General features: G+C 40.8%; 2 protein-coding genes and 1 long non-coding RNA gene across 3 annotated transcripts; 1 reads left to right on the top strand and 2 right to left on the bottom strand.

Annotated features, from left to right (window-relative positions):
* Positions 1-791: 791 nt before the first annotated feature.
* Positions 792-10,853, bottom strand: LOC122675752. The gene is made up of 2 exons (XR_006335333.1): positions 10,715-10,853; positions 792-1,396 (listed from the first exon to the last, which is right to left on the bottom strand). It is a non-coding gene; the product is annotated as an uncharacterized LOC122675752 (long non-coding RNA).
* Positions 10,854-11,649: 796 nt separating this feature from the next.
* On the top strand, positions 11,650-48,412 carry GYG1 (glycogenin 1). Its single transcript, XM_043874634.1, has 7 exons — positions 11,650-11,851; positions 14,521-14,656; positions 16,516-16,690; positions 16,989-17,151; positions 29,018-29,144; positions 44,847-45,066; positions 47,557-48,412. Exons 1-7 carry the CDS (start codon positions 11,665-11,667, stop codon positions 47,728-47,730), a joined length of 1,182 nt encoding a protein of 393 aa, XP_043730569.1. The 5' UTR covers positions 11,650-11,664; the 3' UTR covers positions 47,731-48,412.
* Positions 48,413-56,790: 8,378 nt separating this feature from the next.
* HLTF (helicase like transcription factor) lies at positions 56,791-116,284 on the bottom strand. Its single transcript, XM_043874489.1, has 25 exons — positions 116,056-116,284; positions 114,723-114,930; positions 105,916-106,082; positions 102,978-103,111; positions 102,273-102,370; positions 100,919-100,993; positions 100,567-100,758; positions 97,516-97,611; positions 91,767-91,842; positions 90,337-90,433; positions 88,684-88,763; positions 88,554-88,598; positions 87,598-87,687; positions 79,776-79,873; positions 75,370-75,513; positions 73,877-74,015; positions 73,044-73,179; positions 71,381-71,560; positions 67,214-67,338; positions 66,405-66,583; positions 65,137-65,262; positions 64,711-64,823; positions 64,186-64,366; positions 61,132-61,212; positions 56,791-59,058 (listed from the first exon to the last, which is right to left on the bottom strand). The coding sequence occupies exons 1-25, from the start codon at positions 116,073-116,075 to the stop codon at positions 58,906-58,908; spliced, it is 3,033 nt and encodes a 1,010-aa protein (XP_043730424.1). The 5' UTR covers positions 116,076-116,284; the 3' UTR covers positions 56,791-58,905.
* Between the last annotated feature and the right edge of the window lie 23,999 nt (positions 116,285-140,283).

A 140,283-nucleotide genomic window follows, 5' to 3' on the forward strand; every position in this document is an offset into this window, starting at 1 on the left:
TCCAACAGAACAAAATCTGAAATGTTTGGGGAAATGTTTATCTGCTCACAAAGAACTTGAAAGTTCTTCAGAAGCAAAAGTGAAAGCAGCCGGCTGCATAACTTTAAGAGCCATGCAATATAAACCACTACAATATTGTAAAGTAATTAGCCTCCAATTAAAATTAATTAATTAATTTTTAAAAAAGAGACGTGAGTTAGTATTTCCTAGCTCAAGGACCTTATTGGTCTGTAAAAAATAATAGTAAGCCACTTTTTCTTGTCTTACTGGGAAAAAATTGTTTAAAATACATATTTGGGGGAAAAAAACTTAAATAGTCCTTAAAAAGTTTTAGTACCAGGACTGAGGAAACGTCTGCTTCTACATAAACACCTTTTCAATTTACAAATGACAACAATAGCACTAGGTATTCATGTTTCCAAGAATCATACGTTACTATAATTGCTCTATGTGCAAAACAGTGATACCTCAATCAATGCATCCTCTGAAAACGTGTTGCTTTAGCAAGCACTTTGTTTTAAAAAATCTTCAGCAGTTATTTCAAGCCAAACCAAATGTACTCATATATGACAAAAATACCTCCTGACACAGAGTCTTCTTTACTGGCTCAAAAAAGGCATAGTCACACATTGAAAGTTAACAGTCTCTTAACCTCTCCATTTCATCATTTTTGTTTACTAAATGGAGCTACTAGTCTCTTGCATAGGCTGCTAAAAAAATTAAATGAGATCATACATGTAGGACTTCTTCTTTACTGCGCCTGATATTAATTAGCACTCAAAACAAGTGTCTCTCCTCCCTCAATCAGAATTTATTTTTCTCTCTAACTGTAGGTGACATATTTGTCATCAAAAAGAATTTCAGATTCGTGGAGGTATTTCAGGATTTTAGGACACTCCAAGAAATCATTAAGCCTTCTTTCAAATGACCCCTCCCTAGAACCAGAAATATGCAACAGGATCTATTCTAGGAGCTGCTCGGGAATCACAGGGAGGGAAACCATGCATGTCCTTTAACACCAGCTTTTCCAGCACCTGGGACCTTTCTTTATTCTTCCACTCTCACCCCTTCTCCTTCTCTGCCTGCCCAAGGGCTGGGAGCCCCTCTCAGGCTCCTCCTTGCGTCCATCCATCTTCATTTACTTTCTACCTTTATTTTTATTCTTAAGAGAGCTTCTTCAAAAATCCAGTGCCCATTCATTCCTCCACTTACTTTACATCAAAAGAAGCAGCCGATGGTGGGGTGCTGTTGACGTACTGATTGTCTCCATTGGAAATGAGTATCCCAGATTCGCTACTCTCTACTAAAATGACCCTGAACAATTTCTTCTCTTCTCCATGTTTCTGTTACGTCACTGGTCATATACATTCTGCATGAGCTAAAGAAAGTCACTTTCCTGATGGAAAAGAAAAAGACAAGACAGAAACCAAAAAATGAAACTTTTTGTTTTCAAACATAGTGCTCGATAATACATCCCTCACCCTCATCCTCACCTTGGCGGTTCAAGGTTGAGATTGAATCAGAGACACAATGAGTCTGAGGGATGGGGTGCAGTTCAGTGATGTGACGATGGCCCTGAGTTAGGTGGGGGTACTTGTTACAGCCTTTAATATGTTTAAAACTGGAAGCTTAGTTTTTTAAAAAAGAAGAATAAAACTGTTCTAGATTCCCAGAGTGGCCTTGTGAAAATGTCATGTATCCAGTTGGATTAACGATTGGCTGTTTTGAGGATCAAATGACACAATCCATGGGAGAAAGCTTTCTATAATATATATTGTGACCTTGAGGTTTGGGAATGTGTTTTCTCTCTCCATGTTTTCTGCTCTTTGAGCAAAATCCCTGCAGTTGATAGAGCACCAAGACTTTGGATTATAATGAACCTTGGAGTCATCTTTTCCTGTCCTTCTCAAATGAGGCCCTGTGTATACACACGCTGGACAAGCAGAAGTGAATGGCACTGCCATGCTTATAAAAAAGAAATTCCCCAGTGATACACACAGGGATTTATGTCCCCTTTCCTCTCAGGGAACCACGAATGGACATACGATCATCTTAAGACATAAGCGAGTTGTATAAAAACATTAACTTCTGTTTTTCTCCGTCATATTTGAATTTGGCAATGACCTTTGAAAGTTAACTGCCATTTCTATAAAGTTAAAGGTTTCTTTATAAAATTAAATATACCATACTATATAACCCAGTAACCCACTCCTTCGAATATTCCTAGCAGCTTTATTCATAAAACCCAAGTAGAAGCAGCTCTAATGTCCACCGGCTGAATAATTATATTGTGGTATATGCATGCAAACAGAGAAGGCAATGGCACCCCACTCCAGTGTTCTTGCCTGGAGAATCCCAGGGACGGGGAGCCTGGTGGGCTGTCATCTACGGGGTCACACAGAGTCGGACACGACTGAAGTGACTTAGCAGCAGCATATGCACGCAAAAGAATCCTATTCAGCAATAGAAAGGAATGAACCACTGATATTCAACCACATGAATAAATCTCAAAAGCATCATGCTAAGTAAAAGAAGCCAGACACAAGAGCCTACATACTGTATGATTGCATTTCTATGAAATTCTAGAAAAAGTAAATCTAGACAAATGGAAATCAGAGCTGTGTTTGGCAGGGGAGGAGAATGGAATTGACCACAAGATACAATAAGAAAGTTTTGGAGATAATTGTGGTGATGGTTATATGATTGTATACTTGTTAAAACTCATTGAATTGTATCCTTTTAAAAAGTGAAATCACTGTATATAAATTATGCCATCATAAAGCATTTTAAAGAAAAGGTAACCGCCAAAGAGATTCTCCTAATTTCATCCTGATAATTAGCTAATTTAAATGACAATCCATCAACTATAAGATTGCAAATATGATAACTAGAACTTGAAAGGTGAAAAATATTTGAAATATATTTGAGAAACTGGATAACCTTATCCTTCCCTTTTGACCATTATCATGTTGTTATTATATTACTGGTTAGAATAGATAATAAAACTAAGGCTGACAAATCAAGCCATTACTGTGTCTTTTTAATATTTTAAAATAATTACAGGTTATTCCCATGTCTGGATCAGTTAAGCCTGTCTATGAAATTTTCATTTTACTGACAGATCACTGTAAAAAACTCCAGTCACCCAAACTGAGCCGAAATGTCATCTTCCCTTCTCTACTCCCACTAGAAAACTCTGATCACTTAATTATTTACTAATTAATTCCACATTCTTTCCCCACTTCCAAAGGATCTCAGCAACTTCAGAAACAAATCAGGCAGGGTAATAATGGAGAAAAAAGGTCAAAGCATAAATAAATGCAGGGTGAAGAGCCAAGTAACTACTGGCAAGTTACAAATTTTGCTCTAAGCTTCTTAGTGGCCTAAAAAAGAAAAAAAGAATTAATATGACTCAAAATGTCTATCAGATAATGAAAAAAACTAAGTATTAAGGTGTACAACACTCTTTCTGATACCAAGACCAAGGTGAAAATTTTCCCGTGGAGCCTCTGAAAGAGGAAATTTTGTGACACCAAGAAACATCTACAAGAGCCCATAGGAGGGGCCTATTAACCCTGGTGGTTCAGCGGTTAACATTAATAATCTGCCTTCCAAAGCAGGTTTGATCCCTGGTCTGGGAACTAAGATCCTGCATGCCTCAGGGCATCGCAGCCCGCAACTGTTGAGCATGTGTGCCCTAGGGCCCATGGTTAGAAACAAGATGAAGTCACAGCAGTGAGAAGCCTGCGCACTGCAACTAGAGAAAGCCCACGTGTAGCATCAAAAATAAGTAACATTTAAGAAAAATAGAATCCATAGAAGTGATGTTTTCGAACTGTGGTGTTGGAGAAGATTTTTGAGAGTCCTTTAGACGGCAAGGAGATCAAACCAGTCAATCCTATAGGAAATCAACCCTGAATATTCAGAGGAAGGACTGATGCTGAAGCTGAAGCTCCAGTACTTTGGCCACCTGATGTGAAGAGTCAACTCACTGGAAAAGACCGTGAGCTGGGAAAGATTGAGGGCAGGAGAGAAAGGGGACAACAGAGGATGAAATGTTTGGATGGCATCATTGACTCAATGGACATGAGTTTGAGCAAGCTCGGGAGATGGTGAAGGACAGGGAAATGTGCTGCAGTCCATGGGGTTGCAAAGAGTTGGACGTGAGCAAGCGATTGAACAATAGCAAAGGAAAAGTCACAACAGTGAGTTTTTTGTGACATCCTTAAAACCATGGGAAAAGTCAAGAGGACAACGCCATTCTAAGAGGGAGCATGGTGGCTGGGGCCGGAGGAAGGTAGCAGGCAAGCCTGACTTTTCACGGTACACACATGTTTTTTAGTAGCGCACAGCCTACACACGTTGCCAAACAGAGGTTAGGACACAGCCTGGAGAGGCAAGCCACTTGGTTCAAATCCTAGCCGTGCAAACTACTAGCTGCAAAATGCTGGGCAAGCTCCGTGCCTCACCTCTAAGGCAGGGAGTAGAGACTACCTCATCGGATTGCTGGGAAGGTTAAACAATTTAATATGCATAAGAAACTTAGCGTCAAGTATGTGTCAGTCATTACTACTAATAAAGCCAAAGTGAACTTTTGTCAAGGTTGTCCTGTGATGGGCCAAGATATTGTTGCATGTATAAAGTTAAATAATAATCAGATTTTAGCCAAGAATATAAATTTAGAGTATCTAGTAGATATGAAAAAATCAGCTGCCATGCCTGTGGGATATATATAGCTAATGAGCCTGAATTGTTTGAGTTTTGTTATATGTTTTAAAAGGTAATAGAATAGTAAGCATTGCTGAAAGAAATTAAAGAAGATTTAAGTAAATGAAAAGACATCCTACGTTCATAGATCAGAAGGCTTAATTGTTGTCAAAACTCCCCAAATTGAGCCACAAATTCAATGCAAGCTTATCAATGTTACAGATTCCTTTACTGTAGAAATTAATAAATTGATCCTAAAATTTATATGAAAATGCAAAGGATTCAGAATAACCAAAACCATCTGAAAACAGAATAAAAACAGAGAACTCACCCTTCCCAATTCTAAACGTACTACAAAGCTGCAGAAATCAAGACACCATGGAACTAGCCTTAGGATAGACATATATGTCAATGGAATAGAACTGAGTCCATAAATAGAACTCTCACATTTATAGTCAAATGATTTTCAACAAAGGTGCCGAGACAATTCAAGAGAAACAATGGTATTTTCCACAGATGGTGCTGGGACAACTCAATGTTCACACACAGAAGAAAGAAGTTGGGCCTCTACTTCAGATCACACACAAAAAATAACTCAGAATGGATTACAGACCTAAATTTAAGAATTAAAACTATGAAACTCTTAGAAGAAAACTTAGGGGTAAATCTTCATGACTTTGAATTAGGCAACAGTTTCTTAGGTATGACACCAAAAGCAAACACAAAAAAGAAAAACAAATAAATCTGATTATGTAGAAATGTAAAACTATTTGCTACAAAATATACTAGCAAGAAAAGGCAACCCATGGAATGGGAGGATATATTTGCAAATTATATACATGTAATATATATCTGAAAAGGACTTGTATCTAGAATATATAAAGACCTCTTTTTTCCCAGATTTTTTAATTGAAGTATAGTTAGTTTACAATACTGTGTTAGTTTCCAGTGTTATTTACATATATGTAGTATGTATGTATATGCACATGTGTGATTCAGCTTCTTTTTCAGATTCTTTTCACTGTAGATAATTGTAAAGCACTGAGCATAGTTCCCTGCGCAATACCGTAGCTCCTGGTGTTCGCCTAGTTTGTATACAGTAGTATGTACAAGTTGGGCTTCCCTCGTGGCTCAGCTGGTAAAGAATCCTCCTGCAAGTGGGAGACCTGGGTTCGATCCCTGGGTTGGGAAGATCCTCTGGAGAAGGGAAAGGCTACCCACACCAGTATTCTGGCCTGGAGAATTCCATGGACTGTATAGTGCATGGGGTCACAGAGTCAGACACGACTGAGTGACTTTCGCAGTAGGTATAAGTTAATCCCAAACTCCTATCTTACAAAGAACTCTTACAACTCAAAAGGGTTTTCCTGGTGGCTAAGTAGTAAAGAATCTGCCTGCACATTCAGGAGACTCGGGTTCTATCCCTGGGTCAGGAAGAGCCCCTGAAGAAGTAAATAGCAACCAACTCTAGTATTCTTGCCTGGGAAATCCCGTGGACAGAGGAGCTTGGGGGCTACAGTCCACAGGGTCACAAAAGAGTCAGACATGATTTAGTAACTAAACAAAAATAGTAACTTACAACTCAAAAATAAAAAAACCAACTCCATTAAAGTATGGGTAAAGGGTCTGAATGGACATTTCTCCAAAGAAGATACTCAAATGGCCAATACCACTCTGAATCCATTAGAATAGCCATTTAAAAAAAAAAAAAAAAAAAAAAAACAGGTATTGGCTAAAAAGCAAAGAAATTAGAACTCTCCTACTAGTGGGAATGCAAAATAATACCTATACTTTTGAAAAGTCTAGCAGGTCTTGAAATGTTAAACACAAAGTTACTAAGTGATCTAGCAATTCTACTCTTGGTATATATCCAGGAGAAAGAAAAACATATATTCACACAAAAACTGGGAAACAAATATTCATAGAAGCATTACTCATAATAGCTAAAAAACAGAAATTACTGAAATGCCCATCAACATGTTTATCCATGATATGAATAACTAAAACTGGTATAGCCATATTACAAAATATTATTTGGCAATGAAAAGGAATGAAATACTAATAATGCATGCCACAAGATTGAAGAACCACAAAAACATTTTGCTAAGTGAAACAAGCCAGTTATAAAAGACCACACATAGGCAAATCTCTATAGACAAATCTAGAGAGACAGAAAGTAGATCAGTAGTTGACCGAAGGCTGAGGAAAGGGGAAAGAAAGAGGAATGATTGCAAGTGGTTACAGGTTTCTTTGGGGTGATGAAAATATTCTCTACTTAAATTGTGGTGGTGTTTACACAACTCTGTGAATATACTAAAAACTAAAATTGTGTGCTTTTTTTTTTTTCAGTCACACCTCATGGCATGTGGGATCTTAGTTCCCGACCGGGGATGGAAACCCATGCCGCCTACAGAGTCATAACCACCAAACGCCAGGGAAGCCCCTAATTGTATACGGTAAACAGCTTGATTTCACAGTATGTGCTTTATGTCTCCATAAAGATATAATGATACTACTTTAATGGCGAAAGCAAAGAGGAACTAAAGAGCCTCTTGATGAGGGTAAAAGAGGAGAGTGAAAAAGTCAGCTTAAAACTCAATATTTTTAAGGGGAAATGGTGGAAGTAGTGACAGATTTCCTTTCCTAGGGCTCCAAAATCACTGCGGAGGTGACTGCAGCCATGAAACTAGAAGACGGTTGCTTCTTGGCAGGAAAGCTATGACAAACCTAGACAGCATGCTAAAAAGTGAAGGCATCAGTTTGCTGACAAAGGTCCGTATAATCAAAGCTATGGTCTTTCCAACAGTCATGTACGGACGTGAGAGCTGGACCATCGAGAAGGCTGAGTGCCAAAGAACTGATGCTTTTGAGCTGTGGTCCTGGAGAAGACTGAGTCCCTTGGACAGCAAGATCAAACCAGTCCATCTTAAAGGAAATCAACCCTCAATATTCATCGGAAGGACTGATTCTGAAGCTCCAATACTTCGGCCACCTGATGTGAACAGCTGACTCATTAGAAAAGACCTTGATGCTGGAAAAGACTGAAGGCAGAAGAGGGTGACAGAGGATGAGATGGTTGGATGGCATCACTGATTCAATGGACATGAATCTGGGCAAACTCCAGGAGATGGTAAAGGACAGGAAGCCTGGCGTGCTGCAGTCCATGGGGTCACAAAGAGTCGGACAGGACTTGGCAATTGAACAACAACAAAACTTTCTTTTAAGGTAATGTAGCTGGTCACCAAGCTCTAGGAACATGTGGAGTTGGGACTCCAACTCTTGAGTAAAGAATGGGCTCCTTTGGGCCTCCAAGGATAATGTATCTTGAAACTAAGCTTCCAGTTTAGATATGAACACGATTGTGGTCACTGGCAACAATTCCAGGTATGGATTTTATGTATTATCAATTAAGGGAAAACTATTAAGCTGTCAGTTACCTAGCTAGTTCCTGAGTTTGGCCAGATGCGGTGTATCTACCCCATGGACTGTCCATGGGAACTCTTTGTGTCTTAGGGCAGCACACTGCCCTCTGCTCTTGATTATATTTCCAGGTCAGTTGTTCCCACCATCAATTAGCCTGTGTGCTCAAGGGAATGCAAACTGATTTCGGCATTATCTTAAACAAAACATAATCAAGAAGGTAAGTATCCTGCCAAAAAAAATTACATAATGCATTCCAAGGCCAACTAAAAATTAATTTGGACCGACCACGCTGAATATATGGATTTAGCAAAAGTTTAAATGGTTAATAGTTCTGGGTACTCTTGTAGAATACAGATTTTTTTTTTTACCTTAAATCTCTTTTTAGGACTCAGAAATTCTACAAGTTTAAATTTCACAGAAAAACAATAAACAAATGAAAGTCTCAAACATCTGTCTCGGTACATCTATTAAGGTGGTATTTGCAGGTAGTATCCATCTACTACTTGCAAAGCCTTATAAGTCAGAATGTTTGAACACCTACTTGGTCCACAGCCTGGGACATCACCTGAGAGGTCCACCCCAAACCACTGAGTCAGAATCTGCATTTCAACAAAATCCCCAGGCAGTTTGTGGTCACATTAAAATCTGAGACGCTTTGATCTCATAATTCAAGAAGCTCAATGTGGAATAGCCTCAGGAAAACTGGTCAGTGGGTCACGATTAGTAATCTCAATTAAGACAACATGCAAGAATAGACTGCAACCTTAAAATGCCCCTATGTGACTCCATGTGGTAAAAGCTGCAGTCTCTGTTTCCGTGACTCTGTCTCCTGTAAACGTTTTTCTCATATGAAACACAAGAAGGAGGCTCTGGTGACTGCTTTTACTGAGGCACCGTGGGTTGGTGGGGGCGTGGGGGGAGTGTGGAGCAGAGAGGCGCTGTTCCTAAGGAAAGCTTGCCAGTTCTAGTTGGCCCCAGCTCTCCCTCTAGGCTTTGCCCTTTTGGCCCCAGAACCACACCCTGTGGGATCCCAGTCTGAATACTTAAGGTTTCAAGCAGCAGGTGGTTAAGTGTCTTAAGGGCAGAAGGGTTCCTGGGTGACAGAGGAAAACCTCACTCTCTCGAGTCCACTGATCAGTATGGAAAAGAGCAATTCCAACCTGAAAGCAGCACTCTTTTCCCTTTCCCGGTGCACATGTTGTGCTAAGTCATTTCAGTCGTGTCGAACTCTTGGCAGCCCCGTGGACTGTAGGGTATGAGGCTCCTCTGTCCGTGGGCTAATCCAAGCAAGAATGGCGTGGGTTGCCATTTCCTCCTCCACGGGATCTTCCTGGCCCAGGGGCTGAACCTGCGCCCCTCACCTGTCCTGCTTGGCTGGCGGGCTCTTTACCACTAGCGCCCCTTTCCTCTCCTCAGGTAGGTGCAACTCAGCGATAGCCTTTTATCTTCCTTGCATACTTGCTAAGTTGCTTCAGTTGTGTCTGACTCTTATGGACAATAGCCCACCAGGCTCCTCTGTCCATGGGATTCTCCACGCAAGAACACTGGAATGGGTTGCCATTTCCTCTTCTAGGGGATCTTCCTGACCCAGGGATTGAATCTTATAAATCTCCTGCATTGGCAGGCGGGTTCTTTACAACTAGCACCACCTGGGAAGCCTTATAGTCCTTAAAGAGCTCCAACTCTTCTAAACTTGTAGGCTTTGAGTAAGTGGTAACCCACTTACTGCACCTTCTCCCTACATTTCCACTTCCTTCAAAGGAAGTTTAGAATGCCAAGTAATCAGGCGGTCTTCCGAAGTGAATCAGTGGTGTCAATTGCTATGGTCAGGATGGGGAAGGGATTCAAGAGTCTCCCAGAGATGACATTTAAAATGCTGATTCCTGGGTTCTATTATTAAGACTCTGATTCAGGGGTCTGGGCTTAGAACCAAAAATCTGCCTTTTTAACAAGTGCCCCCAAGTGATTCTGATGTAGGAGGTCCGGGCCTACGTGTCAATAAGCAGTGATATAATTAGTTTGGGCTTCCCAGGTGTCACTAGTGGTAAAGGATCTGCCTGCCAATGCAGGAGGCACCAGAGACTGGGGTTCAAATACTGTGTCAGGAAGATTCCCTGGTGTAGGAAATGGCAACCTGCTCCAGTATTTCTGCTTGGAAAATTCCATGGTCAGAGAAGACTGGTGGGCTACAGCCTACAGGGCTGCAGAGAGTTGGAAGGAGTTGTCTGAGTGATTAAGCACACATACGTGATGGGTTTGAGAATAGCAATAACACCCTTACAAATAAATCACCCATTCTAAAGCATCTGTTTCGTTGTTTCAACTGATGTTGTCAACTTCCTGTTTGGTTTCCATTCAGCAGATACTGAGCAACTACTGTTTGCAGAAAATTGTATCAATACTAGCTGCTGCTTTCCTGTGTGATTGGACTGGATGGAAGAGACGGGGAGAGAAGGGTGTGATCACATCAGAGAACTATTTCTCAACTTCCTAGAAAAATGACAAATTCACTTTTTCATGATTTGTGAAACAGATTAACCTAAAAGACTGTATTACCCAACCACAGTTAGCATAGTTTACTAACCTTTTGGGCACCAGTGTACCAGAGATCGGAGAAGGCAATGGTACCCCACTCCAGTACTCTTGCCTGGAAAATCCCATGGACGGAGGAGCCTGGTAGGCTGCAGTCCACGGGGTCGCTGAGAGTCGGACACGACTGAGCGACTTCACTTTCACTTTTCACTTTCATGCATTGGAGAAGGAAATGGCAACCCACTCCAGTGTTCTTGCCTGGAGAATCCCAGGGACGGGGGAGCCTGGTGGGCTGCCGTCTACGGGGTCGCACAGAGTCGGACACGACTGAAGTGACTTAGTAGCAGCAGCAGCAGCAGGATCAGAGATGTCACGGTCTTGCTCGCAAGGTCAGTTCTGTAACAAAACTGCCACGGTTCAAGCCCTCCCTTCTCCACTTCCATGATACGACCACAGCCAAGTGACTTCTCTGTGCCTCAGATTCTTCACCTGTAAAATGAAGATTATAGAACCTACGTCACTGAGTTAACGTTTGTCGATTCAGTGAAACACTGGAATACATAATTGATGCAGAGGACTTCGAGAATCTAACGTACTGAATATTCATTCTGTTTTTCGGTTAAGGCCCGGAAACCGCTGGTGAGAGCGCTGAGAAATGCTTCCGGAAGGTGATCTGGAATTCCAGGTGAAGAAAGTGCAGTTACACTTGATGTTTCACACAAGCAGTTAAGAAGAATTACTCTAACTGGGGTGATCTGGGGGTTTTGCTTTGTTTTGTAAAGTTCCCTAATCCTTGGCTTCTTTGGGAGTTTGTCCCTGGGATGCCACACTCTGCCGCCAAAGTCCCCCTCCAGATCCCCAAACCAGGGTCTCGGGCAGGTGCCCCGCGGGAGCCGGACCAGGACCAGAGCGGCCGCGGGAGGGGACGCGGGGCCCAGGCCTCCAGGGGAAGGGCTGGGTGAGGACCCGGGTCCCGCGGCGCCGGGCCGCCTCCCCGCGAGGATGCCGGCGGGCGCGGGGAGCGTGCGCGGCCACGTGACGGCCGCTATAAGAGCGCTCCGGGCGGACGCTCGGCTCCCGCCGCGCCTCCTCGCCGGCCGCGCTCGCTCCCCGCGCGCGGCGTCTCCGAGTCACGAACTTGCGGCTGCGGCTGCGGCGGCCGCCCGCGCCCCCGGCTCTACCATGACAGGTACGCGCCGCCCGCCGCGGCCGCCGCGCTTCCCCCCCGCACCCGGCCCTCCGCCCCGGGGGCGCTCCCGGCAGGACGAGGACCGCCGCGAAGTTGCAGGCTGGCCGCGGCCGGGCGTGTCGCTTCCTGCGTCAGCCGCTGCCCCGGGGGCCCGCGCGGCCGTCCCGAGCCGGAGCGCGGCCGAGGGGCCCCCGCCGCGCAGCGCCTGGGCCCGCCGCCGGAGCCCCCGTTCCTGCTTCCGTCTCCTTGCCCTTCCTCCTGCGCGCACCGTGAAGGGCGGGCGGGCGGAGCAGTGCGGCGGGCTGCGTAGGGGCGGGGAGCCGGCTCCTCGGGGGCGCCCGGCCCGACGCCCAGAGCGCGGCGGGGTCTCGGGGCGCCGCCGCCACGGCCCGCGGGCTGGGACCTCCGGGAAGGGGCGGCCGCGAGGCGGGCCCGCTGGCGGCCCGGGCCCGGCTCCTCGGCCGTCAGTCCCGGAGCTGGCCGCCTTGCCGAGCCTATTTTTAGGCCTATGGGGCTGGGTTGCGGGAAGCCCGAGCCCGGCGAGCGCCCCCGGGGAGCGGGACCCGCGAGGTGGGAAGGCGCCGGCCCACTTGTTGCAGAGTGTCCGGGCCGCTCGGCGAGTCTGCCCCCGAGGACCCCAGCCCGTGCTGTTGAGTCTGATAGTGGGGTTATTGCAGCCGCTGAACTGCGGAAAGGTCTCAGCAGTCACCCGGGGCTCGGCCATCTCCGGGCGGGTTTAGCCTCCTCCCCAGCTGCCTTTCCTTTGCTAGGTTCGCCTTGCAAACCTCGGCTCCTAAGGTTTGTCCTGCCTCCCGCTTCCTTTGGGAAATCATCCACATCCTTGCTTCCTGAAAGCCTGGAATCCTACTTACCTGTAAACTTTTCTCCTTGATCCCCCGCTGTGTGTGCGCGCTAAGTGGCCTCAGTGATGTCCGACTCTTGGGGACCCACAGACTGTAGCTCCTCTTGGCCGGGGATTCTCCAGGCAAGGATACTGGAGTGGGTTGCCATGCCCTCCTCCATGGTCCTGGAATCAGGACCATCTTTGAGTTGAAGCATCATTCATCTTGCCCCACGTTAAGCGCCCTTGCGGTGGGCCGACCAAAATATTGCTGTCTTAGGATGGGTTGAAGAAACGAGAACAGGCAGGGGGTGATGGGTATGTCAAGGGATGGGGGCGCTGTTCTGAGCTTTCCTAGAGTGACTGGCTGAGAGGCAGATGACCCTGGGGGAGGGCGGGGTGCAGGTAGAAACGCCAGACCTACTGCTTAACAGAGAATCCAAGGCTGTGTGTGAAGGCTGCCCTCAGATCTGCGGTTGGGGAGTGTGCTGGCCCAGTGGACGGCCTCCAGTGTCCTCTTCTCGTGGGAATTTGCCTCCAGGCTCCACTAGAAAACGGGAAAGGCGGGAAGAGGAAACCTAAGACAGAATCAGTGACTCTGTTATGGTGCCCGACTCCCTGCTTGGCCAGCAGGGACCCACGTCAGCCCCGGCAGCGCTGGATCCTTTGTGCTTGGATGCCCACCAACCTGTTCAAACGTTAAAATCCCTTTCAGGAGGGCATGTGTCCCGGAATCCTCCTGGGAAGGACTAAAGAAACCCTAAAGGCTTGGCTGGTGGTCTTGGGAGAGTTGGGCTTGTTCAGGAGGAAGAATAATTCATGTATTGGCAACTAAGTGATTATTGGAGATTGATTTTTGAATATGTGTGTGTGGGGGGGGGGGGTATTCCCTGGTGGCCAGGTGGTAAAGAATCCACCTGCCAAGCAAGAGATGTGGGTTTGATCCCTGGGTCAGGACAGACCCCTGGAGGAGAACACTGCAGTGTTCTTGCCTTAAAAAGTCCATGAACAGAGGAGCCTGGCGGGCTGCAGTCTAGGGGGTCACAGGGAGTCAGACATGACTGAGCAACAGAACAACCATGAGTGTGGAAGAGAGGGTTGAAGGGCCCCAGGGTCCTGGGTGGGACGTACTGCTTGCTTCTCCAAGTAAAAGGAGGCAGGTTTGCTAGAGCTTGTGAGGTGGTCCCTAAATACACTCAGCAGTGATGGGCCCCTATTTAGATGGGAGCATCAAGGAGGGAAGGCTTCTCGGGGAAAGTGATGCTTAAGAGAGACTCTGAGCGACTCTGGGGAGGTGGTTGGGTGACTGTGGACTCTTGGCTCCAAGTTGAGGAGAGAGTTGCAAAAGCCTGAGGCTTGGCACATGTGAGCGCCTGGATGAAGAATGTGGCCTCTGCTTCAGACGCTATCAGTGAGGTTGTTGGCTGGGTCTGTTCCTGACTGAGAATACTGTCTATGGTACCGTGTAGGATAGACAGAAAATGCGCTTCTTCATCTCTCCTCTGCTACCTGGTCCTTGCCCTCTGGGTGTTAAGCTACTGTGTAGTCTGAGAATTTAGCATGTCTGGACTCTATATTGGATTTAATTTTTATAGCCTCTTGAAGGTTGCCAATGATCTCCTGCTAAAGAATGGTACTGAGACCCTCTTAAAGTGGTCCCTGGGTTCTCTCTCCCCCCCCCCCACCCCCCAGGAGGCTGTTCCTTTATTAGGCGAGCAGGTTAATCACAGAGGAGTTGATTTTGCCCAGTTGTTGGTTGACCAGGGTCCTGGGGTCCTGTTCTCTAGTTAGAATGATGTAATGAACACCTTCTTTTCCTTGTTTTAAGATCAGGCCTTTGTAACACTGACCACAAACGATTCCTACGCCAAAGGAGCCCTGGTCCTGGGCTTGTCTCTGAAACAGCACAGGACCTCCAGGAGGCTGGTCGTGCTCATCACCCCGCAGGTCTCGGACTCCATGAGGTGAGGACGCGCCGCCGGGCCGTCGGTTGGGCTCTGACATCCCCTCCCCTGTTTCTGGCATCAGTGGACCTTCAGGCCAGACCCTTTGCAGGGGCTGAGTGCTGGTGGAGCGTGATGAGCGCTGCTGAGTGAAGGATTCCTGGGTCCGAAGCCTCTTCCTGGCTCTTGGGAGCTGTTCCAACCATGCTCCATCTGGGAGGTGGAGTTCTGGCCCTAGTACTTGCTGGTCCCAGCCAGGGCTGGGCGCTCTCATAGGCAGGTCCCCTCCGGGTGATCCAAGCGAGTGACTCAGTCCAGCCGTCCCTCTGCGTCGTCCTGCCTCACCTGCATGCCTTTCCCCCAAAGGGAGCAGGGGGCTACTGTCCTGTTTCCAGCCAAGCAGACCTCCCTTGCCTTTGAAAGAAAGTAGCAGTTTTCTCCACCACATCTGACATTAGTAACCTAATGATCTTTATTTACAATTCAGTAGACTAGATATTTTCCAAAGGGCTCTCTGAAATAGGGGTCCTGCTAAGAAAGACCCTGAGGGGTACAAGCTGCTTGTTGACTGGGTTAGTTCATGTTACTTTTTTGGAGTTAAATTTTGAAGTATATGAATCAACTGCCTTGATCCTCATACTAACTTATTTAAGAGTACCTTGCCACACTAGCACCTCTGTATTGCGTTTATTTTTGCGTTCTTTTATCCCTTTTAGAAGTTGAAAATGCCCCTTTTGTAACTCTTTTCAAAAAACATAAGCACATGCCAAGGACCCCTGAAAAAGAGGCATTATATATGCATACGTATATCTCACACACTAACAAGCTTGTTCCTAAAGGGTAATTTAGGAAAACCAAATTACCCCCAAACTGCCTCCTCTGTGTATGTCCTCATCTATAATCACTTTAGTGAGGATACTGTAAGAAAGAGGGTGTGATCTTAGAAACCAAGAAACCAAGCCCCCTTTCCGGTCGTCAGTGGTACACAACCATTTCTTTCAAAGAAATCAAGTTTACAGTGTGAACTGGAACATATTTTTGTACAGCTTTGGAGGTGACTAGTGCGATATCAGTTTTGTTCCACATGCGTGATGTTGTTGTCAACTTTGAGTGATGGCCTGTCTTTCTCCTGCGTTTTTTCTTGTGTTGAGTTTAGTGTCTCACCTGGGAAGTACACCGCCGCTTCTCTCACCTCTGGCTTGCTTTCTAAAGTCAGTCTGTAGTTAATTTTGGGCAGGGAGAAGTCTTGTACCTCACAAACCAGAGTGAGTCGCTCATGCCAGGAGTGCTAAGCATATAACAAATGTTGGTTGTATTCGATGCAAAAGAATGGAAACCGAGTCATTGAGTCACTCAGCTTCTTTTACGACACACAGCTTCCGGCGGTTGTCAGCTGCCTTAGCAAAAATTATTAATTAGTTATGGGCTTCAGTGCAGATACTGTATGTCTTAACTCAGCATTACTTGGGAAAGGATTCAGTGGTCAGCAAGAATCAGTTCTAATAAAATATTACTGTTAAAGATGTCAGCTGTTGAAAAGACGTCTGACCAAACATCAGTTACATTTTTACAGGCTATTTCCCAACTTGCCTGGTATTCAGTGGTACAATAAAACATACGGAACTTCTTCTATGATACTGTTTAAGACAAGCAGTTCATCCTCACTATAAGCAGTTCTTACCATTTTAGTGAAATTAACTGCACGTGTAAATCAACAGTTTGTGCTGCAGCCAGTTAGGACATATTTAAGAGACCGTAGTATGCCAAAGTAACAGATTGCTGTCATTGTTGATAAGCTAATAAGGATGCAGTCTTATGTTATATGGGTCACTTGTTCTGAAGAGGTGCTGAGAGCTGTTTTCTGGGTTTCACTTTGACAGGAAAACTTTAGAGACCGTCTTTGATGAAGTCATCGTGGTGGATGTCCTGGACAGCGGTGATTCTGCTCATCTCACCTTAATGAAGAGGCCTGAGTTGGGTGTCACGTTGACTAAACTCCACTGCTGGACACTCACACAGTACTCCAAATGTGTATTCATGGATGCAGATACTCTGGTGAGTGTGCCTTTGATGGCTGGAGAGATGGATATAGTAACTGAAACCAGTTAGGCATGTGAAGAATGCTGTCAGGACTTCACAGTAAAGTGCAGATAAAACCGCTGTTGGGAAAAGTGTCAGGTGTCGGAGGAGAGGAAGACCAGCCTGCCTCACAGGTGTCGTCTGATGAGTTAGTCCAGCAACAGATCGCATCTGGTGTGCTGGATAACTTAAGGAGAACTTAGGAAGGGTTCTGCTATAGAAGAACAGCTCTGAAATGCTTTCCCTTCTCCCCACCCCCTTGCCCTTGAATCAGGTCCTAGCCAATATTGACGATCTTTTTGAGAGAGAAGAACTGTCGGCGGCACCAGACCCGGGGTGGCCTGACTGCTTCAATTCTGGAGTCTTTGTTTATCAGCCTTCAGTCGAAACATACAATCAGCTGCTGCGTCTTGCTTCCGAGCAAGGTAGCTTTGATGGTACGTACCCGCTTTCCCCGTATCGGATAAGCTGTGAACAACTCCTGGGGCTGCTCTTCTCAGGGAGCTGCTGCGTGCCCTTGTGTCTGCAGGGTAGTGATACATGTGACGTGACAAGCGTTTTAGGCTGTGTTGTTCTGGGGAATAGTATGTGTGTGCGTGCATGCATCTTTTTCCCGTAGGTACCTCGGCTATTTTACAGACTTGCCCTTCATTGATCTTCCTGTGTCTAAATTAGAGCGTGATTAAAGCAACCGTGACTATTCAGGGATTCAGAAGACCACTAAACAAAGGAGAGGTTAACAGCTGTCTTAAGCCTCAGTAAACTGAAGTGCAAGAACTAACAGGAGGACCCAGAATTGTCTCCGAGGAAATTTGAGGAATAATTTAGGCTCTCATTCTCAGAACATGGCGCTGTGAGTAATCTTCGTCTCCAGGTTTTCACGGCCTGTGAGGCCATGCATCACATAGAGTGCGGTCTGCAGAGCTGCAGCAGAGAACCTCGGCGGGGTCGCCGTCCATTTTCCGTAATGCGTGTGTGTGTCTGTCTATAGCTGTCAGTACGTTTACATAGAAAGGTGGTGACTGGGATTTAGGGCCTCACATCCTTTGGAGAATTTTGGTTAAGTTAATTAGTTAGGTATACTTCTATTTTGGGCCAGTCTCTAAAATAATAAATAATAAGTCACTTTGTTTTTAACACAAACCACAAAGCTGGCAGTTAGTATGCAAAAGCAACTTTTTAGAAAATAAATGTTGATGGATCCTTTGAATTAAGAAAAGACCCAGTTGTATCTAGGAAGAAGGATTTGTACAAGGAGACCCCCTCTCGGCAATGACTCTCTGTCAGATACCTGACGCTGTGGCAGAAGCCGGGGGGGGGAGGCCAGAGCCCTGGGCAGACCCCAGGCCCCAGGGGCCGCTTTCCTCTCCAAGAGCAGGTGTGAGATTTGCAGTGAGCAGATCTTTTGACGCCAGCGGGAATGACCATCCTCAGCTGACATAAAGTTCAGCCCTGGATGCAAATACGGGGGTTCATCTCCATTAACTAGTTGCAAAGTTAAAAATTACAATTTCAAATTTAAACTTTTTGAATTAAAAGTACATCTAGAAGTTCATGGGATTGCTGAAATTAAGAGATTGGAATTTAAAACATTTTTGTGTGTGTTAGTCACTCAGTCATGTCCAACTCCTTGTGACCCACGAACCTTAGCCTGCCAGGCTCCTCTATCCACGGAATTCTCCAAGCAAGAACACTGGAGTGGGGAGCCATTCCCTTTTCCAGAGGATCTTCCTGATCCAGGGCTTGAACCCAGGTCTCCTGCATTGCAGACAGATTGTTTACCTTCCCCACCAGGGAAGCCCGAAACATTTTTAGTTACATATAAAATTGAAATTGGGTTTTTGTTGTTGCTGTTCACAGAAATTGAATTCTGTTTCGTCATTTGAGGATTTGGAATAGCAGCTGTTTGAAATGTCATTGAAAAAGGAGGAGAAATTTAAATGTCAATCTTGTCTCACTGTTTGACTAGTCTGTACTCTATACCAGCAGTGCTAAACCTGGGTGATTTGGCCCCGCCCCCTGGGGACTTTTGGCAGTGTCTGGAGACATTTTTAGTTGTCACAAGTGAATGGGGAGGCGGGACTGGCAGCTAGTGAGTAGAGGCCAGGGATGCTGCTAAACATCCTCCATCGCACGCCCCCACACCAGAGACTCATCCGGCTCAAAGAGGTCAGTAGTGCCAAGGTTGAGAAATTCTGCTCGATGCCAAGTCATTATGTGCCCTTAAAACAGTGAGCAAAAGCATCTGAGCCGTAATAAACGGCAGCCTCCGACAGGAAGTGCGTTCTTACTTTAAGCAACCTTAAGTGAGAAATGATGCCTTGAGTGCTGACTGTGGTTATGGCCAAATGTAACTTCTTCACGTCACTGATTTATTTTGTAGCTCCTGCTATTTTCCTTTCATATAAGGAATGAAAATTATATTGGCATTTGAGTTCAAAACATGTATTTCTCTTGCTCACACAAAAATAGTTACCTTTGCACAGAAGGAAGATAAGAGTATTTTTAGCAGAAGTCCACTGTTTGTCTTAACCTTTGCGTCAGATTGTGGCTTTCTTCACCTCCTCTCATTAAATTTAAAGGAAGTAGCATAATCCTGCCAGAAATTCCGTGTAAATTCTCAGATCTAGTGAGTGAGTCACATTCTACAGTAGATCTAGCTACCTAAAACGGACACGATTGTAATCGCGTAAAGAGAATCCACTTTCTAATTCTGAAGAATACTAGATTCTGTTGTTGCAAGATGAAAGTTTGGATACCAAACAGTGTGCCATGATAAATTACTGGGTTACAATTTCAGAATATAAAATGGTTTAATTAGCTGGTAGAAACCAACCTGGATCGTGTATCTGTTCTGGAGCCAAGAGCTCCTAAAGGAGTTGATGGTCCGTTGTTAAGAAGCAAGAACGTGTGAAGAGGGCTCAACTAGAAAGCACTTTCTACTTTTTCAGCTGGAATCTGAAACCGCAGGAGATTCTCTCTGTGCCTGGGAGCACATTCATTATTCAGCAGCAGGGTTTCCAGGAGCTGGCCTTTCTGGAGGGTGCTCCATTTACTGGCTCGTTGGTGGCAAAGGATGTGAATTATTTCTGTGACTCGTAGAAATACCTAGTTGAAAGAGTTGAGAATTCAGCTGTGTAGATAGGAGCTTATGGGTATTCTCCTTTTTAATGTTATTTATTTTTTACATTTTTGGCCATGGTAGGTCTTCACTGCAGCGCGGGCTTTTCTCCAGCTGCGAGGAGAGGGGCTGCTCTCTGGTTGTGGGGAGAGGACCTCTCACCGCGGTGGATTGCGGTGTTTCTCCCTCTTACCGAGCGCAGGCTTTGGGAGTCGGGTTCCTGGGCTCTCGAGCGCAGCCTCAGTACTTGTGGCTCCGGGCTCAGTGGGACCGAGGAACTGACGTCAGGCTCTCAGCGCAGAACCCTGTGTGGTTTAGATGTCGCCCCGGGCTCTGAGATAAGCACTGTCAGGAATTTCCTTTCACCTTACCGTACACTTCTAATATCCGCAGATATCCCCCCGCCCCCAACCCCAGGTGCACTGAACGGGGGTCTTCAGTCCCAGCATTTTTAGGCTGACAGTCAAGAAAACCTGTTTGCAGATAACCGTATCTCAGTCTGAAGGTCTTGCGAGTTCCGCTTAATCTCTTCATACGTTCGGCAGAAACTGACGGGGCCTGATGTCCACGGACGAGCCACGCGGGCTGCCGACGGCTGAGCGCTCGCAGCCGCCTCCGCGGCCCTTCTGATGGGGAGGAATGTGGCTGTCACGGCTCTGATCGCCAGTCCTCTAATCACGCCGCACCCTGCCGCTGACCAAGAGGGTACCCCTCATACGGCGAGTCTGCTAGGGGCCGCGCCTTCTCTTTTCTTCCCCAGTATCTCTGGGGTGTTAGAGATTTCAGACTAGTGACTTCGTACCTAATTCATGGCTGGCCTTTAATTTCCCACAATGAAGTGTCTAACTTCTGTGCTGTTAATACTTGTGGACTGTCTTGCATTTACTTCATAACCAACATTACATGTTTTCTGAAGAGTTGTACAATAACTGTTGCAAAACACGTATACCGTGGCACTTTATAGACTCTGACAAGATAAGGTCAACTTCAGGACTTAACAGAGAGAAGGAAGAGAGGTGATGATTTCGTAGATACTAGTCAGCAGTTTTGTCTCCACACATGAGTGTGCAATAAGGCTGATTCACTTGACTCTTCATTTGATTAAATTAATCTGGATGCAAGTTGAGGTTTTTATTTCCTTTCCTCCCATGACTCTAGAGTATCCTAAATTAAGGATGCCTATACCTTTGAAATGGTTGGATGGCATCACTGACTCGATGGACATTAGTTTAAGCTCCGGGAGTTGGTGATGGACAGGGAAGCCTGGCGTGCTGCAGTCCATGGGGTTGCAAAGAGTTGGACACGACTGAGCAACTGAACTGAACTGATACAGTTGAAAAGTTTAGTGCTTGAGAGTTGCTGTATATTAAATTTCGTTTCCATGTGTTACCTTCTAAAACCTAAGTGAAAAATTAGAATTCATATTTTCCAATTTCAAGTATCCATCTTTTTAAAAAAATGGAATTCATTAGTGTAATCTAAATACCCTAAACTTTTTTTAAAGTCATGAAATTTTGGTCTGTAGTTGAATTTTCAAAAAAAAAAAAAAATAGAGCAGAGCAAATCGGTATAGAATGTTAGGTATGGTTTTCCTTCAGCAGAATCTAAAACCTGCTGTGAGGTCATTAAACTGTGTGTTCCCTATTCTGATTTTAAGGAGTCACTGAGACCCTTAAACTGAAATTTTTTTCTGTGCTTGGAGATGTAAGCTGGGAGAGTAAAACGAAGTTTTAAAATAATTTTAAAAGAGTTGGTTCTAAATTCTAAAGTGTAAAATTGACCCCAGTGCTACTGTCTCTAACCTTTGCGGTTAGTTTGGATTCAAGCTGTCCAGAAAAGGAGTGAAGGAGAGGTGTTCCCAGATAGTACTTGTCTTGTTCAAACCAGAGATGCTCAGAAATTCAGATGTACCTCACCTGGTCCTCTGACTTGCAAGGTTCGACCTTGACAGATGCTCATGGCAGGCTTTCCCAGTTGCCCACAGACTAGGCTACTTGTGGCTCTGTGGGCCTTAAGCTGTGTTGTCAGTCGCTTTGAAAATTACTCTGTTCTCTTGTGTTTATATCATTCAGTAATTAAATTTTAATTGATAGTTTGGGTAGTGTCTTGAATAAAGATGAAAAGCAAAAGTCATATCATGTAGCAAAATACATGAGTACACACAGTTTTTAAGAGCTGTTTTCATCTCACTGTACCCACCCATGAGGATTTTTTTTTTTAACTTAGCCATCTGTTTCTAGCCTTGTAACCAGCAGAGATCATGAACTCTTGAGAAATAGAGACGGAAGGAAGAACTAAAGTGTTCATGTGTCCAGGCTCTTCGAGGAGTCATTTTACTTCTTCATTTATTCCTTAACAGTTTTGTGAAGTAGTCATTTATTTATTCGTTAATATATTAATTCAGTAGATATTTATTGAAGGTCTGCTATATGGCTGTACTGGGCACCAGCATCGATACAGTTCAGACAGCCGCTTGCCAGACAGTCTGGCAAGGTCTGAAGCAGACAGTCTTTCTTGAAGCTGGGGCTGGGTTGTATGAGTGTAGTTTTCTGTCTTCACTTCCAGTGGCCCATCACATGCTGCAACATTCACGAAGATATATCCTAGGAATGGTACAGGGTGGAGGAAAATATTATACTGGCTTTATTACAGATTAATGACTTAAAATTCATTGCCCTGACTAGAGAAAGCAGTTGATATATTCCTCATTTTAGAGATGAGGACAGTTAAGTCTTCTATCTCTGCGGCTACTGTTTCTCCCCTCTAAACCATAATGTCTAGAAATATTTTGTCTTTTTATTGTTAAAATAGCAGATGTGTTTTATTTGATTAATGAGATATGGTTGATTTATAATATATGTAAGTTTCAGGTGTACAACATAGTGATTCACCGTTTTTAAAGGTTACATAGTTATTATAAAATATTGGCCATATTCCTCATGCCAGACAGTCTATCCATGTAGCTTATTTTGTACATAGCAGTCGGCACCTCTTAACCCACCGACCCCCATCTTGTCCCCACTTCCATCTCCCCACTGGCAACCATAGTTTGTTTTCTGTGTCTGTAAGTATTACTTTGTCTTTTTTAATCGGCAGCACAGTTGATAGTCTCGAATTGTTTTGTGGGTCTAGAAGTATTTTTGCAAATGATTAATTCTGTCTTCATTTCTGTAATCCATTCCTATAGTATTGAAAAAAAATCATTTGAGCTCCTCATCTGGGGAAGATACTAAGTTTAAGGGCTAGGAATAGATAAGTAAATAATACAGTTTTATTTTTATCCCTACCTGTATAAAGCTTGTATATTGTATATTTTATGAGACTTTACATTTAACACCTAATTACACAGTTAATTATGTAATCATGAATCTGATAAATTCAGAGTGCTAAAAGAATCTAGACTTAGGATCTGCCTTAAATTGAGAAAGTGAAATTTAAGCCACAAATAAATGTTCCCTTGCATCTATGACTTAGCAGCAGCAGCAGCAGCATCTATGTAATTATTTAATAGCTTGATTATTACAAATATTTTTTAAAGTGAGAAACAAAAGCCAAACATGAAATGGTAAAATAAATCAATCGTTCTTGGTTTAAATGGATTGAGGCCAGCGAGATGCAGTGATGCTAAGACCAGGGCTCAAAGTACCTGGATTCCCATGAGCCACCTGGGTTAATCCGATGATCCTTAGTAAACCTGATGGAAATGTCCCCAAGAGCTGGAACATTCACAAACAGTAACTTAGTATCCTTGGCACGCTCTCTGTAGGCAAGAGTGAGAACACCTGCCGTGCATGTTACGGGAATTCCGTCTTAAGGAGCGAGTCTCATTTTCATTTCAGCGTTTGTCTGTGTTGTTCAGTCACTAAGTCGTGTCCAGCTCTTTGTGACCCCGTGGACTGTTGCCTGCCAGGCTCCTCTGTCCATGAGATTTTCCAGGCAAGAATACTGGAGTGGGTTGCCATTTCCTTCTCCAGGGAATCTTCCTCACCCAGGGATCAAACCTGCATCTCATGTGGATTCTTTACCACTGAGCCACTGGGGAAGCCCATCCCTCTCCTATAACATTAAGCATATTTTGCTGTAAATTGTTTGCTTGATTTATGCTCTTCTACTCCCTGATTAGGTTGAGAACCATTTGAAAGCTGGAGCCTATTTTAGTCATCATAGTACCTATATGTAATTTATGTAACCTCAGACATTTTCTATAGAAATGACATTTCTGAGAGTTACATTCTCTAATAAAATTAAAAAAGGGTCATTCTCTGAAAGACCCTAGACCAGTGTTTCTCAGATTTTAATATGCAAGCAAAGCATCTGAGGATTCAAATGAGCATTCTGGTTCTGTGGGTCTGGTGGGATTGGGACTTGCTCTTCCACGGTTCTGTCAAACTCTCAGGTGATGCCCCTGCTTCTGAATCCTTGTGTTGAGCAACATGGTTCTAGGGGAACATTTCCTTGGGGCTAAGAAATTCAGGTTCACGTTTAAACCAAAATGCATCCCCCACCCATGCTCTGCTATTCACAGTAGGCAAGCCGGCTGCCAACAAGCTATGGGAAAGCGCACGAAATACTTAAGCGTTGAATAGTGCACACGTTAAAAAACAAAGCAGCACTCAATTCCGTTTCTGTCTCATAAAATAAGGGACACAGGTTCTGCTAAGTGCGGTAATATGTTCATGTTTATCAGGTTCATGACTCTGGTCTAAAGACCTGGAAACCCTCAGTGGCTGTAATGTTATCAGTAGCCCTTGGCCAGCCTGGGGGAAGGAAGATAGAGAATTCTGCTGTTTGCTTTTGTTGCAGAACAGGTGTCATGCGCCTCTCGTTCCGTTTCCTTTCTCTGCCTCTCACCTGTGCCTCCACACCCACGCCTGCTGGGTCACAGCTGCCGGCGTGTCCGCTCATCATGCTCGTTGGTTCTGAGCTGATTGAGATGAACAGTGTCTTAACCTGTCTAAATAAATAAAGTTGCCTCTGGACGCCTGACTAGACTGCGCTGGACAGAAGTCGTGGGGTTTTCATTAGAAAATTCAGCAGCCTTTGTTACACCCTCGTGTGTCTCGTAGCACAGGCCTGCTTAGATCTGCATTCTGCTTTAAAGGGAGCTCGAGTTTAGGGACTTCTAATGAAGCGAGATTGATGGATCCAAACACAGACTCTTCTGGTGAAACTAAAACATAGTTTTGCATGATCTTGAGATCTGCAGTTGTATATTTGGAAGAAGATGGCTAGGTGGCTGAATTAAAAAATTATGTAAGAAGCCATAGACTTCTCGGTGGTGTTTAATTCTATTTCTAATCCACGACTTTTGACTAAAGGGGCACCCTGCATAGTCACATAATGAAGTCAGTGGCCGTGGAAGTTGCATGGTCTGTATGTTCTGCGCCCTGAGAGGCAGGGTCCTTGCTGAGGTTTGAGGACTGACCAGCTGAATGAGCACCATTGATTCAGGCGTCCGCTGCCCTGCCTCTCCACTTCTCGCTTGTTTCCTGTTCTAGCGGTGCTTCTCAGCCCTGCCGTCGGCACACAGCCGAGGGCTGACGGTGTCGGGAGGGTACCTGGGAGTGAACGGAAGCAGCCTTTTGTGGCTGGAGGCAGCTGGCCAGGGGCTCTGAGGGATCAGCAAAACTCTTGACTCCTGTTTCCCAGGCTCACCCTGTCGGACTGGGGAGTTCTGCTTTATGCTTACCCTTCCGACCTTCATGGAATCGGATTTCTTCTCTGCGTTACAATGTCGTCAGTAGTCATTTTAAGTGGAATTGCTTAATTTTAAAAGAAAAGTCTTTAAATGTGGCAGGAAAAACCAAGTGGTAGAAAAAGATATGTAGTGTGATACCTAGTTTTATAAAGTTCACAAACAAGTGAAAATATATATTGTCTGGAGACACACATATGTGGTAGAGGAAATCAAGATAATTACAAACAAATTTCATGACAAATAGCTCCTTCTGGGTTCAGGGGCAGTGAAATTGGGTAAGGGAACCCCCCACAGAGAATTTAAACTGTGTTGATAATGTGTGAGTTTTTCAGTTGGATATTGGGTATATTTAGTGTTATTGCATGCTTTATAACCTACACATATATTTTTGTTTTGATAATATATTTCATATTGAAAATAAGTGAAAAATGGAAAGAAAAGGTCTTGGCACAATTCTCATTCTTTCCCCAGTGGTAGTGTTAATATGCTAGAATTACAAAAATAATGTAACAATATTAATGAAAAGTTGGAGTGAGGGAACATCGGTAACATCAGTCCCCTCACACTGCTGCTGCTGTTGGATTTATTTTCTTCTGGTAGGAATGTGTATGTTCTTGGGGCTTCCTCAGTGGTAAAGGATCTGCCTGCCAGTACAGGAGACCCAGGAGATGAGGGTTCGATCCCTGGGTTGGGAAAAATCCCCCGGAGAAGAAAGTGGCAACTCATTCCAGTATTCTTGCCTGGAGAATTCCGTGGACGGAGGAGCCTGGCGGGCTGCAGTCCATGGGGTCACAGAGAGTCAGACACGACTGAGCGCGCACACACACACACACACACACACACACGTATGTTCTTAGTTATAATGTGTGTTATTGTGTATTTTTATATTCCACAGTATATTGATGGTCTTTATAACCACTGGTTTTAATGGCTGAATAATGTTGGGAGTGGTTAGTATCACAGTATACTAACCACTCTTCTGTGTTGGAATATTCAAGTTGTTTCAACTTTTCTGCCATTAATGTCCGTCTTCATGGTTCTTTTGTTCATTCTACAAATAACTTACCCGTGTGTAAGGCATTCTGCTAGCTGCTAGAATTACAGTGATAAGCAGAAAGAGCCATAATCTCTGTCCTTGTGGAATCTAGAATCTAATAACGGACAGTTCTTGATGGCATTTTGCATTTTAGCCACATTAATCTTTGAACTTTAAAAAAAAATTTTTGAGTGAACTGTAGATTTACATGCAGTTTAAAAAAATATAGAGAGACCCCATATGCACTTCATTCACCCTGTTTCCCCCAGTGGTAACATCTTGTGTAGTTGTAATTCTGCAACAGGAACTGATGCATTGATGCAGTCCACCAGCCTCGCTTCTCTGTTGAGCTACTTGTCCCTTAAGTAATGGGGGCCTCTCAGAACTTTCTGAAACAGAGAGATGACTCCATGTGAGGTCACTCCAGACAGTTGCTCAATGATGCCTTTGATCCATAGAGTGGATTGACGGCATGTGGAAAGGATGGGACACACAGAGGCTAGGTGAGGTACATTTGGACTTTAAACCTAGTGCCCTGACCTTGCTACTTAGCTCTGAATGTTAAATGCATCTCCAGATCTTTAAAGCCTTTTTCAGAACCAAGAAAAATCAAATAATAATGACAGCCAATTCGGGTATGTTTAGAGAGGAAACTAGGTCTAAGTGCAGAGCTAGCCGGGGAGGGAAGTAACTGTGGTTAACCAGGCTTGCAATTTGAAAGAGCAGGATTCTCCTTGGCGTCACCCTTCCTCCCTCCCGAGTACACACACACACACCTGTGAACACCCGCACGCCTAAGCTGCTGTTCTGATTCACGGGAGACCCTGGTTCTGGGCAGGTGAGAAGCACATGGCCTCTGGTTGAATGTGTTTTGAAGTGTCTTAGTGACTTTTTAGTTACTTGTGTGTTTGTGATTTAGGTCTTGTTCTTAGCTGTTGAGATTTTCGTTGTTTTATTTCTTTTAAGTGAACGGCATGGTCCTCACTCTCTGAGGAAAGCGTGAGGTCCAGGAAGCCCCAGGACACTGCGCTAAGCGTTTGTGGCTGCTGTTGACTTAGCCCAGTGAGGACTCACCTGCTTGGAGGTGTGATTGGTGGCCGGAGGCTGCGCCAGTGGGACGTGGCCCGCTGTCCGTCAGCCTTCCATCCATGCTGGGGGCTTAGAAGCATTCTGCCGTCCCAGTTTGCTCTCTTTTGCTTTTGACTTCTTTTTCTGTACCATTTCTCTTTCCTTTAAAAGGTCAGAGAGCAAATTTTTTTTTTTTTTTAAGTATTTCATTTATGTGTTCATTTGTTTTGGCTGTGCCGGGTCCTTGGTGCTGTGGGGGCTGCTCTCCAGGTATGGTGTGCGGGCTTCTTCCTGTGGGGGCTTCTCTCGTTGCAGGGCATGGGCCCCAGGGTGTGCTGACTTCAGCAGTCGTGGCCCCCCAGTTCTAGAGCACAGGCTTCGTAGTTGGGGTGCACGAGCGTAGTTGCTTCCCAGCACGTGGGATCTTCCTGGATCAGGGTTCACGCCGTTGTCCCCAGCATTGGCAGGTGGATTTTTTTTTTTTTAACCACTGAGCCACCAGAGAAACCCTTTAACCTAAAGCCTAAAATCTTTGACCAAGAACCGTCTGAACTCCCAGCCCCGGGTGGTCTAGTTGCTGCCTGCCTCCTGGAGACCCTCCTGGCGGCAGGTGAGCCCCGCCCTGCTCTGCAGGCCGCCTTCCAGGCCGTCTTTCCGTAGCTGCGTGTGTTGCCGTCCTCGGGCCTGCGGTGCTGCCTTCTGCCCGGAGCACCGTCTGCCCGCCTTCTCCCCGGCTGCAGCGGTCGGCCCGCCTGTGCCGCCCTCGGACACCCTGCGTGTGGAGGCAGTCCTGGCTTACACACAGCCTCCGCGTGGAGGCCTGCCCCCGCCTGCCAGACCACGTCTCACGCCGCTGCCGCACGCCTCGGGGCGCTCAGGACTTTCCCTCACTGCCCTCATCCCCGTTTGCCGGGGTGTTGTGGATTCTGGATTTGCTGACAGTGGGGCCTCCCAGCCTCCCCAGGCTGTCCTCGATGATGGCCCTGTCTCTGCTCACAGCTGATTCTCGAGTGCCTGGGCTGGTGGTCTGGCACATAGCAGCTTTGCAGTCAGTATTTGCTCAATTAATGAATTAACTCAGGGAGATGGCTACCCTCTAAAATGTCCTTTGGGAGCCTGACATAGAATTTATTATTTTTAAAATGGAATTGGTGGGAATTTCCTGGCAGTCCAGGGGTTAGGACTCTGGGCTCTCACTTCCGAGGGCCTGGCTTCAACCCCTGGTCAGGGAACTAAAATCCCACCAGCCTTGAGGCACGGCCAGAAAAAAAAAAAAAAAAATAGAATTAGGACCTCTTTGTAAAGGCCCAGTTATATATTCCTGTAAAATTATTGACCTGTCCTTGACGTCCGTGACTGTAATTTGTTTGTTTCTTTCAGGTGGGGACCAGGGTTTACTGAATACGTTTTTTAGCAGCTGGGCAACAACAGATATCAGAAAACACCTGCCATTTATTTATAACCTCAGCAGCATTTCTATATACTCCTACCTCCCAGCATTTAAAGCGTAAGTGCCAAGGGTTTACCTGTGGGGTGGGATGCTGAGGGCAGGGGCTGGGGTTCCGATTTGGGGAGGGGGGTGCCTCAGTGTCATTCTTGGGGCAAAAACAGATGGAGACTCTGAGGAAAGTCCTTTCTCTCCTAAGAAACTTGGCTCTGATGGGGAGGGGCCTTGCTGGTGTCCATCGCTTTACGTTTGGAGGAACCCAGAGGGCCCTTAGCTGCCTGTGGGAAAAGGTTCCCATTGGTTCCTGGGATGGCAGGCCCTCTGGTGAATCACCTCTCTGTCGTGGTCAGGAACACTTCTGCCTTGTACAAGCTGTTGAGCCTCAGCTGTCTAAAATGAGGGTGTGAACAACCCTCTCCGTGGTGGTGGTGGGGATGGCATAAGATGTGTGGTGTCATGGTCAAGGGCAGGGCCTGTGGAGCTGGCCTCCCTCACTTCACATCCTGGAGAAGCCACTTCCTGGATGGTTACTAGTTACTGAACTCGCAGCTCAGGAGAAGTTGGGCTTGTTACTGAACACACATCCCCGGTGTCCTCCAGAGGCTATCGTGAACACTCAGTGGGGTGGCTCAGTCAGTAAAGAGTCTGCCTGCAACGCAGGAGACCGGGGTTTGATCCCTGGGTTGGGAGGATTCCCTGGAGAGGGAAATGGCAACACACTGCAGTATTCTTTGCCTGGGAAGTCCCATGGAGAGAGAGCATGGAAGGCTGCACAGTCCATGGGGTCGCCAAGAGTCAGACGTGACTGAGCCACTAACCCTGCCTAACGGAGGCAATCACGTGAAGAGCTGAGAGAGGCTGGCCTCCCTTTGTTGTGGTTCAGTCACCAAGTCGTGTCTGACTCTGCGACCCCGTGGACTGCAGCACGCCAGGCCTCCCTGTCCATCACCAACTCCCGGAGTTTACCCAAACGCATGTCCATTGAGCTGGTGATGCCATCCAGCCATCTCATCCTCTGTCGTCCCCTTCTCCTGCCCTCAATCTTTCCCAGCATCAGGGTCTTTTCCAGTGAGTCAGCTCTTCGCGTCAGGTGGCCAAAGTATTGGAGTTTCAGCTTCAGCATCAGTCCTTCCAATGAACACCCAGGACTGATCTCCTTTAGGATGGACTGGTTGGATCTCCTTGCAGTCCAGGGGGCTCTCAAGAGTCTTCTCCAGCACCACAGTTCAAAAGCATCAATTCTTCAGCCTCCCTTAGCATTTAGTAATAGCAGGCGATGCGTCCTCTGTGTCTGGGAGGGGGTCTAGCAATGCAGGTGATCTCTCAGCCTGAGGAGCAGCGTGTGGTTCCTCATTCTGCCATTTCCCTGCAGTGTGGGGAAGGCTCTTGGCTTCAGTCCCCCATGTGTAAAATGAGGAGGGAAGTCATAACCTCCCTCGTCAGGCTGTTGGGATAAAGCAGTTCGTACACGTAAAGTGCTCATTTCACACCGTTCCCTGTGTGTTTCTGATCCAGCAGCTAATACAGCCCAACTAATGGCTTGTCTCCCAGTGAGGGCCTGGGCCCTGTCCTCTAGCCTCTGACTCATTCGTGTGCAACCAAGAAGATGATTCAGGCTTCTTGAGCGGAGGCCAAGCTGTCAGGCTGATCCTGAGACACAGCCGTGAGCAGTGACAGACACTCTCTGCTGAGCTGGGCAAGGCCCATGATCTCTGAGCCCCGCCTGGGCATTCCTGAGTGAGCAGAAAACAAAGGGTCTTTCTCTCCTTGTGTTTCATTATCTGAAGTCCCCTCCAGATATCTTGCCCCACGGGGATGAGCATGCCTGGCTTTTTGAGGCAGAAATGTTTCCTTTTGTGTTCTTTTCTGGGCAGACTCTGTCCGCCTTACCCAGATAAAGATTACAAGTATCTTGTGTTCTTTCCTCCCTAACTGTTCTCTTGGACGGTGTCTCTGACATACTGCAGCCTCTTCCTTCCTAGAACAAAACAGACAGCCTCTCAGACATACCAACTGTGGTCTGAGTGAAGCAAATAGGACACAATTCACTGTCAAGGGATGGACCAGGAGATGCATGATCTTGGCCTCTAGTCCTTGGCCTTGTGAGGTACAAGCCTGTCTTGCTTGGAAGCGTGGACTTGATTTTCTCTAGTTTTGCTTTTAGTTTCAGATATACAGCAAAGTGATTATTTCTTTCAGATTATATTCCAGTAAAGGTTATTACAAGATATTGAGTATAATTGCCTGTGCCTTACACTATATCCTTGTTGGTCTTTTTGATGAATAGTAGTTTGTATCTGTTAATCCTAAATTCCTATCTTGTTCCTTCCCCTCCGCTTTCCCCTTTGGTAACCATAAGCTTGTTTTCTATGTCTGTGAGTGTGTTTCTGTTTTGGATATAAATTCATTTGTATTGTTATTTTTTAGACTCTATAAATGAGTGATAACATAGAATATTTGTTATTGTCTGACTTACTTCACTAAGGATAATATTTTCTCTGTGCCTGATTCTTCATAGCCCTTATTGCCGCATAGCTCACAGTGTTCCTACAAAGCGTGGTGCCTTTGCTGCTGTTCCCGCATTGAGTCATGTCCGACTCTTTGCAGCCTCACGGACTGCAGCACCCTGGGCCTCCCTGTCCTTCACTGTCTCTCAGAGTTTGCTAAAACGCATGTCCACCGAGCCGATAATGCCATCCAACCATCTCATCCTCTGTCGTCCCCTTCTCCTCCTGCCTCCTATCTTTCCCAGCATTAGAGTCTTTTCCAGTGAGCCAGCTCTTCGAATCAGGTGGCCAGAGTATTAGAGCTTCAGCTTCAGCATCAGTCCTTCCAATGAGTATTCGGGGTTGATTTTCTTTAGGAGTGACTGGTCTGATCTTGCTGTCCAAGAAGACTCTCCAAGAGTCTTCTCCAGCACCACAGTCTGAAAGCCCTCTAGAACTGAATTGCTCTATAAGAGGGCAGTTGCTTAATTTAATTGACTAGCTTCAGCTGAGCAAGCTAAGGTGAGCATGCAAAAGAGAAAGAATCATTAGTGGTGTGAGCAATTCTGTGCCCCTTTCCACTCAAATCTGCTCATCGAGCTTGTGTCCTGAGATGACTGTACTGGGGAAACATGAATTTGACATCCTCCCTATTGAACTCTGTTCCCAAACCGTGTTGATACAGAGATTAAAGACTCATATTTTTCATATAACATGGCCTTATTTCCACTATGGTTCATTGAGATTCCCTCTGATTTTCATTTTCCTACCAAGGTTGAACTTACTGTCCCTTTAGTGATAAGCCTGGTTTGCACATACACTGCTTGCATTCATTTTATTTTGACAAAGAACAAGAAGCAGGTGGAGCCGAGTTAAGTTATTTGGGGAGAAGATAGACTTACTTGCTGGAATCTTGGCCACCTCTCTCAGAATCCCAGTGGTTTTCATATCCTCTAAATGAATTTCCCAGCACAACGGTTTGGGGTCTAAATTACCAAAACAGTTAGGATGGTTTCTTCTTCCTGACTCTAGAGATGAGTGCTAATTTTGGACATCTGCTTGGTGTATGGCCATAACTGTAGTGTAGATGGCGCACTGGGAGGCTAGGAGCAGCCCCGGCACCAGCTTGAGTCAGCTGGTGTGTGACCTGAGGGGAGTTAACACTGCCTCCGAGCTGCTCTCCCTGGGCGGGGGTTGGCCCCACAGTCTTGGTAATGAGGCTTCTCAGAGAGCTGCCTTGCCTCTCCCCACTGCTAGTTATTTAGGGATACGGAAACCAGATCACAGAACTCATTTTCCCTTCCCTTTGCCAGAAAATTCTTTTGTTTTGTTTTGCAGATATCCGTCTCCAGAGACATTTTTCCTTATGTTTTTGTTAGAACTGGGAAGGGCTAAAAAGGCAGGCAGTTACATTTTCTTTTTTTGTTTTAAGTTAATATAAAATTGTGGCCCAAATCTTGGAAGTTTCCCAGGTGGCTCAGTGGTAAGGAATCCGCCTGCCAGTGCAGGAGATGCGGGTTTGATCCCTAAGTTGGGAAGATGCCCTGGAGAAGGAAATGGCAACCTACTCCAGTATTCTTACCTGGAGAATCCCATGAAGCCTGGTGGGCTATGAGTCCATGGGGTTGCAAAGAGTCTGATACAACTTAGCAAGTAAACAACAACACAGCCAGTCATGAACTCTTGGCTGCAGTCTGCCTGACCAAGAACCGTGTGCAGAGCTGGGAACTCCGAGTGAATTCCAAGCCCCACTGCTGGGCTCAGGATGACCTTGCTGGCCTCCAGGACCAGTGGCCCTGTGGTGTGCCGGCCTCCCCCAGGACAGCACAGGTGGTGGCCCGTGAAATGAAACTAAGGAGTGGTTTAGAGGCTTCATGGAAGAAGTCGAGAATCTGGCTCACCAGCTCCTAGCAACTGTGTGCCTTGAGAATGCCAAGACAGTATTTGGATGCCCCAGAATCTCACCACCTTGGATATCTTAGAGCAATGTAGCCTTTGCTCTCACATGAAGTTTCTGCAAAAGAATGGCCTGACATGAATCAAAATTAACATGAACTTGAGCCACAGAGGTAGCATATCTAAAGCCTTTCTCTGCAAACTGTTTGGATGGCACAGAGCACAGAGGAAACACATGTACTAGTTTTACCACTTCGAATGGATTCTCAAACATAGCTTCTGAAATGCCAAATTAATAATATTTTCTGTAGCAGAAGATCCTGTTTAGTACTGCATAACTTGAGAACCAAAATGCTTGGCTTAGAACTTTTCAATTAATTTGTAATATATGTGTTGAAAAACAAGCTCATAAATGTATTTCTTAATGAAATAATATTTCTGAAAATGCCTCCCATAATATTTGGGAAATAGCAGGCTCCTAGTTAATATTTGTTTCTTTATGTTTTCTCCATCTGGAGGGCCTGTTTTATCCATATAGCATAGAATTTGGCTTGTACATAATGCTGGGTGAAATCTCATTAGTCTTTTTAAAATCAGCCATTTAGTTCCATTTTTGCTTTCTATTAAATCCACTGACTAAAAACTGTTTATGTTATATTATGCTGTATAAAATTGGCCTAGAGCAAAGATAAAGAATTCTATGGTATTGCTTCAAACTGCCATACGCATTAATTGGTCAAATTGATTGACTAAAACACTTGATTTGCCAAATAATTTCCAAATAAATATTTTAACTTACCCATTTACTTGAGTTTAAATATGATCTAAGGCCTGGCCTAGTGATCTAATCTCAGAAACTAGATCTACAGACCCAAAATATTCCTTTCCACTTGTTTGCTGCTTTAAATGTTTCGGAGGATGTTCATATCCATTATTTCTTTCCCAGAAATGTAGCTTATTCACTAAAACCTTTCCAAGCCTCTTTAAAGGCAGTATTTTCTGAAAGTGAAATTGAACCTTTGGTGTCCTCATTTTGGTTGTGTACGCACATTTCTGATGTGGTTATTTTTGCTTGATGCCTAAGAGACCCCTGGCTCCAGTTCTGCCTGGGACTGTTGTCATTGGAGATACAGGTCATCTGTGCTCATTTCTTTCCATCCTCCTCCATCTTCTCCTAGAACCCTGAGGAGCCGTAGTTGGTATGGCTCTTATTTTTTCATCCATTTGCTGTCTTCTTACTGATGACCCAGCGTGGAGCATATGGAGGGTGCCCGCCTTCTGCTCACAGAGGACCAGAAAAATGAATGAGGGCGCTGTAATCTGAGCAGCCTGGCAAATGCTTAAGCGTGCAGAGCTTCCCGTGCATCCCATGGTGTGGTCGGCATGGTCTGAGTCGCGGAATCGCGTCTGTGGTCCCACGGACATCATCCTTCTCCTTTCTGGGTGTCGGGTGCCTGCCGGGCCCCAGGCAGAGCTTCCCGTGCATCCCATGGTGTGGTCAGCATGGTCTCAGTCGCGGAATTGCATCTGTGGTCCCAGGGACATCATCCTCCTTTCTGGGTGTCGGGTGCCTGCCGGGCCCTGGTGCCCCACGTCTCAGCACAGCCATTGGGTGCTTCTGACTTCACCCCTAAGCGCCTGTCAGATGGTCTGTCCTCAGATCTTACTGCTGTGGCCCATTCTGCGGCCCGGGTCCTCGTCACAAAGCGGGATGCTTCCACGCCAGTCGCGTTGCGGCCTTCAGAGGCTGCTCTGACAGTAGGCACAGAAGGGTCCAAGGAGTGATGTCTCACGGGCAGGACTCTGACTGAGAAACACCATGTCACAGGAGAGGGAGCTCGTGGGAGGGGAAGGACGTGGGGACTGAGGGGAAGATTCAGGCTCCTCGGGGGTCTCAAGCCGGTGGGCTGAAGGCTGTATTTGTCCCACAGATATGTTTGGTCTTCCTAACGTAATTTTCTTTTTTTTAATTTTCTCAGTTATTAATGCTTAAAATTAGGGAATCTCACATGAAATGCAAATTTCCAAGTCCTTAAAAAAAAGGTCAGATCTTTAGCAGGATGTGAAGAAGAATGTCAGAGATACTGTTAACCAGTGTGGGACCTAAGCAGCCGGAACGGAGAAGCTGCCCCTTCCCAAGATGGAGGAGACTGTGAGCAAAGCCGGTTCTTAGGAGCAGGGACCGACCAGAGATGTATGCGGTGTGTGAAGTTTTGAGGCAAATATTAAACATCCTAGTGAAAATGTGGAAGAGGGGAGTCGGTGCAGGCGTGGGGAGCTCAGGGGAGAGGTCGGGTGAGACGTTGCCCCAGGACTGTCAGCATGTAAGTGATATTTATAGCTGGGAGACAAGATGATATCAGCAAGAGAGTGGCTGTGATACGGAAGAGTCCTGCAGACCGAGCCCTGGGGCAGGAAGATGTGCGGCCAGAGGACCCAGCGACCACGCCCGCAAGGCAGGAGAGCCCCTGCTCGCTCAGGCTTTGCACAAGCCACGCAGGACCTCAGGAGGGGCAGCGAGCCATCCGGGCCAGGAGCTGTGGTGAGCCAGGTAGGCGGCCGATGTGAAGCGGCCCTGGACCCAGAATGCGGGGTCCCCGGCGACTTTGGCAGGGACACAGCTGCTGGAGGAGGAAAGCTTATCCCAGCAGGTCCAGGGAAGGGACACATGGAGCCCTTCTGACGCATTTAATTAAAGAGAGAAGGGAAAGGGGCTCCCAGCTGGATCAGGATGTTGGAGCGAGAGACGGCGGTGGTGGTGTTTTTGGATGGAAGCAGGTGCAGCATGTTTGCGTGTCGATGGAAATGATCCAGGAGGGGGAGAGGACTGAAGAACCTGGAGGGAGCCTTGCCGAGTGATGCCCTGGAGTAGGTGAGGAGTGTGTCTGAGCGCACGTGTGGAGGGCGTGGCTTCAGCCCAGGGCAGGACGGCCGCGTGGCACGGAGGCAGGCAGGCGGCGGTATTGTTTTGATCTAGTGAGTGAATGAGCAGTCGGCCAGAAGAGGCTGAGAGGGACACGATACCCCCAGGAGCGTCTCCCTAGTGACCTTACCTCGTGGCCCCTCCCTGCTACTTTGTGAGGAGAAGCCAGCCAGGCTGGTGGCGGAGTTGACAGGGTCCGAGGCGAGGTTATTTTCTTTGAATGTTTGTCTGTTGGTGGCTGCGCTGGGTCTTCATTGCTGCATGTGGCCTTTCTCTAGACTCAGAGGGCGGGAGCTGTTCTTCATCGCCGGGTGCGGGCCTCTCGTTGCAGCGGCTCCTCGAGGGTGCAGCCGACTCAGTAGCTGCACCGCTTGGGTCCGGTCGCGCCGCGGCATGTGGGGTCTTCCCGGACCAGGTATGGAGCCTGTGTCCCCTGCATTGACAGGTAGATTCTTAGCCACTGAACCACCAGGGAAGTCCCAAGTCGAGCTTATTAAAGTCTGGGTTTGAGTACTGATGTGGTTGGCATTTCCAGGGCACAGTTGGGAGGGTTATTTAATTTAGCTTGAAAGGCAAAGATTGGGTGGGTCCCTGGAGGCTGCAGTTGTCTGTTGCTGGGTAGCAGCTGTCTTCTGGTGATGGGAAAAGCTCTCACGCCCTGACCTCCCCTCACCAGCTCCTCTCTCTGCACGACCAGCCCACCCCATGGGCACTTGGCTTTATAACTCTTGATCGAGCTTGCGAGTGGGTAAGAGGAGGGAATTTTTGGTGAGAGAGGAGAGGTGGCGGATCCACGATGGGGATCGGTTTGGGTTTGTGTGTGAGAGGGAGCCTGAGGGGATACGAGTGAGGGGCCCCAGGCCAGAGGGCATGAGTCACTGAAATGGTCGGAGGATGAGTGGCACGGCGGCCGCGTCTCCTCGGGAAGGATTGGGCTGGCAGCGCTGCACATCTCTTCTTGGAACCTGTGTGAACACCGCACGCAGAGAGCGTCGTGAGAATTGAAAAATGCTTCTGTGTGCGCCATCGTGGGTTACTTCCCATTCCGCTCTGACCAGTCCTGCCGTCTCGTCCACACCTTCCCAGCTGCACTTCTCAACTGGTCGTGAAAATTCTATCTGATCTTTTGGTAACACCAGGTCACAGGGATTATTTTAACGGCTAACCTAAGCAGTATTATTGCTGGCTTGGGTTCAAACTATGTCTTGTGATCTGGACGTCACTCTTGAGATTCTATCAAGTTAAAATTAGAACACTTATTTTAAGAGATGTGTGCAAGCTGAGACAAATCCCCAGTAGTGGGTCAGAATGAATGGCTCTCAGTAATTTAGAGACAATTGTGATATGTACCCAATTTTTTTTTTTTTTCCTGGCTGGTAAAATTTGGTGGATAAATCGGGCTGTGAGTCAGTGATTCTTCTGGTTATCCTTGCACTCAATCGAGGTCAGCTGAACTTGATCTTCTGATATCAGCATGTCCCCTTCTTGTTCACTGCCTACTTTGCTTTTGACTAAAAAAGCGACCTAAATTCTGACTGTCGTACCTGTTTGGCCTTTGGTAAGGGAGAGAGATACCACCAGAAAAATACTCTGGGTTTCTCTTCTCTAAGAAACACCTCTCCCCCAAATTTGCATTTCAGCTAAATTGTTCTTTTAAGCAGAAGTAGTTTTCCCTTTTCTTGTGACCTGTGCTCACTCTTATTTCATTTCACCTGGTTATTTTGGACTTTTTGTAAATGGCTGAAGAGTAAGTTGGTTAAAATGATAGAAAGTGATTTTTAGAAACACTCCTCAGGGAACATGATTGTGACAAACATAATTACATGAAATCCATATCTAGACGAGTGGAAATGCCAGATACAAAAACTAAGACCTTTCGCTCATCTCTTTTGCAAACAGCACGTTTTATTATGAGAGCTCATAGAGCAGGCCGTTCAGGATGCTGTGTTTCGTAATTAAATACCACGCTGCTTGTGCAGCGAGACCACAGTTACGTAAACTGTGTAACGGACAGACCTTCGTGTGCAGGGTCAGGGTGAGGCCTGATGAGGCCGCCCCCTTCGCGGGGCCCAGGGCAGCCTCGGGTGATCTCCAGGAACATCCTTAGGGTGACTGCCTTTTGCACAACTGCTGAGTCTGTCTTCACGTCCTCCCTCCTCCTTTCTGAGCCCCATGATTCCCACTCAGCAGCTGCCTCCCTCCCCACCCTCAAAGGGCCCCGGGCAGAACCTCCAGTGACTCACCAGGCCTGTTCTTCTCATAAAGCATCCTTGCTCTGAAACTTGTTTTTCTCCCACCCCTATTCGTTCCCACAGATCTGTCAGGTCGGTGGCACTGAGGTTAAAGTAATACCTCAGCACCTCAGAAACAAGTTCTGATTCCTGACTGTGCAGAAACAGGGCTGACTCCAGTGTGAACCTGTGACATCAGAAGCCTCCGCACCCTGGGCCATGCGCCCAGCATCTTCCTCTCGCGCGCGTCTCTGCTGTCACCTCCCGAATCCTCCTGAACTCTTCCCGGTCTGCCCCTCACTACCCTGGACCCAGTCACTTTTTTCCAAGAAACACCTCACATGGGGCGTTTTATGACTTGTTTTGTTGCTGGAATTTGAGTAGCTGTCGGGGGAGTCCGTCACGCTGGGCAGCCTCCCACAGTTCTGCTCACCTCTTGGCCCACCCCACCATCCCCCGCGCTTACCCGCACCCACCGGCTTCCTCACCTCGGAGCAGAAAGCGCAGTTCACCCCACATTTAGGGCCCTTTCAGATCTCCGTTTCCACCTGTAACAGACTTATCAAGAACTCTCTCAAGACCAACACCGCTGTGCCTGTGAAAGGACCCTCCGGTGAATAGGATTTTTCACAACGTTAGGGTGGGACGTGGAGTCCTTGAGAAGAGAAGTTCTCCCCCTGGCCACAGAGGTAACGGTGACTTAGTTAAAGAAACACTCAGGCACCGTGGGTTCGTGGGGGAAGAGCCCAGGCCTGAACCACAGTGAGATGCAGGGTATGGACTGTCCCCAGTGGCATTCCTATTGGCTAGGAGAAGGCCATGGGCCGCGTGGGCAGGAACCCAGCAGGCATCAGCCAGGTATCCAGGGAAGTGGCAGAGGCCCCTGGGCCGCCTCGGGGGACGGGCAGAGCCAGTGTAGGCGTCTGCCTCCCACAGACAGTGGGCCGTCCTGCGGGCAGGCAGGTTTGCTGCCTTGCGGGGGCATTCTGCTGTGGTTTAGACCATTGTGCCTCCCTCTGCATGCCCTCTGATGGCCCAGTTCGTGGAGTGAGGTGCTGGGAAGGCCCCTAGACACTGTCCAGCACAGCCCACTTGAGAGTCCCTAGGAAGCACCACCCATTTCTTGCTCTCTTTTCCCCTTCCCCCTAAACTGTGCGGCTGCATCCTCCTGAGAACAGCGTTCAGGCCGGGCCGAGTCGCTTGCGCTCTGGCTTTCTTTCCTGTTAGTTACTTCCTGCTGCTGTGTCCTTGACTACATTGGGGATATTTCCAGGGTTCATTGCCAGCTTTGATATTGACTGTCTGTCGTATTAGTTGCTCAGTCATGTCTGACTCTCTGCGATCCCAGGGACGGTAGCCAGGCTCCTCTGTCCATGGGATTCTCCAGGCAAGAATCCTGGAGTGGGTAGCCATCCCCTTCTCCAGGGGACCTTCCTGACCCTGGGATCAGCCATGGGCCTCCCGCATTGCCAGCAGGCTCTTTACCATCTGCGCCACCAGGGAAGACTGTCTGTAGGCAAGGAGTTAATCTGTGGAGTGACAAGTGATACTCTGAGATTATGTCCTTAATAATTCTGAGAATGTCTTACAGCCTGGCTGTGGTGGACAACCTTGGCTCTGGAGCCAAACTGCTTTGCTGAAATCCTAGTCCTGTAATTCACCAGCCACATGATTCTAGACTAGTTAGTTAATTTCTTCCCACCTTGGTTTTCTCACAAAGTTGTTTTGGAAATGAACTGAGCTGAACCAGGAAAATGTTAACCAGTGCCTGGCACATGTGAGTGCTCAATGCATGCTCAGTCACGTAGCTCTGTCCGACTCTTTATGACCCCATGGACTGTAGCCTGCCGGGCTCCTCTGCCCATGGAATGTTCCAGGTAATACTCAAGGGAATTGCCGTTTCCTCCTCCAGGGGATCTTCCTGACCCAGGGATTGAACCTGCATCTCCTGAATTGGCAGTTGGAGTCATTACCACTGAGCCACCTAGGAAGCCCTGATAGAGGCTAGCTATTCCAATTACTATTGCTTAAGCATGTGTGAGCTGTGAGGAGAGTGGGCTGGAAAGGAATAAAGTTCATGGTGTATTCACGTTTTAATATTATTTTTCTTCGTGTTGCTGTCTCTCATGTGATGACTGTCCGTGACATTTAAATTAGGCTCAGCAGGTCATGGGTTGAGACACTGGCTGGTTAATAAAGGAGAAGCTGATGGGTGCTATTGCTTCGGCAGGGAAGTCAGGACGAGAGGGGGACGTCAGAGGAGGTGGGAGGGGCCTCTCACATGTCCTCTATTCTGGTTTGAGGCTTAGGTGTACCGCTCGGCTGAGGCCAGGCCCGTTGTCCCTGCCTGGCCCCCGCTGCCCCAGAACACAAGTATCAGGTCTCTGGGCTGGGTTGCCCCCTCATCATTAGAACATCTGTTGAAGGCACTTCTCTTAATCCTGCTCATCTTTCTCAGGCCTTGACTGAGCCTCTTCCGAAAATCCCCACCTGCAGTAACTGCTTTGGAATGTCCATAGCACTCAACGTCAGCACTGCCCTGCTGGCTCTGACGTGCTGCCTGCTTGTGCTATTGTTTCGTATTTTTATGTGGATGACTCATCTCCATGTCTGGATAAAGGCTCTTGGGGCTGCACGCTGACCATAGTAACAGTGCCACAGTAATGGAACTGTTGGATATTTAATTGATCACCCTGGTGGTGGTGTAGTCGCTAAGTCATGTCCGACTCTTGCGACCCCTTGGACTGTATCCTTGCCAGGCTCCTCTGTTCATAGGATTCTCCAGGCAAGAATACTGGAGTGAGTTGCCATTTCCTTCTCCAGGGGACCTTCCTGACCCAGGGATCGAACCCAGGTCTCCTGCATTGCAGGCAGATTCATGACCTGCTGAGCTACGAGGGAAGCCTGTCTATGCACAAATTTGAGCATTATGATTTATCCCTTCAAGAATAACATTGAGAGTTCTTGTGTGTGATGTGCCCAAGTATGTGTATGCATGTAAAATATACCACATGTAAAAAATAAAGAGTATGCTTGGGAATATCAGGTATCCACGCCATCATCAGAAGAAATGCCTTGAGGGGGGACAGTTACCCTTAGGAGGAATTAGACTGTAGGCTGTCTTTTTGTGCTTGGTTTTGGAGTAGCAGCATGGTAGGATGGTAAGAACTTAGGCTTAAGAGAGGGACAGGACCCCATCGCTGCCACTAAATAGCCATATGACTCTAGACAACTCAGCTCTAGGACCCTCCATTTAACACATTAGTAAAATCTACCTCGCAGGACTATTATTACTCCCAAATGTGTCCTGAAAGAATCTGGACCCCAAACATAGTAAAATGTCAGATGTTGTTCAGTTGCTCAGTCATGTCCAAGTCTTCGTGACCCCATGGACTGCAGCACCCCAGGCTTCCCTGTCCTTCACCATCTGGAACTTGCTTAAATTTATGTCCATTGAGTCATTGATGCCATCCAACCATCTCATCCTCTGTCGTCCCCTTCTTCTCCTGACCTCAATCTTTCCCAGCATCAGGGTCTTTTCTAATGAGTCAGCTCTTTGCATCAGGTGGTCAAAGTATTGGAGCTTCAGCATCAGTCCTTCTAATGAATATTCAGGACTCTTTTCCTTTAGGATGGACTGGTTGGATCTGCTTGCAGTCCAAGGGACTCTCAAGAGTCTTCTCCAACACCACAGGTCAGAAGCATCAATTCTTTGGTGCTCAGCCTTCTTTATGGTCCAGCTCTCACATCATTACATGACTACTGGGAGAACCATAGCTTTGACTAGATGGACCTTCGTCAGCAAAATGTCAGATAATGATAGCTATATAACAGGTCTCTGACATTAAAAACAAAACGAAAAAACCTTTAGGAGATAAGAAAGGCTACATGAATAGCGTGCATTGTTTTGATCTGCACATCATGCTCAAGTGCTTCAGTTGCCTATAGGAGAACTCCACTAAAATCTGACACTTGAACCCAGCACCCAAGGGTCTGTCCCATGTTACGTTTCCCTGTCAGAGTTTCCTGAAAGTGAAAGTCACCCAGTCGTGTCTGACTCTTTGCGACCCCATGGACTATGCAGTCCATGGAATTCTCCAAGCCAGAATCCTGGGGTAGGTAGCCGTTCCCTTCTCAGGGGATCTTCCCAGCCCAGGAATCAGACCCAGGTCTCCCGCATGGCAGGCGGATTCTCCCCCAGCTGAGCCACCGGGGAAGCCTCAGAGCTTCCTGCTCGTGTCTGACTGGAGGACGCTCAGTCTGCACTCACGTGCTCTGTGGCCCCCGCCCAGACGACCTCGTGTTCTACCCAAAACCTGTCTGCCTGCGGCACCAGTTTTTAGGTCACGTCCTCTGTCCCATCACCGCCTGCCCCCCGACCTCAGCTCTCAGTGACCTCTTTGCCTCTGAACTCCTAGGGCACTTGCGGTTCCCGTCTTCCTTTTGGCGCTTGTATTCACCTTTATCATTACTTCATTTTACATGTATATAGATTATATACAGAGGACAGACAGAATAGGACCATTCTTAACTCTTACTTTTCTTACACTATGATACATAGTGTGTGTGTGTTGTGAAGTATAGTATATACCCAAGAGGATGTAGAGAAATGTTCAGTTTTAAGAAACACCCACCACCCAGGTCCAGAAGTGGACTGTAACCAGCACCCTAGAAGCCCCTTTTCTCTCTTTCCTGTCACAGCCTCCCCTCTCTCCTCAAGATAACCAGTGTCATGAACTCTGTACTGATTACGGTTTTCTGCTCTTCAAACAGTACTTTTTTTGTTTGTCCTTAGGTAAGTAGATTCATATGTATGTGTTCATATTTACATACGTATGAATACACGTATTCATGTTTCTATTTGAATTTGCATCGTTTGTTCACGCCTTTAGAAATCAGACATCTATTGCCTGCAGGATGTGTGTAGCTGCAGCTCATTTATCTTGGTTGCTGAATTGTATTCTGTGATATCAGTATACCAGAAGTTGTCCTTAAAAAAACAGAATGGATAAGTAACCATCAAATTTCGGTGACATTCAACAGTCAGCAGTGTATTTCTTGCCCATATGTTAGTGACTAGATTGGGACAGCTCTGATCATCTCAGCTGAGTTAGGAGCCAGGCCACAGGTTTGATCCGCATCTGTTGCGAGCGTCTCATTCTTCTGGACCATTCTTCTGCTGGCAGACGGTGTAGCTTCTCAGGGAGGCTGAACAAAAACAAGCAATGCTTTTAGGAGGCACTGTCCCTTCTGCCCACATTTCATCAGTGAAAGCAAATCGTGCAAATGCATCAATATCAGGGAGGCAAGAAAGAGATTGGGCAAAAAAGTGAATGTTTGCGGAACAGTAAACTCACCTGGTGTGCGGCTGTTGTGGTTGTGTCCAGTTAATGACTATTTCAGACAGTGCTGCGGCTGTGAACCTTTTGATTATGTCTCCTGCTGCACGCGTGTAGGAGTTTCTCTCGGCTTCATGCCTAGGAAGTGAGCTTCCTTCTGGGTTTGAAGCCTGAGCACCTTCAGCTTTCCTAGGTCATATCCCATGGTTTTCCCAGTGGCTGTACCTTTTCTATCCTGTGTGTGCACTCAGTCACTTCAGTTGTGTTTGACTCTGTGCAGTCCCAGGGACTGTAGCCCACCAGGCTCCTCTGTTCATGGGATTCTCCTAGCAAGAATACTGAAGAGGGTTGCCACGCCCTCCTCCAGGGAATTTTCCCAGCCCAGGTATCAAACCCACGTCTCCTGCATTGCAGGCAGATTCTTTACCACTGAGCCACCGGCTCTATCCTTGGTGGACCGGTATTTGGTTGTTGCACGGATCCACTGTTACTTTGGGGTTTTTGTGTATCTTTAACATACAGTTGAGGACTTCCCTGGTGGCTCAGTGGTAGAGAATCCGCCTGCAGTGTGAGAGCTGAAGGAGACCTGGGTTCAGTCGCTGGGTCGGGAGGATCCCCTGGAGGAGGGCTTGGCAGCCCACTCCAGTATTCCTGCCTGGAGAATCCCATGGACAGAGGAGCCTGGCCGGCTCCAGTCTGTAGGGTTGCAAAGAGTTGGACAAGACAAGCAACTCAGCACTCAGGCACAACGGACCCTTGAATGATTTCAGAAGTAGGTCTAAAGTTTTTTCAGCGAGGTCAACTTTTCTAACCATGACTGAAGGCTGGAAGGCGCACGGTCAGTGCTCAGAATTCACTAACTGTTTCAACTTGTGTCCACTTGGCAGGTTTGGTGCAAAAGCCAAAGTTGTGCATTTCCTAGGACGAACCAAACCATGGAATTATACTTACGATCCTCAAACAAAAAGTATCCAGAGTGAGTCCCATGATCCCAACATGACTCACCCAGAGTTTCTCAGCCTGTGGTGGAACATCTTCACCACCAGCGTGTTACCTGTGCTTCAGCACTTCGGCCTTGTCAAAGACACCCGCTCGCATGTACATGTGGTAGGTTCTCTTTTTTTCTTGCAGGTAATTTGGTGTATTGTTTTTAAAAAGTTGGCATACTACTAAAGACAGACTTTTTTAGTGGTATTTTGAATGGAGAGATAAGTAAGACTTTGTGGAAAGAAAAGAGCGTTCATCTTAGAGGGGAGAAATACTACCAGCAAAGATTAAAGCAGAAGTAGGTTTGTGGCAGATTTCATTAGCCTTGGGAGCACAAGAAAAGTTTTTAGAGGTTTAGACTGACAGATGTATCTGTATATATATCCATGTGTTATAACGATAAAATTCTTAGTCCATTGTCCTAAGACTGTAAGATTATTCCTAAAGTAGTGGTTTACAAAAGCAAAGAATGCCCCAGTTCATGTTTCAGAAGCCGCAGAAATTTTAAATATACCTATTTTAGTTTGGCCATTTGTGTAGAACAGTATTTTTCAAGTGAAAATTACAATAACAGGAACATACAATAAATACTTTTCTGGGATTATTTTGAGTTGCTGTGTTTTATTCCTCTGTTCATATAGGATTTTAGAAAATCTCTTTGTAAGAAGAAGATTACATGGTAACATTTACAGTTACATCCTGCTTAGCATCTTTTCTGACTTTAAAGGTCTTCCTCTGAGGCTGGTTCTTTTGGAAGAGTTGGAGGAGGATGGGAAATTAAACTTTTATGTTACATAGTAAGATATAAAGAATAAAACTAAATGGGTGAATTATAATCAAGTCTAAAAGATCAGTTAATTAACTTGCTATCATATAAGAGACTATAAAGTTAGATTTTAGTCATTTCACTTATGAGCACTGGTGCTGAAATATAAAAAGGAGAAAGTGAGAAACAACACTTAGATTCTTACACTATTTGCTTTATATGGACCATGAAATAATATTTAGACAGTACTTGGAATATTGCCTTGTGCATAGGAAGTGCTTACAAAAAGATATCTGTTCTTATTTAACCCTTATAACCACTCTGGCAAGTAAGTAAGATTTTTGTTAACATCCCCTTCTTACATATATTAAAATTAACTGAGACGTAAAGAAGTCACACAGCTTCTCTTAGTTATGTAAGAGATGAGGCAGTAGGAGGACTGGGACTTAGATCCCGGCCTGAGAGACTGTTGTCCTCGTGAAGCGCGCTGAGAGAAGGGGGTCTGCGAGAAGCTCCCTGGCTCATTCCTGTGGCCAGTGGAAGGCAGAGGCAGGACTAACCCAGGGGAAGGACAGATGTCGCCGCAGCTGTGACAGAATCCGTGGAATCTACCCAGATACCTTGGAAGTCTAGAATATTCATTTAAATTCATACACAGACACTCATACTTACACACATGTATAGCAGCAGAAATAGGTAATCACACGTTCTGTTCTACCCTTTTCTCTGTTAAAAGCAATACCTGCATGTATTCACTTGCCTGCCTTTTTCCCTACTACTGGTTCTAGTCCTGTCGCACCTGGGAGCTTTATGAAGGATAACCGTAAATGTTCTTTTAAGATACTCTTGAAGTTAATTGCCTGTGTTGTGTGCGCTCAGTCGTGTCCAACTCTTTGCATCCCCGTGGACTGTAGCCCACCAGGCTCCTCTGCCTGTTTGGAATTTTCCAGGCAGGAATACTGGAGTGGGGTGCCATTTCCTACCTCAGGGGATCTTCCTGACCCAGGGATCGAACCCGCGTCTCTTGTGCCTGCTTCATTGGCAGGCAGATTCCTTACCCCTAGCGCCACCTGGGAAGCCTGAAGTTAATTCCCCACCTGTATGTAATGAGAACTGAATTTAATGCAGAGCAGGCTTGCTCCATTTCCTGCACATTGACCTTGTTCCTTCCACACAAGCCAGGGACTGAGGGTTATGCACCAAGGGAAGTAAAGATGGGAAATGAAGACTCATTCAAAACTAAGCAGATTAACGGAAGCTACAGAAATAGATGCTACTTGGTAATACACTGGAACAGGAAGATAGGCTTGGTGTGTGGTCTCAAAGCATCTAGCTCGCTTTTATAACCTGACAGCTCTGTATGTGGTGCGGCTGTCTGCTTAGGTCCTTAGCGTCTCAGGTGTACCATTTTGTTTAAGTTCTCAACCTTTCTGAGCCCACACAGATCAGGAACTTATCATGAGACTTGTGTTCCCTTGTCCATCCATCTTACGCTTTCTAATGAACTGTTGCAGCTTTCAGACTTGGTCTATACACTGGCTTTCTCTTGTGGCTTCTGTAGAAAGGTATGCAGAACTTAAACGTTAACCCTAACCCAGTTAATTTGTTCCCCCAATGTTTTCACCAAGTTGAGAAGTCTTCATTCTGTTAGGAAAAAAAAAAAATCATATGATCCTTGTATTTCTGTGTCTTTCTTTGTTTTGCTTCATGTAATACTTTTTGGTTTTTGCTACTTTGCATGATGATTCATCCTGGTTTTACTCACCTTCCTCAGTTTATTGCATTCTTTAAAACGGTCCGACGTGAAGCTCTAAAGGAGTCTCTGCTTGTTCTCTCCTTTCTAGGAAAATGTCTCAGGAGCCGTATCACAGCTGTCCCTTGGGGAGACCCCAGCCCCGGCACAGCCTTTTGTATCCTCGGAAGAACGGAAGGAGCGGTGGGAGCAGGGCCAGGCCGACTACCTGGGAGCAGACTCCTTTGACAACATCAGGAGGAAGCTTGACACTTACCTCCAGTAGAAACACTGCGGTTTCCGGTGGACACACCCACTTCACGGGCACTTGTCTCTGACACTGAGTCCCTAGAGCTGGGTTAAGAAAGGTCTGTTACAGTTGCTAGAGGCTTTCACTAAAATTCATCAGATGTGGGTTTTTTGCAAGACAGCTGGTGAGAACTGGGCAAAAGTTGGTTAAGTAGCAATTCTGTCACACGGACAAGAGTCCTGCCTTTTAACCCTGAGCTTGTGTTTCCGAAATTCTCAATTAAGCTGATTGCCAATGTACATGGTAAGGGAGACTCAATCTTAAGTTGTTACGATAGCTGTATCAACTCTTACAATGTGCCAGCCAGGCTGCAAATCAGTCTCCTTTCAGAATGGGACACGCACGGTACACGTCTCTTGCTTGCTTGCTGTACCCCTCACTAGACCTGCATTTAGAGTCGCCCAGAGGCTGCCAGAGTGATTGTAATTCTGCTTTCAGATAAAGACAGCCTGTAATAGCACTGCTGAGTGATTCATAAGCGTATCAACAAACGGTGTTCACCCATTTCCTAGCCTTAGTGTCTGAAGATGCTCACGTTTTCTGTGTACAGTGAGGCGGCATGCTGGAATGCTCTGTTCCGTTCTGTATATCTGAAAACAGCAGTGTGATGGCTCCCTGCAGTGGCACCCTGTATGAAAAATAAAGACTTATTGCCATATCTTGGTTGTTTCATTAAATTAAGGATGCCCACTCCTCATGGGGTAAAATTTTTCACAGAATTTTTCATAATTTGTAGAATTTGTATTTTAAAAACCACTGTAAAACTTGACACTGAAATATATGCTTTAGAAGTTGTTTTCTAGATACCTAGGGAAATCTACATCTAGTGGTTCTCCAGTGATGGTGATGTATCTGATATGATAGATGGAGGAAAGGAAGATCAAGTTTATCTCATCTGTCACTCACATTTCACCTCTATATTAAGTGGGTACTCAAATTTTAGAATATTGTAACCTTAATGAACCTAGGTTCATTGTCAGTCTCTAAACATACTCAATAACATTTCAGGACTATTAGTATCAGACCCAGTGTCTTCTAGCGTTTTTATCTATGGCTTAAAATGATAGAAATATCAATATAAAACATACTTATTAAATGTGCAGGTAACTCCGTTGCACAGATGCCAAGATAGTGGACGGCATGATTTAAATGACCTTTTAAATCTGAAGTGAGTAATCACAAATTATTCTGTTGAAGAAGACAAGAGAGGAGACCATAACAAGAAGAAACTTTAGAGGTTTAATTGGCCAGAAGCTGCAGTGGCTTTTAACCTTCAAGATCAGGAATAAAGATTCCTTTATTTCCACAGTAAGGGTGTGAATGAATGTTGGAATATGGAAACTTGGAGGCAAGAATGGATTGGGGGGACCACCTTGGAGGTTGGCTACCAGAAGAGCTTAAGAAGAGCCTGAGGATTTACCTCAAAGTATAAACTGTTAAATAACCACTGATTTCTGAAGGTAAAATAAGCTAGTTATTTGGACTGGTGGAAAGTGAGTTGCTGTGATCTTCAAATACATGAAGCACTACCAAAGATTTAAGTGCCTCCACATGTCAGGAGCAGCCATACAAAGACTCCTCGAGATCCTTCTAGTCCAAGAATCTCTGCAATGAGGGATATCCATTGCATAGAAAATTCTGGCAAAACTGAAATTAAATTCATTACAGTGCAATTTACAAGTCATACAAACAAGTATTTCTGGACAATCTATTGGTATCTAATATTAAAAAATTTTAATTGAAGGATAATCGCTTTACAATCTTGTGTTGGTTTCTGCCATACATCGACAGGAGTCAGCCACAGGTACACACACGTCCCTTCCCTCTTGAATGTCCCTCCCACAGCCCAGCCCATCCCACCCCTCTGGGATGTTACCGAGCCCTTTAGTTCCCCTGAGCCATGCAGCAGATTCCCACTGGCTCTGTTTTACACACGCTAGTGTGGACGTTTCCACGCTACTCTCTCCATTCATCCCACCCTCCGCTCTCCTGGCCCTGCCGTCCCACGTCCGTAAGTCTCTTCTCTGTCTGCGTCTCCACTGCTGTCCTCTCAGTAGATTCATCAGTACCGTCTTTTTAGATTCCACATGTACATGTTAATAGACGACATTTGTTTTTCTGACTGACTTCACTCTATAATAGACTCTAGGTTCATCCACCTCATGAGAATTGAGTCAGATGTGTTCCTTTTTGTGGCTAATATGCCATGTGGGCTTCCCTAGTGGCTCGGAGATTAAAGTGTCTGCCCGCAATGCGGGAGACCGGGGTTCGATCCCTGGGTCGGGAAGATCCCCTGGAGAAGGAAATGGTAACCCGCTCCAGTATTCCTGCCTGGAGAATCCCATGGACGGAGGAGCCTGGTGGGCTACAGTCCACGGGGTTGCAGAGTCGGGCACAACTGAGCGACTTCACTTCAGTATTCCAGGTACCACTGCTTCTTTATTGGTTAATCTGCTGATGGGCATCCAGGTTGCTTCCGTCCTAGCTATTGTGAGTGGTGCTGCAGTGGACATTGGAGCACATGTGTCTTTTTCGGTTATGGTTTCCTCAGGGTAATGCCTGGTAGTGGGATTGCTGGGTCACATGGTAGTTTTATTTTATTTTTTTAAGGAATCTGTGCCTAATTTTAAAGTTGGTCTCAACCCTACCTTGCTTTCACAGTCTCAATGGTTATAAAAATGTCTGATTTCAAGGAAATACTTGAGCTTATTCCAGAAATTACACCTACCAAAGCATGTATTCAGTCACCTTATTTTCACATCAAACACAATTTGGGTTGACATATACATTTATACAACACAACTTTGAAAAACTCATTCAATAAGCACTTACTAAGTACTGACCATATCACGCATGTGATGGACAGTAGATACACAGGAATGTATAAGACAGACATATTTCCTTATATTCTAGTAGCAAATAGACTGAAAGAAACTAACATATATAATTGCAAATTATGTTCAATAAAATACACTGACCAATACACTTGCCCCTGGGCAAGTCCAGCCTTAGGGTCTTCAGGAAAAACCTCCTACAAGATGGTGATTAAGCCAGAAAGAGAGGCTCTGCAGAAGCCAAAAGGGAGGAGAAGGAAGACTATTCCATTCAGAAGAAATTATGGGAATGGGAGAACTGGGTGGAAATAAAGGCTTTCAAGAGGATGGAGAGGAACGTATTGGCTTCATAGATGAACTTTTGGGCTTTGGATTTTAAATTCAATAATGACTGAAGTTTTATTAATGTAATTTATATGTAATGTTTTATTAATGGGAACTTACGTACCAAGGTAAGCAGAACAGTATAAAGAACTCCCATCACCTACTTTCAGCAGTTGTTTCATCTATGTCCCTACATCCCCATGAACTCTTCCCCTACCAAACTATTTGGAAGCAAATCCTAGATAAAAAAATTCATATGAAATATACCTGCTATCTTTAAAACATAGGGACTTTATAAAAGGCTCACACCAAGAAACTTAATTCTAAATGTCCTCCATTATTTTGTGTTTTACTTCCACTTGATCTTATCAGGATCCAAGTGATAGCTTAAGGTAAGGATGTCAGATTTGTGATCTCCAAAGATTTAACTTCTGGACCAGGGGACCAGATTTGATCACTCAAGAGCTTTTGTGTAGCAGAGCTTTATTAAAGTATAAAAAGGGACAGAGGAAGCTTCTGACATAGACATCAGAAGGGGGAGGGAGAGCTCCCACTAGTCTTATCAAGGCCTGATATACTTTTACCAGACCCCTTCCCACAGCATACATCGTAAATTAACAAGATTAGAACTAACAATAGATAGGTCTCACCAGACCCACTCCCACAATATACCTAAGATAACAAGATTAGTCAGAAGGTTCTTGTTAAGGAAACATGTCCTTACATTGTTTATATTGACTAAGACAAAGCAATGTAGAAGAAAAAGTTTGTCCTTTTCTCCTCCTTAAGAACTCCAGTCCCCTATCTCCTCCTCGAGAGCCCAGAACCCTTTCTCGGGACCCCAGACTTCCCATCAATCTGCCTAGGAATTGACTATCACAAGTAAGGCCCTTACAGTGCAACTGGTTGATATCTCTGATTCAACTGTGTTTCCTTACACTCCCTTCTGGTTTTGTTGTTGCCTCCTTGCAATTTATTTACTGAAGAAACTAGATTATTTGTCCTTTAGTCTCTCCCACATTCTACACTTTACTGATGGCAGTTTGTTTCCTTGCATTCTGTATTTCTTATAAGCTGATTCAGAGGACCAGTCAGATTAAGGTGTGATTTAATCTCATTATGATATTAACTGCTATTGATGATCATTGCCTAGATACATTATATCACTGGGGTTACAAAATGGTAATACTCTCACTTACTAGCTGAAATATTTCTATATACTTCCCTTCATCAACTATCTGGTTTTCCTGGGTTTTTCCTACTAAAGAGGCAGGATAAATGCTTGATTCCTTCCCTTTGCTCACTAGTCAGTATATAAAATATGCAACTGGTTTCACAGCATTCTTCAAAGGTGGTTTTGAGGGGGTTTGTTCTAGTATCATTATGAGTTAATTAATTTTAATATAGTTTGTTTCAGTCCAATGCCAGTCATCTTGAAGGTCTAATTGTCTTACCTTTGTGATTTACATTTTAAGAACACTGCTTCTGAAGCTGGTGGAAAACAGCTTAAATGAGAACAAGAGTTGATTAGAAGGCAAGTTAGTTTACTGTGGTGGTCCTGGAGAGATACAGTGGTATTCCAACACATCTTCCACCAGGCTGAAGGCATAAAGCTACTGATGGATTGGATATGAAGAGACCAGGAAGGAGTAAGTAAAAACTAGAGGTTTAAGCAACTTGGCTTAAGAGTCTCCAACCTGGCTGCTCCTGAAAAACACTGGAGTTGTAAGTATAGTCTCTTAGGCTTATCACTGTAGATTATGATTCAGTAGAACTTGGTTGAGTTTGAGGCCATAGTATCTCTATTCCAAGTACTATCAAGCAGTGACTATGACCCAAGGGACATTTGAGAACCATCTGATACATTAAGAAGGTACACTAAATACAACAGGGAATCAGAGATTTCAGAAGATGCATGGTGCAGTGTTGTTACATAGCAGGGGATTCAACTTCTATTTAGTAAAGGCTTTCCAGAAGACAAACTCAGCCCCTTGAGTGAAATAGGCAATATTATCATAACATCTATAAATTAATTGTAAAATGTTTACCTCTTTAATGTCACCGAAATGTAGGGAATTAAGCTAAGGAAGACTTGGTTTCCCCTTAAATAAAAGTCTGCCACAGTCTGCTTTTTTCTATTACAAATGGATTATTAACTGTTTTTACACTTGGGTATGTTATGTGATGGGCTTCCCTGCTGGCTCAGCCTTTGATCATTTATTTCTCTGAGTTTCTGACGCTGAAATTTAATCTTCTTTAAGTGAAAACAATCTGTAAGAAAGCAATGAGGAAAGACAATGTTTACTAGGTTCTTATAGCTCAATTCTCATATCAGCCCTATAATGTATATATAGATTTCTCATTTCTCTGGTAATCAGAGAATAAGAAAGGTTAAAGACTTTGATTCAGATCTGTGTTTGTTCTAAATCTAAAGCTATGCTCTGCATTAAACAAATGAATTATCAATACAGACCATGAGATCTGGGAAATGGGCCAAGAGATCAACAGTATTCTCTCTATAGACCCAGAAATATAAATGCCAGAAACAAATAATGGAAAAGCTTTCATTTTGCTTGCTATGAAGGTACGGACAATGGCCTTGAAATAGGACTTGGAAAATACTTTTTACAAAAAGACATTCCTAAGTAGGCTGCCTGAAATTGTAATATAAAAATGAACGGGTAAGAAAATTCAAGGATGGAGTTAAGTCATGAATTTTGTCTTGGACACAGTTCAGCTTCACAATGTATAGACTTTGTATCTTAAAAGCCTATACAGAATTATCCTGTTTTCACAGTTGCTTTATTAGCCCAGAAGAGGGAAAACTTCTATGACATGACTATATGATACTGTGGTGTACTCAGGGTCAAGATCCTTTTAGAGATAAGGGCTCTTTACACCTAACAGTAAGCCACTCAGCTCTTGTGATTTACGTTTCCTTCTATAATGTCCAGTCTACCAGCTGCCACTTCTCACTACTGTTTTCCTAGAACAAAAATAGGGAAAGAGTTAAATGTCCAATAACAGGGCCTTTGAACACTAGGTCCTTTTCTACTAAGTATATGGATTTATTGAACTCTTGTTATTTTAGGTGGTTAGAACCTTTTTTGGTTTCTGTGCTTCTAGGTGGGATGAGCCGAAACCTAGTCTTCAGATAACTAATATTGCCTTATTATTGTGACCACGTAACATGCAATACAAATAATTTGGAGCTCTCCACCTGTATCACAAGACTCAAATCCTTTTTTTTGTTAATAAACTTGAGGATATCAAAGCATCTAACTAGGGAGTGAAAATTAAACATATCATCTGATATAAACTTTTTATGTTTATTTATATCCCTTTGGTTCCCTAATTTTTACACTGCATAAGAGAAAAGCTCTGAACTTAAAAGGCTTAAGTAATTTATTTTTGGTTGTGCGGGTCTTTGTTGCTGCACATGGGCATTCTCTAGTTGCAGAGTGGGGGCTTTCTCTAGGTGTGGTGTGCAGGCTTCTCATTGCAGTGGTTTTTAAATCCTATGATGTACTATTAGGGAATAGCCCTTCCCTACCCTAACATAAGGGGTAAATTAGTGTAAACGTTCAGGAAACTGTATCCTAGTTAATTTTATCTGTGTCTTTAATAGTGTCTTTCTAAGACACTATTGACAGAATGCTGAAAAGATGGCAAACTTACTGACATTTCAAAACATTAGTCCTATCTCTGCTTTAGCAAATGGCCCACATGTTTTAACAATATATAATCTCTCTGATGACTTAATTTCACATCTATCACATTAAATACCCTCTGGGAATATTAGACTGGGTTTCAACTGTGCAAAGACATGCCCTAGAATTTATCTACCGATTTAAGAAATCATTTTGACATTTGCTCTTCTTCTAAGTGAAGTCCCAGTGTATCCTGGTTATTATATCTTGGTTCAGATTAATGGAGGTGTCCTGTTCCATGTACATTTGAATCATATACATTATTAAACTTGTATTTTCATGTAAAAATTAATTTTTATAATTAAAGGTAGAAGCAGGTTTAAATCTGTCAGAAAATTCTTGATCAAGAAGGTTGATCAGAGAGCTGGAAAAGAGATTTTTTAAAATCCCATCTTAACCTTTGGAAGATCTGATTGGAAATAAGAAATCATCTGCCGTTTCAAAAGCAGCATATTATTATGGCTTCAGCAAAGACTGTTCTCCCTTATTACCTTGTAAGTATAAATATATTAACATGGAAGAAAACATTATGTCTGCTAACAGGGTTTCTAATCAACGGAGTTTCTCCCTTTGAAGTAGACATCACTGCAGGGAAGCCTCCCAACATTATTCACAGCTCTCAGTATCTTGGGATCTTTTTATTGAGAAGTACCATAAAAATGAGGTACTGAATTCCGAATGTAGAACTTGTAAGGAAGGTTATACATACTTATTGGTGAATTAAATGAAGGAAAGCTGTTGTATTTCACCTTTCGCAAATATTTTCAAGCTTAATATAGTTAAAAACTTAAGGTTAAGCATTTCAATTCTTATAATAAGCCAAACATATCACTGTCCTCATATTTTTGATGAATCTTCTTTCCAAATACTAATGAACAGAACTTTGTTAAGCACTATAAATAAAAGGAATAAAAAACACACCAGTGAGTGGGAATGCAAACTACTATAGCCACTATGGAGAACAGTGTGGAGATTCCTTAAAAAACTGGAAACAGAACTGCCATACAACCCAGCAATCCCACTGCTGGGCATACACACCAAGGAAACCAGAATTGAGAGAGACACGTGCACCCCCATGTTCACTGCAGCGCTGTTTACAACAGCCAGGACATGGAAGCAACCCAGATGTCCATCGGCAGACGAATGGATAAGAAAGCTGTGGTAAACATATACACAATGGAATATTACTCAGCTATTAAAAAGAATGCATTTGAATCAGTTCTAATGAGGTGGATGAAACTGGAGCCTATTATACAGAGTGAAGTAAGTCAAAGAAAAACACCAATACAGTATACTAGCACATATATATGGAATTTAGAAAGATGGTAACGATAACCCCACATGCGAGACAGCAAGAGAGGCACAGATGTAAAGAACAGACTTTTGGACTCTATGGGAGAAAGCGAGAGGGTGGGATGATTTAAGAGAATAGCACTGAAACCTGTATATTACCATATGTGAAATAGATCGCCAGTCCAGGTTCGATGCATGAGACAGGATGCTCAGGGCCGGTGCACTGGGATGACCCTGAGGGATGGGATGGGGAAGGAGGTGGGAGGGGGGTTCAGGATGGGGACACATGTACACCCATGGTGGATTCATGTCAGTGTGTGGCAAAAACCACTACAATATTGTAACTAGCCTCCAATTAAAATTAATTGAAAAAAACTCCACCACCAGTGAATGCCTTTGATATCCCCCAAAAGAAAATATGCAGTACCTGAGTATAATTTTATTGGTACTTACTGGTTTTAAACATAAGATGATTACTTTCTTGATATTCCCAATCCTGGAGCTGTAATAAGGGCAAAGTCTATAATCCACAGTGGTATCTAGTATACCACCAAACATAGCTGTTATCACAGCTCCTTTTTTTCTGCCTGACGGGAAAATAAAAATAACTGAAACCAATGTTTAAGATAAAGATACTTAAAATTTTAGAATATATACACTGAGTTCTAAACAAGAAAGTCAGTTAAACTGAAATTTAGTAAAATTAAAAAAGGGTAGGAATATGAGTCAATTTTTCTCAGCTACTTGTAGTACTTTTTATATACTGTCAGTAAAAAATAATTATATAAAATAGACATCTTAACAGAAATAATAGATTTATAAAGATTATTCTTTAAAGAAAAAGTACTCATTAAAATATGGCACTGAGAAAGTAATAATTTTTTAAACTTTTATTAATTTTAAATTTAAAACAAAATCCAGTTTGAACCACAAGTGGAAACACAGTATTTTCAAGATATTTCTAAAGCTATTACTCTACATAATAATGAAACAGAGTTAACAGCATAAACATAATGTGAACTTTTCATTCCAGTAGTTTATATATTTTCATAGGATGAATTTGTTTTTTATTTAATACTACTTAATGGAACTGTACAAAACCAAAAAGGTATTTTTTAAATGACCTGCCACATTTATCATTATGAATGTGTTTAAAAACACAAGTCTATAAATGTTTGGGTAAAGAAGCAAGCAGTCTTCACTTTACAGTGAGTTTGTAAGGTTTTGCCTTTGTAAGCAAGGAGAGTAGAGTGCGTTTTTTGCTGGGAACTCTTTTTATGCTTAATCTCACAAGAGTATTGGTATATTGAGAACCCACATATCAGGTTTTATGAGATCCTGATCAACTTGATTTTTTGTACTAGTCCTACAAAGTAAAGAACTTTTCATCACTCCTTATGCTAGTGGACCAACCTCAAGTTATAATTCCATTCTCATCATCGCAGCAAGGTCTATTGGTCCTTTTCATCACCTGCTGCTGAAGAGAAAAAGGCCTGGGAAGGTTCTTGCTATCTAATCCACTGTTCCCTTGGAGCAAAGGATAGGGCTCAGAGAAGGGGAGGATTTAGCTGGTGATAAAGTATGTGTTAAATCTAAGATGTGTGCCCTAGAATACAACCCTGCCTCCAATCTCTTCAGTCAAGTCACTCTCAACACTCCAAGTAAAATAGAAGGTGTTCTTAAATTTGTGTCATCAAAAATGAAGCTTCTCCTGTTATAGTGATCAATTTCTTCCTTCCTTGGATTAAAAATAAAGTTTCCCTTAAGGAAAAAACACCATTTACTACCTAACCTGATTGATAAAATTATAGTTTGTTTTAAATGTGACTAAAAGAGTCATCAAGAATTCTGTGGCAGCTACTGTTTGATTGTTAACAAAAAAGTAGGAAAATGATGACTGATTCTATATGTAGATGTAAGGATGAATTACTCAAGTTCCAAAATCAAATTCTGGTTCTAAACATAATATCAAAGAAAATTCTCCATTTAGGGATTAAGATGTCTTTAAAAGTTGAAACAGTTTTGGAGGTCATCCAGCCCAACTTCCATCCAGATAGCATGCCTCTCACATATAGTAGTCTTCTGAATTATAAAAGTTTATAAAGTTTTTTTAAAAGCACATAAATAATATTATCTATATATAGAAATATCTATTCAGCAATTCCATAATTTAAATAGTCAAATCAAATTGGGCAGAACTGGTTCCTTCTCATCCCCACAGACTGTATTTACACACTAACACATCAAGTTACATTTAAATTAAAAGAATAGTACCACCTGACTAAATGGAGAAAATAGTGCTCTAACACAAACCCTAGTTTTTTTCATGAACATAAAATTGTAAGTCACTTATTTGAATTTTATCTCAATGATACTGTGGAAAAAAACTAAACAAAGAAACCAAAACACACACACATATATGAACAAAACCAAACAAAAGCCAAGTAACTTGCTAACCTGGACTTTGGTCTCTCATTTAATGTTCTGGAATGCATACACGGTTTTCAAAGGTCCAATAATATCAATCTCTTGTATAGTCTGTGTACATATTAATCGTTTAAAGGATTGTGAATCCACAGCATCACAAATGGGAGGCTTTGGTGACTAACCAAATGTGTCAACATAGAAAATAACTCTCTATTTGGTCAAAAGTATAAAAGGTTTAACCTTTTTGGAAATATGAAAAAGCTGAGTACTTGGGAGATATATGAAAATACTCAGCATAGATAGTATGAAAAGCTGAATAAAAGTAACTTTTTCTCCCAAAAAAATTATTTTAGGCCACGGCATATAACAGAACTTATTGCTATTTGAAATATCATTAAAAATAGGTTCATATATAGAAGGCGATTAGTAATACCTCTTCACTAATATAAAATATGCCCCTTTTAGAAGACATACTCTAGATATCATTTCTAGAACTGCATTTTTCTCATTTCTAAAACTTGTGTATGTATCTGATTAAACTGACCTTACCAAATTCCACAAATTTATAAATCAATTAAAGTTCTGATTTCATTGATTTTAGCTTGTTTCATTTCACTAGCATTTGTTTTCTTAGTTCCAAAGGCTCCAGCTGCAAGTTCTCTCTTCGTGTTTTGTATTTTCAGCATGTTTTCTTCAACAGAATCCTTCACAATGAACTGTAAAAAGAAAAACAAAGTTAAATTGGTTAGGTAATTTTTAGGTCACAATACTTAAAATTCTTTAATTAAAAAAATGAGACCTAATAAAAATAATGCTCTAAAGGAATCTGCTTTCTTATAAAATTATGTAGCTGTCAAAAATGATCAATAATAATCTATTAGAAACTGTTTCACTCTCCCTTTTTTTTCAATATACAGTGGGAATATTAGAATATGATATGATAGCTAGAGATGAACGTCATTTTTCCTTATTACTCCGTATATTTCTCCTGTATAGAGAATATAGCTGTAAGGACATGTTATAACTCCATCATCAGATAAGAGCAACATATAAAAAAAGCAAACTTTATGGACAATGCTGTAACTGGAATATTAGCAAAATAAATTCAGCATATTTAAAAAGCCAAATAAGATTTTCCCAGAAAGAATATGCCTTCATCTGATATAATTCAGAAAATTAAAAGAGAAAAATGTGATCATCTCAATAAATGCCAAAGAAGAATTTGATAAAGTTAAACATTTATTCCTGATTAAAAACTTTGATTTTAAAAAGAATCCTCATTAACCTAGAAATAAATGTCCTCAATCTTATTAAGGACATCTACTAGAAACTTACCAAAAACACCATACTTAATGTAAAACAATAAAAGTATTTCCAACAAAGATAGGAACAAGTCAAGAATGGTTACTATCATTACTACTATTTAACACTGTACAAGAGGTCCCAGTTACTGTAATAACAAATTGTGTTATGTCATTGAAATACATAAAAGACCTAAATAAATGGAGAGGGATACTAAGTTCTTATATGGGAATACTCCGTATTTATAAAGAATACAATTTTCAAATTAATCATAAATTCAGTAAATCCCAAACAAGATTTCTTAAATGGCATTTGGTAATCCAAATCCAAAGTTCAATTCATGACTAAATAATAAAAACCAACACAATTTTCAAAAAGAAGGGTAAGGAGAGCACTATGTTCTATTAGATATCAAGGCATACTGTATAAAACCATAGAAATTATTAAAGTAATATTGTCCTGGGAACAGGAAAAGAGATCACTGAAATGGAACGGAGTCCAGAAAGAGACCCATGTAATATATATGAATTAGTTTATGAAGAGGTGACATTTCAAACTGGCAGGAAATAAAAAGATGGACTTAAAAATGGTAATGTAACAAATGATTCTTCATTTGAAAACAATAAAGTTAGATCCATAGCATGAATCATAAATAAAAAGTAAAATATTTCAAAAGAATCAGAACTACAGGAGATCCCAGTATCAGGGTCTTTTAAAAAAAAGAGAAAAAAAAAAAAAAAGAACTATAGGACATTTGGGGGGTAACATTTTCCAAATTTTGAATATGACAATTTTTATTGCTATTTTTATAAAACACTACTTCCACTGGTGGATCAGATGGTAAAGAATCCACCTGCAATGCAGGAGACCTGGGTTCGATCCCTGGGCTGGCGAGATCCCCTGGAGGAGGGCATGGCAACCCACTCCAGCATTCTTGCCTGGAAGAGCCCCATGGACAGAGGCAGCTGGCGGACTACAGTCCATGGGTCCGCAAAGAGTCAGACAGAACTGAGTGACTAAGTACAGCACCCCTCAGGTTTACATAACTTACAGAAGAGTCATTTTTAAATTTGAAGATAAAAGTCTTCTGTTCTAAGCAAGACTCAAAAACCCAGGAGATACAGGGGAAATGGCTGACGTATTTTAAATCATAAATATTTCTAAACTTTCATGACAAAAAAACACAAAGTTCAAAGATAAACAAGAGCCTGGGATAAAAAATTTTCAACACATATAACAAAACATTTAAAATCAGAATTTATAAAGTCCTTTATACTACAAAACTATATCTGTTCTTTATGAAAACCTGGCAAAAGATATACGCAAGCAATTCACATAAAAAAAAATTAACAAGAATAAAGATGACCCTCATTAGTCTGCTCTGCATAATTCTATTTCAATCCTTTATAACAATAAATTCACGCACTATTTATATAGTTTTTAAAATCTTACAACCTAATTTTAAAGTAGGTATCTTAAAAACTCACTTTTGTGATAATAACTTCTTGCTTCTGGCCAAGTCTATGGCATCTGTCAAAGCACTGATCTTCAGCAGCTGGATTCCAGGCCTAGTAAGAACATGAATTGCTTCATTACCACCCTTATCTGTATGTGTTCTATACAAGTCCTTTTGTTGCAGTATTATTCATTCACCTTTTACTGACTGAAATCTTTCTGAATGAATTCAGATAATGACATATATTAATAAGTGTTCTGGGGACAGAACAATCCACACAACCCCCTGACCGCCTTCCCCAATCACTACTGTGATAAGCAGGTGTCCTCTCCCCTGTCATTTCACTCCCCTGCCTCCAGTATCTAATTGAGGGTCTGAAAAATAGAAATCACACAGTATAAATGATTGCTCAACAGTCAAATAATATCTTTTCAGTATCTTCTCAACCCACTTTCAAGTCAAACTATATTTGCTTAACAGAGGAAGCTTATACACTCTCTGAAATAATTTACATCAGAAAAGGTAGGTGAGTCCATTTAATGAAAAAGTTTTCTCCCTTTCTGCTGGTCTTTGGTTCTTTTTCTTTCATTTTCCTCCATTCATTATGTAAAAGCACAAAAAAAGATTTCAGTAGTCAAAAGTCCTAAAAATTATTTAAGACTTTGCAATATACTTGAAATCAGTTTGACTTCAAAACTGATCTAAGAAAGTAGCATTAGCTAATCAACATAAGCATTATCATAGGGACTCTCTTATGGTAGAGAATAAAACAATGAAGCACTGAAATGGGAAGAATAAGCAAGAAGGATATAGAGCTTTTCAGTCTAGAAGACAGGAGTCAAGTGGTTTTGAAATAATATCATGAATTGTCAGGGTGGGGGTCATTAAAATTTAAACTAAACTACGGAATGATTCTTAAAGCTGAAAATAGGGTGTTTTGGAGAAAAGGAAAATTTATACAACAAAGTACCAATGGAAAATAGAAACAAAATCATAAATGAATAAGTAGATGACAAGTTCACAGTACAATTTATACTTAAGAAGTTATTTTCTTCTTTTTAAAGTTCCCTTGAGATCTAGAGAAAAGGAGATTTTTTTAACTATTAACTTGCTATAATTTCATTTTGGGATTGTTTTTTGGTATAGAAGTTAGATTTAAAGGACTTACGTAGCTTATGATTTTCTAAAACTGACAGTCACATTCTGTGAATATTTTGTAGTTTGCAACTGGACACACTTTGAAACCATTATACTAAGAGCACAGATAAAATGTTCCTTTCTGCTATCTCTATTTTGTCTAGGAACCTCATGGTGAGATGGCAGTATATATCAAGTATGACTAAGATGTGTAATAAAATTTATTTCATGGTAATAGAAAACTGATAGCTCTCATTCTCATAGGCAGTGATGAAGGAAACAATTAACTTTATCAAAAGCTCATAATGAAATATCAAAATTTATCTTATCTTTTATATAATACTCCATAAAGAGGTAAAAGATTATCATGAGCAATTTTTTTTTTTTTGGTGGAATCTTATTTTTGGGGGATCTGGCTTTTGTTTTAAAGTTAGAAACAATATCTGAAAACTTAAAATGTTCAATGAAAGACAATCAACTTACTATAAAACTACTAAACATTCTGTAAGTTTTCTAAAAGTATAACTGTTCAAAGAGTTTAGTGTCTGGTCAACTTTATAATACTAATTAAATTACTGTATTTGGTATTAACAACCTCTTTCTTATCAAGTACTAAGATTATAACCAAAGAAAAAATAATTTGGGAATCTGTTTCAAAAATCAGTTTCTAGAATTATTATCTGTAGTTACCATGCACAGTTTTTATAATAACCATAATACCAGAACTCCAGCAGAGATTTAAAACTTCATCCACAGAACTAAGGCAAGAAAATACAGTAGACACTGCCATCCCCAGGCATTAACATGAAAGCCATGAATGCCTGAGTGTGACTTATGGCTGTGATATTACTGGAAAGGTTACCCTTGGGTGAGGAAAAAAAACCTTGGTAACAGGTATATGCTTCAACTAGACTGTCTTATCCAGAATAATTCAAAATTTGTAACTTAGTAAAATTTCTTTATGTTATGAATTTTCTGAGTTTCAGGCAGCAAGGTAAAACCACAAACCTTAATTAAGTCTGTGGTTGCACAGAAATAGAATAGGGTTTCCTCTAGCCAAAATACAGCACAATACAAATTAGAAACTGAATTAGTTCAGAGGGTTTCCAGTCCAAAAAAGCCCTTGGTACAATCAAGAAAAAGTGCTCCTGTGGGGATGCAAGTCTAAGCCACGCAGTGACGGGTCAAGCTCAGAGTGGGTTTTAGCTAACACTCTGCCCCTAGGCCTGTTCCACACACAGTGACTGCCCTTTATCGGGCATTAAAATTTATCCAAAACATTCCACTAATGTTATCTGCTTCTAAACTGTGATGCTGGACCACCTGCACCTATATAAAACTGCAGTTTCCCGGGTCTCATCTAGGAACTCCTAAATTTGAGGACAGAGGTCAGGTTGTATTTCTTAATTCGTATGCACAGTAAAGCTTCAGACTGTCAGTACCATGATGGTGGCGACTTTGTCCATTCTGTTTATAGCTAGAGTCCACGTCTGCAAGGTTCCCTGATACAAAACAGGACCTCATTATTCATGGCCAAGTCAATGAGAACACTTCCCTAAAGCATTAGAAAGAAGAGAAACGTATTCTGCACATAGAAGAGCGGCAGCACGGCACAGCACGACACTTCTGAGCATACACTCAGATCCTGGTTTGTGGATCACTAGCTGTGGGACAGGCCAAGTTACTTCACATCTCGGTCTCCTCGCCTGTAAAACGGGGGTAAGTAACAAGATCTACGCACAGAGATGTGGTGAGAATTTCAGGTGATATATGTAAAGCACTTAAAGAGAAAGCCCTCAAAACACATTTCCTACGTTGTTATCTATGTCTAAAGTTTGCTTAAGCACTTCACAATCAGTTACAACTATAAAAGTATTTTTAAAAAATAAACAAAAAACTATTTGGTAAAGAAGTAATAACAGATCAAAAACTCTATAAAACTACTTACTGGATCCATTAAAAAAACTCGAGAAGCTGCAGAAAGATTCAAGCCAACTCCACCTGCTTTTAAGGATAGAAGCATTATAGTTGGAGACCCTGCTTCAGTGTTTTGAAAACACTGAATTGATTCAACTCTTTTTTTTTGGGCCATGGAACCATCCAAACGAGTAAATACAAATCCAGAGGCTCTAATGGAGGGGACAAAAGAGACAAGTAAGTTACTACACTATAAAAACATGTTAAGTAATTGTAATCTTTTCATTAAACTAATGCTTTCATTCATTTCTTCTGACAAATATGTACTAATCATCTACTAATATGTCAGGCTCTACAGTCAATGTTTTTTCCTATAAATTCAGGACTTAAACTTTAAAATTCTAAGTTCTCAGGAATATTCTCTATTGTTACTGTTATTTTAGATAGATGAAATGAATAAAACTGCTAAAACATAAATAATGGTTTTTTTGCTATTCAAATTAAAACATTTATATAAAATCCTTTTGCTCAAAGTGAAAAACACTGTTGAACTTACCTGAGGGGTGTTTCTATTAAAGACAGAAATGTTGTAAACTGAGAAACAACTAAACTTTTTATGTTGGGGTTCTTCTTTCTTAAATCAATCAATGCATGCATCAGAGCATTAATCTGAAAAAAATCAGGACAGCCATTAGGTTCCATTTTGAATGGGAAGAGAAAAGTTCTGACATATTACCTCCTCAAAATGGAAATGTAAAAGACCACTAATTTTTTTAGAAAATTGAGACTATCACTTTTTTCATAATCTGAACCCTTTTTCTCTCCCCTTAAATTCAGTGCTAGATATAAACAAAAAGCCAGTAACCAACAAAGTGTAATACTCAAATGACAAGATTAAAAGCAGAATTATTATTTTTAAATATGATTATTTCTTTATATAAACATAAAACAAATATTCAAATATCTGCACATGTATATTTACCTTCGAACTGGATGTCCATTCGATATTGGACTTTTTCTCAGTGTCGCATGCCAGTTCTTCTGGAGGACACTCTATTAAACTGTCTCCATGTATATCATTTCTGCAGAGAGGGCATTTAGCGTGCGGCTACACAAGAAGGAACAAAGTACAGTGGCACTAAACAAAGGAGCAGAAATATAAGCTCGCCCAAAAGGTTAGAAGGCAAGTAAACATCCCTAACGGTCAGCATTTTATCAAACCTTTTGTCAGATTCATCCACTGAGATAAATCTGTACACGCTGAACTCCAGGCAGATGTAATGTCCTAACGTGGGAAGCGGGATTGGTAAGAGAGCAAAAGGAGGTAATCCTGACTAACAGCAAGGGCTTGAGACAATAAACATTATTTTCAGACAAATAAAGAAACTATGAATAACAGTTTCTTGAGCTAATTAAAATACAGCATACTAATTGAAACTATTCTTTAGAAGAAAAACAATTCCTTCTTAATAGCTTATAAAGTAGTTCAGATGTGTTAAGTCTTAGCAGGTTCATTCAAAGCAGTTGTCTGTTGTGTCAATTTTATACCAAGGCATACTAATAAGATTATCTCTAAAATAACTACATACCAAATACCATTGCAATAAAAAAGATTCTGAAACTATGCACTGTCAAGACATGCATTTCCCCCTATATGTATATTACCTTTCCATAAAAATGTTTTAAAAAATTATACCTTAAAAGGACTGCTTAAAGGATTATTCCACTTCACATAAATTTAGACCTACCTAGATATAACATCCCAATAGCCATGGCAAGGCAACTAAGCTGTTGAAATATGGCAAAGACAAATTGAGATGTGCTTTAAGCACACAATACCACTGAATTTTGAACTCCTAAGTTTTAAAAACATCATATAAGGCATCTCATTAGTAATTTTTATATTTTAGATATACTGGATAAATAAAAATGCATTATAAAAATGGATGTTTTACTAGAAAATTTTAAATTAAATTTGTGTCTCACATTATAAGTCTATTTCTTAGAAATGATCTGAAGAGTCAGTAGAATTAAAACACTGTGAAATACACCTCCAAAACTATGTCTTTTTATATGACAAAAGCTTAGTTACATGAAAAATACGCACTGATAAAATTAACTATGAAAGGTGCACTAGCAAACCCAAGTGAAAAACTCCTTGTAGCCTTTGTTGGGCTTGGGTTTTCATTACACTCAACACTGGAACTACACTCCGTCAAACACCAAATCTGTACTGGGCACAAAACTCACCTGCTCATTCTGAATGACCTGGCAGATACAAGGCTTGCAGAAGACATGTGCACAATGTGTTATGACAGGAGCCATTAAGGAGTCCAAGCAGATTGCACATTCTTCATCAGAACCCGAGCTCAGAACTAACTTCATCTTCTTTATTAGCTTCTTCCGTAGTTCTTCAGGTGTATCATTCCCTAGAGAAAAGGCTGAATAATTAATTTCAGAGGAAGACTTGTAATACGACTAGACAATCTTAATCTTCCTTATATAGGGGAAAGTTTTGCTTGGGTAGTTTTTTTTTTTTTTTCATTTATCTTTATTAGTTGGAGGCTAATTACTTTACAATATTGTAGTGGTTTTTGTCATACATTGACATGAATCAGCCGTGGATTTACATGTGTTCCCCATCCCGATCCCCCCTCCCACCTCCCTCTCTACGCTTGGGTAGTTCTTAGTCTTTTATTTTTTTTTATCATAGGTAAAAAGCATGATTTAAATTTGAAATTTTAAGAAAAATTCAGAAGTTCCACATAACATACCTTACACAGAAACAATATTATAACACAATCTGCAGGTACTACCATAGAATAAAAGTCTGATGATCAATTTGATCCTTTCTTCTAAGACTATCATTGGAAATCCTGGAAAATCTCATTAATATTCCATTTCATTGTTAAAGAGATTTTTGAGTATATTTCTAGTTGAGTCCTATACAAAAATCAATGTCCATTTGACAAACCAAATTTAGGCCACATGAACGATTTCTTATTTTGATTTAAATATCTTTAATAAATATAATGTGTAAACCAATCACATTTACCTACCTGACGGACCACTGGAAGACACTGCATTTGCAAGAAGGTGTGTATGACAACAAATTTGCCGCAATCTAAGCAAAAGACCCAGGACATCTGCATAGTGTGCAAGGACAGTCCCTTCATTAAAATACCTAGAGGTAAAAATGTTAAATACTATGAAGGCCTCTAAACAATAGTATTTCCTATTCTAAAATAGCACACGCACACACAAAATAGCATTGTTCTCTTCTTCCCTAGAAATCACTTCAAAACAAGAATGAAAACAGAAAAGTAAACTCTTATCTTTAATGAAACCAAGAGAGATTTACATCAATAAAGCAAAGTATATGAGAAATGGCTGCAAACTACAGTTAATGTCAAACAGGAAGATAATGAGAGAGACGACTGCAGATCTCAAGCAGACCTGCCGGAGCACAGTTCTTCAAAATAGACAGCATGCCCTAAGGAGAAAACCACCGTGTCTTACATGCAGAAATAAAAGCAGGGTGCATGGCTCATGGCTTAAACATCCCAGGACAAGTTTATACCAGGACAGAGGGAAGACAAACTGAATACGGAAACACACTGACCTACTGTGGTTTTGTTTTTTTTGTTTTTTTTTTTTTCAGAAAATACTACAAGCACAGCATTCCATATCATAAGGAACCCTAAAGCTTCCAATCTCTGTTGAAAGAACTCACATGTAACACCCTGAGTTAAAATTAAACAGGATATATTTCCTACCAGTCAAGGATACAACTAAATTCCTATCCCTTTGTATGAATCTCTTGCAAACTGCTAGTCCAGAAAGAACTCAAGACACTCATATGAGAGTAATAATCAGCACTGATCGAGGGAGAAAACAAATAGCATCAAAAGGAAACTCACCAAAAAAAGGTGCCAGAGAACAAATTAAAAATTATGACCAAGAATTCTGCCATGATACCACCACTTGATAAAACAGTTCCTCCTAAAAAAACACCAATAGCTTAAAGCAGAGACAAAACTTTGAAAAGGTATGGCAAAACAAAACAGAGATCAAAAATGAGCTGGGACGGCTAAAGAGCGAGAAAGAAAAGTGAACCATCAGAGAAAGCCACAGGAAAGCCAGCATAAAGGAGACCGTGTGTGTGTGCGCTCAGGCGCTTCAGTCCTGTCTGACTCTTTGTGACCTTATGGACAGTAGCCCGCCAGGCTCCTCTGTCCAGGGGATTCTCCAGGCAAGAATATTGGAGTGGGTTACCATGCTGTCCTCCAGGGATTCTTCCCCATACAGGGACCAAACCCCTGTCTCCGGCATTGCAGGTGGATTCTTTACCACTGAGCCACCGGACTAGCCACTGATAAAAACGCAGGAAAGAATGTGGGAAACAGGATTGAGAAAAGCAAAATTAAACAGAAAGACATAAAAGATCAGAGTAAAATGATACCTATGGAAAAACAAAGACTATCCAACATACACAGAGAAAAATAAAATAATGGAGCAGAAAGCAATATTTAAGAAAACTTTCCCAAAGAGGGGTACAGGGGAATCCTGGAGTCTACAGATTTAAATCGTACCACTTCTTCCAGGAAAAATTAAGAGAGAAAGGTCCTGGTGAAATTGTTGGCCTTAAAGAAAAGAATAAAAATAAAATCAAGGTTTTCAAGGGAAAGATTCAATATAAAATAAAGAAAAAAGACAATAAAGGTTCTGAAGGAAGAATGAGTGATCCAAAAATTATATACCATTACATACCAAGGCAATCTGAAATTTAAGTATGAGGGCAATAGAAGAAATACAGCCTCATGGTTAAGAGGACAGAGTCCAGAGCGAAACTGTCTGAATCCAAAACCTGGCTCTCAGTCCACCTGTGAAGCCTCGGGCAGGCTCCTCGCCCTGTGCCCTGCGCGTCCTCAGCCGTGACACTGGCGCAGCACACACCTAACGGGACCACTGCATTGGAAGTCGCCCACGCAGAACACTCCCAACAGAGCTGACTACACCGAGTGACCTCTGTGTGCTGGTGTCACTAGTGAGGGTGGTGCTATGGCGGCAAACGCGTCTCAGGACTCAGGAACGCAGGCTTCCCAGGTGGCACAGCAGTGAAGAATCCACCCGCCAATGCAGGAGACGCAGGAAACCCGAGTGTGATCTCTGGGTCGGGAAGAACCCCTGAAGCAGGAAGCGGTTACCCACTCCAGTATTCCTGCCTGGGCGGGCTCTACAGTCCGTGGAGCCACAAAGAGTCAAACGCGACTGAGCACGCACACCACAGCAACACTCAAGAATGCAAGGAACAGGCAATATAAAGATTAAACTTATGAATTCTAGAATCAAACTGCCTGAGTTTAAGCACCAGCTCTGTCATTAGCTGCGTGACACAAGGTAAGTCAACTAACTGCCTCTGTGTCTCAGATTCTTCCTCAGTAAAATGCAGGTAATCTTTGTTCTGACTTAATAGAATTGCTGTGAATTAATACACATAAGGCACTTTCACATGATTACATTAACACCTATAACTGCTCAATGTTTGTAAATGTATTACCTATTAAGATATTTTTAAAATACTTATTTCTCTAAGAACAGTTTCAATAAAGTTATTTTTTTTCAACCTTTCAAAGAGAATAACATTTACCAATAGTCTAACTACTTCCTGGCATCATGTCTTACACTGAAAGTCATTATTTCAGTTTAAGAAATTCCTTTTGAGTGCCAGATACTGAAGTAGAAGCCTCCTCCTACCTCACCAGCTACTTTTGTTTTGTTAGAACTCTTCTCTAACTTCACTCATTCTCTTGGTGACCTTATCCAGTCTCCTGGCTTTAATTATCATTTACACACAGGTGACTTTCAAGTTTGTATCAAACCAAGAAAATTCCTATGAACTCTAACCTCATATCCAACCGAGTATGTGACATCTCCACTTGGAAAACACACAGGCATCACATAATCGATGTGTCCAAAGCAGAGTTTCTCATTTTCCCTGAAAAAACTTTGCTCCTCCCATAGACATATTCTGCAAATGGCAATTTCATCCTTCTAGTCACTCATGTGGAAAGCCTTGCAGTAATCTTCCACTTTTCTCACACCCCATACTATATAAATCAGCAACTTCTGTTGGCTCTCCCTTCAAAATGTAACAAAATCTAGGCATTTCTCACCCTCCTCATCACTACTACTGCAGTAAAAGAACACCATCATCTCTTACTTTGATTACTGCCACTGTTCTCCCTGTGCTAACTCGCTTCAGTCACGTCCGACTCTCTGCAACCGTATGGACCGTACCCCACCAGGCTCCTGTGTTCATGGGGATTCTTCAGGCAAGAATACTGGAGTGAGTTGCCGTGCCCTCCTGCAGAGGATCTTCCCACCCCAGGGATGGAACCTGCGGCTCTTATGTCTCCCACACCGGCAGGGAGTTTCTTTACTTCTAGCGCCACCCAAGGAGTCCCAACTGTTCTCCCTATTCCTTATTCCTAAATAACACAACAGCCAGTGATACTTTAAAATAAAAATAAAATTAAGTCACTCTTGTGGTTCAAAACACTTCAGAGGTTCCTAAATCTCAGAAACAATAAAAGCCAAAGCTCCTGAGACATGCCACAATGCCTCACATAACTGTCACCCGCCCCTGCTCCACAGCTCTCTACCATCATCATGATTTTCCACCTTGCTCGTATTATCCAGCCACACTTGCCTCTTTGTTGCTCAAGTTCCTTGGGTTTGCTCCCAACTCAGGACCTTTACACTTGCTGTTCCCCTCTGCCAGAAATGCCCCCCTAGCCCCAAACTTCTTTCAATCCTTTCCCACATATCACCTTCTTGGTGAAATCATCTTCCCTGAACGCTATAAAAATTTCAAGTTTTAGTCCTTAATAGGTTTATTTTCCCTATGTATACGTCTTTCAACGCTTTTAATCTTCTCCCGTGTCACAAAAACAGGAATAGAAGCAAGCAAGGTCTTCTGACTAGCAATTCAAAACTTGCCATTTCACATAAATTTTTTTTCCTAACTGCAGGAGTTACTTACCTGGTGAATTATAATACTATTTCACTCCAACTATTAATTTGTAAAAAAGTAGTTTGAATACTTAAAACAAATTATACTTCAGTGTACTGAAGGCCTTTATAGCTTACATTTCTAAAAAGACTCTTCATTAAAGTTAACAAAGAAGAAAACTAATTTCTAAACTGGCTTTCTTTCTCCATACCTCCCAATAGTAGCTCTGCCTTCGTTTTTCACAGACTGGTAAATCTTTCTCTCTTCATCTGAAAGTGTAATGTGCTGAATAAATACTTTACGTTCTGGTAACTCCAAAACAGGTTTTCCTTTAATTTTGCTTGTCTTTGTTCTTCTAAGTGTAATATTTTTAATTAGGGACTGCAAACGCCTAGTCAAAATAAAACAAATAATTATATAACTTTTTATTCCTATGTAAGTTGATCCAATGAGAACAAAACCAAATATATTAATCTGTTAGTTTTATAAACTTAGTAAAGATTTTACCAAAAACCCTTTATTTAGGGATTTTTATCCACTCTGATAATGACAGACATATTCTACAGAGAAAATTAGAGCAAGAAAATGCATCTAAATTTGCTCTCAATTCAGTACCTGTCACAGTTTAATCTTTTATTCTGTCCTTATTTTTCTTATACTCTTCTCCCCATTTTTCTAATCACTAACCCTTTTTACTTCTCAAGTCTGTCAACTATATAACCCAATGTTTGACACTCAAATTCTTAATAAGCACCTATTAAGCACAAGGCATTATACTAAGTATCACACGTTCATAAAAATGAGTAAGAATACCTTATTTTCAAAAAGTTTCTCCAGTAATATGAAAATCAAAGTACATAAATAAGTAATTTTTATAAAGTAATGAATACCAAAAATAAAAACATGATGTGACAATTCAGAAGAGGGATAAATGCCTTTTTAGATTCTACAACCTTTACACTCTCTTTTCTCAGTATCAGGGGAAAAAGGAAGCATATCAACTCCTTAAGAAAAGATATTTTCCTCACACTGAAAAATAAATACAATTTCTTAAATTAGAATTTAAATAGTTGATTCTAAGGAATCAAGTAGACAACACTGCAAGCTAGGTTAGTGGCTTTTGAACCTTTTTCATTTTACTCTATCCAACATATACACAAACACACACATGACAGAAACGAATATTTCACAAAATGATACTGTGTGGGATACACTCTGCTGTTTTATTAAATCTTCTACTCTGTTTCATTTTCTTTAATGAACAGCTATAATGCTAGCTGCCATCTTTATGATTTCACAAACTGCTAATCCTAAGCCCTGTCTGAAACCCAGTGCTATAGCAAAAAATCTGAACCACGTTAGCCAAATACCTTGCAAAATGGCTATCACCAAGTTGATTTTTATGTTCTCAACTTTTATCTATCTCCACCAGAAACAACTTTCTCTCTTGTAGAAACTCTTGGTGATGCCACTGTATTATCAGATCATTCAATGATCACTATCTAAAGCTTAAACAAGGTAAGTTATGAAAATCCAGCGCATACTGGACTCTCTTGAGCATATAATGTTTTTCCTACCACTGTTTATTAATGGTGGTTTTGAGAGTAAGAGCAACACACCAAGACTATGCAGCTCTGCTCTTTCTTCACAGTTTTGACTAAAATCAGGGGAAAGTCTGGTTAACCTTTTAGTGGTAGTTAGAAATTTTCATCTCCATAAACAAGAATGATTAGATTTTGAGAGTCAAATGCATTAAGCTGTAAACACGTTTTGGAGAGGAAAGCCACAACAGTCAGGTTAAAATGGTAATGAAAGTGGCAACTGGTTCAAGCTGCTAACAGTCATCTGCAGCTCTCAGCCGTGAAATCACCTACCGAAGTCCAGCTTCATCTCCCATTGTGACAGGACGCTGTATCGTTCTGTGCCACCATTCTCTATCAACAAATGGTTTTAGTTTCAAAAAGGAAAGAAGAGACCACAAGTCCTTTAAAGAATTCTGAATTGGAGTGCCTAAAAAGAACAGAAAACTCTTATAACTCCACAGCGAGAGTACACAATCAAAATATCCACCTGGCCCAATTAACTGAGACAACACTTGAAAATGGGCACTTAGTTCTAAGCATACCCACTATTAAGCTGCGACTATAATGCTTTGTTAAACATATACACAATCTCAAAATCCAGTCTGGCTCTAACTTTTAGCTCTCACTTGCCATACTAACAAAAAGAACACAGATGCCGTAAACTCAACTTTCCCCTTATCAAGAACATTTGCTTATCAGATTTTTAAATCAGCAGGACTAGCAAGAAGAAAAAAACTAATTTTTGAGTTTATATTCTTGTCCCCATCTTCCAGTACAGGTTCACATGTAGCAAACAAGCTCCAACATGGGAAGCAGAGAAATCAAGATTCTGATTGGAGAATTAAAGTGTCAAATTCCAATGTTGAAAAATTATTCTGGTGACTGTTGTATAAATAAACGATAATTCAAATGCTGCTGTATCATGGGCAGTTATGAAAAAAAAATCAGTTTTATTAAATGATTTCTATAATTAATTTTTTGAGAGACTTTATATCCACTTCAAATTTACAAGTTACCTCATAACTTACTTAACAATACATATTTTGGAATTAACTTTTCTAAAGTATATGCTATCTCAAAATCCAGTGAGACAGTATATGCTATCTCAAAATCCATGTCATTACCTGTCAAAACCCATCTTCTTTCTGCTTCTAAATCAAGTACGGCTTTTGTTTGCTGAGCATTTGGATTTCGTATGGCATGTCCTTCATCCAGGATCACTCTTAGCCATCTTATGCTATGTAAAGGACTATCACCCTTAGTCTAAAATAAATATTTCATATGAATTAAAGACACAGGAAATTAAAATACCTTATGTAATTTGATAATAACATTGAGTTATTTCCTAATATCATCACTTACTATGTGGTAGGTACTTCTTTAAGCATTACATACATTAAATTATTGAATGTTCACAAACTTATAAAGTATTATTATTCCTATTTTACAAATGAGAAAACTGAAGCACCAAGGTATGGTATATGTTGCTCAAAGTACCACAGCTAGGAAGTGCTGAGCTAGCATTCAAACCCAAGTTGTCTAGCTTCCTGCTGAGACCATGGTTCAAAACACTAAGTTATGCCTCAAACATATGACATATGATGTCAGCTATAAGAATATTTGAAATAGCAGAATGGCTTTTTTATGTAAAAATCAATGTTCTTACCTGAAGACTAAAATTTTTATAATAAAGTATTTTGGAGAACATTTTCACCTAATAACTGGAATTTAGACAATTAGAATCCTAAATGAATTGGGAAACTCCTAAGTTTCAGATATTAAAAAAGCTTATTTTTAAATAGAGATAAACAATTATCAAATCATTGTGACAGAAAACAATATTCCAAATTAGAAAAAGAATTCACTGACAAATTGCTGGATACACTTAAATTCAAATTTAAAAATTTAAGTGGTCTAATTATAAAAATATCCCTAAATTATTATCTAAAGGAAGTTGAACCTTCTTTTTTTTGGCAAAATATTAAAAAGCAATTTTCTTTTGTGGTGACAAGAGAGGCAGAACGGCAGCATCACCCTCTGAGAGGTAACACCCAGGGCCTGCCCTCCACACCTGTACATGAGGACCAGGCAGCCCAGAGGACCAGAGGACGGGGGTCCCTGTGCTAGCTTAGCTGTGATCACGGCTGGAAGGATAGCCTGATGCTCAAGTTTCTCCACCTGTGCAGTGATAATGTGGCAAATTCCACATCTGAAGAAACCCATCAACTCCTGAAACAGAGATCCTTAATCTGGAGGTAGAGCCCACAGAAGGAATTCAGGGCACTCCCACCAGTTCCTGAAATTATATGCTAAATTATATGGATAGGTATGCATGTGAATGGTTCTGAAAAGGGGGTCTAGAGCAGCACTGTCCAACTGGACTGTTGTGCAACCACATATGTCATATTCAATTTTCCAGTAGCCACACTTAAGTAACAAGATGTAGGTGAAATTAATTTTAATAAAATATTTTACTTAAAAAATTTCCTATTTATTTCGTATATATTCAGAAAGAAAAAAGAGAAGAGTATAAAGCCTAAAACTTAGAACACTTTAGAAACCTGAAGCAATTTCTTAAATTCAACTTCTGAAAATCTCTGAGCATCAACACACTTACACCATAGTCATGAGTTAAAATATTGTATGTAGTCAAAACAATATCCTGTTTTGAAAGCAAGGTTGGGTCTCTAACACGATCAGGACCATAATAAACATAAAAATTCAAGTGCACATCTGATTTTATGTGTTGTCCAAACTGGTCCTAAAAGAAAATAAGAAATATTTTAATAATGAGAAGATCAGTATCAGGTTTAATATGTATATAAAATGTACTGTCTTGGCAGTTTCACAAGTCAAAACTACTAAAATCCCATAAAAACAAGTTTCATGCAATCTAAACTAAAACAATAACAATACTAATATTTTATTGTCAGAGAAACTGACATATTTACAGTAATAATAAATTATATAAATTTTGCCTGGCCCTACCAGTGAGCGGCTGCATCATCTTTAGAAGTTAAAAAGCAACCAAGCTCTTTTAAGATAGTAATTAGGTTTTTTTAAATTTAGTATTCTACAAAAAGGATCTTTAATGATTCTAGTTAGTGACTCAATATTTTAAAAATTAAACCATAAAAGAGCAGTAAGCAATCTTTTCATGAATGTAGGTAGAGTTTCAAGCATAGTATCCGCTTTCATTCATTTATTGTAAGACTACTATTTGTCAGGTATAAACTAGAAAGATGGTACAGCTAAAGAAAAAATAAGACCAGGTTGCTGCCCTCCTTGACAACATGATCAGTTTTTAAAACTTAAGAGTTCTTTGTTTGGGTTTTTTTAACTTAAGAAAACAACAGAGCTGAGAGATTCTGAGCAGAAAGCAAAAATACAAAAGATGAGAAAGAGAGAGAGAAGACACTAAGGAGACACAGCTGGGAAACTGTCAGCTGAAAATTGATGAGGACGAAGACCTAAACCAGAACGGCAAAAGCCAGCCCAGAACGGGAAGGACTGACGTGCACATGGGCTGATGGGGACTCAAGAACTAATTAAATACGGAATATGAAGGCAAGGGAGAAAACAAAAGAAGACTCCGAAACTTAAAAAACCACTAGAAGAACTGTGTGATAATGATACAGAGAAGTTTTAAAAAATAAGGAAAAACAGGCATAAAGATGAGAAAGAGGTAATGAGTATTACTATTTTAGACGTTTTAAAATTTTGGTCACCTTAAAATATCTAACTGGAGAAATACACCACAAAAATTTAAAAATTGGCCTATAATGCAAGTGTAGATACAGTCTTCAAAGTTATCAGTATCAGTACATGAAACCACTGGAATAAATAAGATTGTCTAAGGAGAACAAATACAATGATAAAAGTAGGTTTAAGAGAAAGAGTCTACAGAGAGCAATATTTAAAGAGCAAAGCTTATGCTTCTATTGGGAGACAAGACATGAAGTCTGAGGTACAATTTAAAATATTCCAGCAAAGAAAAATATAAAGCAAAAGTGTTGAACTTTTGATTCTTGAATCTAGAGGACTAATACGAAAGAGGAGAATGAAAGAGTTGGCTTAAAGCTCAACATTCAGAAAACTAAGATCATGGCATCCGGTCCCATCACTTCATGGCACATACACGGGGAAACAGTGACTGACTTTCTTTTTCTGGACTCCAAAATCACTGCAGATGGTGACTGCAGCCATGAAATTAAAAGATGCTTACTCCTTGGAAGGAAAGTAACCAACCTAGACAGCATATTGAAAAACAGAGACATTACTTTGCCAACAAAGGTCCATCTAGTCAAGGTTATGGTTTTTCCAGTGGTCATGTATGGATGTGAGAGTTGGACTATGAAGAAAGCTGAGTGCTGAAGAATTGATGCTTTTGAACTGTGGTGTTGGAGAAGACTCTTGAGAGACCCTTGGACTGCAAGGAGATCTAACCAGTCCATCCTAAAGGAGATCAGTCCTGGGTGTTCATTGGAAGGACTGATGCTGAAGCTGAAACTCCAATACTTTGGCCACCTCATGCGAAGAGTTGACTCGTTGGAAAAGACCCTGATGCTGGGAGGGATTGAGGTCAGGAGGAGAAGGGGACGACAGAGGATGAGATGGTTGGATGGCATCACCAACTCAATGGACATGAGTTTGGGTAAACTCCGGCCAGGAGTTTGTGATGGACAGGGAGGCCTGGCGTGCTGTGATTCACGGGGTCACAAAGAGTCGGACACGACTGAGTGACTGAACTGAACTGAACTGAACATGGATCTCATTACAAATTTTCATAATACCAAAAAAAAAAGCTTAGGAGAAAAAAGGCAGACTACATATGATGTACGGAAGAGGTGGAGAAAAACAACGGTCACTGAGACAGCAAACAAAACCTTGAGTGGAGGACCAAAGAATATCAAAGTTCCAAGAACAAACACAAGATTAATTTTTTAATTTGTAATTTATGCTCATTCCCTCTATTTACCAAAAGGGTTAAAGACGATTTACAAAATAACAGGTAACAAAAAGTAATAAAAGGAAAACAAAGTCAGCGCAGGGGCAAAGAAAAAGGGAATTCACTGGACACGGCAACAATGAAGTCTTGGACGAGAGTTCAGAGAGTTTCTAAGGAAGATGGGAGCAAAACCCAGACTTACTGTGGCCTAAAGAGAGAGTGAAATCTGAAACAGCAAAGGCAAAAATACAAAGAAGATAAAACATGAAACGTTAAAGGTGAAAATGCAGAGAATTATATCAAGAAATCTGGTGGAAAAGGAAAGGAGAAAGAGAACAGTATGAGAAAAGTCAATCAATGCGTTAGCCTTGAAATGGAACGGATAATATTTGTGGAAAGATTAGATCTGACATAAAAGAAAATTACCTCTTTTGGTAAAAGACCACCTATAGTATTGAGTTTCTAGTCACTGTGGTAGGTTGTATGTGTGTGTCTGTCCGTGTGAATGAAATAGCAGTTACTACTTAATTTTCCACTGGGAGGATAAGTAACCTGAATACCCCCCAAAAAATTATGTGATGTATGTGGGACTGGTATCTTACTCCTCTAACTGGATTCTTTCCCACATTTGAAGACAAAGACGGGAAGGAAAGGTTACTTCTAGCCTGCTTATTACAGTACTGTACAGTTATGTCACTGGGAGGCTTGGAAGACAGCAACTTGCAGAGATTTGCAAAATCCTAATTCTTATCCCTATATGCTCAACCATCATTCCTTTAAAAATGAGACATAATCATTAAATGTGAGACATAATCAAGAGAAAGTATTTGAAAATCAAAGGGATCTGAGTACATTTCATGAAAGAGCCAATGGAGAGAGACTGGACAACCAGGCCAAGAGGAAAAATAACAGACAAAATGCAAAAGCAGAAAGAGATGGAATCTAATGTATAGACTAACGTACTGATCTCACAATGAGTAGGAACTCTGCCATGCCTGAGATAAAAGGAGGCAAGTTGAGGACAGATGCAGATAACCTTGCAGGTGGCAAGAATGGAAGCTCAAATTCAGTGGTCTTTATGTTCACAATGCTTCCAACAGTCATTATTTCATTAGAACATGCAGCTTGAAATAGAACCAAGCTGCTCCTACACAAAAAGAGGCTCCATTCAATGTAATGGTTTACAACAGAAAAGCAATCTCAAAGGAAAAATAAAAAAGACTGTATTTTCTGGCGAGTAGCACTCCAGTACTCTTGCCTGGAAAATCCCATGGATAGAGGAGCCTGATAGGCTGCAGTCCACGGGGTCGCTAAGAGTCTCGGACATGACTGAGTGACTTCCCTTTCACTTTTCACTTTCATGCATTGGAGAAGGAAATGGCAACCCACTCCAGTGTTCTTGCCTGGAGAATCCCAGGGATGGGGGAGCCTGGTGGGCTGCCATCTATGGGGTCGCACAGAGCCGGATACGACTGAAGCAACTAGGCGGCAGCAGCAGCCTTAAAAGTACAGGCTCTAGAGTCAGAATGTTGGACACTATCTCCTTGCTCCATCATTTATTGGCTGGATGACCTTAGGCAAGTTATTTAATTCCTCTGTGTTTTAATTCAGTCACTTGGAAAATGAGAATATTAGTTGTGAGGATTCATTGAGAAAATCTATGAAAAGAGTTAGGAAATTATTGGAAAAACTGAGCACGTAAGAGCTCATTAAATGTTTGTAATAAGCTGTTAAAAAAACAAGTTATCATTAGTGGTGTGCTTAAAAAAGAGATGTCAACAGTTCATAAATATGATGTGGTCTTAAATTATACACCTTTCCTACTTCAGGGGACAGAAAGGAAAGAGGCAGAAGTACAAGTCAAATCTTACAACAGCAACTGACAATGTTTCTTTCTTTACTATACATTTTCAGAAAAAAATTATTTCAATTCAGTAAAAATGACCCCAAGTCAATTAACAATTATTTGAATTTAACTATAAAGTGCTGAGCAACCATATTTCTCCCAACAAATGACTCTCTTTATAGTGTAAGACAAATATAAATTATATTTTTAAAGGGCTGTGAAGATTTACCATCCAGTTGCTTAACACAGAAAGTGGACAGATGATCAGTGTTGTTCTTGGTTTATCTTCAACATCAGTTTTCTTTGAACTCTCCACTGCAGATGCTCCTGAAAGAATGAATCAGCAACACATCTTTCAGCACTGTTATTTTTTCTCAAACATACATGAAGTCAATAAAGATATGTCAAAAATAAGCCTCTATGAAGAGAAATTAGGAATAATTAAAAAGAAACAAAAAAACTTCTGTTTCTAGCCATAATGAAGTAACAGGAACTAGATTTTACCTTGCCACTTTATACAACTAAAAATCTGAATAGTGATTGTTTATGGGAAATGTAGAGGATGACTGACTGAGAAAGGGCATACGGAGGAAGTCTGGAACATCTCTTAATACTTGTTAGGTTATTCACAGTTATTAAAATTTGTTTTATACAGTTTTCTGAATTTGTACTATAGTTAATGTGGTATCAGACTCCAAGATGGGCCCAAATGGTATCTAATTCCCCAAAGTCACAATCTTGTATAGCCCCCTTCCACATTCAACTAGAGTTGGTGGATATGATCCCCTGGAGAAGGAAATGCCAACGCACTCCAGTGTTCTTGCCTGGAGAATCCCATGGACAGAGGAGCCTGGTGCGCTACAGTCCATGGGGTCGCAGAGAGTCAGACACAACTTAGCGACTAAACAACAACATGACCAACAGGATGTGGTAGAAATGATAGTGTATCACTTCTAAGATTGTTATGAAAGACACAAATTCTGACTCAGATGCTCTCTCCCTCTGTCTAGTCAGCCCCTCTCTCTGATCACTCTCTCTGGGAGAGGCCAGCTGCCACGTGAGGACACTCAGGACAGCCTATGGAAGGACACACTACAGTTTTATTTTCCACTTCCCTACTGGACAGTACTGACATTTTTTCTAATATGTTGCTAAGATAATGTGATAAAACTATTTTCTCACATCTCGTAGTAGGTATCAAGAGTTCTAAGTCATGTATCTTTGGGTTCATTGTACAGCTTACTTGTTCTCCAAGGTAATTTACACTTCCATACACTGTGTTCCTATTCCTTGCCTATAAACTGTGAGAATTTTTTGGGGGGCGGGGGCAGGCTGTGCCCCACGGCTTCTGGGATCTTGGTTTCCTGACCAGGGATCTAATCCTTGCTACTTGCATTAGCAGCACAGAGTCTTAACCACTGAACTGCCAGAGAAGTCCCACATTTCTTAAAATTTCTAAAGTCAGGGTCAACAGTAATCTAAAAAGTATTTTCTATTTCTAATTTTCTGATTTTGGACAAAACTTAACTCTTTCTCATCTTTCTCTGCTAGTTCAAATATCACCTTCTTAAACAGGTGGTTGTTGTTTAGTCGCCCAATTGTGTCCAACTCTTTGCGACCCTAGGGACTGCAGCACGCCAGGCTTCCCTGTCCTTTACCATCTCCCAGAGTTTGCTCAAACTCATGTCCTTTGAGTCGGTGATGCCATCCAACCATCTTGTCCTCGCTCATCCCCTTTCCCTCCTGCCTTCAATCTTTCCCAGCATCAGAGTCTTTTCCAATAAGTCAGCTCTTTCCATCAGGTGGTCAAAATAGTGGAGTTTCAACTTTAGCATCAGTCCTTCCAATGAATATTCAGGACTGATTTCCTTTAGGATTAACTGGTTGGATCTCCCTGCAGGCCAAGGGACTCTCAAGAGTCTTCTCCAACACCACAATTTGAAAGCATCAATTCTTCAGTGCTCCGCCTTCCTTATGGACCAACTCTCACATCCTGTACATGACAACTGGAAAAACCATAGCTTTGACTAGATGGACCTTTATTGGCAAAGTAATCTCTCTAATTTTTAATACACTGTATAGGTTTGTCACAGCTTTTCATCCAAGGAGCAAGTGTCTTTTAATTTCATGGCTGCAGTCACCATGTGCAGTGATTTTGGAGCCAAGAAAATAGTCTGTCACTGTTCCCATTATTTCCCCATCTATTTCCCATGAAGTGATGGGACCAGATGCCATGATCTTTGTTTTTTGAATGCTGAGTTTTAAGCCAGCTTTTTCACTCTTCTCTTTCACCTTCATCAAAGGGGTCTTTAGTTCCTCTTCGCTTTCTGCCATAAAGGTGGTGTCATCTGCATCTGAGCTTACTGATACTTCTCCAGAAATCTTGATTCCAGTTTGTGCTTCATGCAGCCTGGCATTTCACAGGATGTAATCTGCATATAAGTTAAATAAGCAGGATGATAACGTACAGCCCTGATGTACTCCTTTCACAATTCTTAACCAGGAACCTTAGGTCAGTATTTATTTCACTGTTTTCCTTTACTTTCTTCATGTTTGCTGCTCGCTAAGTCACTTCAGTCATGTCTGACTCTTTGCCACGCTATGGACTGTAGCCCACCAGGTTCCTCTGTCCATGGGATTCTCTTAAGTAAGAATAATGGAGTGGGTGGCCATGCACCCCTCCAGGGTATCTTCCTGACCAAGGGATCAAACCAGAGTCTCTTGTGTCTCCTGCATTGTAGGTGGATTCTTTACTGACTAAACTACCAGGGAAGGTCCATTTTTAAAGTCCTTATTGAATCTGTTAAAATAATGATTATGCTTTACATTTTGGGTTTTTTGGCCCCAAAATATGTAGGATCTTAGCTCCCTGACTAGGGATTGACCTGAATCCCCTGAATTGGAAGGCAAAGTCTTGACCATTGCCCAGTAGGAAAGTCCCATTCTATGTCTTTTGACTGGAACATCTGGTCCATAATTATTGATATATATCTATCTTCTTATTGCCATTTTGGTAGTTGTTTTGGATTTCCTTTTGTAGGTCTTTTTTCCCCTTCTTTTGTTATCTTATTATTTGATGACTATCTTTAGTGTTATACTTACACTCCTTCTTCTTTTTTGTATGTATATTTTTTATAGATTTTGGTTTGCAGTTACCATAAGGTTTTGTACCTAAAGGAAATAAGTCCTGAATATTCATTGGAAGGACTGATGCTGAAGTTGAAGCCCCAATACTTTGGCCACCTGATGCAAAGGACTGACTCACTGGAAAAGACCCTGATGCTGGGAAAGATTGAAGGCAGGAGGAGAAGGGAACGACAGAGGATGAGATAGTTGGATGGCATCACCGACTCATTGGACGTGAGTCTGAGTAAGCTCTGGGAGTTGGTGATGGACAGGGAAGACTGGCATGCTGCAGTTCATGGGTCACAAAGAGTCAGACACAACTGAGTGACTGAACTGAACTAATGAGGTTTTTGTACAACAGTCTCTATACATACATGATTATTTTAAGTTGCTGACTCTTAATTTCAAATGCATTTTAAAAACTCCCTTATGATTACTATTTTTGAGATATTTTACATCTAATTGTCTTGTGTATTCCTTAACTGCTTATTGTGGACATAGATGATTTTACTACTTTTGTCTTTTAACCTCCGTACTAGCTTTGTATGAGGATGATTTTCTACTTTAACTGTATGTGTGCCCTTTACAGGTGAGTTTTTTCTTTCTGTGATTTTGTTGCTAGTTGTGGCCTTTCCTTTTTTGCCTAGAGAAGTTCCTTTAACAATCGTAAACCTGGTCTGGTAGTGCTGAACTCGTTCATCTTTTGCTTGTTTATAAAGCTTTTGATTTCTCCATCAAATCTTCAGGAGACTCTTGCTAGGTAGAGTATTCTTGGTTGTAGGCTGTTCCCTTTCATTACTTCACATTTATCAAGCCACTCCCTTCTGGCCTGCAGAGTTTCTGCTGAAAAATCAACTGATATCCTTAAGGGAGTTCCCTTGTATGTTATTTGCTGCTTTTCCCTTGCTGCATTAAATATTTACTCTTTATCTTAAATTTTGCCATTTTAATTACAATGTGTCTTAGCATGTTCCTCCCTGGATTCATCCTGTATGGAACTCAGTTGTTCCTCAATTTGGGTGACTGTTTCCCAGGTTAGTGAAGTTTTCACAGCTATTACGTCTTAGGCTTTTTCTTTTCCTCTTCTCCTTCTGGGACTCCTATAATGCAAATATTAGTGAGACTGGTGCTTTCCCAGAACTCTCTTAAAGTGTCCTCATTTCTTTTCATTCATTTTTTTCTTTTAATTATTTTTAATTGCAGGATAACTGCTTTACAACAGTATGCTGGTTTCTGCCACAGATCAACATGAACCAACCACAGGTATACATATGTCCCCTCCCTCTTGCACTGCCCTCCCACCCCACCCCACCCCTCTAGGTTGTCTCAGCAAACCAGAATTGAGCTCCCTGTGTCATACGGCAAACCCCCACCAGCCATCTGATTGTACACAGGGCAACGCGCACGTTTAAGGGTCAGGGTATGTACGCAGGGCAACGCGCACGTTTAAGGGTCAGGGTATGTACACAGGCAACGCGCACGTTTAAGGGTCAGGGTATGTACACAGGCAACGCGCACGTTTAAGGGTCAGGGTATGTACGCAGGCAACGCGCACGTTTAAGGGTCAGGGTATGTACGCAGGCAACGCGCACGTTTAAGGGTCAGGGTATGTACACAGGCAACGCGCACGTTTAAGGGTCAGGGTATGTACGCAGGCAACGCGCACGTTTAAGGGTCAGGGTATGTACACAGGCAACGCGCACGTTTAAGGGTCAGGGTATGTACACAGGGCAACGCGCACGTTTAAGGGTCAGGGTATGTACACAGGCAATGCAGATGCTTCAGTGCTGCTCTCAGTGCCCCACCCTCTCCTCCTCACACTGCGCCCACACGTCTGCTCTCTCTGCGTCTACACTGCTGTCCTATAAACAGGTTCATTTTTCTTTTTCTGTTTAGTAGCAGTGATTGTTACAGAGCTGGAGGAATCATGCTCTCTCACTTCAAACTATACCACAAAGCTACAGTAAGCAAAACAGTATGGCTGTGGCACATAGAACAATGGAGCAGTACAGAGCTCAGAAATAAACCGACACACGTATCATCAATTAACCTACAACAAAAAAGACAAGACTACACAATGGAAAACAGCCTCTTCAGTAAGTGGTGATTTGAAAACTGGACAGCTACATGTAAAAAAATGAAAGTAGAACATTCTCTAACACCACATATGAAAATAAACTCAAAATAGACTGAAGACCTAAATGTAAGGCCAGATATTATAAAAATCCTACAGGAAAACAGAACACTCTTTGATATGAATCACTGCAATACTTTTTGGATCCATCTCCTAAAGAAAATAAAAGCAAAGATAAACAAATGGGACCTAATTAAACTTAAAATCTTTTACACAGCAAAGGAAACCACTGACAAAACAAATAAGCTAAATGGGCAGCCTACTAAATGGGAGGATATATTTGCAAATAATAGGACTAATAAGGGATTAATATACAACATATACAATCAGCTCATATAACTCAACATCAAAAACACAAACAACCCAATTAAAAAATGGCAGAAGACCTGAATAGACATTGTTCCAGAGAGGAAATGTAGATGGCCAACAGGCACATGAAAATATGCTCAACATCAATGCAAATCAAAACCACAATGAGGTATCAAATACCTCATACCTATCAGAACAGCTATCATCAAAAAGAATATAAATAACAAATGTTAGTGAGGCTGTAGAGAAAATGGAACCCTCATATACTATTAGTGGAAATAAAAATTGGTACAGCAACTATGAAAGACAGTAAGGTAGTTTCTCAAGGAACCACATGACCCAGCAATTCTACACTTGGGTATATACAAAAAGATAAAAACACTAATTCTAAAACAACACACTCACCCCAGTGTTCCCAGCAGCATTACTTATAACTGCCAAGATATAGAGCAACCTAAGTGTCCATCAGCAGATGAATGGAAATAAAAGATGTCTCACACACACACACACACACACACACACACACACACTCGAATATTACTCAGCCATTAAAAAAGAATGAAATTTGGTGAATTCACTGGTGGTCCAGTGGTTAGAACTCAGCACTTTCACTGCTAAGGCCCACATTCAATCCTGAGTCTGGGAACTAAGATTTCACAAGCTAACAAAAGGAAAAGTTAAAAACTTTTAAAAAGTTTAACTTTTAAAAAGTTAAAAACAAATAATGGCAGAAAGTGAAGAGGAACTAAAGAGCCTCTTGATAAAGGTGAAACAGAAGAGTGAAAAAGTTCTCTTAAAAACTCAAAAATCAAAAAACGAAGATCATGGTATCCGGTCCCATCAGTTCATGGCAAATAGATGGGAAACAACAGAAATAGTGACAGACTATTTTCTTGCACTCCAAAATTATTGCAGATGGTGACTGCAGCCACAAAATTAAAAGACTCTTGCTCCTTGGAAGAAAACCTATGAAAAACCTAGACAGCGTAGTAAAAAAGCAAAGACATCACTTTGCTGACAAAGGTCCATCTAGTCAAAGCTATGGTTTTTCCAGTAGTCATGGACGTGTGTGAGTTGGACCATAAAGAAGGCTGGGCACCAAAGACGGATGCTTTTGAACTGTGGCATTGAAGAAGACACTTGAGAGTTCCTTGGGCAGCAAGGAGATCAAACTAGTCAATCCTAAAGGAAATTAACCCTGAATATTCAATGGAAGGACAAATGCTGAAATTCCAATACTTTGGCCACCTGATGCGAAGAGCCGACTCCTTGGAAAAGACCCTGATGCTGGGAAAGACTGAAGGCATGAGAAGAAGGGAATGACAGAGGATGAGATGGTTGGATGGCATCACCAACTCAATGGACATGAGTTTGGGCAAACTCCAGGAGATAATGAAGGACAGGGAAGCCTGGCATGCTGTGGTCCATGGGGTCTCAAACAATGGACACAACTGAGTGACTGAACAACAACAAAAATAAATAAAACAAGTAATATTTTCAAAAATGAAATTTTACTATTTGAAACAACATGAATGGACTTGAAGAGCATTATGCTAAATGAAATAAGTCAGAGAAGACAAATATTTTATGATATCACTTACAAGGAGAATCTAGAAAATAAAACACACTAGTGAATATAACAAAAAAGTAGACTCACAGATATAGAGAACTAGTGGTCATCAGTGGGGAGCAGGAATAGGGGAGGGGCAAAGGAGAGGTAGGGAAGTAAGTACAAAATATTAGGTATAAGCTATAAGGATATATTGTACAACAGGGGGAATATAGCCAATATTTTATAATAACTATAAGTGGAGTAGTACCTTTCAAAACTGTACACCTGTAACGTATGATACTCTAAAGCAACTACACTTAAATAAAAAATAAATTAAAAACCTTTTAAATTATGTTTACATGTTTATTTCATGTTTCCACTTCATCATTAGACATAAACCCCATGAAAATAGACTTGTCTGCTGCATTTTCAATTATGGAAAATGGAAGATACTAAGGTACAGAGATAAAATAATCTGTTAGATCACCTTAACCACAGTTCAATCTCTTTCCATTTCAAATACTTAGACTCTTAAGCAGTGTCATTTTCCTACGAATTACAAATTATAAAGTAATAATAAATATCACTCACATTTTTAATTAAAAAACAAATTCTTCTCATACCAACAATAAATATTTACAATTCTAAGTAATCCAAATTAAATTAAGTTTTAAAGCTGCCATAAATTGCTCTGTGCCTTTACTGGAAACAGTATCTCTGCTACTCAGATGAGTAAGAGACCTCTGTCCATTGTATTTTTGACGGAACTAAAACAAATAGAATAGGAAAATACATAAAATTGTACTTTTAAAAATGAGATTATATATTTTTTCTCTACTTTTTTCTTGTAATATTTTATACTTTTGTCCTTTAAAAATTTTTTATTTGAAAAACAGAAAAAATAAACCAAACAAAAGCAGATTTACTTACCCCTTTTCAACATTTTCTTTTTTGTTGCAGGGGTAGATGAAGTAAGTGCGCAAGCAAACTCTGCATCCTCTTGAACCTTAGAAGATCCGGCTGAAGTACAAACCACAGAATCATTAAGATAAATGAAAACTAATTCTCTCCTGTACTTAAGGACAGATAACTTTCTAAGGATAGGAAACATAAAACCACTTACACTCTCAAGAGTTTGTATTATTAAATAAATATAACATAATTTCTAGTAACCAAAACTGCCTCTTTTGACACTGAGCATCTTTCTAGCTCAGAAAAGAAACAGTCATTCAGGATAAATTGAAGCGTCTCCTAAGGAAGAAATCAGAAAACAGAAGCAGTCAAATGCAGAGTGATTCAGCTCCCAGACGGAAGGAGAAGACTGTCAATGAAACAGGCGTTTAATTTTTCATGAAAATGCTGCCCAATTTTCAGATCAGTCAAATGGTGATGAGTTATTTTCCAAATGCAACACAATTTCTTAACTTAGGAATATGATACAATCAGATTAGGAGATAAACAAAGTAAAGTTATGTTTTAAAGACAAAGGAAAAGTAAAGATACTCAACATTTGTAAATTTGTATAATGCTAAGTAACAGCTGAGCTATATTGACAAAAAGGAAGTCTCACCCTGCTTCTGTTACTACAATTTATACATATACAAAACAGGTTTTATTGAAGTTATTTTATAAGTAGCAGAAAGATTTTCATTTTGTCTAAAGCTGGTTTAAATATTTTCTCTTAGATTTTCATTTGAAACTATTCTTTCAATTTGCTTCATTCATTTAACACCCTTGGTAAGCTCCATAAATAGTTCAAACATAAAAAGTAGTCAAGTTTAAGACCTATTACTAAAGAATTCCAAGCTAGACAGATACAAATCAATGAGCCTTTACTTAAATAATCTTTAAGTGTAGATAGGGGATATTGAGATGTATAAACATACCTTTTACTCTGACTTTAGTCTCTGATTGTGTTCTTTTCAGTTTGCCTAAAAACAAAACCAAATATAACGTGGTCACACTAGGAAATTAAAATATAGGACACAGTATCAGATCAATCTCATTTCATACTACCTTTCATTTTCTGTGGCAATTCACTTGGTTCCACTTCCTCTGAATCACTACTTTCAGTGTACGGTACAGCAGGTTTTCTCCTAAGATTAAGTATACACAATTTTCTTATCAACCCAAAGCAAAATGGGATATAAAATCTATGTTTAATAAACATAGCACAAATGCTTTGTCTTACCCTGGTTTATTTTTTGAGAAAATTTCAAGGGAAAAAAAATTTTATTTGACAAATGAAAGTCAAATTTGCTAAAAGCATTTTGCTTTCATAGCCAGATGCATTTAACTGTACAAAATGCAGTAGCATGATTATTAAAATAAATTTGAGAAAGTAAACAATTCTAGAATACTAATCTCTTCAACACTTTATTCAGTATTTGGTAATTCAATTAAAACACTTGTATAAAAATAGAACAAAAAAGAAGTGATTCTGATTATCAAAGAAAACCCTCCAATATAAAGTAAGCAGCTAAGAGGCAAAAATATAATTCTTTCATAATGGAAAACTCTTATAAATTCTGTGTAGAAGTAGTACAGTACTATGTTTAAGTGCCTAGAAACAATGGACTGTGGAATGAGACTGCCTAGATTCAAATCTCCATTCCACCATTTATTTGCTATGTGACTTTTGGCAAATTACCTAATATTCTTCTAAGTTTCAGTTCCCTCACTTGGAAATTAGGAATAAAGATACAATTCACTCTGTACGATAAAATGTGTTAGCACATGTAAAGCCTCTAAAATAGTCCCTGCTGCACAGTAAGTATATATTAATTAATAGTCTGTGTGTTGGTTGTTTTTCCCATGTCATCATTATTTCCACACCCTTGAACTTAAATCTGGTCCAGCAGATAGTGCTCTCTTACCCAGACTCATGGTCAGTTCAGAGTTATGTAAGATCTGAGATCTAGATAAAAGGGAAACTGATGAGTCCTGGTTTTATACTCAGCTCAGACAGGTGTTAAAGATAGAAAAATTAACAAAGATTTGAAATCTCTATTTCAAATAGAATAGCTAAGAGGGACTCAGATTTGAGGTTACACCTGCAGGTATCAACGGTGAACAACAAAACACAAAAGCCAAGTATTTAGATCTACCTCAGAGAATAAATAAAATTTATAAACTTAACAACTCAAGTGGAAATCAGAGGGGCATTATGGGCTTTATTCAAATTCTCCTTCCAGTCTACATTAATATAATACTGTCCATAAACAACTTTATCATGTTTTATTTCTACTAAAGGTGAAATGAGAAACAACTCAGATGAGCAAAGAGTGCTTTTGTCAAGTCGTCCAATAAATATACATCAGTTCTCAACTCCTTAAATTTACAAAGAAAACTCTTCTAAAGTCTCAATGAAAACAAAAAACCCAAGAGTGAGATCTCAGTTCCTATGTAAAAGAAATAGGAAAATGATAGAAAGATAGTGATTATTAAAAATTACCAATTACTTCTTTTATATAATAATGTTACTTTTTAACCTATAAAATGAGAACAGTCTACCTCCCTAAGTCACAATGATTTTAGCAGTTTGAAATTAAAGAATGTATTTGAAAGAACTATGCTGTGGAGATAATGGTTATATCTTTCTTCTATATGTAAGAAAATAGAGAAAAAGTTTAAACATATTACATGAAATCAAACCATAACAGAGTTTACCTTTTGGGGCGGGAGCTAGGGAATTCTGACTTTGGATATTTATTCTTTCCCTTGACATCTGAAATACCAGGTTCTCCACTACATCTGGATCCTTCCACTTCAAAGAAAAGGATAAAGAGTATTAGTAAACTGTCTCAGACAAGAAGCATCTTTCTTAAAACGTTAGTTCTAGCTCAATAGCTACAGTTTCCTAATCTAGTATTTTCTCACAAAAGTACCTTCAACTTTTTTGTAACCTAGTCATTTCCCCTGTAGTCATCCAGTCAGTCCTTACACTGACTGTATTTCCTGCTATACTAAGGCAGCTGAGAGCTGCTGCAGAAACAAATGAACAATAAACAAGTGGTATAATAAATGTACACTTTCCAATCTCAGTTGTCAACCTTGCATCACTTAGCAGCTCTTCTACCTATCACAGCACCTCCCTACCCACTCACCTGGAATAGCTATACTATCATACACTGGATCCTCTGCCCAGATTTTAAACTCCTTTTACTCCCAGCAGATGATCTACTTCACTTTATAAAGAAAATCAGATGTCATCTTCTATAATCAATTTTCCTTTTTTAAAATTTTGTAATTCTCTCAATTAACTATATTTCTCCTCAGCATCACTTCCTTTCCTTCTAATGCTAACTCATCTACCTATTTTCTTGATCACATTTCCTCCCAAAGGCCAACAAATTATTCTTTCCATTACATACCAACTTTTTTCCTAAACCCTGCCCCCACCAAGAAGCCCTCATTCTGCCTCTCTCTCCAACTATTTTTCCCGTCTCAAACATAGCAAAATTCGTCACAGAACACAGATGTTACTTCTATTTCTTCATCTACTAGTCTTATTTTTATTTTTTTTACTAGTCTTATTTTTTGTTTGTTTCAAAGCCACTGATAAAACAACCTGTATTTTGATGATCATTATAGTCTTATTTTAAAACATTTTCCGTCTTGCTCTGCTCTAACCAATCTTCAGAAATTAATTTTATGAAAGTCACTAACTGCTAAATGCAGCCATGTAACTGCTAAATCCACAGATCCCTTTTCATTTCTGCTCTAATTTGGCTCTAACTTGTCTACCTTAATCTGCTGCTATTCATGCCTATTTATTCATATTCAGTTATTTATTTACATTATAAATACCACAAACTATCCTGAGGTCCCAGAGCAAGATACTCTGTTTTGTTTTGCTGTTAGCTGCCCTTTCCTGGGGCTTTTTTCCTCAACCAAAAATGTTCTTCCTCACCTTCTTTAATGTGTTACCACTCTATTTCATCATGGCCTCCTTCATGAAATTTTTCTTGACTACCAGTTTTCACGAGATTCTTTAGGAAAAAAAGATCTGAAATTTTTGTACAGTACTAAAGCCAGAGGTGGAATTACATCATTAAATTGGAAAAATCTACGGGGTCATGTTCAAGCTTAAGGTTTACCTTTGATTAGTCCAGCTGCCTTTTCACTGGTATTGTTTCCTCCAAGTTCCATAGATTCATCATAAACATTACATTCCTAGAAGAAAAGGCATATTTCTTACATAGTATTGCTGTCAGTTTTAAGTAAACTTAAAAATATATCCTATTTTATACTGCTTTACTTTACACAATAAAGACTACTTAAATGGGTACCCTGTTCTAGACCAATGTAAGGAGGTACATTAAGAGGAAAAATGTACAAATTGAAGAAAAAAATTTTAACAGGTATCTGAAAAAAGAAAACTAGTCTGTGTCAACCTTTTCAAAAGAAATACAAAAGGCAAACTTCAATTATAAATGGCATATTACTGTGAGAAACAGTCACTTATGGGATTTACTTCAGAATTAAAACGAATTCTAACACTAGAAACTTTGAAACCAAGAGAAATTGAGAAATGAGTCGGACACAACTGAGCAACTGAAGTGAAGTGAAGAATTCACTCAGTTCACGCAGGTTTATTCAGTCTCATGAAACTGAACCACATGAACCACAGGACTCAATAGATAACAGATCTACAGTGAAGCTAAGCTGCCACTGACATCCTTTTTTTCTCTGTAATTCCTAAAGTGGGTAGATCTAACAGTCAGGTATCAGAGTGCCTCCTCCCTTGCTCTATCAGGGATTTTCCTGCCAACTCTTTGTTCTTTTCCCTTCCTGTTTGTTTCAAAAATGTATGTATGTGAGCACAAGAACTTCTATAAAAGCAAACTTTTATACTTCTCTCTGAAAGTATTTTCAACTGAGTCTACTAGGGCAGGGTTCCTCCAATCTTATCTCTAGACTTGATTCTGTATGAAGGAATGACAGATAAAATTGGGTTTAATTAAATTAATCCTTTCAGTTTAAAAAGAAAGATAGGTAATATTGTGAAAGGAAGATCATTACTTTGAATCAAAACCTCACAGTGGTTTCAAGATTGGATAGCAGGAGTATAATGTAATTTTTGCCCAGAATTAAGGCCAATAAAAGATATTTTATTTTAGTTTTTTAAAAGACAATTTTAAACATTTTATAAAATCCCACAAAAGTTTACATTTCTCTAAAAATGTGGCTGAAAAGAAAATCCATCCCCTTCCAACAGTATGAGTCTAAACAGATTAAAAATCCAAGATATACCATTTTTAGAGATATATAACTAGAAATTAGATAATTAATTCTGAAAAGCATGAGCTCCAAGAAGCAGATGTTAAAAATGTCTTTAGTCAGACATCCTACCCAGTCTTCCTTAGTAATCAGCACAATCACTTATATTAAATAGCATGCAGAAATAATTTAAAAATTTATCTAAAAACTGAAGGATGTCTTTTACATTGTTCTTTTCACATTAAATGACTTTGCTCAGCAAGCCTTTTCCTCATGAAGTTCAAAAAAAATGCACATATAAAGTCTAACCAATCAAATATTATGCACCTCATGGAATTTAATAACATTTCACTCTGTAAGTTCGCAATATCCAAATCTATTTGACATAATGAAATTTCTATTGTAGTAAATGCCTGGCTGGAAATCACATTTTCAGTCTCAATTTCAACTAATGTAGCAAACAAAATATCCTAAAGCCTTTCTCCTGCATAACACGTTAAATGCATGGCTGATCTTAAGGGAAAAAAGAATGCCCGTTAAACTGGTAATTAACAATGAAGTTCTAAGTAGTCTTAGGTACTATTTTTCAGTTTTAATAACTAAAATGTAGCGGGGGGGGGAAAGGAAAAAGCACTGGAATATTCAGGGTAGGGGACTGAATCCTACATGTTAATAACATAGTTAAACTCCCAATAAAAGTACAAAGGAAATGCAACTAAGTTTATAAATTAAGAAAATGGAAAATGAATAAATAGCAGCAGGAAACTGATATGCAGCATCTTTGAAAACTAAAAAATCAAAAGAACAGCAGCAGATAAAAGTCCAAAAAAAAATATTTTGCATATACCTTGTACTTAAATTATTTCCTACTTTAAATTCTTTGGACTTTCAGCTGAGAATGAAGAACGATCATTTCATTCTAATAGCGCTTATTTTCCTTGTAAAATGAATTCTTTATTAATTCTTCACTTCACTTCAGTCGCTCAGTTGTGTCTGACTCATTGCGACCCCATGAACCGCAGGACGCCAGGCCTCCCTGTCCATTACCAACTACCAGAGTTTACCCAAACTCATGTCCATTGAGGCAGTGATGCCATCCAACCATCTTATCCTCTGTCATCCCCTTCTCCTCCTGCCTTCAATCTTTCCCAGCATCAAGGACTTTTCAAATGAGTCAGCTCTTTGCATCAGGTGGCCAAAGTACTGGAGTTTCAGCTTCAACATCAGTCCTTCCAATGAACACCCAGGACTGATCACCTTTAGGATGGACTGGCTGGATCTCCTTGCAGTCCAAGGGACTCTCAAGAGTCTTCTCCAACACCACAGTTCAAAAGCATCAATTTTTCGGAGCTCAGCTTTCTTTATAGTCCAACTCTCATATCCATACATGACTACGGGAAAAACCATAGCCTTGACTGGACGGAACTTTGTTGACAAAGTAATGTGTCTGCTTTTTAATATGCTGTCTAGGTTGGTCATAACTTTCCTTCCAAGGAGTAAGCATCTTTTAATTTCATGGCTGCAATCACCATCTGCAGTGATTTTGGAGCCCAAAAAAATATAGTCAGTCCCTGTTTCCCATCAATTTGCCATGAAGTGATCAGACTAGATGCCATGATCTTAGTTCAGGAAACTAAGCATTCAGAAAATGCTGTGCTTTAAGCCAACTTTTTCACTCTCCTCTTTCACTTTCACCAAGAGGCTCTTTAGTTCTTCTTCACTTTTCTGCCATAAGGGTGGTGTCATCTGCATATCTGAGGTTACTGATATTTCTCCCGGCAATCTTGACTCCAGTTTGTGCTTCCTCCAGCCCAGCGTTTCTCATGATGTATTTTGCATATAAGTTAAATAAGCAGGGTAACAATATACAGCCTTGACGTACTCCTTTCCCTATTTGGAACCAGTATGTTGTTCCATGTCTGGTTCTATACTGTTGCTTCCTGACCTGCGCACAGGTTTCTCAAGAGGCAGTTCAGGTGGTCTGGTATTCCCATCTCTTTCAGAATTTTCCACAGTTTATTGTGATTCACACAGTCAAAGGCTTTGGCATAGTCAATAAAGCAGAAATAGATGTTTTTCTGGAACTGTCTTGCTTTTTCAATGATCCAGCGGATGTTGGCAATTTGATCTCTGGTTCCTCTGCTTTTTCTCAATCCAGCTTGAACATATGGAAGTTCTCAGTTCACGTATTGCTGAAGCCTGGCTTGGAGAATTTTGAGCATTACTTTACTAACATATGAGATGAGTGCAATTGTGCAGTAGTTTGAGCTTTCTTTGGGACTGGAATGAAAACTGACCTTTTCCAGTCCTGTGGCCAGTGCTGAGTTCTCCAAATTTATGGCATACTGAGTGCAGCACTTTCACAGCATCATCTTTCAGGATTTGAAATAGCTCAACTCGAATTCCATCACCTCCACTAGCTTTGTTCGTAGTGATGCTTCCTAAGGCCCACTTGACATCACATTCCAGGATGTCTGGCTTTAAGTGAGTGATCACACCATCATGATTATCTGGATCGTGAAGATCTTTTTTGTACAGTTCTTCTGTATATTTTCGCCATCTCTTTTTAATCTGCTTCTGTTAGGTCCCTACCATTTCTGCTCTTTATTGAACCCATCTTTGCATGAAATGTTCCCTTGGTATCTCTAATTTTCTTGAAGAGATCTCTAGTCTTTCCCATTCTATTGTTTTCCTCTATTTCTTTGCATTGACTGCAGAGGAAGGCTTTCTTATCTCACCTTGCTATTCTTTGGAACTCTGCATTCAAATGAGTATATCTTTCCTTTTCTGCTTTGTTTTTCACTTCCCTTTTCACAGCTATTTGTAAGCCCTCTTCAGACAGCCATTTTGCTTTTTTGCATTTCTTTTTCTTGGGGATTATCTGTCTCCTGTACAGTGTCACGAACCTCCATCCATAGTTCATCAGGCACTCTATCAGATCTAGTCCCTTAAATCTAGTTCTCACTTCCACTGTATAATCATAACGGATTTGATTTAGGTCATACCTGAATGGTCTAGTGGTTTTCCCCACTTTCTTCAATTTACGTCTGATTTTGGCAATAAGTAGTTCATGATCTGAGCCACAGTCAACTCCTGGTCTTGTTTTTTCTGATTACATAGAGCTTCTCCATCTTTGGCTGCAAAGAATATAATCAAGCTGATTTTGGTGTTGACCATCTGATGTTCATGTGTAGAGTCTTCTCTTGTGTTGTTGGAAGAGAGTGTTTGCTATGACCAGTGCGTTCTCTTGGGAAAACTCTATTAGCCTTTGCCCTGCTTCATTCCGTACTCCAAGGCCAAATTTGCCTGTTACTCCAAGTGTTTCTTGACTTCCTACTTTTGCATTCCAGTCCCCTATAAAGAAAAGGACATCTTTTTTGGGTGTTAGTTCTAAAAGGTCTTGTAGGTCTTCACAGAACTGTTCAACTTCAGCTTCTTCGGTGTTACTGGTTGGGGCACAGACTTGGCTTACCGTGATATTGAATGGTTTGCCTTGGAAACAAACAGATCATTCTGTCATTTTTGAGACTGCATCCAAGTACTGCATTTCGGACTCTTGTTGACTATGATGGCTACTCTATTTCTTCTAAGGGATTCATGCCCACTCTATATATATAGCAGATTAATGGTCATCTGAGTTAAATTCACCCATTCCAGTCCATCTTAGTTTGCTGATTCCTAGAAAGTTAATGTTCACTTTTGCCATCTCCTATTTGACCACTTACAATTTGCCTGGATTCATGGACCTAACATTCCAGGTTTCTATGCAATATTGCTCTTTACAGCATCTGACCTTGCTTTTATCACCAGTCACATCCACAACTGGGTGTTGTTCTTGCTTTGGCTCCACCTCTTCATTCTTTCTGGAGTTATTTCTCCACTGATCGACAGTAGCATGTTGGGCACCTGCCGACCTGGGGCGTTCATCTTTCAGTGTCCTATCTTTTTGGCTTTTCATACTGTTCAGAGGTTCTCAAGGCAAGAACACTGAAGTGGTTCTGAATATAAATATATTATGTGTATATATTCTATATCTAAAAACATACATAAGTTAAGTATGAAGAATAGTCACCCATACGCTCATCAATAGGACAGAATTATCACTATTAACATTTCGGCACATACATTATGTGTGACTACACTTAACACATATACAAATATGTATTTACAAATGAAGATTCAAATTCTCTACAAGATGTACCTGGCCTCTTTTTTTAACTAAAAAAGATCATGAAAGTATTCTTCAAAAATAGGATTTTATGGTTTGATAATAAGTTAATTATCATTTTATTGAAAAGTATTGCTTTTCTGCTTTTAAAATAATGCTGGGGCAATAAAGCTGTATTTTCCTCTTTGGAATAAATACATTTCTGATAACTTCTTCAGTTTTTTTGCAATGGCATTACTGAGTCAAAGATTATAAATCCTTTTAATGCTTCTGATACATATTACCAAATTGACTTCAAAATGTAGTATCAACTTTCACTCTCATCAGCAATATACAAGGCCATTCATCATACCTCTAAAAACTGGGTATTATCAACTTTTTACCAATAATTTTTTAATGACAAAATTTAAGTTTTACAATAAACCAGAGAGTTTAGAAAAAACACACTAATACTTTACCTTCTTCAGTTGATTTTTCTTAATTCTTTCAACAGGAAGAGACTTGCCATCATGGAAGTTGGTAAGAATCACTGCAATGGCTGTCAAAGTTTTGCCCTGTAAAATGTTTTACAAAGAAAAATGCTCAGATTCCGAAACCCAACAAAACCAATTTTTAAATTAAGAAAATATCAAACAGCATTCAGGGCCACAGAAGTGTGATTATTATACTAAATAATATACATATTAATGAAGTTATTTCACTGATTACATTAGGAAATGCCTTACCACACTGTATTACTGGGAATTATTAAATAATTTACTCTAAAATACTATAAGCAACTTTGAGAAATGTTATTTTATTGAACAACTGCCATTTAAAATTTCACATTTAACCTTGAACTAATAACTTTATCATGAAACTACAACTAATTGCTTGCCATATAATTCAAAGCCAACTTAAAATGATTAGTAATTCTAGTATGAATATAAGGTCATTATTTTATTAAACTTAATTTAATTTCAAAACTTAAAGGCTACACCTTACCAATAGAGCAAAAAGGACAAGATACTTCTTTTGTATTTTTTAAAAGTAGAAATATAAATATTTTCATTATTTTCCATTATTTAGCTGAATTTATAATGAGCAACACATAAATAAATCTCTTTCAAGAAGAAAGCAGTGTAAAGCAATGTTTTGAAAGTGTGGTCCACAGCTCCTCGAAGTTTCCCCTAGGACACTTTTGGGTGTGTACAGTCAAAAATATTTTGATATTACTCAGACTTTATTTGTGTTGGATATTTGCAGTAATTCCACAAAATGCAATGGTGGGTAAAGCTGCTGCTGCTGCCTTAGCATGAAACAAAGCAGTTGGCACCGTACTATATCAGTAGTCATCGTATTTCTAACACATACAGTAAAAAGAAAAAAAATGTTTTAAAGAATGCTCTTGATAAAGCAGTACACATTCGTTTTACCAAATCTCACCTCTTAAGTATGGATATTTTAACTATTCTCATAAGATGGGAAAAACACAAAACACTTCTTTTGCATACCAAAACATGAAGGTTATCTAGAGAAAAATCACTTGAGACTGAATTGCAAGCTCAACTACCATACATCATCATTTTCAAGTATCACCATTTTAACTTGAAAGAATGACTGACAACTAGTTATTTATGATTGAGCGGCAGACATTTTCTTGAAAAATGAATAAAGTGAGCCTATGAACAAAGTGAGCCTATCAATTCCAAAGGAAAAAACTGACAATGTTTGTGGTTAATGATAAAATTTGAGCTTTTAAGCAAAATTTATATTAGAAAACTTGTATCAACAACATAAGCTCAGAAGCTTCCCAAATGTAAAATGCCTTTCTAATAAGATCAGCAGTAATACCAATGAATGTAAAGTTTTTTATATTATATAATGAAATGCATCAACATTTGGAAGATCTGTGTAACTCAGTGAACCAATATATTCCAAATGAGCAATAACTAATGTTACAAAATCATGCATGGATAAAATATCCATGCAATGTGCAAGCAACACCAGTGAATTTTAACAGAACAGAGTATAAAAAGTTCACTGACATGGTATTTAATTTTTACATTATCAGAATTTCCCTGGCAGTCTAGGGGTCAAGACTCTGCACTCCCAGTGTAGCGAGCACAGGTTCAATCCCTGGTTGGGGAACTAAGATCCTGCATGCCACACGGCGCAGCCAAGAAGAAAAGTCCCACATCATAACTATGAACCTTTAACAGGGATTTCAGTGGTGGTCTGGTGGTTAAGAATCCACTTTCCAATGCAGCAGATGTGGACTCGAGCCCTGGCTGAGGCACCAAGACCCCCCACGCTCAGCGGGATCCAGGCCCAGGCCCCCAGCCACAGAGCCCACGCCATAGCTACCGCTGCAGGACAGGAGCCCCCAGGCTGGAACACTGGAGGGGGCCGCCCATCCCTTCTCCAGTGGGTCTTCCCGACCCAAGAATCGAACCGGGGTCTCCTGCATTGTAGGCGGATTCTTTACCAACGGAGCTACCAGGAAGGCCCTTTAACAAACTAACACTTAATTTTGATGTTCTGGCAAAGATCTAGTTATCCAAAAAAACTGCTAAAGTACACCTCTTTCAAATATATATCTGAGTGAGGACTAATATTCTCTGTATATCTCAATGAAAACAACAGAATGAATGAAAAAACAGGTATGAGAAATCAGCTATCAACTATTAAGCTACACATTAAAGAGACTTGCAAAAATGTAAAACAATGCTAGTCTTCTCATCAAAACTGTTTTTGTTCTGGAGTGCACTTTTCACTGAAAAATATGCCAGTTCTGTTAGCAAGTAATGACTTAAAAAATTTATTATCAAAACGAAAAAGTATAAAAACTGTTGATGTAACAAATCATATCTTTCCTTTAATAAAACCTATAAAAGATAAGCAATCTTAAATTTCAAAAGAAATTGAGAAACATGTTTATATCATTACTGCCAATTGTTTTAATTGTACCTTGGGCAAACAAGCCATAAGAAAGAAAAAGAAGAAAAATTCGGCATTATTTCAAGTGAAAACCATAGGAAAAACTACATTCTACACTAATAGTGATATCTATTCCCAAACTGGTACCAGTATATTCCCATCTCTATCTACTTTAAGATTACTTCATATGAATCTTAAAAGTTACTGGACTTCCCTCGTGCCCAGAGAAGAGCCTGCCTGGAAATGCAGGGGACACAGGTTCAATCCCTAGACCAGAAAGATACCACATGCAGCAGGGCAGCTAGGCCTGTTCTTCGTAACTAAGTCTGTACTCTGAAGTCCCCAAGCTGCAACTACTCAACCTGTGTGCCGCAATTACTGAGGCCTGTGAACTCTGGAGCCGGCGCTCCACTACAAGAGAAGCCACGACAGTGAGAAGCCTGCTCACTTCAACGGGAGAGTAGCCCTTGCTCGCCACAAGAGAAAGCCTGTGTGCAGCAATAAAGACCCAGTGAAGTCAAATAAATAAAGTTAAAAAAAATCTTAGTTAAAAAATAAAATGTTATTAACTTAATAAAAAATATAATTACCAAACCCATATCATCAGCTAAAATTCCTCCATGAACATTTTCTGGTCGGTCCTTTTCAGAAAAATTTGTTATTGTGTTATAGTATAAGTCACTTCGCTGTTCCCAGAATGGTGGAAGTTCTTCACTGTTTTCCCGTGAAACCATCCAAGCTAAAGCTTGTTTTTGATGAGGAAGCAATGGTGTTTCAATAGCCTATAGGAAATGTCATAAACAGAAATACAGTAAGCCCTTTCTTATAATAAACCCCACAAAGAATCTGGAAAACAGTTGATCTTCTGATTTTAAAAAATGAATATATTAATGCTACATTTTAAAATTTCAAAGTTTTAGATAGAAAATACTGGCTCAGTACCTCAGCTGGTTCCATTTCCTGAGTTTTATCATCTTCTTTTAAATCTTCAAACAGTTTGTCAAACTCTGTCTTAAGCTACCATAAACAACAACAAGAAACATAATGAAACAAATCAATTAATAACTGCACTTAATTCAGAGACTTCAAGTCATTTAACTAGGAGTTGCATACCAAAAGGTACATAAAATATATTAATTCTTTGAGATACTACACTGCTCAATAAAAGAGCAGATCCTTTACAAAACTGTTAGAGTCGAAAAAATATAGGGTGGAGTTTTAAGTCCTGGGTTTCAGTCACAGCTCTGTCACAAATAAACCTTTATATAACTTTGGGCAAGACATTTAACTTATATGGCCCTGTATCGTATTACTGCAAAACAAACAGAATGAACTAGATTTAGAGTGTATCTAAGGTTCCTTCTGCCATTGAAATTCTATGATTCTACTAGCTGTATTCAAACCATTTTAGCAGATCCTATCAGGTATATTTGACTTTTTCAAGTAAATAACATTACATTGATTAATATTATAATCAAAAACTTGCTATGTGCAACAAAGTATTACAATAATTTCAATCTTAATGCTAATTTAGTTGGTTCTTTAAACTGATCTTGTCCAATTTTATAGTAACATATATGTGTTATAATTACTTTTGTAAATTAGCAAATAAATATAGAGCATCAGTCGAGAAGAAACCATGCCAAGTCTAAAAGCTAGGAGAGGTAATCTGGGGTTTACCCACCAGACACAGGCTCAAGCCCTTCTAACAATGAACAGGGAAAATACACTAACTACCTTAGAATATAAAAAGGCTAACACTAATGAGTAGAGACAAAAAAAAAATTGTGTAATTTTTTTTTTTTATGTTTGTGTAATTGGTAGATTGATTTCACTATTTTATATCTGTTTTCCCCTAAACTAACCCAATGTAATAGTATCCTGGATCACAAAGTAGACAAAAGTAAGAAACAGACTAAGGCCAAAGATTTGGAACTAGTTTTTTTAGCACTGAATTTGCAATCTTACTGAATGGAATAAGTTTCAAGCTTCAATTTTCTAAAAATTATGGATACTTAACAATTTTCAAATAATACAAAAACATCAAAATATAATAAAATATTCCAGGTATATATATCAAGGAATGTTTCAATGTATGCATGAATATATATATGCAGCTATATACCTTATCACTGCTTTTTTTATACATAAATATTTACAATATATTTTATTGATTCTATGTTTCATAACAATATAAAATCACTAACACTAGCACATGCATATTTATCTCATTTTTAAACATCAATCTTCAACATTTAAAATTCACTTTCAGATTATAAAATTTAAAAAAGCATACCTGTTCAGTGGTCATCTGTACCGCCGCATGAGCTGGCGTACTATAGCTCGGTCCAGCTCTTCCAGAGCCCCAGCCACCTTCCAAACTGAACCCTAAAGCTGTAATTCACAAAATGAAAAGAATACAAAATTATCTTTTAGTAAATTGTTTTTAAAGCTTTTCTAATAAGCTAAGTTAAAACTTTCCTTAATACATGTTTTAAACATTTCAAAGGTAAATTTCTTAGTTCATTCAAAAAATACATTAAAAGAATTCCACATGATTTGAACTTTTGAAACACAAGTAATACTTTTTCATTCTCTATTAGGAAATTCTTTTTGTCTATTACTTATTAAAAAGAATGTTTAAAATCGGGAATTTCCAGGCATTAACACTGGGGGAAATCTGGGGAGGGCCCTCCCTGTACATTTTTTCTGTGTGTGTGTGCAACCTCCTATGAATCTATTATTATAGATTAAACAATAAAAGAAAAAAAAATTCATGTTAAATGTTAGACAAAAAAATTCAGGGATGTCCATCCTTAAAAATAGTCCTATAAAAGAACTTGGAGGCTTCAGCACTAATTAATTTAGTCAACCAAACTCAAAACTATTACTTAAGAGAATAAATGTTTTATAATTCTTACAATCATCTTACAATATCAATACAACATCTTACAATCATCTTACAATATCAAAATAATAGTATATTAAACCCTAAACTTACATTTTGGTGCAGGTCCCAATTTAAATCCATGTTTCTTTAACTCATCTAAAACTGCTTTTCTATTTTCTTCTTTTCCCCAAAATGTCATTTGCAGAGGCATGGTAAAAGTATTGTTTGCACCAAAAGGAACTACCCTATTATAATTAAGGGAAAAAAATGAGAAGTTAGTAGAGTTACTTCTTTACATTTAATTTTAAGTCCCATTAAGAATCATGTTAAATAACCGTCACATTCAAATTTTGCATGGAAGTAAAACAGAAAGCGATTGTGGAGGACAGAGAAGCCTGGAGCGCTACAGTCCACGGGGTTGCAGAGTGGGACACGAATCAGCAACTGAACAACAACAAAAAGGAACTAAGTGGGCAGACCAGCAAGAGAAAGAACATGGAGGAGGACCAACAGTGAGAAGCAAAGGGCCGTGTCTAGGATCAGAATGCCAGAGGAAACTAAGATGAGACAAGAGTTTAAATACACAAGATAACCTATTACCAAGGTTGTAAGATAAGTAAAATAGAAAGTTTACTTGAGAAGGTAGAGCTTTCACTAACAGAACTACTGAGTGTAGCAACCCATTCTGAGAAAATGGGGAATGATTTCAAAGAATTATTTCTGATTTGGGATTCACTGCAAGTTTACTCTCAACATCTGAAAAACCTGAGAAAGGAGATGAACTGAGAAAGGAGAAAACAAGTAAACAAGTGAGAAGACACTGCTAAGCATTTATCTTCCAAACTCACCTTTAAATATCCTAAACAATCTAAACTAAAATGTAGATCACAAACACAAATGCATACAAAACATAACCAAGGAGACTGAGTTTTAAAAAAGGAACAGGTGGTAAAACTAAGAAGGGATATGCCTAATTAATGCAACAGCTGCTACCTAGCTCCAGTCAAATGATGTCACGTGAGTATCCTGAATTACCAGATCTTCCATTTATCAAGAGAAATCTTTGTAAATAATGTTTTATAATTAGGGAAAAAATAATATGCATAAAATGCAGAATGTCCACATATTTTAATACTGGAAATGACTGAAAAAATTTAAACACTGTGTAGGCAAAATCAAACTCATCTGCAACTGATCACACCTATCAGCTTACAACCATATTTAAACAAACATTCCCAAACTTCTAAAATCAACACACTAAAAAGGCTTTCTTTCCTCCTCAAAAAAATAAGAGATACGAAGGGAACATTTCATCCAAAGATGGGCACAATCAAGAACAGAAACGGTATGGACCTAACAGAAGCAGAAGATATTAAGAAGAGGTGGCAAGAATACACAAAAGAACTATACAAAGAAGATGTTAATGACCCAGATAACCACGATGGTGTGGTCACTCACCTAGAGCAAGACATTGTGGGCAAAGTCAGGTGGGCCTTAGGAAGCATCACTACAAACAAAGCTAGTGGAGGTGATGGAATTCCAGCTGAGCTATTTCAAATCCTAAAAGATGATGCTGTGAAAGTGCTACACTCAATATGCCAGCAAATTTGGAAAACTCAGCAGTGTCCACAGGACTGGAAAAGGTCAGTTTTCATTCCAATCCCAAAGAAAGGCAATGCCAAATAATGTTCAAACTACTGCACAATTAAACTCATTTCACACGCCAGCAAGGTCATGTTCAAAATCCTCCAAGCTAAGCTTCAACAGTACATGAACCAAAAACTTCCAGATGTATAAGCTGGATTTAGAAGAGGCAGAGGAACCAGAGATCAAATTGCCAACATCCACTGGATCGTAGAAAAAGCAAGAGAATTCCAGAAAAACACCTGCTTCATTGACTATGCTAAAGCCTGACTGTGTGGAGCACAACAAACTGGAAAATTCTTCAAGAGATGGGAATACCAGACCACCTTACCTGCCTCCTGAGAAATATGTATGCAGGTCAAGAAGCAACAATCAGAACCGGACATGAAACAATGGACTGGTTCCAAATGGGGAAAGGAGTACATCAAGGCTGTATATTGTCACCCTGCTTATTGAACTTACATGCAGAGTACATCATGAGAAATGACAGGCTGGATGAAGCACAAGCTGGAATCAAGGTTGCCGGGAGAAATATGAATAACCTTGACACATGCAGATGACACCACCCTTAAGGGAAAAAGCGAAGAGAAACGAAAGAGCCTCTTGATGAAAGTGAAAGAGAAGAGTGAAAAAGCTGGCTTAAAACTCAACATTCAAAAAACTACGATCATGGCAAACAAAGGTCCGTCTAGTCAAAGCTATGGGTTTTTCCAATAGTCAAGTATGGATGTGAAAGTTGGACCATAAAGAAGGCTGAGTGCTGAAGAACTGATGCTTTTGCAGTGTGGTGTTGGAGAAGACTCTGAAGAGTCCCTTGGAGAGCAAGGAGATCAAACCAGTCAATCGTAAAGAAAATCAACCTTGAATATTCACTAGATGAACTGATGCCAAAGCCGAAGCTCCAATACTTTGGCCAACGGATGCAAAGAGCCCACTCGTTAGAAAAGATCCTGATGCTGGGAAACACAGAAGCTAGGAGGAGAAGGGAACAACAGAGGATGAGGTGGTTGGATGGCATCACCAACTCAAGGGACAGGAGTTTGAGCGGGCTCTGGGAGGCAGTAAAGGACAGGAAAACCTGGCGTGCTGCAATCCACAGGGTCGCAAAGAGTCAGACACAACCGAGCGCCTGAACAACAAAAAGGCTTTTTTCCTAAAAGATTGTGTGGACTTTCTAATGTTTGAACCTAAGTCTCTTTTTCTCCACAGTAATAATTTACCAGGAAAGTGAGGGACCAGCTATTTGATGGCTAGGGTAGTGCAGGCAGGTGATAAAATTAAAACATTTACTGAACACATACTAAAGGTATAGTGACAAAAGTTGTCAGGGCAACTATACATATCCTTAAATTCCAAGATCACCACAATTCACAATTATTAAAACTAAACTCCAAAAGTGCATTACCCTTCAATTTGTGCCAGTTTGTTGTCCATGATATAGGCCAAGGCAGCTGCAAGATCTTTCTTTATATGACCAACCTGATTTCCATTCACATTGTTTACTTTAATTGCATTCTTATCATAGGGGTTATTCGGTTCTCGTTGTAATGCAACCATTTCATTATTATTAACCTAATAAAAATAAACAGACATGTTATAAATAAGTAACATATGATAGATTTCTTCACTGTATTTTATCTGGGATTTCCATTCATTTTTTTAATGCTTACTGAATAACACCACGCATAAGAAAGGTACATTTTCTTAGACTCATATTTCTATAGAAATATTAGAGAATATATTTTATAATTCTTTTGCAGTATTTTCCTAATTTACATTAATTGGGAAGTTAACAAATCCTTGATATACAAAAGGTACAATCAAAACTAACAGATACACATTATATAAAATTCCCAACATAACTTCAAAAACAGATACTCTCTTTAGTGCTTATTATATACCAAACATTGTTCTAAGTGTCTTATACAGACTGACTTTCAAAATTGTCACAACCCTACTGGTAGGTCTTATCATTATCTTCATTTTGCAGATGAAGACACTGAAGCACAGAAAAGTTAAGTAACTTGTCTAAGGTCATAAAGTTAGTAATAAGTAGCAGAGCTTAGAATTTGAACCCAGGCAGGCTGGTTCCTAAGCCTAAGTTTTCCAGAATCTGAAAGGGGAAAAAGGTATTAATTGTAAGTCAGAATGGAAGTGGATCAAGAAAACACATCCAGCCTTCAACTCCTGCCATTATCTGATTCCACTTAATTAAAAACTGCCAATTTTCTAATTGAAAATGGAAGAGTAAAGATTTCCAAAAATTGTCTCTTCCATAAAAGCAATAAAAAATCTGGCAAAAACTGAATCAACTTTTCAGAACTCTGGAAACTAACCTAAGTGTCACAGAAACCTGGGGAGTCTTTTTTTTTTTTTCTGGGGAGTCTTAACTCAAGAAAACAGCTGAATGTCAGTGCCCAAGTCTCACCTCCAGCTCTCAGTTCATGATAGCCTTTTAAAACAGAACCACCTGCTGGAATTCTCAGTACAGCCTGGTAGTTACCAGAGTAAGCATACTGAAGTAGAATCTTTCAACGATTCATTTCTATAGAATTGTCATTTGACCAGTATGGTGGTTCCCTAGAAGACTCCCACTTACAAAGCTGTTTCTGCTTGACGTAGGAACTTATTACCCAGAACATTAAAACCTTCTCCCTTGGGTGGGTGTTTATAAAAAACAATTTTACAGAGACCTCCCTGGTGTCCAGTGGTTAAGACTCTACACTCCCAACACAGGGGCCCAGGTTCAATCCCTGGTTAGGATCTATCCCACATGCCACAACTAAGAACTAGCACAGCCAAGTAAATAAATAAAAATATTTTCTTAAAAATTTACAAGCAATGGTTAATAGCTGAGGCAAACAAAACAATAACCAAAGAGTTTAAAAGGAAAAAGCAGAAAATAAGATGTCCACAGGGGCTTTGAAAAGCTCCAGCATATTCCTGGAAATCTAGAAGGGCAAAAGCAAGCACATGGCTATATACATGCCCAGGGTTGTGCACATGTTCAAGAAAGACCTGAGAGGCCCTAAACTCTTCCCTCTGGCTAAACCTGAAGATATGAACAGGCAGAAAATAAAGGTTAAGGCACAGTTGTCGACTGCCAGGCTGAGTGTTGAAGGAGTGCCCCAAATGCACACAGGCCCTCTTAGGAAAGAGGGAAATTTACTGGTTCTAGTTCAATCCTTAGCTGATATGACCACGAAGCTACAAATACAGCCATCAGTCGCCGTACACAGTGAAGACTTTCACAAGGCTAATTTAGGAAAGGTACCAAACAAATGATTATACTAAAATCAACAACAACCAGCAACTACGGGGAGAAGGGAGAATATGATTTTGAGAGTTGCCATATTATTTTTTTGTTGTTGTTCACATTCTTTATCTCATGTAGATTATTCTTTTAATTGAAGTATAGTTGGTTTATACTGCTGTGCTAGTTTCAGGTGTATAGCAGTGACTCAGTTATATATGTGTATATATACACATACACACATATTTATATGTATAAAAACTATTATTTTTCATATTCATTTCACTTAAAAGTCATTACAAAATATTGTGTACAGTTCCCTGTACTACATGGTAGGTCCGCATTGGTCATATAGTAGTGTGTACATTTTAATCCCAAACTCCTAATTTATCTCTCACCCCACTTCCCCTTTGGTAACTATGTCTTTGGACCTATTTCTGTTTTATAAATAAGTTCATATTTATCTTTTTTTTAGATTCCATGTATAAGCGGTATCATGTGATACTTGTCTTTCCCTGTCTTATTTACTTCACTTAGTATGATGATCTCTGGGTCCATCCATGTTGCCACAAATGGCATTATTTCACCCTTTTTCATGGCTGGGTAATATTCCATTGTATAGATATACTACCTTTTCTTTATCTATCCATCTCTTGATGGGCATTTAGGTTGCTTCCATGTCCTGGCTATTGAAAATACTGCTGCAATGAACATTAGGCTGAACAAATCTTTTCAAATTATAGTTTTCTTCAGGTATATGCCCAGGAGTGGGACTGCGGGATATGATTTAGAGTTGCCACATTATGCAAAACATCTAATTTTCAACAACAAAAAAACATGAGACATGCAAAGAAACGAGAAAGTATGTCCACACATAGGAAAAATGCTATCAATTACCTATCCCTAAGGAAGCACAGATAACAACTAGAAAAAAAATTAAAGTTTTAATTTTAAATATGTTCAAAGACCTAAAGCAAACTATTTCTAAAGAACTAAAGGAAAGCATGAGAACTATGTCTTGACATACAGAAATCTGGAGTCAAAAAAGTACATAGTTAACTAAAGTTCAAAATTCACTAGAGAGGACCAAACAGCAGATATGAACAGGCAGAAGAAGGAATCAATGAACCTGATGATAGGTCAACTGAGATTATAACGTCCAAGGAAGTTAGAGGAACAGAAAGAAAAAAGAGTGAAGAAACACGAACAGATCCTACGGGACAATAGCAGCATACCAACACACACAGAGTCTCAGAAGGAGGGAAGAAAAAAAGGTAGAGAATACATGTGAAGAAGTCATAGCCAAAAACTTCCCAAATTTGACGAGGAAAATATTAATCTACATATTTAAGAAACTGAACAAATTCCAAGTAAAAAACACTTAGACTTCAAACCCAGACACATCATAATCAAACTGTGGAAAGAACACTGAAAACAACAGGAAGAATCAACTTGTCACATACAGGGGCTCCTCAAGAAGATTAACAACTGATTTCTCACCAGAAACCACGGGGGCCAGAATACAGTGGGATAACTTCTCAAAGTGCTAAAAGGAAAAAATTCAACCAAGAATTCTTTATCTGGCAAAATTATCCTTCAAAAATAAAGAAGAAATTAAGACTTCCCAGACAAACAAAAACTGAGAGAATCTATCACTCGCCGACCTGCTCCACAAGAAATATTAAAAGACCTTCAGGCTGAAATCAAAGCCACAACACAGTAACATTTGTGAATCTATATGAAGAAATAAAAAGCACAAGTAAAGGTAATTACACAGGTAAATGTAAAAGACAGTATGAAATTTCTGGTTGTAACTTTTTTCTCCTCACTGATTTAAAAGGACATATAACAATCATTTTAAACCTGTACTGATGAATATACAATGTGTATAAAGATTTAATCTGTATGATAACAGCACAGAAGAGTGGGGAGGAAAACATGGAACTATTTTAAAGCAAAGTTTTTATAAACAATTCAAAGTAAGTTGGCACAAATCCAAAATTATGAATTAAGATAACTGCAATTCCCATGGGCATTAGTAGTAAGTAGTAGTTTCTTAGTAGTAGAAAACAACTCAAAATATAGAATAAAAGAAACAAGAAGGGAACTATTATGTATTTAACACAAAAGAAGACAGTAATGGAGGCCAGACCCAAGGATTATGTATTGTATAATTTTTTTATATGAAATGTCTAAAGTAAGTAAATCCATAGAAACATAACATAAATTAATGGATGCCATGAGCTAAGAGAAGAGAGAAATAAGGAGTGATTATTTATAATAGTAATAGTATACTATAAAAATAATAGTATAAGGTTTTTTGGAATGATGAAAATATTTTGGAATCTGACAGTGGGGATGGTTGTACAACCTTGTGAGTATCTAAAAACCACTGAATTGTTCACTTAAAAATGATAAATTTTAAGGTATGTGAATTACCTCAATTTTTTAAATTGCCTGAAAAATATGCAGGAAAGCTGCTTAATCTCCCAGTATCTGTCTACTGACTTAAGAGACTACAGTCTAACTAACCAGATTATCAGACAAATATTACTCCTTCAAGATATTCTGTGAGGTATAACTCTGTTTTCTACCAGCCCACCTTCCCCATGCCACTCTTAAAGCATGATTTTCTTTAAACCATATTAATGCAAATTCCAGGAAATATATAACCAAAAAGTAGGGCAAGATGTGGAGGCTATAAAAACAAAGAAAATATGATCCAAGCACAAGACAAAAAAGAATATATTAAAACAAGATTAAGACAACAACAAAAAGAATCAGGACTAATTATAACAGTATTGTTAGACAAGAAATAATCTACTAGACAAGAAATAATCTACTTTATTACAAAGGTTTTGAAGGGTCAAGAAATAAAAAATGTAAACATAAGCAAATGGAAATCATTTTTAAAAAGTTAAAATGTATAATGCCGATACTAAATAACAAAACCTAGGGGATGTAGCCAATGCAGTACTTTGAAGAACATTTAAAAGATTAAAAGCTTTTATTATTAGGATTAAAATTAAGCATTCAAATCAAGAATCCAAAAATAAAATAAAATGAACCTAAGGAAAATAGGATAACAGAATATATAAGATAAATCAATGAACAAAGAAAGATGATAAACATTAAAAAAAAATTCAAGAAAGAGTACATGAAAAGATGAAACAGATAAATCTCTGTTGAGGCTAATCAATAAAAAATAAGAATAGACACAAATATATAACACAAACAGTGAAAAAGGAATTAAAAACCATAAACATAGTCAACATATTTTTAAGTATAAATGACTTATGCAAATTTTGTGGCAATCAATTTGAAAATATAAATGGATGCTTTTCAATAAAAATATAAATTGCCAAAATTGACTCAAGAAGTATCTTAATAATACTGTTTGGATGAAACCAGACTTAAAAAGTACATATTCTATGATTCAACACATATGAAGCTCTTGAGAATTCCCTGAGTGGTTAGGACTCCATGCTTCCACTGCAGGGGTCACAGGTTTGATCCCTGGGCATGGAACTAAGATCCTGCATGACTTAGGGAACACCAAAAAAACAAAAAAAAAAAAACAATGTATATGAAGTTCTAGAACAGGCTAAAGCATCTACAGTGATGGAAATCAGACTGGTGGTTCTTAGGGCAAAGGCAGGGATGAATGATTGCAACAGAATACAAGAGAACTTTCAGAGGTAATGGAAATGATCTGTATGTTGATGGGGTAATGATTATTAGGTATATATGTTTGTTAAAACTCAGAATCATGTACTTACAATGTTTGCATTTTAAAATATATATATAAATCATATCTCAATAAAGCATAAAAAAGTTGAAAATAATAAATAATAAAAAGTATACAAAGATAAATACCTCAATTTTTATTTCAATATTTTTATCAGTGATCAACTCCAAAATGTCCATCAACAAGAAAATAAAAGGTACAATATTTGTATTGACATGAAAAGACATTATTCCTAATATTTTACTTTAAAAAAGGTGATAACATATATAACACGATCCTCATTTTTGTTAATGTATAATAAGATTGCAATTCATATGCATATGCTCTCAAGGTAAAGTGTGGAAGACATAACAAAGTTGTGGTTCTGGACTGAGGGAGACTTACTACTTTTTCTTTTAGCCATTTTAAAACAATAAATGTGTAGTACTTATAAAATAATACACATTTTATAAAATTAAAAAATTAAGCGATAATAAATTTTAGTCAGCCCAAATCAGCCCATCACATTTTTAAATAGCTTACCAGTGTCACAGAAATTATTCTAAGATCAACAAATAGTGATCGTTCTATAATAAAAAACAACCATGATTTAATGGTTGTTTAAATTTAAGATAATTTAGAAACAATATTTAGTTTGGAAAATTTTCACAAATCTAAAATAGGAAAGTTCTGAGATGAGTATGAGAGCTGGAGAACTGATGGGATACATGAACTGAGAACTGATAGACTTCAGGAAAAAAACAGAAAAGAAAAACTAAAGAATAGGGACTTTCCTGGTGGTCCAATGATTTTGACTCTGCTTCCACTGAAGGAGCACAAGTTCAAAGCCTGGTTGGGGAACTAAGATTCTGCCTGTCATACAGTGCAGTCAAAAAAAAAGTTGTATACAGAATTAAAGAATAAAGTAGAAAGAACACAAAAGTGAACAGATCTTGTTTAAAAAAATGGTAAGGGAAATAAATGATGAAAAGAGAAAAGTGAAAAAACATGATAAAAATGATCTCAGGAAGTAATTGGCATATGTATATGCACAGAAGATTTAATACAGAGAGAGTAGAATGGAGAGTTCTGAAGGAAAAAACGAGCTTTGAAACAGAAACCACTTACAACTATAATTAGGACTTCCCTAGTGGTCCATTGGTTAAGAATCTGCCAATGCAGGGAGCACGGGTTTGACTTTTGGTCTGGGAAGATCCCACTTGTTGAGGGGCAGCTAAGCCTATCTGCCACAACTGAGACTGTACTCTAGACTGTGCTCCGAACAAGAAAAGACACCGCAGTGAGAAGTCCAGGTACCACAACTACAGAAACTCCATGCACAGCAACGAAGACCCAGGGCGGCCAAAAAAAGGAAAACTATAATTAAAGTTTTCTGAAATAGAAGAAAACAAAGTTACAGAACGATCAACACCAAGATATTCCCTAATGAAAATTACAGGACTTCTAATTCACTTATATAGGAGAGACATTATATTGGCATTTCACCAATATCTTATACAACATCAAGATATCATGGGCTTCCCTGGTGGCTCAGTGGTGAAGAGTCCACTCCAATGCAGGAGAGGTAAGTTCGATCTTTGATACCACCAGGAAGGTCCCACATGCCCGTGCAGCAGCTAAGCCCATTCGCCACAACTGCAAAGACTGTGTGCTAGAGCCCAGGAACCACTACTAAGCCCACTTGCCCCAGCCATTGAAGCCCATGCGTCCTAGAGCCCGTGCTCTGCAACAAGAGAAGCCACCGCAACAAGAGGCCTGCGCGCCACAACTCAAGAGCTGCCCCCACTCTCTGCAACTACAGAAAAGTCCACACAGCAACAAAGACCCTTCACAGGCAGAAATAAATAAAACTTTTTAAAAAAAGATATCATGGAGAGAAAATATGAGTCAAGGATTTTACATTCAACCAAACTGTCCTTGAAGTGTATCGCAATTACAAACATACAGAAACTCAGGAAATATTGTTGCTTCTTCAGGAATCTCCTAGACAACACACTTCAACACATTTCAGACAACCACAAAATGATTTGAGAAGCTCTAATATTATAAAGAAAATATGAGAGGATAAAACACTAAACAAATGGAATTCTTCCCCAAAGAATCTCCTGCAAAACATACTTCACACAACCAAAAAATGATTTGAGAAGCATCAACATAAGAAAAATATGGGAGAATGAAAGAACTGGTAAATCAAATGTCCACAGAAGAATATAAGCAGCTTATGCAATAAATCAATGACATAAAACAAAGAGTAGGGAGGTGATTTACCTAACAACCAAAGATACTATTATTAATTTGTTTTGATCCTAATTCAAAAAAATTAATTATAAAAAGACATTTTAAGCAATTAAGAAAACTGGTTATATACTAGCTATTGGATATAAAAGGGAGTTATTATTAATTTTGCTAAGTACAACAATGACGTAAGAAAATGTCCGACATTTTTTAGAGATACACACTTAAATGTGTAAAGTGATCCAGTTGGCATTTTTAGTACCAAAGGAAAAAAGTGATGAAGCAAATGTGCAAAGAAATTGTTAACTACTGAATCTGGATCATGGGTATATGGAAGTTTACTGTATTATTCTACTTTTATGCATGTCTGAAATTTCTCAAAATTAAAAAACTAGAGATATACCAACCAGCTAACACAGAGGCATACTAGGCAACCATAACAAAGACAACTGCTTTCTCTGTCTTTGTCTCTGTTCTCTCTCTCTCTCTCACACACACACACACAATGCAGAGAATAGAGACACAAAAAGAGAAACACAGGAAGAAAGTAAAGGACCTAAAAACAGACAAGTCCCATATCTAGCATGAATTGATCTTCCTAACTTAAAAAAAAAAGTGTAGAAATGGGCTCAGGGACAGGAGAAGAGAAAGCAATTAACTGACTTAGAAGTCACTTTGCAAACAGCATCTGTGCCTCTTGGGCAAATCTTCCGGAGCTTTAGTTCTTCAGTTCTGAAATGGGATAATAGGTGCTCCATCTTCCACAGAGACAGTGCAGTGCTCAAATGAGACTACACAGGAAACAGTGCTTTGCATACTGTAACCATGATATAAAAGAGAACATTAATAATTAAGTATGTGTTATCTCTTGCCCAGATATATTTCAATTATTTAAATATTTACTGCACATATCACCTAATTCTTATTTTCTAGGTTAATAACATCACATTAACTTAATATCTAATGCTATACTCACCACTCCTGTGTAATAGCGCAGTCCAACGACATGGCCTCTCAAAGTTCCAAACAGAACTGAATCTAACTCTTCATCACTTGTTAGGAAGTCATCTGGAGGAATAATATCTTGAAATTCAAAACGAGGAAAGAAAGTTGGATATGAGAGGCGTGGAAAATTTCCATGGACTCCATACTGGACAGTCTGCAAGTACTTCCAAACAGGATCTCTATTAAAAAAAAAAAAGGGCACAAAAATACAATATTTAACCAAACAGTCCTCAAAGACCATACCATATTTAAAGGTCAATTGCTTTCTCACACTTTATTTCAGCAAAATAAATCTAATACGGGAAGTGCTGTATAGAGATGAAACGCGTTCCTCTGGCTAAAGCAAGGATTGGAGTCAGTGGGGGAGGTTTCTAGAAACCCTACCTGTTCAATAATGCATCTTCTACCCACAGGTATTCAAAGTGAAAACACCAATAAGGGTTCACAAACCTTTCTTCGTCACAATCACTTACTTAAACTGAAAAATAATGTGATGTCTGTAATTAATTTTACACCAAAATTTCAATACTGAGCTAAAAGAAACTCGAAAATATAGAACTATTTTTAACATGAAGCCACTTGCAGTTTTACACATAATACATTCAGCATCCATTACTTTAATTCCCTTCGAAGAGAACCCTTCTTTTATTCAGGTATCTAAATCGTGCCATCACGGGAAGCTTACCCCAAACCTCCCACTTGGTTTAAGGGTAACCCCAACCCCTAGATGGAGAACTGTTTCCGGAACGAATATGTAAACCAATTCAGACAATGAAAAGTAACAGGCAGTTGGCTGGGGCCTTCCAGGAAGCTTCCACTTTTCTGGAATGGATAAAAGCTATTTCCCCTGCGTTTTCCTCGAACGTCGCGCACACCGCTTTTGGCTCCTCTGCAGAGAGATATTTGCTCGTCTGTGCATACACATCAACTGCGAGGTGCTCGGGGACAGAGGCTGTCTTACCCGGCCCTTTCTGCCGAGCACAATGCCCAGCGTACAATGGGTACCTGATAGGTGTTTCGTGCAATAAAGCACAGGTTGAGACCCCGGGTAAGCAGTGAGCTTAGAGCCCCAGGCTCCCCACATCCCTTGACAGATATTTCCCCAAGGCTCTAGCAGGAGACTCGCCCGAGGATCCCCCCCTCTGCATTTATTTCTCCGGCGGCTATATGAGCCGCCAGCGGGACGAACAACAGCGGCAAAGCTCGCACCCCGAACGCGAAGGAAACGCTGGGAAGGTCAGGTTCATTTCAGGACTCCGCTAGATGGTTACCGCCGGCGCCCCACCCCCCTCCGCCCCCTTCACCTCTTGAACATCCAGGACATGGCGCTGAGTGCGTGACGAGCGGAACACTCAGACGCCCAGGATCGTTCTCAAGCCGCCTAAATAAGCCTCCTTCCAGGCCTCGCGGCCGAAAGCCGGCGACAAGTTCCGAGCGCCGGAGCTACAGCCCACTTCAGGAGAGTAAGACGCCGCGAATCCAGTCAGACGTCTACAGTACCGTCTGCTTCCAGAAACAATTTGAGTGACTAGCGACGCTTTGTGACTGGCATCCGGAAAGTCCAATCCCAAGGAGGGACCTACGGAGGCAAACCAATCAAAGAAGAGGAGGGAGGGTAACTCCGCCCCGCGCAGCGATTCAAAGACGGGGGGGGTGGTCCCAGCTGCAGGGGTGGTTCCATCCGGGTTCTTCCCCGCCCCCAAGGCTGCGCGCGGGAAAGCCACGCGGCCCCAGTAGCAGGACTGTGGTGTTCAAGGCCTCCGCGGTTCGTCTGATTACCCACCTCAGACAGAGGGCGACAACTCCCCTTTCCGCTGTTTCCCTCAAGCCGTTAGCCTCGGCCCCATTTTTCAGGCCTTACCTCGTCCTCATCCTAGTTTTCTCTTCATCTAATGTGACATGTAGTAGGGACTTCCACTCAATAAGCTCCACACTTTGCGAACCCTACCAGCCAGATCCTTCACTTCGTTTTCTGAGGTGAATCCGGGTAGTTGCCCTCAAAATGTGCCTTTTAAGCCCCACGAGCGAATCAATGAGACACACCGGGTTCAGAGAGTTTAATTTCAATTTAGATTTATGGCGTTTCCATTTCTCTCTCGCTATCGCATTTTTTTTATTTCTTTCCTTTTAGGGAAAATTTTCACTTCTGCTAGAGGAAAACCACAGAACGCAAGGAGAGCAAAAGAAGCTCGTGGGTGACTGCTGGGAGTGTCCCGGCTTCCCTTGAAGGCACGTGACTATCCCTGCAGTAAGGGAAGAAGCTGGTTTTCCTCAGGGAACTGTAGGGAGAGCTTCCGCGTGCCCAATAGCCAGCTTTTGAGAGTCTGAGGAGACTCAGTAGAATTCAGCTTTGAGTGGGCGAGTGGGCCGGTGCAGTCCAGGTACTGACCGCACTGGTCTCTGCGCCTTGTCAGCCTTTTAACTGATGCAGCAGCAGCACCAGGGTAAGAAGCTGGCCTGCCCTGCCCTTCGGATTGGTGTAAATGTCAAGACAAGTGCAGGATCAAAGAGGAAAGGTACTTGAGAAAGTGATTACTATTGACCCTCACCCTTCAAAGAATCGTCCATTTTACACTTCCATCAGCAGAGGATTTGGAGAAGGAAATGGCAACCCACTCCAGTGTTCTTATCTGGAGAATCCCATGGACAGAGGAACCTGGAGGGTCTTCAGTCCATGGGGTTGCAAAGAGTCGGACACGACTGAAGTGACTTAGCACCATAGCAGAGTATTAGAGGTGGTCAGTGAAACAGGTTTTTACCAGGCATTTGTTCATTATCTTAAACTATCCCAATCTGTAAATATGAACCCAGTGTAGAATGAAAAGTAGAATTTGCAGCAACTCAATACTTCATTTTACTGAACATGCTAGGCATGTGAGCTTCCCTGGTAGCTCAGTGGTAAAGAATCCACCTGCTAGTTCAGGGACGTGGGTTCAATCCCTGTGTCGGGAAGATCCCCTGGAGGAGGACATGGCAACCCAATCCAGTATTCTTGCCTGGAAAATACCAAGGACAGAGGAGCCTGGGGAACTACAGTCCATGGGGTTGCAGAGAGTTAAACACAACTGAGAACACGTGAACACACACTCACACAAGGCATGTGGGATCTTAGTTTCCCCACCAGGGATCCAACTCATGTTCCTGCAGTGGAAGCACAGTGTCTTAACACTGGATGGCCAAGGAAGTCCCTAAATTATTTCAGTTATTTACTTTCTTCTAGAAAGTGTAAATGTGAACTTCTAGAAATCTTAGGAGGCAAATGGCAGTATAGTTCAATTTGGGGTGTGCCAGATCTAATTTCTTGGAAAATATGCCCCAAAATGCCCAAAGTGAAGATGTTTTGTGTATAAAGTTAATGAGGAAGTTGTGCTCATCAGATTGAGAGATAAAATTTCAAATGTCACAATACAGGTAAACCTGATCCTCTCAAGACTTGAAACCTGTAAGCAGTGACCAAACCATGGTTAAAGAATGTGGATTGAATGAAGTAAATATTTGCTAAAGTCAACATTTTTGTCCGTATTGTCACTATTTTGTATCTCAGATCTAGCAGTTGAATTTCAACTTGAGCACTCTTTCACTTAATCATTATTAGTGTTTAAAAAGTGCAATGTGTACCAGTTTGATTAAAATGTTACTACACTTACAAATTCATAACTCTCACATAAGATAATGTTTTCTGAAAAATGAACTTGTAGCTAAAAAATAGAATGGCAACTGTACAATGGCTTGTGTGTTGGACTGATGTGTAAGGAGGAGAGTGTCACAAAGAGGATAACAAGATAAGAGCCAGATGATATAGAAATTTAAGGTCTATGGTAGAGTTTATATTTTATTTTAAATGTAATAGAAAGCCATTAAATGTTTCACGCTGGAGAATGACAATCTAAATTAGGCTTAAAAAAATGCACTCTGGCAGCTCTGTGGAGAATGGATTCTAGGGGAACAGAACAGAAATGGAGAGACTGGTTAGTTAATTAGGAAATGATTGTGTCCAGGTAAGAGATGACAATATCTTGGAATGGGGAAGTGAGGAAGCTAAGCTGACCAGGAAAGTTTGCTAATAAATTTAGATATGGGTGCTGAGGGAGGAGAAGGAATAAAAAATTCCTTTAACCATCTACCTCCTAGTTACAAACATGCCTGCTCATTCTTTCCCCCTCTATGCAAATTAAACATGTCACTTCCTTATTTGATGCTATGGGCATGAAATCAAAGAATGATATGTGTGGCTTTTTATAATCTGTTGCCTACTTCCCACTCCTATCACTTCCCAACCCACGCTGCCTATAATGACCTTTGCATACATAACCACAAGGCCATTCTCACACCCAACAGAATTAATAAATCAATCCTTGGTGTCTTCTAATAACTAGTTCATAATTCAATTTTCACAATTGTGATTCTCCTGCATAAAACATTTAATGCCATTTCCTTCTCCAGGGGATCTTCCCAACCTAGGGATCAAACCCAGGTCTCCCGCATTGCAGGAGGATTCTTTATTGTCTGAGCCACCAGGGAAGCATCTACATCATAAATAATGTGGCTTGGCAATATACATATTAGAGCCTTTCAGAGATTGCCAGAAATAAGGGTTTTTCTCTACACCCCACACAAGAAAGTAAGCTAAAAATGTTCTTTCACAGGTTCTTAACAAAATAGAATTTTGAAGCCCCTGGCAAAGAAAAATCTGACTTTTCAAAAGCCTGGATTCAATACAAAAACTTCTAAGTTTATGTAATTAACTAATGGATTCCAGAAGAATATACAATGCTGGGACTTCCCTGGTGGTCCAGTGGTTAAGGCTCTGTGCTTCTCATGCAGGAGGCACAGGAACTAAGATCCTGCATGCCACGCAGTGTGACCAAAAGAAGAATATATGTTGCTGTAAAGACTTACTTGTTTTTCAATTCATTCATCCAAAAGAAGATAAAGACAAAAATTCAGTATAACAGAATTTTCAGGAATGATGCAGAAGAGTTCACAGAGCAACTCTCTGAGTAGCTCTTAGGGTCCAGCACCACAGAGGGCTTTCCAGGTGGTATAGTGGTAAAGAATCTGCCTGCCAATGCAGGAGATGCCAGAGAGCGGGTTCAATCCCTGAGTTGGGAAGATCCCCTGGAGGAGGAAATGGTAAGTCACGCCAGTCAGTATTCTTGCTTGGAAAATTCCATGGACAGGAGGGCCTGGCAAGCTACAGTCCATGCCGTCACAAAGCACCCCAGAAGGAGGGATGAAAAACAGCTTAGCAACGTTCCTGAAAACACAAGAAAAGGAAACTCTGCCTTGTTTTCTCCAAAGAGCAGCCTCAAGATTTTGCCGATCTTAGAGAGAGCCTCAGAGGTCAGAAGCGTGCCACAGCAGTAAAGGAGTAAAGGCTAATGCTAATGAGGTGGCTCAGCTAAGGGGCCCAAAGGCAATCCTGGAAGTCCTACAGGGGTCTCTTATAAGTCCCCAGGATCATGCTTCTAGCAAGCAGAACAGCAGACTGGTGCCTAAAGGTGAGGTGAGATAAGGTATACCAGCAGTGGCTGGCTGCAGAAGATGAATGAATGAAGCTCCAAAATTAAGGCCCCTAAAGGTTAAAAGAAATAAAACTGAATTTTGAAACTTGAATTTAATTGGTATTAACGATTGCAGTGGTCATGTCTGGATGTGAGAGTTGACTGTGAAGAAAGCTGAGTGCAGAAGAATTGATGCTTTTGAACTGTGGTGTTGGAGAAGATTCTTGAGAGTCCCTTGGACTGCAAGGAGATCCAACCAGTCCATCCTAAAGGAGATCAGTCCTGGATGTTCATTGGAAGGACTGATGCTGAAGCTGAAACTCCAATACTCTGGCCACCTCATGCGAAGAGTTGACTCATTGGAAAAGACCCTGATGCTGGGAGGGATTGAGGTCAGGAGGAGAAGGGGACGACAGAGGATGAGATGGCTGGATGGCATCACCGACTCAATGGGCATGAGTTTGAGTAAGCTCCGGGAGTTGGTGATGGACAGGGAGGCCTGGTGTGCTGTGGTTCACGGGGTAGCAAATAGTCAGACACGACTGAGCGACTGAACTGAACTGAACTGAACTGAAGGATTCCCTGGTGGCTCAGCGGTAAAGAATCCACCTGCAAAAAAAAAAAAAAAGAATCCACCTGCAACGCAGGAGATGTCTGTTCGATCCCTGGGTCGAGAAGATGCCCTGGAGAAGGAAATGGCAACCTACTCCAGAATTCTTGCCTGGAAAATCCCATGGACAAAGAAGCCTGGCAGGCTACAGTCCACGAGGTCACGAAAGAGTTAGACATGACTTAGTGACTAAACAACAACAAAGTCTTAAAATGACCCAAGTGCCTGGAGGTGACTAAGTCATTGCCTCCCAATGGGCAAATTGAAGGGTAAGACAAATGAAGCTCAATAAAAAATTATAAAGTTTTGTCTTCGTGAACAGTCAGTAATTGAAATTACTACATGCTATACATCCCTATGCACACACCTCTCAATGAATTTACATCTAGGTATGTTTGGCAGATACTTCTACTTGGTTGAATTAGGGGATTTACATTTTCTTCTTTTTGCCTATATGCATGTAAAATATTCTCTATACTGAATATGTATTGCTTTTTTAAATAAGAAAATAATAAAAGCTATAAATAAATTCTTGTAAAGAAATCAAATTTTTTAACTTGCTCTTTTAATAATTTTAGACTTATAGAAAAGTTGTGAAATTAAGCACAAAAAGTTACCTCATATCTCTTACCCCCATTTCCTTTTACAACACACATAATCATAGTACAATTATCAAAATCAGGAAATTAACATTTATACAATAGTATTTCTGAACCATTTTTCAAATAAGACAAGGCAGAGGAAACGATAGAAAACAGTCTTTTGTAACTTACTTATTTACAACCAAATTTTCTTACACTTATTTGGGACTTCTATAGATTTGGGGGCAGATATGTGAGGACAACAAGAACTGATAGCGTAGAGGAAGTAAGGTAAAATGAATGCCAAGTAAAATTCTTCTTAATTAAATAGTGCAATGAATATCAAGTGCCTGCCTTGAAGTAAGCACTCAATAATTGCTCTTAAAAGCCCATTCTTATACTCTTATTGTTGTAATAGAGTTATTATCTAATGAGTCTTCTAGCACTTAACAAGAAAAATAGTTGATTGAGGGTGATTTCCTGATGCTTGTCAGCAAGTTGTTCCTAAGTAACAGAATAACACTGTTTCCAGAAGCCAGTGATTTTCCCAGGTGCAAGTCCTTGAAACAGACTGAAAAGTTTCATCAAGAACTGGGAGACACTCTCTTACCAACTCCCACTCTGAGAAATCTGTGGTGTTCCAGATCACAGAGGCCTTTCCCAGGAGATAGTTGTTTCCTCCTCCTTTAGGCCTTGGCTCGGTCTGTGCTCCTACGTGCGGGACGACCAGAGTGGCTAAAGCATTAGGCCTGCCCTGTGGTCTGTCTCCTCCTTTCCCTCCTGCCCAGGATCCTCATCTCAGAGTCAGGAAAGCGTCACTCTGGTCTGTGAAAAAGGAAACCATAGTCCCCAAATGGTGTCACTGACCCTAAAAAAACCTATGATACCAAACCTAGTTTTAATACCTGATTTAACTGCAGTTTTAACCTCTCCCGGAATGTAATCTTAATCAACCAGTCTGGAAATTTCTGCCCAAGCACCAGTAATCTGTCACCCTGGCCCCTCTCAATCCTCCGGAGAAACAGGCAATCTGCATGATAAAACCCTTGTGGTTCCCTACCCACTCCACCCAACCCCACACCCAACAAAGATGGGCCTAAAATTAATCCTTTCTTTTCTTTTGCTAATAGCTTCCTTGCTACCTCACCCTTCTTTCGTCCCTCACATTAAACACCATGCAAACCAAAAAATAAAAGTCCACATCAGACTAAAAACCCAGCATTAGACAACTGTATAGCAAGGATAATATAACTGTATATTATCCCAGTAGGATTATATCATATACAAATAGCTACCTATTCACAAAATATCCCCCTTCAAAGAGGAAGGAAAGCATTACACATATTACTGTTTCAGATTTATATCCTTGAGGTGGTTGGAAGTCCCAAAACAAACACAAAAAAATTACACATTTTTCTTCATCATCACTGAGGATTTATTATCCCAAAAGACCTATGGTCTAAATCCTCATTTCCTGATTCCCAGACCAGTGTAATGTTTTCCCCCAGATCATACAATTAATAGTTGAAAATATACACAGAGAGATAAAAAGTCACACAAGAATCCAAAGTTTTTTAAAATGCCCCCCAAAAAAGGTGGAGTTGGGGGAGTGGATATGTGGCAAAGCACTGCAGAACTAAATTTAGTTGAAGACACATAACTTTTTCTTAACTACAGGTATTTTAGAAAGTACCTGAGAAATGAACAGTTTATAAAAATGAGGTAAAAAATTTCAGGTGGGAGCAGAAAACTAAAACATGTCATACTTTGGCAAAGTCTTTAAAAATGTCATGTCCTCAAAATGATGTTTTATCAGATTGTTCTGAGGCTGAATCATACAGGAGATAATTTTCAAGCCATTGCACTTCACTTTTTTCCTCATATTGGCTTCAAAGTTGTCCCTGTGTAACAGGAAGGAAAGGGGCAGGACACAACCACGTGGGTTCAATCTGTGGGAAATCAGGTAAATCTGTTTCACCTGGGGGACAAAATTATTCTCAGTTAAGCATCATTGTCACGAATATGCATATGTGCTCAGTTGCTGAGTCATGTCCTACTCTTTGTGACCCATAGGCTGCAGCCTGCCAGGTTTCCCAGGCAAGAATACTGGAGTGGGTTGCCGTTTCCTTCTCCAGGGGATCTTCCTGACCCAGGGATGAAACCCATGTCTCCTGAATTGGCCGGTGAGTTCTTTACTGCTGAGCTACCTGAGAACTATCTGTATACTGATCACTCCCAAATGTGTATCTCTAACCCAACTTCTTCTCTGAGCTCCAGAATCATATGTCATGAACATCTTAAATTTACAAACCTGAAATAGGACTCTTTTTTTTTTTTTTGGCTACACTTCACAGCTTGTGGGATTTGAGCTCCCCAACCAGGGATTGAATCCAGGCCCTCAGCAGTGAAAGTACAGAGTCCTAACCAGTGGTTAGCCAGCAAATCCCCTGAAACAGGACTCTTAATTCCACCTCTCCCCTTCCTCAACATGCTTATTCTTCTGGTTTCCTCCATTTCAGTAAAGAGCATGCCAAAAAAACTTGTCGATTCTTCTCCTGCTCTTACACCACCCATTTTATCCCTCCTATTAGATCTACTTCCAAAATATAACACAAATTTACCTAACTTTCTCCATCTTTATTATTATCACTGTGTCCAACCCACTGTTTTCTCAGCTGAACTGTAACATTGCCATGGTCTGTCTGAACTCCTTCCTATTTTCTGCTTTCCTCATCTTAACCCTACTCCGAGTTGCATTTGCCATTCAGAAGCCAGAGGGATCTTTTTATACTATCAATTATATCCCATCATCCACCTGCTAAAAATGCTCCAATAAATTATCTTTGCCTTAAAATGAAATCCAAATTCTCCCACAGTACATTATCTAGCCCTGTCTCTCTCTTTTTTATCTTATTTCATTCCACATTTTCCTGGGCTCCTGATGTTCTAGGAATACCAACCCTCTTTCTGTTTATGGCATACGTACTGCCAAGATTGTTCAGGCCTCCAGGCTTCTGAAATTCCTCTTTCCTTTGTGTGGACCCCCAGATCTTTCCCTGCTGGCTTCTTGTTTCAGGTCTCAGCTCAAAACCACCTCCTCAGAAAGGGCTTCCTGGACTTTCTGATCTAAAGTACTCATTGCTCAGTTACTCTCTCTCCCAAGAGTCAGCAAACTTTTTCTGTAAAGGGCTGTGGAATAAATATGTTCACCTTTGTCTACATCACTCTGCTGCAGTAAGAGAAACGCAACCATAGACAATACTTAAATGACTGGGAATGGCTGTCTCTCAATAAAATGTTATTTACAAAAGAGCGGGACTTGTTTTGCTTGTCCCTACTCAGTCACATTATCCTGCTGCGTCATCTTCAGAACTTACAACTAACTGGAATTACTTTGTTTTCTTGATTACTTCCTGTCTCCTTTCCCTAGATAAGCTCCACCAAAAAAGGGACTTTATCTTGTTCACAGTTTACATCCTGCAGTAACTAAAAGACAGTCTCGGTACTCAGTAATTTTACTGACTGAATCTATACAGTAAATAAACTTTCCTTGCATTTGATATCATTTATGAAATCACTTTAAGGCAGGAGGAGAAGGGGACAACAGAGGATGAGATGGTTGGATGGCATCACTGACTCAATGGTCATGAATTTGGGCAGACTCTGGGAGATGGTGATGGACAGGGAGGCCTGGCGTGCTGCAGTCCATGGGGTCGCAGAGAGTCGGACACGACTGAGTGACTGGACAACGGCAATGAAATCATTTAAAAGTCAAATTCTATTCTACATAGAAGACATTCTCTGGGCTTCCCTGCTGCCAATTCAGGAGACAGGTTTGATCCCTAGTCCGGGAAGATCCTACTTGACAAGGAGCAACTAAGCCTGTGCATCACGACTTCTGAACTCATGCTCTGGAGGCCAGGAGCCGCAACTGCTGAGGCCTGCATGCCCTGGAGCCTGCGCTCTGCAACCGGAGACGCCACGCCAATGAGAAGCCCACGCACCTCAACTAGAGAGCAGCCCCTGCTCTTGGCAACTAGAGAAAAGCCAGTGTAGCACTGAAGACCCAGGGCAGCCAAAAATAAATAAATAAATATTTTTAAAAGGGGATGCTTTCTCTTGTAGATGCTTACATTAATATAATTGAAAGAAGGTAATTAGTCATCCCCCCAAAACTACTCAGAAACTTATCTGAAACTTTTTTTAAAGATATTTCAGATACTTTATCCAAATCACTTCTGATTCCAATCTGATACTTTGCTACTCTTTTATACAAAACACACCTATGTTTTCATTTTAAAGAAAATAAAGTCATACAAACCTGACAACCTTGACAAAAATTGTATGTCTAGAACAGAGCAAGGGAGGTCTCCTCTACCAGAGAATCTTTGAGATAACTCACAACCCCTTCTCACCCCATAAGCAAATAGTCTCCCAATTCATATCCTTCTTTCCTTGTCCTCCTTCTGCCTTTCCTTAAGCTCTGGACTTAGAATGTGTACATTTCTGAATAGACCAACTACAATAAGCTTTCGGCTCATTCTGTACTTTTTTATGGCAAGTGCTACTGATGCTTTTAAGTTTCTTGGGGGCATTTTTAGTCCTCCTCAAAGTGTTCCTGGAATTAAACTGTTTACATAACACGGAAGTTTTGAACAGAAGATCCCCGTGTAGCTACCAGTAAGTGTTCTGACTTTAAAGTTTCACATTATCTTTTTGGCGAGAGGAAGTTGTGAGGTGGTTTTTGGAATCTGGATCTAAAACTCATTCCACTTGCTTTTCAAATGAAAATTTATAAGACTCTTAAAATAGGCATTGACTGCTACTACATTTTTATCTTCTGAAGCTGGAGGTAGGAAAAACTGAGAATACATACTAAAGGAGGAAGGAATAAATAAAGGCTACACTGAGCCTAATCAAAAAATATTAAGTCAGTGGGCAAAATGGATGGTGAAAGTGTGATTCAGCCACGATTTATCAAAGTTGACAGAGGTCTCTTCTTCCCAGGAAAGGACAGACCTTCATTTCCCCCAGCTCAGCTCAGCTCAGTTCAGTAGCTCACTTGTGTCTGACTCTTTGTGACCCCACGGACTGCAACACTCCAGGCTTCCCTGCCCATCCCAACTCCCAAAGCTTGCTCAAACTCATGTCCACTGAGTCAATGATGCCATCCAACCATCTCATCCTCTACCCTTTCTCCTCCTGCCTTCAGTCTTTCCCAGCATCAGGGTCTTTTCTAAAGAGTCAGTTCTTCGCATTGGGTGGCCAAAGTATTGGAGTTTCAGCTTCAGCATCAGTCCTTCCAATGAATATTCAGGACTGATTTCCTTTAGGATGGACTGGTTGGATCTCCTTGCAGTCCAAGGGACTCTCCAGAGTCTTCTCCAACACCACAGTTCAAAAGCATCAGTTCTTCAATGCTCAGCTTTCTTTATGGTCCAACTCTCACATTCATAAATGACTACTGGAAAAACGATAACTTTGTCCGCAAAGTAATGTCTCTGCTTTTTAATATGCTGTCTACGTTGGTCATAGCTTTTCTTCCAAGGAGCAAAAGCATCTTTTAATTTCATGGCTGCAGTCACCATCTACAGTGATTTTGGAGCCCAAGAAAATAAAGTCTGTCACTGTTTCCATTGTTTCCCCATCTATTTGCCGTGAAGAGATGGGACCAGATGCCATGATCTTAGTTTTTTGAATGTTGAGTCTTAAGCCAGGTTTTTCACTCTCTTTTACTTTCATCAAGAGGCTCTTCAGTTCTTCTTTGCTTTCTGCCAGAAGGGTGGTGTCATCTGTGTATCTGAGGGTATTGATATTTCTCCCGGCAATCTTGATTCCAGCTTGTGCTCATCCTGCCTGGCATTTCACATGATGTACTCTGCATATAAGTTAAATAAGCAGCGTGACAATATTCAGCCTTGATGCACTCCTTTCCCGATTTGGAACCAGTCTGTTGTTTCATGTCCAGTTCTAATTGTTGCTTCTTGACCTGCATACAAATTTCTCAGGAGGCAGGTCAGGTGGTCTGGTATTCCCTTTAAGAATTCTCTTGAAGAATTTTCCACAGTCTGTTGTGATCCACATAGTCAAAGGCTTTGGCATAGTCAATGAAGCAGAAGTAGATGTTTTTCTGGAACTCTCTTGCTTTTTTCTATGATCCAAAAGATGTTGGCAATTTGATCTCTGGTTCCTCTACCTTTTCTAAATCCAGCTTGAACATCTGGAAGTTCACAGTTCACGAACTGTTGAAGCCTGGCTTGGAGAATTTTGAGCATTACTTTACTAGTGTGTGAGATGAGTGCAATTGTGTGGTAGTTTGAACATTCTTTGCCATTTCCTTTCTTTAGGATTGGAATGAAAACTGACCTTTTCCAGTCCTGTGGCCAGTGCTGAGTTTTCCAAATTTGCTGGCATATTGAGTGCAGCACTTTCACAGCACCATCTTTCAGGATTTGAAATAGCTCAACTGGAATTCCATCACCTCCACTAGCTTTGGTCATAGCGATGCTTTCTAAGGCCCACTTGACTTCACATTCCAGGATGTCTGGCTCTAGGTGAGTGATCACACCATGGTGGTTATCCAGATCATGAAGATCTTTTTTGTATAGTTCTTCTGTGTATTCTTGCCACCTCTTCTTAATATCTTCTGCTTCTCTTAGGTCCATACCATATCTGTCCTTTATTGTGCCCATCTTTGCATGAAATGTTCCCTTGGTATCTCTAGTTTTCTTTAAACTTTTCGTTCCCCCCCCTTAGGCCTCTATTTTATTGCATTAGCTAAGACAGTAATGAATAATGTTTGTATTAAATTATTCATTTAGTTATTTGAAAAAGTTACTGGTCACCTCCTATATGACAGAACCTTCTACTAGACAGAAGGTGTCAAGTACCTGGCAACCTAGTTCATGTGTGGAGGCCACAGTACTGTCAGACTGAATCAATTCTCATTTGTTTGTCAGAGGAAAACAGATTGGGCTGCCCTATTGATCAGTCACTGGGAGGAAGGACACTTTAGAAAAATAAATGTTATAGGGCTATAAGGGCTTCTCAAGCGTTCACTGTATGGGAGGTTCTGCTGAATGACACCCCCCTCCCTCCACTGCCTAACGCAGCCTCAGTACATCCTTTCCCTGACACACCCACCACAGCCTGAACCCCTGGATAGGTCTGAGACACTGGCAGTAAGGAGGCCTTTTCTACTGGAGAAGATTCCTCTATGAGAGGAAGTCCCTCAGGAACTTAAAAACCTCATACAGTCTGCAGAGAAAAACCATCCTTCTACCACCCTCTCCTCCAAGCCAAGAAGCCAAGATTTACCATGTTATAGGCTCCTTTAGATCTGAAGAGCCTCTTGATGAAAGTGAAAGAGGAGAGTGAAAAAGTTGGCCTAAAGCTCAACATTCAGAAAACTAAGATCATGGCATCTGGTCCCATCACTTCATGGGAAATAGATGGGGAAACAGTGGAAACAGTGGCTGACTTTATTTTTCTGGGCTCCAAAATCACTGTAGATGGTGATTGCAGCCATGAAATTAAAAGACGCTTACTCCTTGGAAGGAAAGTTATGACCTACCTAGACAGCATATTAAAAAGCAGAGACAAAAAAAAAAAAAGCAGAGACATTACTTTGTCAACAAAGGTCCGTCTAGTCAAGGCTATGGTTTTTCCAGTGGTCAAGTATGGATTTGAGAGTTGGATGGTGAAGAAAGCTGAGTGCTGAAGAATTGATACTTTTGAACTGTGGTGTTGGAGAAGACTCTTGAGAGTTCCTTGGACTGCAAGGAGATCCAACCAGTCCATCCTAGAGGAAATCAGTCCTGGGTGTTCATTGGAGGGACTGATGCTGAAGCTGAAACTCCAATACTTTGGCCACCTCATGTGAAGGGCTGACTCATTGGGAAAGACCCTGATGCTGGGAGAGATTGAGGGCAGGAGGAGAAGGGGACGACAGAGGATGAGATGGCTGGATGGCATCACCAACTCAGTGGACGTGCGTTTGGGTAAACTCTGGGAGTTGGTGATGGACAGGGAGGTCTAGCGTGCTGCGATTCATGGGGTAGCAAAGAGTCGGACACGACTCAGCAACTGAACTGAACTGAACTGAGGCTCCTTTCAGTTACCTCACATCTGGGAGTCAGCCTAGAGAGGGCTGGAGATTCAGGGCCTCTAAAATGGAAGCTCCCTCCTCTCTGTTCAACCCAAGGTCTCCTCTGTACTCTTCTCTATTTTTGAATGGAATAAAACCATTAATCTAGTTTTCACTTCTCTGCCCCCATGGGTAAACTAGGTCCCTTCTATTTTCCTCCTGCCAAGGACATGTGCTACTAGCCCTCTGGAGCCTCTCCTTAGCCTGGACAACAAGAATCTGCCTAACTGGGTTCTTCCCTCCACTGGCTCAGCCTAGCATTGTCTGTGGCCCCATCCTGCCCCTGGAGAGCCTGAGATGAGAAGAAAACTTTTTGGTTTCCCTGTCATTTCCCAGTTTGTCCCTCTGCGCTCACATCAGTTCTGTGATTAGATGAAAACTGGGTTTGTTAATTTCATCACCACACTCTCCTGGTTAAATCACTGCAAGTGTATCCTGACCTCCCAACCTCACCCCCTCACCTCTATATTTGCATTTCCAAAAGTTGAAAGATGTGTTATCTCAACCGTTCTTTCTACTTCTCCTTAAACTGACATGCTGAGTTCCTCTAACTAGCATCTCTGAGCTCCAGGTGCCATCAACCATGAACAGACACATTAGTGACTTTAGTATTTACAAGTCATGCTTAAAGTGTCACATCCTTATTACAAGGTAACTCCCTAAGCAATTGCCTTTTGGAAGCTAAACCAAAAGAGGTTTAAAACTAAACTCAAGAACACACAGTGAAAAGGAACAGACCCTTTTATGTATAAGGAGAAGGGTGAGGAGCTTAGATCCTAGAGCAGGGAACTAGGTTTGATTCTTTGTGCCCTTCCTAGTCTAATGCAACATGTACATCTGTGTGAATGTTTGTTTATCAGTTCAGTTCAGTCGCTCAGTCATGTCCGACTCTTTGCGACCTCATGGATCGCATCATGCCAGGCCTCCCTGTCCATCACCAACTCACGGAGTTTACCCAAACTCATGTCCATCGAGTCGGTGATGCCATCCAACCATCTCATCCTCTGTCACCCCCTTCTCTTCCCGCCCCCAATCCCTCCCAGCATCAGGGTCTTTTCTAAAGAGTCAACCCTTCGCATGAGGTGGCCAGAGTATTGGAGTTTCAGCTTCAGCATCAGTCCTTCCAATGAACATCCAGGACTGATCTCCTTTAGGATGGACGTGTTGGATCTCCTTGCAGTCCAAGGGACTCTCAAGAGTCTTCTCCAACACCACAGTTCAAAAGCATCAATTCTTCTGCACTCAGCTTTCCTCACAGTCCATCTCTCACATCCAGACATGACCACTGGAAAAACCATAGCCTTGACCAGACGGACTTTTGTTGGCAAAGTAATGTCTCTGGTTTTTAATATGCTGTCTAGGTTGGTCACAACTTTCCTTCCAAGGAGTAAGCGTCTTTTAATTTCATGGCTGCAATCACCATCTGCAGTGATTTTGGAGCCCAAAAAAATAAAGTCTGATACTGTTTCCACTGTTTCCCCATCTATTTCCCATGAAGTGATGGGACAAGATGCCATGATCTTAGTTTTCTGAATATTGAGCTTTAGGCCAACTTTTTCACTCTCCTCTTTCACTTTCATCAAGAGGCTCTTTAGTTCCTCTTCACTTTCTGCCATAAGGGTGGTGTCATCTGCATATCTGAGGGTATTGATATTTCTCCCAGCAATCTTGATTCCAGCTTGTGCTTCTTCCAGCCCAGCGTTTCTCATGATGTACTCTGCATAAAAGTTAAATAAGCAGGGTGACAATATACAGCCTTGACGTACTCCTTTTCCTATTTGGAACCAGTCTGTTGTTCCATGTCCAGTTCTAACTGTTGCTTCCTGACCTGCATATGTTTATCAGGACATTGCAAATTATGAGTCCAATGCACAGGTTCTATCAATGGCTAGGAGCAGGTGGCTCGGTGATAAAGAATTCACCTGGGTTTGAGATCTGGTTTTGATTCCTGGGCTGGGAAGATCCACAGCGAAGGAAATGGCAACCCACTCTAGTATTCTTCCTGGGAAATCCCATGGACAGAGGAGCCTGGCAGGCTACACTCCATGCAGTTGCAAAAGAGTCAGACATGATTTAGCAACTAAACAACAACATCCTTCAGTATATTTTTACTATGAGATAATTTGTAAGTAAGGACATCATTGGATAAAAATGTTCAGGTATATGAAATGTTCAGATATACACGTGTGAATTTCCCTATCCTGAAACGGGCAGCTTCAGACCCTTGGAGGCACACAGTAATTGATCATCCCTCACACATTGATACCCATTCTTTCTCTAGCCCATCTCCTATATATATCTTATTGCCATAATTTCGTCTTCTATTTCCATTGCTCCTACTGTAGCCCAGATCACTATCATTTCTTCCTACCAATCCCTGACTCCCAACTTCACCCCTCCAATCTGCTTCACAGTGGTGCCCAATTTTTCTAGTATTTAATTCAGAACAAATAAGGCCTCTGCCTCCATGCTGCGCTGCAGATAATGTTCAAGCTGCTCAATGCCACTTTACGCGGTCCTTCTCCCCTATGCCTCGCCCCTTAATTTCATCTCTCTCCCTACAAGACGGTGAAACTCTATGGATTACCCTTGCTCTGGTCTCTGGACCTGTGGGTGATTTCTCCACCGTGGACCCTGGCCCAGGCCGTACGCTTTGCCAGCTTTTTGCCTACAGGTCCTTCAGTTTTCCACAAGAATCTCAACCGCTTCAGGAAAGCTTCCCAACTCGTGCACCGCCGTCCAAAACACGTCCAATTAAAACACGTGCCGTTACCTACACTGTTTCGCCAGTTTGCTTGTTAGCTCTTTCCGGATTGTGAGCTTTGGGGGAAATAAGCTGACACTGTAGGAAGATCAGATGAGGCCTCCATTAAGAGACAGAGAAAGAAGTAAGAACACCACGTGCCTGCCAGCCTGCCTTCCGGCTACACAGATCCAAGCCTCAGGGAGTGACCTCACGTGCCTGCCTCTTGCGAGATCAGGCAGTGCGCACGCGCGGAGTTGGACGTCTCTCTAGAGCTAGAAAACTACCATAGCCAGATGATTTTGAGACTGTATCTTCCTCATCCAGTGCTATATTTCACAGAAGCCTCTGGCTTCACTCAGAGTTTGAAAGTTTTTCTTTCATGGGGGATGAAAACGGTAGGATCATCACGCATCTTTCCCTCTTACCTTGGAAACCGAGGCAGTCCCCACCTTCTTTGGGATGATGTTTATGACGCCTCCTTTAGTCTTGTTAGAGTTTGTTCAATCACGCTGGCAGCATTAGAAGTTCTGAGAAATGGAAATTGGAGAGGGAGTAGAAGAGGTGAGGCTTGCCGCACCAGCTCCTGAAACTGCTTACTACCTAGTGGAGGCAGGTGCTACAAGTGTAGGGGGTCCTTCTCCAACTCACGCTGGCCTGAAAGGTCTCGGTGCCCAGGGGTCCTGGTTCCCTAGGCATGACACGTTGGTGGCCCCTGGGCATCCGTTGCGGAAGGAGAGGCCAAGGTAGTGGACCGCTGGCTGTCCTCAGTCTTGAAAGAAACTCCCTGAGAGGAACTCCAGACTCCCATTCTGCCTTTCTTTTGATCTTCAGTCACAAATTCCATCCTATTTTTTTTTAATTAAAATTTTTTTTCTTTTTGCCTGCGTTGGGTCTTTGTTGCAAGAGCAGCCTTCCTAGTAAGTGGCATGCTGGGTTAGTTGCCCTGGCATGCGGGATCTTAGTTCCCTAATCAGGGATGGAACCCACATCTGCTGGATTGGAAGACAGATTGTTAACCTCTGGACCGACAGGGAAGTCTGTCCACTCTATTTTTGCTTCAGGGATTCAACTCTCCCAGTCTGGGCGTAAGGACCCAGCCCACCCCCACCCCCAGTCCCTATATCTTCCGCCTCTACTGATACCCTAGCTTCTCTCTCAGACAGTTCGACTCCATACTTTGCCCTGGCACTGCAGCACCAGTCCTCATTACTTTATATTGAGAATGCCACATCTCTCATGTCCCATTCCTGTTGGGGCTCCAGATTTGCCAGGGGCTTTTAGAAGCCTGCCTGGAGAGGACAGTTCATGGGCCTCAATTTCTCTACTTGATATGAAGTATGTTGGAGTCAAGACAGAGAGAAAGGGGTATGTTGAGATGGATGGTCTAGGTAATATTTCTCATTGATCCTTACTCTCTTTATTTGCAAAAATGGTTATCCTTAACCAGAAGGCCCAGTCCATCAGACTTCCCCTACCAGCCCTGCACCCTTTGCCTCCTACTCCACAGGAGAAATCAAAACCATTAGGGCATAGAAGAGAGAGAGCATCACTTCAGGCACTTCTGGCTCATATCAGTTATGTGACTGTGCTTGGCATTTGCAAGAATCAAGGTCATGCTTACAGGCTAGAAATAGAATCTGGAGGCTGTTGATGCACACTGGTGGGGCTCATACTGGGAAGTTGTAAAGATGAGACCATTCTGAGGGAGGATGAGCTTGAGAGGAAGGGGAAGTTGAAGGACCAGTCAAGTTTCAGTTCTGCAGTGACCAATGATTCTTGTGTGATCTTGGGTCTACGTACTCTCTAGGCCTCGATTTTCCTTTTAGATAATATGTGTGTGTCATAGAGGGGCATGGAGTAGTGGAGAGTGGTCGTTGACACCTTTTCTCTGTGTTACGAGTACTCCTGCTTTGTCTTTTGCCTGAAACGGTCCGCTAGTCAAAGCTGTGGTTTCTCCAGTGGTCATGTAGGGATGGGAGAGCTGGACAATAAAAAAGGCTGGGTGCAGAAGAACTGATGCCTTAGAACTGTGGTACTGGAGAAGACTCTGGAGAGTCCCTTGGACAGCAAGGCTATAAGACCAGTCCATCCTAAAGGAAATCAGCCCTGAATATTCATTGGAAGGACTGGTGCTGAAGTTGAGGCTCCAATATTTTGGCCACCTGACGTGAAAAGCTGATGGACTCACTAGAAAAGACCCTGATACTGGGAAAGATTGAAGGCAGGAGGAGAAGGGGATGACAGAGGATGAGATGGGTGGATGGCATCGCCGGCTCAATGGAAATGAATTTGAGTGGACTCTGGGAAATGGTGGCGGACAGGGAGGCCTGGCGTGCTGCAGTCCATGGGGTCACAAAGAGTCATAGAGGACTGACGGTCTGAACAAAGAACAAGAGTATTCAGATAGGAACAAAATTAGATTGTGAGTTTAGGTTCTCATCACACCACCAGAGGTCACCATTGACTAACTATTTGTCTGAAGAGCACTTAGTCACAATTTGAAAACAGCCCTGTTACTTTCAGTAGTTTAATACATATTACTTAGAAAAATCAAACAATGTCTTAGGTAAAGTTTTCGATTTATACAGTACCCTTAATCAAAAAAGACAGAGAAGTCTGTTAAGACAGTGGTTCCCAAACTTTGTTGCATACTGGAATCTTTAAAAATACTGAAGCATGTGAAAAGATGCTCGATGTCACTAATTCAAGAAATTCAAATCAAAACTACAATGAGGTACCACCTAATACAGGTCAAAATGGCAATCATCAAAAAGTCTACAAATCATAGATGCCAGAGAGGGTGTGGAGGAAAGAAAACCCTCCTATAACGTTGGTGAGAATGTAAACACAGTGCAGCTGCTATGAAATATGGAAGTTCCTTAAAAGTCTAAAAACAGATCGACATATGATCCAGCAATACCACTCCTCAGTATATATCTGGAAAATATGAATACTGTAACTCCAAAGGTACGTGCATCCCAATGTTTGCAGCAGCACTTTTTTTTTTTTTTTAGATTCTGTGTTGTTTATTACTGTCCAAATACATGAAGTTCTGATGAAATAAAATCATATGGTACAGATAAAAACAGGCCATGAGAGCCCAGAGTTGTTTTAGGGCCAAATGGCAGACCACTCAACAGTTCACATTTTAGGAATTCAAAATGCTTAAAAATTGATAAGGTGGTTTCTGAAAAAGAAAGAGAAGGAAAAAAGGAAGAAAAAAAGACAAAAAGGAGGAAGGGAGGGGGCAGACAGAAACGATTGAGGAAATGTTAGCTCACGAGAAAGCCTGACTTAGAAAGAAGTGACAAATGCATAAAAAAATGCATAAACTTTGTGCAGATTAATGCAATAGTAAACAGCAGAATACATAGGCCTCATAATACTTCTGTAATGGCATACATATAATGTCTCTATACTTTTGGAAAATATGCAGATGCTAATTAAAGATCATTCTAGATAAAAATACACATTTCTCTAAAGTGACGATGGGGGTGAGGGGAGGCGGGATCTGGTCTCAGGGCACATCCCCGCATATGAACAAAGATGAAACTATGGGGTATTTTTTGGTAATTCTAGTGAATATGGCAGCAAAAATTTGTTGTAAGGATGTTGGCTGGTTTTAAGAGGGTTATTTTCAAATATAACCTTATAGCTGCATTTGTAAAAAAAAAAAAAAAATCTTTGTGAAAAGTTAATTTTATTAACCCTGAAGAATGTCTCTATTGACATCTCTTTCTAAGATAAACCCATTTGCAGCAGCACTATTTATAAAAGTCAGGACATGGAAGCAAGCTAAATGTCCATCAACAAATGGATGAATAAAGAAGATGCAGTGTGTGTGTGTGTGTGTGTGTGTGTGTGTGTGTGTGTGTGTTGTGTGTGTGTGCGCAGTGAAACATTACTCAGCCATAAAAAGGAATGAAATAATGCCACTTGCAGAAATGTGGATGGACCTGGAGGTTACCATACTAAGTAAATAAGACAGAGAAAGACAAATATCATATGAGATCACTCATATGTGGAATCTAAAATGTGATACAAATGAATTTACTTATAAAACAGAAGTAGACATGCTGACATAGAAAACAAACTGTTGGTCACCAAAGGAGAAAAGCGAGAGGGGCAGGTTTGGAATCGGGGATTAATAGATTTGTTGTTGTTGTGAAAGTTGCTCAGTCGTGTCTGACTCTTTGTGACCCCATGGACTGTAGCCTGCCAGGCTCCTCTGTCCATGGAATTCTCCAGGCAAGGATACTGGAGTGGGTTGCCATTCCTTTTTCCAGGGGATCTTCCTGACCCAGGAATCAAACCCGGGTCTCCTGCATTGCAGGCTGATTCTTTACCATCTGAGCCACCAGGAAGCCCCTTAATAGATACACGTTATTATATATAAAACAGTGAATTGGGCATGGTGTGATCTTGAGAGCAACTCTTCCTTTCTGTAGAAGCCATCAAGATGATCTAAACACTAAGAGTCGTAAGACTTACTTGAGTAAGAGGTTAATATCTTATGTCACCTTACTGTCCAGGTGCCAACCTCTGAATGCCCTAGCTTTGCCCATTCTGGTGTCTAAGTGCCAGGTCATCAGTGGAGGTAAAGAATGCCCAGTGAGTCCCTAGCAATCTTCCAAGAGCTCTACAGCTGAAACTCACTCCTGCTTGAGGCTTCTAAAATTCCTAATAATAGCAAAGGTTCTATTAAGATAATACATGTCCTAGGGTTTCAGCTGAGATTACTGCTCTTGCATTCAGAAAACCCATAGAGAAGAAAAGTTAGTCTATATGGTCTTCAGGCTCCCATCTACTGAGATGTTTGTTTTCCCCATTGATTTTCCACAGTCATTCCTCTCCCTGTGGGTGTGAGGTTTTTCTGATGCTGTTTCCATCCTTATTTCCTTTCCCTCCAGTCCAGGACTGTGGGAAACCAGAGGGGCTGAGTATGGCCCCCATCACCTCCCCACTATCCTTGGTGGCCTGGGGTACACAGGGAGGCATGAGGCTGCTCAGACCCCATTATCTATCCTCACCTCAGTACCACTTCTGCAGGGCCTCTGGCATCACTGACTACCACCTCTTTATTTTGTTGTTGTTTCCTAGTCCTTAGCTCTTAGATTCTTTAAGTCTCAGATTTTTGTCATTTGATCCTCTCCTTGGCCCCTCTTGTGTGATGGTGCAGAAAGTGGGTTTGGGTAGAGCCAGTATCCCTTCAAAGGGACACATACCTGCTTTTAACTCCTTTTCCCCTTCAAACCCTCTCTCTCACCTCAGTTTAGCACATTTTGAATAGTCAGAGTGGTTTGGGAGGCAACTGGTCCCACCAGATGGCATAATTTCCCAAATCCTTTTGTACTATAAATCCATCTAAAATTTTAAAACTTAAAATATATGAATTAGATTCTCTGGTTCTTCTCTCATTCTTTCTCTGAGGGCAGTGAGTATATAATTCCCTGGTTTCTGCTGCCTAAATTGGGGGAAAGAGTCTTGGTCACAGAAAAACATCAGAAATAACAGTTAAGACACCAACATGTAATAGTATAAAGGAATGTCTGAGACATCTACAACATGCTGAGCACAGTGCCAAATATCCCCTGAATGCAGCATTCCAAATATCAAGGAGAGATAAGAAAGCCTTCCTAGCTGATCAATGCAAAGAAATAGAGGAAAACAATAGAATGGGAAAGACTAGAGATCTCTTCAAGAAAATTAGAGATACCAAGGGAACATTTCATGCAAAGATGGGCACAATAAAGGACAGATATGGTATGGACCTAACAGAAGCAGAAGATATTAAGAACAGGTGGCAAGAATACACAGAAGAACTGTACAAAAAAGATCTTCATGACCCAGATAATCACAATGGTGTGATCACTCACCTAGAGCAAGACATCCTGGAATGTGAAGTCAAGTGGGCCTGAGGAAGCATCACTATGAACAAAGTTAGAGGAGGTGATGAAATTCCAGCTGAGCTATTTCAAATCCTAAAAGATGATGCTGTGAAAGTGCTGCATTCAATATGCCAGCAAATTTGGAAAACTCAGCAGTGGCCACAGGACTGGAAAAGGTCAGTTTTCATTCCAATCCCAATGCCAAATAACGTTCAAACCACCACACAATTGCACTCATTTCACATGCTAGCAAAGTAATGCTTAAAATTCTCCAAACTAGGCTGTAACAGTATATGAACCGAGAACTTCCAGATGCTTAAGCTGGATTTAGAAAAGACAGCGGAACCAGAGATCAAATTGCCAACATCTGTTGGATCATAGAAAAAAGCAAGAGAGCTCCAGAAAAAACATCTACTTCTGCTTCATTGACTATGCTAAAGCCTTTGACTGTATGGATCACAACAAACCGGAAAAATCTTCAAGAGGTGGGAATACCAGACCACCTTACCTACCTCCTGAGAAATCTGTATGCAGGTCAGGAAGCAACAGTTAGAAGTGGACATGGAACAACGGACTAGCTCCAAGTTGGGAAAGGAGTACGTCAAGGCTGCATATTGTCACCCTGCTTATTTAACTTATATGCAGAGTACATCATACAAAATGCAGAGCTGGATGAAGCACAAGCTGGAATCAAGATTGCCGGGAGAAATATCAATAACCTCAGATACACAGATGACACCATCCTTATGGCAGAAAGCGAAGAGGAACTGAAGAGCCTCTTGATGAAAGTAAAAGAGGAGAGTGAAAAAGCTGGCTTAAAACTCAACATTCAAAAAACTAAGATCATGGCATCCAGTCCCATCCCTTTATGGCAAATAGATGGGGAAACAATGGAAACAGTGACAGACTTTATTTTCTTGGGCTCCAAAATCACTGCAGATGGTGACTGCAGCCATGAAATTAAAAGATGCTTTTGTTCCTTGGAAGAAAAGCTATGACCAACCTATACAGCATGTTAAAAAGCAGAGACATTACTTTGCTGACAAAGGCCCATCTAGTTAAAGCTATGGTTTTTCCAGTAGTCGTGTATGGATGTGAGACTTGGACTATAAAGAAAGCTAAACTCCGAAGAATTGACGCTTTTGAACTGTGGTGTTGCAGAATACTCTTGAGAGTCCCTTGGACAGCAAGGCGATCAAACCAGTCAATCCTAAGGGAAATCAACCCTGAATATTCATTAGAAGGATTGATGCTGACACTTAACTATGGCCACTTGATACAATGAACTAACTCATTGGAAAAGCCCCTGATGCTGGGAAAGACTGAAGGCAGGAGGAGAAGGGGACGACAGAGGATGAGATGGTTGGATGGCATCAATTACTCGATGGACATGAGTTTGAGCAAGCTTTGGGAGTTGGTGATGGACAGGGAAGCCTGGAGTGTTGCAGTCCATGGGGTTGCAAAGAGTCAGACACGACCGAGCGACTGAAATGAACTGATTTATCTGATGATGGATAATTGTTTTTTTTCAGGTTTTTACTATTACATATAATGTTAATATGTGTATGAAAATGTGTGTACAAGTGATTTTAAGGATATATGCCTTCAGTCCTTTTGGGTAAACACCTTGGAGTAGAATGGTTGGATCATATGGTAGGTACACATTCAACTTTCTAAGAGACTACCAAACTGTTTCAAAAGCTATTGTACCATTTGACACCCGCACCAATTTCTCCATATCCTCATCAATGCTTATAATGATGAATCTTTTTAATTTTAGTCTATAATAAATGTATCATGGTCTTTAATGGTGGTTTTGTTGTGTATTTCTCTAAAGACTAATGATGCTGAGCAACATGCAGAAATCCTATAAGCTGTTAGTTGCTCAGTCCTGTCTGACTCTTTACAACCCCATGGACTGTAGCCTGCCAGGCTCCTCTGTCCATGGAATTCTCCAGACAAGATTTCTGGAGAGTGGGTTGCAGATTCTGATTAGTGCTCTTACAAAAGATATCCTACAGTGCTCTCTAGCCCTTTCCAGCTAGAGACTACAGAGC

Source organism: Cervus elaphus, chromosome 19 (genome assembly GCF_910594005.1).
Source record: "Cervus elaphus chromosome 19, mCerEla1.1, whole genome shotgun sequence".
In the NCBI taxonomy this organism is placed as follows: domain Eukaryota; kingdom Metazoa; phylum Chordata; class Mammalia; order Artiodactyla; family Cervidae; genus Cervus; species Cervus elaphus.

Bases quoted from the DNA above. Each gene is read 5' to 3' on its own strand.
- GYG1 (XM_043874634.1), top strand. From the start codon at position 11,665: ATGCCGGCGGGCGCGGGGAGCGTGCGCGGCCACGTGACGGCCGCTATA. The intron at 16,691-16,988 runs GTGAGTGTGCCT...CCCTTGAATCAG, and splicing joins TCATGGATGCAGATACTCTG to GTCCTAGCCAATATTGACGA. The intron at 17,152-29,017 runs GTACGTACCCGC...TGTTTCTTTCAG, and splicing joins CGAGCAAGGTAGCTTTGATG to GTGGGGACCAGGGTTTACTG.
- HLTF (XM_043874489.1), bottom strand. From the start codon at position 116,075: ATGTCCTGGATGTTCAAGAG. The intron at 88,764-90,336 runs GTAAACTCTGTT...ACTTAATCTTAG, and splicing joins CCTAGCTCCCGCCCCAAAAG to GAGAAAACCTGCTGTACCGT. The intron at 88,599-88,683 runs GTAGTATGAAAT...TTTTGTTTTTAG, and splicing joins ATTGCCACAGAAAATGAAAG to GCAAACTGAAAAGAACACAA.